Source organism: Lissotriton helveticus, chromosome 4_1 (assembly GCF_964261635.1).
Source record: "Lissotriton helveticus chromosome 4_1, aLisHel1.1, whole genome shotgun sequence".
NCBI classification, from domain to species: Eukaryota; Metazoa; Chordata; class Amphibia; order Caudata; family Salamandridae; genus Lissotriton; species Lissotriton helveticus.
This window is the reverse complement of record NC_136063.1, coordinates 1,997,248,085-1,997,392,263: the sequence shown is the minus strand read 5'-3', so window position 1 is coordinate 1,997,392,263 and position 144,179 is coordinate 1,997,248,085.

The following is a 144,179-nucleotide window of genomic DNA, read 5'->3' as shown; positions in this document are numbered from 1 at the left end:
ATAGGGAGAGGCATGGGTCTTAGAAGCTGCCTCTGCAGAGAAGACCTGAAACGTGCAGTCCAACAAAAAGTTAGCCAACCATTTCAGGGCATGTCCAGTCATGCCAGCAGATTATAAAATCTGCAAAAGCACGATATGGGATACCATATCAAATGTGGTGCTCAGATCAGTGTCACCAGCATCCACACGAAAACGTATCATTTCACTGACTCCCAAAAGTGTAGTTTCTGTGGAATACCCTTCTCTGAATCTGATTGTGACATATGAAGTAGCTTGTGAGTTTCCACATACTGAGTCAATTGTGAATTTACGTGTTTTTCCAACATTTTGGAGAAAACAGGGAGCAAGGAAATGGGTCTTAAGTTGGACATCTGGGCTGGATCGGCATTAGCCTTCTTTAGCAATGGACAGACCATCGCATGTTTCCACTCAGGTGGAATCATGGCTTCTCGAAGAGAGGCATTAAGTAGCTCCCTGATCAGCTGTAGAGTAGACGGCTCCATTTTTTGCAGTATGGTAATGGGGAGCAGGTCCCAAGGAGAACCTGATTTAATGCCTTTTAAAATGCGACTAAAGGAGATAGTATGAAGTGGTATCCACTGTTTGAGTTCATTCAAGCTGACCCCTCCCAGACGTCTATCTGAGATCCAGTGTTAGATAAACCAGGGGTAGCCGTACTTTGCTGCAGAGTGGGGGTTTTAGCAGCATTTAGTGTTAAATAAATCTGCTCTACTTTATTAAGAAAGAACATCGCGATATCTTCGCATTGTGGTTCAGAGAGAATTGGAGGTGGAGCTTGATTGACCTCGCTGGAGAGTTCCTTAATCACTTTAAATGGGACTTTAGGGCAGTTTTGGGCGTTCAAAATAGTAGAGCTTATATAGTCAGCCCGAGCGGTGTTACAGAGAGAGTGATATTTTCTGATTGATTGTTTGTACATTTTTTTATGTTCTGGAGCATAATTCTTCCTCCAGTGTCTTTCCAACGCTTTATACTTGGTCTTCTCTGTTTTTTAAGCTGGATGAAAACCAGGGAGCAGGGGGACGATGTTCCTTTACTTTCTGAGTAGAGGGAGGGAGGCAAATGTCAACCGAGTTAGAGATCCAATTCATAATAATATTTAAATCTGTCATGGAAACCTAATTAATTGCAGGCATGGTTTCAATTAGAGATTTGTTGAAAAGTTCCATATCCAATTTACCCCAATTTCTTGAATTGATCTAACTTCCTAGGTTGGGTACAGTTAAGTTAATCAACTTTGTCATGACCCTGAAATCAACTAGAAAGTGATCAGATCAAATCAAAGGGAGAGCCAGGGAACAGTATATGCTGGGGATATTAGAAAAGATTGGATCTAGTAGATGACCAGCCACATGGGTAGGACCCATGTTAGACAGTACAATGTTCATGACCGCCAAATCAAAGATTAAAGTGGTGCTAATAGAACAGGTAGAGTCATCAAAATGAATATTCAAGTCGTCTAAAATTGTGAAATTAGCTGCACTAAGCAAGTGGGGGCAACCAAGTCAGGAACTGCAGAAGACCACAGGCCAGCAGGGCCTGGGGTGTAATAGAGTAATATTCCTGAGAATGTATACTGAGGGGTTAAGGCAAGTTGAAATAACATAGCCTCACTGCCATTCCAGATTACTTTATCAAATTTACACCTATATCGATTATCAAAAATAATGGCTAGCCCGCCACCTATTTTCCTTCACGATCTCTTCTTATTTTATCGAGTACCCAGCTGGGAGTGCCACCGCTACATCGGGGCCTGAGCTTTCATGCAGCCAAGGATCAGGGATTCTCGCCCCTGGGCCACTACTGGCGCGTACGCGTGCAGACGAGCTGCCTTTGGCGGGCCAAAGGCGCACCATCAGCGCGCCTCCGCTGCGCATCCTTCCCATGTCCATTAAATAGCTTAATGGGAGTGCGGCGTACAGAAAAAACAGATCATCTAACAACTAGAGTGCTAATAGTCTGAGGCGTGTGGCTGCCAGCAGAGGCTGTCACGTAAGCTGGAAGTTTTAAAAAAGAAGGAGTATAACACACTCCGTAAAACAGATATAAAAATGCCAGTTCCCTAAAATTAGGGTGAACGCTGGGCTTTAGTCCTTACAGAGTTATCATTCAAAGATGGAAAGAGTGAATCTAGAGCTACCATGACCTCAAATTAGCAAGGGAAATGAAGGAGGGTCATTTTCACAGCTTAAAAGAGCAAAAGGAATGAAACAGCAAAGGACTAACATTGGTCCCTAATGGTTATGGACAATGGCCCAGGAGTGGCTAAGGGTTGAGGCACAAGTGGAGGGTCTTACGGGTAAGGCAATATATATATATTTTGTGCAGTTTTATGTACCAAACTCGGCCCGAAGTTATTGTAGCACTTTACATGAGCTCTGGGTGCATTACACAAGGACATATTTATTTTGGTGAGCATGGGGAAGATTACATGATTTGCCCAGATTCACAGGATGTTGAGCATAAGCTGAGACTCGAACTTGGGGCATATTTACAAGCCCTATCACCCCAGGAACATCACCCTGCTGAGACTGGCAAGACAGTGCCTGACTGTCTCTGTCACTCAACCCACACTCTTCTGTGCGGTCTCCACATATACGTACAAGGACTTCTACCATGGCGGGACCCCTCTCCCTGCACCTCTCATCTTGAGTCAGGAGAGCGTCCCTCCCATCATTAGGAATATAATCCGCTGTGCCAGTTCCCCAAACCTCCTCAGGGACACTGCACACCACAGTAGCTACCTCATAAACCTGAACCCCCTAGTGTATGTCAACCCCCTCCTTCAAGACAGGCGGCACATCTCTGGGTATGTGTACTTCTCCCTCAGCACTAAATGTCAAATTTTTACTGCCACCTTCTGAGCTGGACTTCACCTCCAGCTTAGCCAAGCTAACTTCATTAGCAAAACATGTTTCTTTTTCCTTGGCTAAGACACTCATGGCCTCAGGCTTTTTGAGCTCCTCATCAAGCTCTCTCATCCTCAGCTCATGTGCAAAGATCAATTTCTTCTCTTCCAAGGCATACATCTTCTCACATCTTCATTGGCATTTTTGATCTCTCCAGCAGCTTTTTGGTTCTCCATTTCCAGTTGATTCATCTGGAGCTTCATAAACTCTAATTTATGATCCCTGGCCCTTTGCATGTCCTCTATCTCCACTGGAGACACATTTGGGGAAGACATATTGCTGCCAGCCACTGAGGCTGCTCTTCCTACAAGCAAATCTTGAGACCTAAACCTCCCTTCTGGCGCATCCAGCTTCACAACTGCACCTCTTGTTACCCCAGTTATCTGGCCTCCCGAAAACCACTCAAGGCCATCTACAGCTCCTGTTTCATAGGGGCACTCCTCGTGGGGTATTCAAAGCTTCTGCTAAATTGTCAGAATTAAAGTACTTTGTAACTACTTAACATTTCATTGTCAAACTCCAATTCTGCAGCCTCACTTGGTGGTTTACCATTTAGAGACATGGTGTGTTGATACTTCAAGGGTTAGATCAAAAATAGAAACCAAAATTAAACACAATATGTGGTTGTGTAGTGGTCTGCACTATACTACTGATGTATGCCAATCACTGTGGGTCAAGTATAAATATAGGTTCAATCCTTACAGCTGACCACCAATGTTAGAAATGGGGGACTCTAGTTGGTGGAGGCATTTCCCTTTCTTCAAATAGAGACCCTTGTTTTTAGTCAGGGTAAGAGGGACACACACTTTAGATAACCCCTGCTCACCTCCTTTGGTAGCTTGGCAAGAGCAGGCAGGCTTATCCCAAAGGAAATGTTTAAAGTCATTGTACTCAAAACACACAGTAATACAGTGATAACAACACAAACAGACACCACACCAGTTTAGAAATTTAAAGTATCTTTATCTAAACTCAACAAGACCAAAATGACAAAAATCTAACGTACATGTAATGAAGTACCACTTCAAAATAGTTATTTCAAGTATAAAGCTGATGGAAACAAAGCTTAACCTGTGGCTATTGCAATATCGTGACAGCAATAAATCCAAAGTGCGAGCCGACCATGAGGTGCACTGCCTTGGGTACTGAGTCATGCGGACACCTAAACAAACAGGACCTTTGGATAAAGAAGTCTATGACGATGCACAATGTTGTGGTGGTAAGGCATCGGTGCCACGGCCGAGGTCGAGTCCAGCTCCCTGGCTGCCACCGGGGAGGCGAGGCATCATGTCCGCAAGGAGGCGACGTGTTGAATCCAGGACAGGGGAAGTTGGTGAAGTCAGCAGTGAGGTGTTGATTCTGGGCAAGAGATGCAAAGTCGGCGAGTTTGTGGAGTCACCCTTGGTGGTTAACGGCACTGCGATAACAGGATGCAGGTGCTGGTGAGGAAAGAGTCGGCGCAAGCACTGGTGTCGGGCAATGCAGATCATTGCAGGCATCAAAGGGCATTGGAGCTGCGGTGCAGGCCTGGCTGTGCGCCTTTCACTTCTCAAGTGGGGCCCCTGGCGTCAATGTGCATCAGGGCGTCAAAGCAGCATTGTTGACAGTATCAGAGACAGGTATTCTTTCTTCCTTCAAGCTAGTTCCAGCTCCCAACAGTAGGAACAACCTCCAAAGGCCAAAAACTGGAACATGTGCCTCCTGGCAGGTCAGACCTCTTGGGATCTGGGGTGTAGTCTTTGTGTCCCTGATATGTGAGACCACAAAGAAACTATTATAGTACTACTTCATGTACCTTGAAATGCAGCCTGAGAATGGGGCCTATTGTTATGTAAGATGTACAAATCGATGAAGGCATGTTGAGATTTCTCTGAGATTTAAATGCAGAGATATACAAAACAAATTGCAAGCGTCTTCAAATGTACAATGTAAATATGGTCTTGGGAAAAATTTCCATAAAAAATGACAAAGAATGCAGAAATAATATCTGCAAACCAGTATGGCTGTGTTGCATAGCTCAAAGGTTGTGATAGTTACTAGTATGTTCGAGTCACACAGAACAGTTGTAAGAAACTGAACCACTGCTTCTCCCCTTTTCCCTTCTCTCTGCCCCTTCTTGGCATTAGCAACTAAAAATGTGACTCCTTGAACACATTCCTTGGAGGTGGGTGCTGACCAAGACTTAATAGAACTGATTTAATTGCTTGCATCTCATGCAGACACAGCTCAATACAAATGATTGGCACTTAACACCTTAGTAACAATGGTCATCAGAATGTGAAAATAAATAAGCTCATCCTGGAAGACTCAGTATTGACTTAACAATTTTTCCAACTATGCTTGATTATTCTCCTGCTACCATAAACTGCACGGGATTCAAACAACAGGTCTGACAACTTCGTTTGGGAGGCATAAGGGGACTCCATAGATTTAACCCTTTAGGTATTGAGGTGTTTCCATCCCAAGTGTGGAGACTTTTTTTGATGTTTGGGGCACATCATGCTTAGGACTTAGCGTTTATTTCCATATAAAGGTCACACGAACGATTTGCATCTTTTTTCCAAACATACTGGGGGTAATATAAAATTCAGGGTTTGTGCATTACCCTAGAGGTAATCAAGAGAATAGCTGAAATATAGCTTATCTTTGAACTTTTGGGAGAAAATGGGAAAAGAAGCTGTGCAAGAAAGCATTTTTTTCTATCAATGACACCAACAAATGTTTTTTTGTGGTAATATCACCATCTTTCTAACTTTTAGGTACAAGCAGAGTTTTATAAAAAAAAATACAAATTATTCAGAATTCTTGCTTTTTTTTAAGAGGTGGGTAGTTGCTTCTACCTAATTTTGAGCTTTCAACCTAGTCTCTGGCGGAAACAGGTGTGAAAACTATAGCCGATCCTGGAAAGCTCTGCATATCTAAAAGTAAACAACATTTTGCATTCTTGAAGGGGGCATTCGTGCAGATAAAATACTAATAAATAAAAAATTGTCAACATTGACAACACTTTTCCTTGCCATTTTTAGGTCGAGTTAGAGCCAGCGCACGACTGCTGCTCTGCGAAGACCTGTGGTAATGAGTACGGAGAGAAGCTTCGCCCACTCCCCCTGCCCTTATTTTTCATTGGTTTGTTTGTGTTGTCCTTTGTAAATGCTTGCTTCTGATTCATTATGAGGCTTATTAGTCCCTCCTTAGTACAGCCATGTTGTCATGGAAAACTTTCACGCTTCACCATACTGCTGCAGAGGACTAGATGCCAGGTCTGAGGTTACAGTGAGTCATTTGCGGTGGTGGTACGACTATGATCTGATCTCCCCTCCCCAACTCCTAAGACCCCAGTAGCACCGGCCACACTATGCGGCCCTCGTACCCCTCATGATGCAGTCCGTGCAGGCGCAACCAGAGAGTGCCGATGACCCTAACGGCTGGCGGTAACGGCTTGCACGCTGAAAACGCTGTAACGCCTCCCGCACCCGGTTCCCCCTGCAAGCTGACCGGGGATGGGTTGGGACAGGCGCGATCGGACAATCACCTCTCGGATCCATCGAGCGCCCCATTGGAAGTTGGCGGCACACTGCAGTGCGCCGTTTCCCTGTGAGGACCCCCTACGCCTGACTTACCTTTTTCATCTGCGGGAATCGAACGAAGGTTTAATCCCTGGGCATGCATTCAACGAGCTGCGGGGACATCCCGACATCCTGCCCCGGACTTCTGCTTAGGTACTTTTATTTGGCCACGATAACCTCAGCCTTGTAGCGCTCGACAGCCTGGTTACCCTCTATACTCGGCCCGACGCACTCTCTCAGCTGCATCCCCCACCTGACGCCACACCGGACCTAAGATGAGCCCATCAATGTGCACATAATTATGACTGTAGCTCCTCTTTGAGGCCCTGATACCAGCCCAGTTCTGCTCTGATCACCCGATCAGCTCCCCACATTGCTTGCAGATGGTTTGAACTGGCTTTGGCAATGGGAAATCTCGGACTGACATCATGTGATTTTGTTTTTGTTCAATCGCTCAATCACAGCACATTTCGTGCTAGACCACTTCTCCTGACTTTGACTCTGGAATTCCTCCTCAGCCACTTTCTCACAAGCAATTTCGAAACTAGGTTGTTTCCACTTTCAACTGGCAGCCATCTTGCAACGGCTACCGACTCAGGGGCATCCATCGGGGACCTGCGCCCTTCTCCTAATCTGATGTCCCCCATCCTTCTGCAGATCTGCTGTTGTACATTGACTTTATTTTGCAATAATTCAGGGCTCTTGAAATTGATTTAAACTGTAGTTTTTCTCCCATCAGCTGCATATATATATATATATATATATATATATATATATATATATATATATATATATATATATATATATATATATATACAAAAGGATGCTATAGTAAACAGGATAGTCACTGCATACTCTCGCAGGTTTTTAGTATTAATGCTATCTCCTGCCCTGTCATGTATACTCCCTCCTCCCCCTACCCCCTACCCCTCCCGCTCTACTCTTCTCCACTTTCCTGCTACTGACCTTTGCCCTCACTTGTTCTGGCCCTTAGCCCCCACCCTGTCTATCTGTGAATTTCCCCTCTTCAATTTGAGACCTAACCATTTTGTCTGATGCCTGATGAAGCTACCTGGTTTAGCTATAGGGGAGACAGGTCGGGGATTTCCCTCCTTGGACATCACCTACCCAGTCGGTCTTTAGACAGACTTCCTTTCGTCTCTCCTGTCATCTCTTCCCACATCCTCCCTTTATCTATGTCTCTCCTTACCTCCTCTCTCAATGTACTGAGACCGAACTATTTTGACTGACGCCCGATGGAGCTACCTGGTTTAGCTATAGGGGAGATGGGCCGTGGATTCCCTCCTTGGTCGTCACCTACCCAGTCGGTCCTTAGACAGACTTCCTTTTGTCTCTTCCCTTATCCTCCCTTTCCCATCTCCCCTGCCCCCTCCACTACTTTTCTCACTACTTTCTCTCCTCTCCTAATGTATTACCTATTTTTTTATGTATTTTGTGATTGTTGATCTTTTTCTGTTACATTGTTGATTTTCATGTAAAGCGCTCTGATACCTTCGGGTCTAGCCAGCGCTATATAAAACTCTTTAAATAAATGTGTATCCTCCCATGGGAATTGGCCCCTTTACTTGGTTACTAGATGGGGCATGTGCTATTTCCTTCGTGCACACTGTTAGGTGTGGGGGTGTCTAGTTGGCAGCGGTAGGTACCTTAGACCAAATAGGGACCCTTGCATCTAGTCAGGGTAAGGGGGGTACACTCCTAAAATAAACCCTGCTCACCCCCTTGGTAGCTTGGCAAAAGCAGACAGGCTTATCTCAGAGGCAGTGTGTAAAGCATTTGTGAACAAATACAGTAACGCAGTGACAACACTACAGATGGACACCACACAAGTTGTAGTATAAAAATAAGTATTTTTATATAGACTTAACACAAGACCAAACACTACAAAAATCCACAATACTGTACTTTAAAAATGGTAGAAATAGCTTTGTTCTCTTTAGAAGTAAAATGCGACACTTTGAGTTCAATGTACTTTTGGATGCGTAACGCTATACGACGAAAGTGTTGCAAGGAAGGTGCTGCATTGGTTCTTTACACGCAAGAACAGTGATGCGTCGGGTCCCTACTGATGTGTAGGGTATGCGTTGGTTCTTCTCGGCGTGGGGATGTGATGCGTTGGTTTCTTACTGCGCTTCTGTGGTGATGCGACCAGCAGCGCCGTGATGCGATGAAGATCTGGCGTCGTATCCTAAATGCAAATCAATGCGTGCACGCCGGATGGTGGTGCAGCATCTCAACGATTCTTCTGAGCCGCGACAGGCCCTGCAACAAGCTTCTCCGGTAATGTGACGACGTCTGATGCAACGGCGACACTCTTCTCCGATGATGCGAGACGCTTCGGCGATGCAATGCGGCAGCTGCAGCGGCGACACCCTTCTTCAGTGATGCGACAACAGCAGCTGCAGCGGCGACATGCTTCCCGATGATGCGACAGCATATGATGTGAAGGCGACATTCTTCTCTGGCGATGCGAGGCGCTTCTGCGAGGCGAATTTACAGCAGAAGCGACAACACCCTTCTTCAGTGATGTGATGACAGCGGCTGCGGCGGCAACACGCTTCTTCTTCGTGAGTCGCACTTCCAGCTCCTTGCAGCACGCAGTGCCTCGGAAAGCCTAACACAACTCTGGGCACTTCCAAAGAACTCTTGGGTAGCTGGTGGGTGAAGTCTGTTGTCCCTGAGACTTCAGCAGGAGGCACGCTGTGTCTCAAGCCCTTGGAGATCCTTCACAAGTTGAATGAAAGTAGCACAGAGTTCTTTCTCCTTTCTTTGGCAGCCAGGCAATCACTGTAGGTCAATCCCCCAGACAGCACTCTGTGTAGGGATAGTCTCTTCCTCAGTTCCTCTGGTTCCTCTCCTCAGCAAAGGTTTTTCTTGTTTCCTAAAAGTGATCTAAAGGTCCCCTCTTTTATAATCATTTTCTCTTAGTTCTCTGAAGGCAGAGAGGCCTCTGCCTAGTCCAAACCAGATCTGGTCAACTCCTGGAGCACTTTGTTGACAAGACTCCTTCTTTCCTTTCCCAGTGTAGGCCAGAGACATCAGACGCACCATACGGAGGTGGAGCCAGCATTGTGGAGGGAAGGCAACGCCCTATTCAGGTCCCAGATGCAACTCCTCCCGCCCATCTACATGCAGCTCTCTCTATCCAGCCCTGTGCTCACTCACCCTGTCTCCTGAAATCCCCCAGCCCCTGTCACTCAAACTCCAGACAATGAATACACAACCTAGTAGAAGCAGGCTTGGATAGTTAGGCAAGAAAATAGCTACTTTCTAAAACTGTTTTTTTCAAACACAGAATAGGTGCCAGGTCTAACACACACCTAGCGACACGCAGAATGTCCATGCCTTCTCATCCCCTCCCCCCGCTCGCCCTCCCGTTGTCCATTCCTTCTCCAACCCCCGCCCTCCCTCCCTTCCTGCCTACCGATATCCGTGCCTTCTCTCCCCGCCCTTGTGACGTCCGTGATGCCAAGTTGCCAACCATTTGCAATTCAATAGGTCTTGCGTAAATTGGAGACATATTGTATTGCAAATGCTTGTTGTTCACTCTGTCTGCTTTCACTACCTTCTAACATCTGGGCAGCTTGAGAATGGAGGAGACCTCACAGCATGCACTGTTGCTGCTTTACAGTGAATCGCGTCCGTCCGTGACTTAGGCAAGCCGATATCACCGAATGTGTGTATTTATTTTGGGTAAGCCTTCGCACTCAAGTAATGCTTTTTCTGTGCAGAATCTACTTTAAAATCAAAAGATATTGTTAACCACTATGTATTTGCACAACTTTTTTGTGCACGCTTGTACCACAAACTACTCAAATGTGCAGCGTTTGTCATAAAATTGAAGCACCTGAAAAACCTACTGTGTACCCACTCCTGTCACTTTCAAACTGGTCCCCCGCCATGGGGATTTCAGCTTTGCTCCTTGGAGGACACCGGTGAGTGAGCTCAGGCAGGCTGCAAGGTAAGTTCCCAAATGGCTTCTGGAAGTTTGAGTGTTGTTTTGTGCTGCAGGCAACCAACATGCTCTGCACGGTATCAGCCGTGCCTGGGCAGGATGGTGGCCGAACAAGAGGGGGTGACCAGTGAGCTATTCTCCCCTTTTCCTATCCGCCTTGCCTGCTCTCTTGTGGCCGCCTTAATTACCTCTCATATGCAGTGCATATCAGTTGCTGAGGCCCAAGGCCCTTAGGAGCCGGGCGAGTTCATCTGGGAATATTTACTGTGTTTGTGGCATCTCCAGTGCTGCCAAACATGGATCCGAAGCATGTGCTACTCACCTCAGCTGTGTAGTTCTGTAACTTACGAAGAGCTGTGTTTTTGGCCTGTTTCGTGCGAGTTGCGGAGCGGAGAGAGTGGAGTGGTGTCGGGCCTCTTATCAGCTCCCTGCCGCAGCTGTCAGAAGGGCATGGGCTGTCTCTTGGAACAGTAAGTTTACATAAAGTAGTTTGCTTCAGGAGACTTTTACTATTAAATATGAAGTGTAGTCTGGATTCCTTTGAATGGTAAAATGTATGTTCGCTTTTGTACTCTTTGCCTTGTCTGCAACTGAATCAGTTTTTTTTCCACATCTAGAAAGATTTCCTTGATCACATCACATTTATTTGGCAACTCTTTCTGTCGAAAAATATGCTGATTTCCTTCTGGAAAGGCACCTACCTTTAGTGCAAAACTGGCAAGATTGAAAACATATAACCCATGCTCCTGTATTGTTCATTAGACCAAATAGTGCTCCAGCAGTACTGCATGTTCACACTTGTCAGATAATGGAGCGCATATTTGTGTTGCCCACATCTATAAGACTGTTAACACACAATGACTGAGGGTTCACTTTTAGGTCTTGCACCAAAGGGCCCAATCATCACTCGCACATCACGTTAACTGTGCCACCAACAACAAGGGCCAGACTACAGAAACTTTACGCTGGTGGAATAAAAAAGAAAAAACACACCATACACCTAGTTCCATAATTTTTACTGCTTCTATAATAAGAAATGGGCAACTGTGTTTGCATGTGGGCAAAATAGATAGGCAAGCCTCATATGTGTGATATGTGCTAACCTTGTGTAGCTTAGGTGTTTAGCTACTTGCTGGACACATGTACATGCCCACTCTCGACATATTCTTTCATCACCCTAAGTGTATAGTTGTCTGAATCAGTCTAAGAGCAACATTAAGTGCGAGGCATTTATTATTAATTAGTCCAAGTGGGTCATCTGCTTTGACCCTAAATGATAAATTAAAACAAAATAGACACCATGGCCTGTTGCATTTGCACGTATATGTACTGAAACATGAACACCAATGTGTCCGTCGCCTCGCTGGTGCAAGCCAATTTCTTGAAGTTCGCAGTTTAACATAGTCATAGTTTTACTGTTCAGGTGTTATAAAAGCTTATAATATGTTATAGTGTGCACTTTCTTTCTTTAATTAATCACTCCACTGCAAACTAAAAACATAAAGAAAAAAAATGCCATTTACTATGCCAATAGCTCCAACTCCAACAAATGCGAGACCTAGTGCATTGCAAATGCTTGTTTGTCTTGATGGTTGTTTTGCAAAAGCTATATATACTTTTATTTCCATCAGAACCTTCTTCTGGTCGCAGCTTGTATACGGTTTGCAGGATTTCGAAAAGCATGCAATATCTAGAGTCAACAACCAAGCTGCAACTTATAATGATTTTGTGCCGATGCCTCTCTCGTGTCAATCAGTGCCCCGGGGAAGGGGCATAGTTATGGCCCCTGGAATCAATCAAAAGTGAACGCAGACCGCGCCATTAGCGCAGTTGGCTTTCGCTTTTGTTCTTTTGTTTTGCTATGACGTCAGCACTCTTTGCGTGCTGGAATTACAGGGAAAAAAATCAAACTCTGCGTTCGTGGGGGGCTATTTCCTCACGTACCGAGTTTGATTTTTGAAAAGAAAATGTTCCTAGTGTTTTCACCTGATGCATCTTCTTTTCAGGCATAGAAGACGAGCCACACAACCTTCCAGTGACGTGCAACCTTCCCTTCATTTGATGTTTCAATCTTCATGTCTGCGTGGGCGGCAGGATGATTCGGTACGGGGAATCAATGCTACTAAGTTCTCATTCTTGTCTTAAACGAGTGTCTTCTCTCTTCTCTCCTTTGTGAATGGCTTCTAACAGCGGGGTTAGTCTGCTTAATATTTACAACAGTGTGCCTCTCACTTAATCAGCTGAATGCAGTGCTGAACACAGAATGCTGTGTGACATCACCAATACTTCTACATGTCGATTTTACAGCATGATACTAGCACAGGTGCATGCATATCAATGTATTATTTAATTTGATAATGTGTGTATGTTCATGTTCTCTTACAGGCACCAAGCATCGTGATACTAGATACAAATGGGTATCTTTGCATCTTTTTGATTGTCTTTATTTTTTTGTCCATGTACCACTGATTCACCTCAAAAGTCACTATTGAATTTTATTGGGGAATAGCAGGCCTTTATAAGCAAACACTCACGTTTTGTAGGTTACTTTACAATCACATAGACTAGGTTGCATTGCATTTGATCCAAGCAGAGGATCATTAGTTATGCAGCTGAAAAATAGTTTCTGTTGATTAGTGCCCAACAAGCACATGCATTGGAGATCCTTAATGAGTCACCTGTTTCAGGTACACCGAGTAAGATTCACCCACCTGCGAGGAGTGCAGTACAGCTGAAAGGGATTACACAGGTCCATTTGCACCCAGTACCTTCTTGTATGAGGCTACTGAGTTGGGGGTCAAGCCGGCGGCGTCTACAACCTCAGGGACAGAGCTTTTAAGGCTGCTATCTCCTTCCTCAGGCCGAGTGCTGAGTAATGCTGATACGGTTTTCAGGCAGCGGTGAAGATTGAGAGCAGCTGCGATGGCCTACCTCCGGCAGAGTAATGGGTGGACAAGAAATTGCTGTGCTAACGTACCAGCACAGAAATATCGCTGATATATGACACCCTGCAGCAATAAGGACTCTGCCTCCTTCTCTATGGAACCATAGGCCGTTTGTTGAAATAAACATAAAGCGCTGAGCCCAGCTGGAAATCGGACAAGCTCTGAGTTTCACTACATGGAGTTTGTTGTTGAGGTGTAGGGGAGGGTTGATTGTCACTGCACAGGACTTTTCTTTCATACTGCTGGTTCTCACGGAATGGGCTTCTGCAGTAGTGTAGTAAAAGCGATCACAAAGTCTTTGATGGCCCTGAGCCTTCAAGAACAGAGGACAATCCAACAAACCCGTGAGGAGCATTTTGAATGTAGCAAAACAAAAATGTATCAGCACAACAAGGCAGGTAGCAAAGTGGCTGTCCCTCCTGCAGCACAGCAATTACCAAGCAGCATGCCAACACAGCAGAGCAGTTAGCAGAGTGGCAGTCCATCCTTGGAGCACAACAGTCTTTCTGGAAATGTGCAGATGTAGATCCAGGAGTTTCTGGTTATAGGTTCAAAAAGTGTCCATGTTTAGGGGATCAGACACCCAATTTATACCTAAATGTGCCTTTGATGTAGGGACTGATTTCAAATTAGCTCTCTGAAGTCTACAAGGATCCCAGTCCTCTCTGCCAGGCTATCTGTGAGAGGTAATTTTGCCTTTGTGTGTGGACCATACACCACCTATTAAAGTGAAAGTGTTAGCCCCTCCCATTCCTCCCTGCCCAGGAAGACCCATCAATATGTAGATGAGTGCTCAGAATTCATAGGAACCTCACCTTCCTGTGTTTGTGGCTGTCTAGAGGGAATGCACAAACATTCGCAGCCCAGACATGTGGAGACAGGCAGTCAAGCATACACAGCAGTGAGTGCAGAGAAAATTTCCCTTTCTAAAAGTGGCATTTCTAAACTAGTATTGCTAAATCCAACTTCACCACTAAGGAGGATTAATCATTATCAACCAAAGATATAAAATATGAAAAAGCTACTCCTCTCTGATTGGTAATTTAATATGCCAATCAGAATACACAAATTACACACATGTTTAGGGAAGAAGCACATCCACTTTAGCACTCTTTAGCAGTAGTACAGGGATCAGAGTCCTAAGTCCAATAAAAAGAATCTGCAAGAAGAGGTGTTAAAAGGCAAAACGTCTGGGGGAAGACCACCCTTAGGATGCCAGGTCTAACACTTTCCTTTTAACTAATCATGGTTTATAGTCTTATCTCAACCACCTAGAGGGCATAAATTATTGATGGTTAATTCAAGACAAGTTTGATCTACGCTCTTGTGTTAATTGTTCTTGCTGATCCCCTTCACAAAAAATGAAGCATTCCCTTATGAAGTAGTACTGACTATCCCAACATGATAATTATGTGGAAGTAGACAGGCTGGATAACAAAGGATGCCACATATTTTAGGTGAGGGCACTCCATACAACTTATCTGCGTGACTAGAACATAACTAGCAAAAGCCCAAACCTATGAGGTCTGCAGCCTAGTGTTAATATTGATAACATCGATGCCAATGTTTATAACAATACACATGCAAGCAAAATTGAATCACTATTAAGAAACTTGCCAGCCATGAACTCTGTCCACCTAGACTCAGAAATGCGTGTTCGGGCAGGCTCTGCGACATAAGCCTGAGGTTACTGACTGACAGATCACGGGTGCGGTGGCACATAGCTGGTAGACAAATGTGCCAACAGAAACTTAGGTGCATCTCCCTGATAAGCGCAGCAACACCACAATGATCCAGGGGAATTGGCTCCAATATATCACACATGGCCGGAGGGGTCCCCGAATTCCAAAAACAGTCCAATGCCACATAAAGTTAGGGAACACATAGCCCATCAGGACACAGCACACACAGTACATTTAATTTAATTTAATTTAATTGCAGGTTTATATAGCGCTAGGAATCGACTCCCGGAGGAGTATCTCCACGCTTCGACCGCTGGGGAACCCGTCCTGGCTCACCCTGAGAGATGGTCCCTGATGGGTATCTCTAAGGTGCGACCAAGCATCCCCGGCAGTCTGGGGGGGCCGTTGTGAAGATGAGGCAAGCTGATGCCCAGAGTTGCCGAGTGTGGTTTCTGACTAGAGTAGGCACCAAGGTGAGAATTATCGAGTCCGCTGACCCTGGTCCACAACCCTGCCGCGTCGGGAATCGAACCCTGGTCCCGGGCCGTTCTCTGCTTACGGGTCTGCCGCCTCTAACCAGTGAGCCACACTTCTCCACATGACGTGATAATGTGCCCCTCATGCTGGATATCTGGACAAGTTACCAACTGACCCAAATTATGTCCACACAAGGTCGAGACCCACTTGCATTTGTTATCATTGGGGCTTATTTACGATTCCACAGACAAGGCCTGCATTCTTTTACCAAACAAAGTTCACATGAAGTATTTTTACGATACCCAAGATCTGTATAATATTTTGCTCAGATTGATTGTACTTTGGACAGTCCTCAGATCCATTTCTGTACTGGTGCTCCTGGCTGAAGTGCTTAATTAAACCAACTGTTCCTGATTTGCCATATGCCTCTTTTCTTTGTTTTTTCTGCAGGTAAATTCATATTTCAGCAAGAGTAGTTATACTGGCTTGTGAGTATTAGTACATAAGGGTGGCTGTAATATCTGACTGTATCCTCTCTCTGCTTGTTTGTGCAATTACAGAAAGCTGTGAGACATTTTCTCAGAGATATACACTCATAGGTATCCCATACATTTTTATACATACTGGATAAGGTAATTCCTACATGTGCTTAGAAATTAAAAATTAGGAGTAGTGGAAATGTGTTCTATATGTTTAAATTCAACAACATTTATGGACTCACCTTGTCTTTCTCTTTACTTTCTCCTACCAACATTTCTGTGGTATTGCTTCATTCTAGATATATTGGCTCAAACAACCCAAGGATTGAAATGACAACTTGCAGACTTTGTAATTACCTCATTACTCTAATGTTAAATGTTGTGGAAGGAATAATTTTACACAGATCTGTGCACACTGAAGAGCTATCTAGTACATGCTCGCATTACATTGTTATATCTGGCTCTAAACTACCTGCTGAAGCATTAGTGGCAGCAAACATTCCCTATGATATTAAACATCGCAAAGTGTAGCAAGCCAAAAGCAGAACAAGCAATTTTCCAAGAAACATTGATTTCAGGACAAATTAGTATAACATTAATGTGATGAGCAGAGTTCAAAGAAAGTTGCTAGCGGCTTTTGAATAAACCAAATTTGTAACATTTTTGAAACAGAAATCCCAGTAGAAAACCCAACACAGTACATCAGAGGAGAGAAATTTTCAAGAAAGCCTACTGGGACACTTCAGTATTGCAATATTAATCTTTAAATACATATAAGCACACTAGGTCTTAAGAGCTTCCTGCCAAGAAAGTAAAGGAGGATTTCTGAATCTCTTCATAAGTGCCCAGAGGTAATACGGTAATGATGTTGGAATGGCATGTGTTACAATCTTTTAATACGGAAAAATATGTAAATGGAGTAAGACACATTTCTATATCATGAGATGGTAACAGAAAACTATCTTCAAATGAGCCATACACTGCAAGAGTATCACGTTCCTAACAATCTACAAAAACAATTTGGGATTGCAGGATTAAATTAAAATCATAATCCAAGGAAACAATTGACGTTCACATTCACAGGCATTAATCTGCGCAGTTGGAGATGGGTGGGGAGCACTAGCAGTTATTTTTTGGGACAAGTATTTAATTTTCCCATATAGAGTATATAGGGTCGTGGACCTTGGTCAGCGGATTCGATAATTCTCGCTTCGGTGCTTACTCTAATCTGGGGTTCCACTCGGCAACTCTGGGCATTAGCTTGCCTAATCTCCACAACGGCCCCACCAATTCCGGGGATGCCTGGCTCCACCTTGGGGACTCCCAGCAAGGGACCATCCCACAGGGAAAGCCAGGACGGGTTCCCCAGAGTTATACAGCGCCGGGACGCCCCGTTGCTGGGGCAGCTGTGCGCTTTACAAGTATACTACATTTACATTTACATTACATTACATAGATATTCCCCAAACTCAAGAGAGGCTTCAGTGGCACAATGTTTACTTTTGTTGCTTTTCATGGCCTTGTAAATATGTGCTCCTTTCATGCAGAACACTGCGTAAAAGGGACGTTCCATTGGTGTTGCTGTGTGTGATCCCACACAACACCCATGGAATCTGAAGCATACCTAGATTTATGAGGAATCGTAAACATAGGAATGCATCAGTTTCGGAGGCATAGTAGTGGTGCAAGGAGGAAAAATACTTTTATTTCTCCTAGATTTTTCCCCCTTTCTATGTTTGCTGCATTCTGCAGCACACATAAAAAGGGAAAATTGCCATCAATTACTTTTTTTGTGGAGGAAGGTGTCCCTTACTGAACAAAAACAATCATCCCTGCAACGCAGGCACCCTTGCAAGGTGACGCGAGTGTGTCTGCGTTGGTGAATGGCTGCTGTTTGTGCACCGAGGCAGGGGAAAAGGACATGAATGCACCGTATCTTGTAGCTATGGTGCATAAGTGCTTTTTTCTTTTGACGCATGGCAGCACAGCAGGAAGGCCTGCTGCGCTGAAGTGTATCCAATGTTCATAAATGAGGCCCACAGATTGGAAAGGCTGAGGAAGAGAATGTTGGCAAAACTGTCATAAAGGGAGAAAGCTGGAAATTCTAGGACTGAGATAAAGGGACAGGGAGTGCTTTGCAATGCATTACAGAGGCATAACTGGATTTAAGACTTATACCAGTATTGGTATCCAGCATTCCAATGTTTAATTTCCCCTGTCAGGGCTTCTGAAAAGATCTTTGGCACTGGTACTCTTTGTTTCATAAATTAAAATGTATGTAAGGGCGATTACTATTTGAAGGGTAATGGTTTATTCTGTTGACTAAGTAAGTATTAAGTGATTCGGTGCTGTGTTATGTTTATTTTTGTAATAAGGAAACTTTTTAGAAGGCGTTAGCCTGATATTCACACTTTTCAATATATAGGGTCCCATTACGAAGGTCCGCCCGCCACTGTAACTGTAAACGGTACCGACCGCCAGGGGTGCTGCGGTCCTGCCAGGCCCATTAGGATGCAATCGCCACCCTGGCGGTCGCATACCCGCATATTTCACATTGTGGCCAGCGGTGCTGTAAGCAGCACCTGCTGCACTGTCAAATATACATGTTGTGCATTGCCATGCACAAAGTGACAGGCACTGTGTGGTGCCTGGCACCCTGTGTATGCTAATGAAGGGGGGCACCATAGGTACCCCCCAAGTTTCCCCCCAACACCCTGGGGGCCCACAACGGGCCCCAATGCCAAAGACCCCCTGCCTTTCCGCATACATCAGAATATGGATGGTGGTGCCTGCAAGGCACCACCACCATATTATCTACCGTTTCCGCCCGGCCAGAAATCCGACCGGCGGAAAAACGGTGGACGGTCCTGCCTTCCACTGCGGTTCCCCTCGCCATACAGGGACATTTGTCAGGTGGATCGCCACTGCTGGGCCGGCAGTGGGCACTGCCGGCCCGGCGGTGGTGAACTAGCCAATAATCATAATAGGCTCCATAGTGTTCAAACAACCTACACCTTAAGGACATGTGATATAGAAAGTCTGTGCCACTCGAGCTAACAGTACAGGGAGTGATATAACCCCCTGTAATGCAGACTCACATGTGATTACAAGTGGAAGCCTGACAATACACTGAGAAATGGAGAATTTCCAGTGAAATCAGTGACTCTGGGTCTGATTCCACTGGTTACTTCTCAATTCAATAAACACAGAGACGGGTGTCCAAAAATACTACCTCTCTCTTGGAAAACGTGGGGTTGTTTAAGAATCCCTTCACCCACTAAGTAGTGGCATGCTTCATCATAGGGTTGCTACAACATCCCTGAGCAGACCAATGCCTGGGAGGGAGCAAAGAGAAGGGGAAGACAAAACAATAATAAATGTGTTGGGATCCATGCAGTAAATTACATACAACCAGACAGTGATTATGTGACTATAAAACTAACTCAGAGATACCCTTCCACTATTTTTGTCCCTGGTCCCTGGACAGGATTAAAGTTACAAAAATGGAGATGGTCTAGGGGAAAGTTAGGACCCCTTATCTCTCCTATACTGCTTCTATATTGACATATTTCGCCCGCTACTGTCGTCCTTAAAAGGTCATTTGGCCTTCCTCAGAGTTAGCGATACCATTTTTTGCCAATCTCACTATCTGGTCCATCTCCAAATATTCAAGGGGACCAAGCAAACAAATGAAAAATTAGCCCAATGCATTTGGGGACCTGTCTGGTTCCTTCGTCAGGGGAGAATCTGAAACACAAATAAATGAACATTTGTTATATGTATGTGTCTGGAGGAAACTGATTCAACAACAACCAGTGCTTGGCAGTGTACCCCAATACGAATTTGTGCTCATGTACCACTTTCAGAAAGATACACCAATGAACAGGTATGAGTAAGTGGTTATTAAAGAAAGTCACATGGTGCCACACTCGGTAACACAGTAAACGATGTTCCAATTGGTGAACGCCTCAATTAAATCTGTGATTTGTGCATTGGGCTAATTTTTCATTTGTTTGCTGAGACATAAGAGAAATGTTTTGTTGTACTTGTAACCAATAGTTGCTGTATATTGTAATTGCTTTAATCCACTGAAATATTTTGTTTATTTTTAGATGTATAAAATTCTGAACACTGTGGAATTAATACAGTTACCATTCAAAGAACAAGTGATTGGTTTATTGTATAAAAAATGTTTGTATAGCAAGTCAATTTGGTATAGCATTGTGGTAATTATTAACAAAAGGGCACAGTGCCACCAACAGGCAGGATCTTTTCCTGTTTTATTTTCAGTTACCTAAGCCTGAGTGGTTGTTGCAGGCAGTGAGCAGGCACCCCTGTAGAAAATTTAGGTCAATATATAACCTAGGATAAATTTCATTAAAACGCTGTGCATCTCCAACCCCCAGAATTATCTTATATTTGGTTGACCACAACTCGAAGGAGATAGCACGCATTTTTGATCAGCAACACATTACAAAACAATATGTCATTTAATTCTATTTCAAACATCACGGAAAACCGAGCCACACGTTGCCATATACCAATGAGCAGGAAACGGAAATATACGCATCGTTTTCACAATAGATCAGACAACTGGAATTCTTAACCCGCCGACAACTAGACAACATGCCTCATTCCTGGTATAATATCATCGTGCTAAGTGCATCTCAAGGGGACTGAGACTGTCTATCCAACCTATGCTATTCAGACTACATCTCAACCCGGTTTTTATGGAAAAGTGATTTTCTATACTGAATAAATGTTCCCTGGATTTAATTCTGTTAATCATTGAACAACTGTCTAAAACCATACGTGAATTGGGTGAAGAAATATTTGACCTTAAAAAAGAATTGGAGAGACGGGTAGAACAGGACACCTGGAGAATGACATAAGAGGACAATGATCAAAAACTTGAAAAATACAACAAGGAACTGCAAGAAGTGAAGATACGTAAATTCCATCAAGACACAATCAACTATAAGTTAAATGAGGTTTATACATGGGCAGAGACTTACGCCCAACGTAGATTCAATCAACCTAAAACAAACACTTCCTCTGAAGAGAGTGTAGTTACAGAACAGGATACAGTAACCAATCGTCCACCACTCACTGATACTGCTTCAGTTACCCCAGGACCATCATCTCAATCGTGTGAAACTCAACTGCCTCAAAAATCATTACCTTCTTCAACAGCTTTTTTGTCACAGGTTTTGGGCTCAAGCCATCCTCAGACACCAGTTCCAGCAAAAACAACAAGGCAATCATAAAACCAGGCGCGGAAAAGGGAGGAAGAAATCTATGGAGCATGAGCAAAACCTAATCATAAACATTTCTTCAGCCACTCTTACATCTCAACAATCTAAAATATTATCTAAAGGGATGTCATTTGTTCCAACCAAGGATACTACTAAACTGGACACGGAAGTGGAATTTTATAGGTTTATGCGTAAATTACGCCTAAAACATTATTTCTCTAACATAATGGAAACTCAGACTGAAGGCAACGGTGATAAGATAACCAAGTTTCGACCACAAAGCTGTTTTCAGACACCAATTTCTCATAAATGCTTGATGCATTCGAGAATCTGGTAAAAAAGGATCTGGCAAAAATAAATTATAAGAAGACGCAACATCACAACCTCAACGATCATGAAAGAAAAGTAATCAAATCCATCTCCAACAATACAAATCTCACATTCAAACCAGCTGACAAAGGGGGAGCTTTGATCATGATGGATACAACATACTACATTGATAAAGTTAATCAACACGTATCGGATGAGGCAACGTACATGAAATTGATCATGGATCCTACTTGTCAGTTACAAACCATGTTACAAGACCTTTTGAGCAGAGCTGAAGAGATGGGTCACATTGACACATTGTGCAAACAATTTTTGACCACGAACAATCCAAGGAGACCATGTATCTATATGATACCAAAGATACACAAAGATCCGGTTGATCCACCTTTCCGTCCGATAGTGTCCGGATGTGGATCACTTTTGATCCGGTCGGCAGATTTCTTGACCACTATCTGCAAAAGTTCGTACAAAAATGGCGCACCTACATCCGTGATACCACAGATTTCTTACATAAATTAGAGCTTAATTAACCATATGGACAGAAACATTGGAGCATGTGCACCATTTATGTGACTGCACTGTACTCTTCAATTTTGCATGAAGCAGGCCTAGAAGCTGTGGAATGGGCTCTTCTCTCAATGGATGATTTGGATGTAGACAAAGTTTTTTTGTTACAGCTTTTACACTTTTGTTTACACCACAGTTATTTTCGTTGGCAATCTGACTATTACACTCAATTAACGGGCACATCAATGGGCTTTGCGGGAGCCCTGGCGTATGCCAACATTTTCATTGCTAAATTTGAGCATGATTATATTCTTCAGAATAAGGATTGGACTGATGGCATTGCTCAGTACTCACTGTATATTGACGACATATTTGTACTATGGACAAAACCACAACATCAATTGGAAAATCTCATAGAACAGCTCAACACTAAGGATCCCAGGAACAAGTTCACTCATACCATCAGTACCACACAATTGAACTATTTGGATGTTCTAATAAAAAGGGATTCGGAATTAACTGGTTTTCAAACTGAAGTATACACAAAACCGACAGACAGAAACAGCTCATTACATTTCTCTAGTTTTCATCCCAGAAGTCTCATACACAATCTGCCATATTCACAATTCATTAGGATTAAACGAATATGCTCTAACACGGAAACTGCTGAAGCAAAATCACTGGAATTCAAACAAAGATTTATACAACGAGGTTATCCGGAACAGATTGTTTAAAGGAACTTGGATAGAATGAAGGAGAAAGACCGCACTGTATTATTTACAACGCATCCAAAAACCCTTTCCAAGACTACTACGTTTCAAAATACTCCACAAGTTATTATTATTATTATTATTATGCTGTTTTATAACGCGCTCAATTACTGCCGGAGTATCCTGGCGCGAAGTTCAAAACAAATACAACAAATTATAAGGAAAAGATGGCAATTACTTGAGGAGGAAACGGATTTCAAAGGTTTATTTCAAAATAAACTAACGTTTGCATATACATGAGGAAGAAATTTATAGGAACTCATTTCTTCTCCTAAAATTACAGATCAGGCACAATACAAAGGAACGGGACGTTGTTTAAATTGCATACATTGCAACAATACCCACGCACACAAAGCCTTACACAACCAAGGACCAGGATACCTCAACAGCCGCCTCAATTTCTACGCTCCCACGCGCCAGCTTCGATCGACCAGCCACGCCCTCGCCGCCGTCCCCCGCATCCGAAGAGCCACCACAGGAGGAAGGTCCTTCTCCTACCTGGCCGCCAAGACTTGGAACTCCCTTCCGACCCACCTCCGCCTGACCCAGGACCACCTCGCCTTCAGGAAGCAGCTCAAGACCTGGCTATTCGAGCAGTAGCGAACCCCCCCCCCCCCAGCGCCTTGAGACCCTCCGGGTGAGTAGTGCGCTATACAAATGCTCTGATTGATTGATTGATTGATTGACAATATCATAACAGGCCAATATTTGACACATCAACATACAGGGAAGAACATAAAGCTTCGCCATTCCGCAGACTGCAACACATCTAATATAATTTACTGTTTGAAATGCCAGTGCGGCTTTGCCTACGTTAGAAAAACTGAACGTAAATTCAAAATAAGGAAGACAGACCACGAAAGTACCATTCGTACCAATAACAAAACCTCCAGTATAGCCACACATTGTCACAAAGCCAAGCATACCATCTCTCAAATACGGTGCCAGATAGTTGAGGTGGTTAAACTTCTAGAAGGGGTAGATTATCACAAGCAACTACTCCAAAGGGAAATTTACTGGATAGAGTCTTTAGGGACAATTACCCCAAAAGGGTTGAATGACCGTGTAGATTACAGCTGTTTTCTATAATACTTAGGGTTCTAAGCGTTATTTTAGAACAATTAACCAAGACAGTGATTGTATGTACCAATGACTTTTTTTCTGCATCAGAATTATTAACATCATGGTTTCTTCAACGTTGAATGTTGAGCATAGTGGACAATATTTTTATGGTGCACCACACTACTGTATTTTCATCAGTTCCTTTTCCATTGTATGTTATTATTTTATGTAGCACATCATTGTCCATTCTATGTTGAGAATAATACCATACATATGGTTCATTCACATTCACTACTAACGCTTTTTACACAAGGCACAAACGAGATTTCTGGTTTCTTATTGCGTATTTACTATCTGATCACACGGTTCTTTTTACTCTTTACTTTTTAGAGCAGAGCTTTTTACCGATTACAGCCACATTACTACGCCAACCTTTGTGCCCATGCCGTGCATTAAACTCGGGTATTTAGACGTAGTCCGCTTTCGATCTTCACCATTTTCAGAGCTTATTTCTATTGCTGTTGCCGTCGGGCGTATTTCAAACAACTTGATTCCGGAAGAACATGCATTGAGCTTCACTGGTAAGCCCGTGTTTAGCCACATAAGATGAGGGACCTTTCGTGGGTCCTTCTGCATGATCACGGTACAAATGATTATTTTTCAGATTTCGGCGGGATTGTTTCATTCTGTAGACCGTGCGCATTTTATCTTTTCGGTAAGTGACGGTTTGTCACATGTGCATATAGTCCCCGTATTCATTGTGCGCATTTCATGGAGCGTTTTACTGTATTTTAGGGAGACTGGCATTTCTTTTGGCTCATGGGATTTATTCTTTGGGTAAGATCGATTGACCTTGGGGACACACGTTTTCCACCATGTAAAATTCCTCACACTGACATGCACTTTTCACTTTACTTTAATTTTCAGAACAAACGGATACACTAGCATAATACGTTACTTTAAAATGGATAAAATATATACATACATAAAAACATTGACTAACGTACTCAACTGGTGCTTCTAATCTATGCCTACCCCGGTGTACCTGACCGAAGCCTAATACGTGGGAAGGAGTAAGTAAGTAGCAGTTTAAGTTAAGTTGGGTTTTGCCAAGGATCTGAATCAAGAATTCTCTTAAGGGTTTAGTCAGCTCCTTACCTGGGTAATAGAAAGCAGGAGGTCTGGTATCTCTCTCTCAGGACTCGATATCCCAGCAACCAGCAAGGGCGGCTAGAAACACCGTAGCTGGATTTTCTCGGCTGGAGAAAATGACAGCGTCTTTCTCAGTGCGTCAAAAGGGAGGGGCGGTGTCCGTGGGCTCTCGCATCAGCTGGGCTCTCGGGCAAGTAGATAGCCGCTCTGCTCCAAATCACCGTGTGTTTGCTTAAGGCAACATTGGTATATTTATACCTGAAAGGTGCCGGGTTTGACGTAAGGTTGGACATGAGACGTCAATAAAGATGTCACTAAGAACTGGCCGTTCTTTCAGTGCTCGCAGGAGTTCTAGGACAAATCAAAACAGAAGCATGGGGATTTCCCAGGTTGCTGGAGGTATGCTTTGTTTAAAGAACGCGTTGTACTTTCTAGGGGCCTCATTTATGAGGCCTTGCGTCAGTTTTGCGCTTCCAATGCGTCACTTTTTGTGACACATCGGCGGCGTAAAACATGCCTCCTGTTGCGCGCTATTTACAAAGTGACGCATCTAAGCAGATGTGTAACTTTGTAAACCCCTGCGCTACATTATACCTGCGTCAGGTATAATGTATGCAGAGGGGGTGTTCCCACGCAAAAAGCCTCGTAATAGTGACGCAGTGAAATCTATGAGATTTCACTGCGTCACTTTTAGGACGCTGTTGCGTCAAAATCTTGCGCCTGCCTCACAGCAGGCGTAAGACTGACGCAAGCCCTTTCACATGGGGCTTTCCCCATGTGAAAGGACACATTGCTGGAGTTGCGTCACTTTTGTGACACACCCCAGCAATGCGTGACTTTTTCGCTTACAGATAATAATAGTAATAATAATAATAGTAATAAATAATAATAAGGTAGTTTATAAAGCGCCCGGTGACGCCATCCCGGCGTGTCCCTGCGCTGAAGAAAGCAAGTTATCAGAGGCATACAGACTTCCCACAACAGAAATACTGACGTCTCTGTAACTCCTTGCGACATGATGCGTCATACTGTAAATATGACGCATAAATCATGTCGCAAGGAGTGCGCACTGAGAAGTAACGCATCGCTGCTTTCACGCAGCGATGCGTCATTTCTCATAAATGAGGCCCTAGGAGTCTGGGGAAGTAGCCTTGCTTAATTTGGACTGCATGGGCTATGACTAAATATGGATATGATTCTTATGCCTTTATAAGGATATTATTTATTATAGCCATACAAGGGCATAAATTAGGAATATCGAATTAGGGTCCTAGATAGAAATACTACAGAGGGGTGACATTCATTCTGTTCAAAATGTCATGATCTGGCTCAACCAGCAAGATCGGTTTCTAAAATTCACCCATACAGTATCTAATCAAAACCTGGTCTTTTTAGACCATAACATTTACCCGAATCAAGGTAGATTACAGACGAGCACCCACTTCAAACCAACCGCCAAGAACTGTCGCCTACTATATAACAGCTTCCACCCGAGACACCTGTGGGATAACCTCCCCTACGGACAATTTCTTCGCCTCAGGCGAAACTGTTCTGACATCGCAGAGTTCAAAAGCCAAGCAGCTGATCTTGAACGAAAACTACTGAACAGAAACTAGCTGAAGAAAATTGTGAAGCAGGGCCTGAAAAGTGCCCGGAATAACAATAGAGATGCCCTATTGGAACCCACAACACCTAAAGAACAAGAAATCCGCCCCATTTGTGTAACTACATGCAACACTAACTCTGACAACATCTCAAAGATAGTAAACAAACATTGGAAAATCCTGAATTGTGGCTCCATGAATTTTCCAAAACTAATGTTTTCCCACAGAAGGGGTAGAAACCTGACAGACATTTTGGTCCATAGCAGACCAAGAACCACGAGAGACAGCGGCCCTCCCAAATTAACAGCTGTGAATGGCCACCATCCTTGTGGCTCATGCAGCTCCTGTGAACTTACCAGTAAAACCAAAACTATCAAGTTCTCTGATGGTACTACCTGGGAACAACGTGCTTTTACGAACTGCAACAGCAGAAATGTTGTCTACCTTATCACCTGCCAATGTGCCAAGGAATTTATAAGCATGACCTCAAGACCTGTCAAAATACGCATCGACGAACATAGGAGCAACATATGCTGCAAAAAAACCACAACTAAGGGGTAGATTAGGATCGCGGACGGACTTGAGTCCGTCCGCGACCCCAGAGGAGGAGGGAACGTCCGCATGGGCTGCGGCGTTCCCTCCGTTCAGATTAGGATGTGACCACCAGGGTGGCGGTCACATCCTCTATCTTTAACATTGCGGCGGGTGCAGCTTCAAGTTGCACCCGCCGCAATGTTAAAAATCCATGCATCGTATTTGCGTGCACAAAGCGGCAGGCACCGCGCGGTGCCTGCTGCTTTGTGCATGCAAATGCAGGGGGGTACCATAGGTACCCCCCATGTGCACCCCCCACCCCCCCTTCACCAAGGGGGCCCGCAACGGGCCCCCGAAGTGAATGTCCGTATGCTTTTCCACGACGGAAAAGCCGCCGTGGAAAAGCATATAATTTCCTCCATCCTAATATGGCTGCAAGTTAGAGCTTGTCCGCCGCGGTCGGAAGGCGACCGTGGCGGAAAAGCTGAGGACAGATTTCAAGACCCACCGCCATCCTAATATGGCGGTGGGTCTTTTGAGGCTCCACAGCGGTTTTCCCACATCCTCCGGGCCAGCGGTGGCTTCCGCCGGACCGGAGGATGCGGGAAAACCGTGATCCTAATCTACCCCATAGATGGCCAGCCATTATTTAACCATGGGCCACAGTATTCAAGATCTTCGCTGGACAGTGATCGAATCCATCAGGTCAGAAAAAAACCTCCTAGAGAAAGAACAACGTTGGGTGTTCCGTTTAGGGACACACATCACAGGGTTGAATGATGATATACCCTGGGCACAACTGAGCCAGTGATAGCCCTCATTTGACGTCTGTATATTCTCATATATGCATACCTTCATCCCTGGGGGCACTAGGGATACTTGACTGCCTCCTTTTGAACATTTACTACCCCATTGAATAGCTGTCTGCACACTGCATGCTTTTGAAGGGTTATACAATTACCCCAAAAGGGTTGAATGACCGTGTAGATTACAGCTGTTTTCTATAATACTTAGGGTTCTAAGCGTTATTTTAGAACAATTAACCAAGACAGTGATTGTATGTACCAATGATTTTTTTTTCTGCATCAGAATTATTAACATCATGGTTTCTTCAACGTTGAATGTTGAGCATAGTGGACAATATTTTTATGGTGCACCACACTACTGTATTTTCATCAGTTCATTTTCCATTGTATGTTATTATTTTATGTAGCACATCATTGTCCATTCTATGTTGAGAATAATACCATACATATGGTTCATTCACATTCACTACTAACGCTTTTTACACAAGGCACAAATGAGATTTCTGGTTTCTTATTGCGTATTTACTATCTGATCACACGGCTCTTTTTACTCTTTACTTTTTAGAGCACAGCTTTTTACCGATTACAGCCACATTACTATGCCATCCTTTGTTCCCATGCCGCACATTAAACTCGGGTATTTAGACGTAGTCCGCTTTCGATCTTCACCATTTTCAGAGCCTATTTCTATTGCTGTTGCCGTCGGGCGTATTTCAAACGACTTGATTCCGGAAGAACATGCATTGAGCTTCACTGGTAAGCCCGTGTTTAGCCACATAAGATGAGGGACCTTTCGTGGGTCCTTCTGCATGATCACGGTACAAATGATTATTTTTCAGATATTGGCGGGATTGTTTCATTCTGTAGACCGTGCGCATTTTATCTTTTCGGTAAGTGACGGTTTGTCACATGTGCATATAGTCCCCGTATTAATTGTGCGCATTTCATGGAGCGTTTTACTGTATTTTAGGAAGACTGGCATTTCTTTTGGCTCATGGGATTTATTCCTTGGGTAAGTTCGATTGACCTTGGGGACACACGTTTTCCACCATGTAAAATCCCTCACACTGACGGGCACTTTTCACTTTAATTTAATTTTCAGAACAAACGGATACACTAGCATAATACGTTACTTTAAAATGGATAAAATATATACATACATAAAAATATTGACTAACGTACTCAACTGGTGCTTCTAATCTATGCCTACCCCGGTGTACCTGACCTAAGCCTAATACGTGGGAAGGAGTAAGTAAGTAGCAGTTTAAGTTAAGTTGGGTTTTGCCAAGGATCTGAATCAAGAATTCTCTTAAGGGTTTAGTCAGCTCCTTACCTGGGTAATAGAAAGCAGGAGGTCTGGTATCTCTCTCTCAGGACTCGATATCCCAGCAACCAGCAAGGGCGGCTGGAAACACCGTAGCTGGATTTTCTCGACTGGAGAAAAAGACAGCGTCTTTCTCAGTGCGTCAAAAGGGAGGGGCGGCGTCCGTGGGCTCTCGCATCAGCTGGGCTCTCGGGCAAGTAGATAGCCGCTCTGCTCCAAATCGCCGTGTGTTTGCTTAAGGCAACATTGGTATATTTATACCTGAAAGGTGCCGGGTTCGACGTAAGGTTGGACATGAGACGTCAATAAAGATGTCACTAAGAACTGGCCGTTCTTTCAGTGCTCGCAGGAGTTCTAGGACAAATCAAAACAGAAGCATGGGGATTTCCCAGGTTGCTGGAGGTTTGCTTTGTTTAAAGAACGCGTTGTACTTTCTAGGGGCCTCATTTATGAGGCCTTGCGTCAGTTTTGCGCTTCCAATGCGTCACTTTTTGTGACACATCGGCGGCGTAAAACATGCCTCCTGTTGCGCACTATTTACAAAGTGACGCATCTAAGCAGATGCGTCACTTTGTAAACCCCTGCGCTACATTATACCTGCGTCAGGTATAATGTATGCAGAGGGGGTGTTCCCACGCAAAAAGCCTCGTAATAGTGACGCAGTGAAATCTATGAGATTTCACTGCGTCACTTTTAGGACGCTGTTGCGTCAAAATCTTGCGCCTGCCTCACAGCAGGCGTAAGACTGACGCAAGCCCTTTCACATGGGGCTTTCCCCATGTGAAAGGACACATTGCCTGAGTTGCGTCACTTTTGTGACACACTCCAGCAATGCGTGACTTTTTCACTTACAGATAATAATAATAATAATAATAATAATAAATAATAATAAGGTAGTTTATAAAGCGCCCGGTGACGCCATACCGGCGTGTCCCCGCGCTGAAGAAAGCAAGTTATCAGAGGCATACAGACTTCCCACAACAGAAATACTGACGTATCTGTAACTCCTTGCGACATGATGCGTCATACTGTAAATATGACGCATAAATCATGTCGCAAGGAGTGCGCACTGAGAAGTAACGCATCGCTGCTTTCACGCAGCGATGCGTCATTTCTCATAAATGAGGCCCTAGGAGTCTGGGGAAGTAGCCTTGCTTAATTTGGACTGCATGGGCTATGACTAATTATGGAACAACGTGCTTTTACGACTGCAACAGCAGAAATGTTGTCTACCATATCACCTGCCGATGTGCCAAGGAATTTATATGCATGACCTCAAGACCTGTCAAAATACGCATCGGCGAACATAGGAGCAACATATGCTGCAAAAAAAACACAACTAAGGGGTAGATTAGGATCGCGGACGGACTTGAGTCCGTCCGTGACCCCAGAGGAGGAGGGAACGCCCGCATGGGCTGCGGCGTTCCCTCCGTTCAGATTAGGATGTGACCACCACGGTGGCGGTCACATCCTCTATCTTTAACATTGCGGCGGGTGCAGCTTCAAGCTGCACCCGCCGCAATGTTAAAAATCCATGCATCGTATTTGGTGCACAAAGCGGCAGGCACCGCGCGGTGCCTGCTGCTTTGTGCATGCAAATGCAGGGGGGTACCATAGGTACCCCCCATGTGCACCCCCCGCCCCCCTTCACCAAGGGGGCCCGCAACGGGCCCCCGAAGTGAATGTCCGTATGCTTTTCCATGGCGGAAAAGCCGCCGTGGAAAAGCATATAATTTCCTCCATCCTAATATGGCTGCATGTTAGAGCTTGTCTGCCGCGGTCGGAAGGCGATCGTGGCGGAAAAGCTGAGGACAGATTTCAAGACCCACCGCCATCCTAATATGGCGGTGGGTCTTTTGAGGCTCCACAGCGGTTTTCCCACATCCTCCGGGCCAGCGGTAGCTTCCGCCGGCCCAGAGGATGCGGGAAAACCGCGATCCTAATCTACCCCATAGATGGCCAGGCATTATTTAACCATGGGCCACAGTATTCAAGATCTTCGCTGGACAGTGATCGAATCCATCAGGTCCGAAAAAAACCTCCTAGAGAAAGAACAACGTTGGGTGTTCCGTTTAGGGACACACATCACAGGGTTGAATGATGATATACCCTGGGCACAACTGAGCCAGTGATAGCCCTCATTTGACGTCTGTATATTCTCATATATGCATACCTTTATCCCTGGGGGCACTAGGGATACTTGACTGCCTCCTTTTGAACATTTACTACCCCATTGAATAGCTGTCTGCACACTGCATGCTTTTGAAGGGTTATAATAACTGTCTTTCCCTTCTGTACATCATCTCCTACCCCGGAGCACAAATGTACGTCTGCATGCCACATAAACTTGTTGTATGATTGAGATCTCGGTATGCTTGGATTATATTAAAATACATTCCCTGTCTGAAGGCAACCTCTAAGCCTCGTACTTGGTAGACGGGCCTTTACTACCTAATAGAAATCTGCCCCATGCATGCGCACATTGGGGGCGTGGTGGCTTTACTTATTGCCTGAATTATTCTATAGCGCAGCCACACTCAACATCTCTAAGGTACTATTGTTACTAAACCGCGCCCGAAGGAGCGTTTGTTGCGCGATTACAACCTCGTGGAGAACCCGGTTTTTCCAATATGGCTGCTGCGCACTGCCCGCAGTTAATAACACAGACCGGTCTAGTTTTCCACTAGCCTCGGGGCCTCTCCCCACCGACACAGGTGCAATCAATGGTCCAATTCTAGTGAGTATAAAGAAGCATCCTGCCCTCCACCCACTCACACCACGGAAGCCGCGGACGAGGGAGGATGCGAGGATTTCGCAGTGAGTACGGCATAGCCGCGTTAGGGAGCCCAGAATCTCCACTTTGAGTATTGCTCACTCGATCTGGTACTGAACTTTGGCATTCCCTTTTCCTTTTCCTTTTCCTACACCAACAGATGGAAGTTACATTTACCCCTCTTCCAGATCGGCTCATGGGGCATTGACTCCTACTTATTCCAGTATGTATTGAGGAGAATATATAATTCAACCATGAGCAATTCTTTTGCAGCTCACACTGTTTATGCTGATCTTCACGACATAGAGTGTCTGTTTTATGTTATGTGTGTGTTCTGTCATGTAGTGTCTTCTCTCCTTTTTTTTGAACAGGTCACAGCACTATAGTGTGTCTTATAATTAGAGACTAGCTAAAATCGAAAAGTCCCTATATATGTCACCATGCTTTTCCTTCCACAGGTGACATATGAACGCGCATTGGGAAGCGAGCGGAAAGTATTTACGTGCTCTCATTTTTATTTTGCAGGCTCACGAATCAGAAATATTGATAGGGCTGTAACTTTAATCCTATACCACATAGGTATTAGACTTTTTTCACCTGTATATAAACATTGCACATATTGATGGCAACCTTAGTGAGTGACAGAGGGATCTGACCCCGTCCTGACGAAGAGGCAGGCAGCCTTGAAACATGTTGACATCACCAGGAGAACTAGCTCATTGTTAGCTTTGGTTTCTCCGCCGCACTAATTTCAACGATACCAGCCTATGACCAATAACGAATATTTGCTTTCATAAGGCCAGGTATTCTTTTAATCTTACTTTTCCCATTCACCCTTGACCCTACTTACACTCACTCAAATACACCTCACATAGCACTTACAGTATCTAAGTGCTCCTGCGTAGTTGCTAGTTGTAGCACGCCCCGTCCCGCAGCGGGGCAGGAAGACCCCGATGATGAAGCATGACACCAAGGGCCCTTTTGGTGTGTGAGGGGTATTTTAACAAATACTGTGTATGCCTGTCATACCTTGGCTTCCAGAAAACCTCTTAGAGATGGATCTTGTTGTTTATATATATCATTGACTGGAGGAGGGTACATCCACCTGAGTGCTTTCTAGCACTACCTCTTCACTCCCTGATTTGATTTTTTTGTTTACTTTCATAGTTCCCCATTTGAGTCTGGATAATGAACAAGGCATACCGACTGAAAGAGTATTCAATACCTTTCAAAGGTTGTTTGGTCTAATGTCAGCACAGGCATGGACTCAACAACATAGCCCCAAGGAATCAAATCTCTTGGCCTTCAACAGTCAAACATTAATTGACTATACCTTCATCAGGAAAAGTAAGTGGTATAGAATTCTGGGCTTCCGGATACATCGACACAACACAAGCGACCATGCAATGCTCTTCGTAGAATTCAATCTCCAGTGCGAATGCCGTGAAAAACTAGTGTCCATAAGCAACACATTAGGGTGGGAGGAGCACAAATTAGTGATAGGATCAGATGGAACCACTTCACAGTCTTAAATTGGGAGTCTTCGAAGTTGGAACGAGCATGAAAGGGACATAGTAAGCCTCTCTCCCCAGCCATCCTGAGTTGGGGCACCTGGATGAACTGTGGGCCGCCCTGTTAAAAAGGGTGAGGAATACAGCCCTCAAGATGGTGAGGTACAAAGAAAAATTCTGGAAACATAACAAAAGGCTGAAGAAATGCACCCGGACTCTCCGACAGGCCAAACAGGTATACCAAAAAAGGGGTTCCCTGAGGGCAGAGAGAGCTTATAAAGAAACTCATTGGAGCCACAAACATCTAACATGGAAACAAAAATGCCAGACAATGGAGAAGGAATGGATCAAGCTATATGATTCATGCAAACCCAACAAACAAAGCAATTCTGGGAGTACATAGCCAAGATGGAAAGCACAGAAATGGACATGCAGAACGCAGTCACAGCAGAAGCCTGGGTGACCCTATGGCAGAAATTTGTACAATGAAACCCGGAAGCCAAAACATTAGAAAGTCCCTTAGGCCAGAAGGGGCTGAGTGGAGGAAGAAGACCAGACATATGAGACGGGCCAAGCTCAGGACCCGAAAGAGGTCATGAAGGTCATAAAAAGATAAAAAAAGGGACGGAACCCCAGGAACCAACAGTCTACTTGGGCAGACTGTTCAAGCAGGACCCCAAGGGGTGGACGGAGCTGCTATCACCTCTGTACATGGAATGCAGAGCTTTGGGGTGTTTACCGGATGCCTGACGCAGCTTGTTACTGCAGCCAATACACAAGAAGGGTGCAAAAACAGACCCAAAAAACTATAGTCTTATTGCCTTCTTAGATATCGAAAGTAAAGCATATGCCATTATCCTGCTACAGGAACTAACAGCCTGGATCAAGGACAATGAAATACTACCTTTTTATCAAACAGTATTCCGCAAAGGCTGTTCTAGTATAGATAACAGAGTGGCTCTGTCGTTCCTGGTACTACAGGCATATTCCAGTAACAATCTGCCGGTATTTGCATGCGTTGAAGGCTATTCTGAAGCCTTCGATGGGGTAAACTGAAACAAGCTATGGCATAAGCTGTCCAGCTAGAAGATCCCAGGATAAAGTACTGAATGCAATTATGTCATTCTACACCAAAACTTGGGTGAGAATCCAACTGGCAGGGGAAACAGTCACACACAAGCTGCAAGCTGACCGAGGCCTAAAGCAGGGGTGCGTTCTAGCACCAACACACTTCAACCTTTACACTGCAGTCCTGGGGAAAGCCCTCTAAGGAGCAAGCTTGGCAACCCTGAAAATTGGACATTTCACTCATACAAAACCATTGAAATTCCCCCGTTATAGTTAGTTCAGCTAACTATAACTCGCGCGCCCGCAATGCCCTGCTGATGACGTAACATATTATATCACTCATGACGTGGCGTTAAAGCGCCGGGATACTCCAGTGGAGTGGCCGTGCGCTATAGAAGTGTACAAATAACATAACATAACATAACATGACATGGTCAGTGACATCACTCATGACATTACTGATGACATCTCAAATGACATCACTGATGACATCACTGATGACATCATCCAGTGAATGTGGGCGCGCGAGTTATAGTTTGCTGATCTAACTATAACAGGGGAATTTCAATGGTTTGTATGAGTGAAATGTCCAGCTAGCTATAACGTGTGAAACCTATGTTTTTTCAGTGAATGTCTAAGGTTTTTTAAATGCTAATTCCAACCTATAACATGGCTAAAACCTATGTTTTTTTCAGTGAATATATATATATATTTATATATATTGCGGCTCCAGTTCCTACCCAGCTGCCGAACTCTTCAAGGCGGGTGCCACTCAACGTGACGGTAGTTATCACGAAACATAACAAGGCTCCACTAGGCACTCGCAGGGTGAATGGATACATATTTATTTATGCAAACGCATTTCGGAAAACATCCTTCATCAGTGCTTCAAATAATATCACAGACGCATGACATTGACTTCCTTATATCCTGCAAACACGTGACTCATTGGTGTATTGTAGGTCATGGAAAGCAAAAGGGGAAATGCGATCTCCAATTATGGCTGCCATATTGACCGGGCAATTTTCTCTGTGATTGTCAGTTTATATGAAACATTGTTCCACGAATCATTGTCCTTTTAGCCACGCATCTCCCAATGCCGTACGCGGCTTGTCATGCGCCATTCTCCTCTCGCCTAACCGCTGTTGCTGGATGGATAACACTGGTGGTGGGCCGCTTCCCGCTTAACCAAGGGCTTGGATAGCCCTCAACAACATTCAGTGTACCTTCCTTGCAGCGGTGTTTCAGGCAGCGTTTAAATTGCGGCTCCAGTTCGTACCCAGCTGCCGAACTCTTCAAGGCGGGTGCCACTCAACGTGACAGTAGGTATCACGAAACATAACAAGGCTCCACTAGGCACTCGCATTTGCATAAATAAATATGTATCCATTCACCCTGCGAGCTCTCCATTTTCTCAGCTTTTAGGGAATGACAGTGTTTTGTCAGAGAACCAACATTTTTCACACAGTTTTGGCATTTTTCTGGGACATAGCCTATTTTTGCTATTTTTTTTAGCTTTCAACCTCCTTCCAGTAGATGGTAGAAATGAGTTTGAAAGCAATAATGGATCCTGGACAGCTATACATTTTCAAAATGTAGACAAAATTCTGAATTCAGAAAGGGGTCATTTGTCTAAATCCATGAAGGTTTCTTTATAGAAACTAACAGTTATATATTGGAATAATTGAAAATTAGTTGAAAAAAAAACAGCCTTTTCTCTCAACGTTTTCATCTATAACTTCTTGTAATTTTGACAGCTCTTGGAAAGCAATATACCGTTACATCCGATAGACCTTCCTGGTTGTGGGGATATATAGGACTTGTAGTTTCACCAAGAACCCGACGAACCCAGATCCAAAAACTGAGAAGCAACTTGCAATTGTATTATTTTATTTACTGGGTATAGAGCCCTTATTCTTGTAAATTGTGTACATGGAAAAATCTGTATGAAAGACACCTATATATTTCTGAATTGGGTACAAATTATAGAGTTTAGAAACAGTATATAGTTGCACATTTTCAAAATTGGGAATACTCATACTAGCATGAGAATTATTGGTCATTTTTCAAAAAGTTTTTTTTTTACACAATGTCTTTCATTGGGAAGGGATAAATGCATGAAAACTCAATAGGTAATAACAGTTGATTTACAAATCTGAATTACCCTAAGTCTCCCGATAAAAACGGTACCTCACTTGTGTGGGTTGGCCTTGTGTCTGCGACAGGAAAAGGCGCAAAATGCAACGTGGTCACACCTGAATTTTGCAGTTAAAATTTACCCTTTTATTGCAAAGTGCCTAGCTGTAGTTTTTGCACCCTAGCTCTGCCGGCACCTAGGGAAACCTAGCAAACCTAGACATTTTTGAAAACTACACACCTAGGGGAATTCGGGATGGGGTGACTCGACTGCCTCCCACCAGGTTCTGTTACCCAGAATCCTTTGCAAAGCTAAAGAACTGACAAATAAAACACATTTTTCTCACGATTCTGTGGTGGAAAGTTTTGGAATCTGCGTGGATCAACAAATTTCTACCCACCCAGCGTTCCCCCGGGTCTCCTAAAAAAAATGGTACCTCACTTGCCTGGGTCTGCCTAGTGCCTGCGACAGGAAGCAGCGCAAAACGCAACGTGGTCGCACCGCAATTTCGCAGTGAAATCGTGCCCTTTTTTGGCAAAGAGCCTACCTTTTGTTTTTGAACCCTAGCTCTGCCGGCACCTAGGGAAACCTATAAAACCTATACATTTTTTAAAACTAGACACCCAGGGGAATTCAGGATGGGGTGACTTGACTGCCTACCACCAGGTTCTGTTACCCAGAATCCCTTGCAAAGCTAAGAAATTGACCCAAAAATGCATTTTCCTCATATTTCTGTGGTGGAAAGTTCTGGAATCTGCGTGGATCAACAAATTTCCACACACCCAGCATTCCCCCGGGTCTCCTGAAAAAAATGGTACCTCACTTGCCTGGGTCTGCCTAGTGCCTGCGACAGGAAGCAGCGCAAAACGCAACGTGGTCGCACCGCAATTTCGCAGTGAAATCGTGCCCTTTTTGGGCAAAGAGACTACCTTTTGTTTTTGAACCCTAGCTCTGCCGGCATCTAGGGAAACCTAGCAAACCTATACATTTTTGAAAACTAGACTCCCAGGGGATTTTAGGATGGGGTGACTCGACTGCCTACCACCAGGTTCTGTTACCCAGAATACCTTGCAAAGTTAAGAAATTGACAAAGAAAATGCATTTTCCTCACATTTCTGAGGTGGAAAGGTCTGGAATCTGCGTGGATCGACAAATTTCCACCCACCTAGCGTTTCCCTGGGTCTCCCGAAAAACAAGGTACCTCACTTGCCTGGGTCTTCCTAGTGCCTGCGACAGGAAACTGCGCAAAACGCAACGTGGTCGCATCTCAATTTCGCAGTGAAATCGTGCCCTTTTTGGGCAAAGAGACTACCTTTTGTTTTTAAACCCTAGCTCTGCCGGCACCTAGGGAAACCTAGCAAACCTATACATTTTTGACAACTAGACACCCAGGGTAATTCAGGATGGGGTGACTCGACTGCCTACCATCAGGTTCTGTTACCCAGAATCCCTTGCAAAGCTAAGAAATTTTACAAAAAAATGCATTTTCCTCACATTTCTGTGGTGGAAAGTTCTGGAATCTGCGTGGATCAACAAATTTCCACCTACCCAGCGTTCCCCCGGGTCTCCCGAAAAAAAAGGTACCTCACTTGCCTGGGTCTGCCTAGTGCCTGCGACAGGAAACAGCGCAAAACGCAACGTGGTCGCACCTCAATTTCGCAGTGAAATTGTGCCCTTTTTGGGCAAAGAGACTCCCTTTTGTTTTTGAACCCTAGCTCTGCCGGCACCTAGGGAAACCTAGCAAACCTATACATTTTTAAAAACTACACACCCAGGGGAATTTAGGATGGGGTGACTCGATTGCCTCCCACCAGGTTCTGTTACCCAGAATTCCTTGCAAAGCTAAGAAATTGACAAATAAAATGCATTTTCCTTACATTTCTGTGGTGGAAAATTCTGGAATTTGCGTGGATCGACACATTTCTACCCACCCAGCGTTTCCCTGGGTCTCCTGAAAAAAAAGGTACCTCACTTGCCTGGGTCTGCCTAGTGCCTGCGACAGGAAACTGCGCAAAACGCAACGTGGTCGCACCTCAATTTCGCAGTGAAACCTTCCCCATTTTTGGGCAAAGAGACTACCTTTTGTTTTTTAACCCTAGCTCTGCTGGCACCTAGGGAAACCTAGCAAACCTATACATTTTTGAAAACTAGACACCCAGGGTAAGTCAGGATGGGGTGACTCGACTGCCTACCATCAGGTTCTGTTACCCAGAATCCCTTGCAAAGCTAAGAAATTGACCAAAAAAACGCATTTTCCTCACATTTCAGTGGTGGAAAGTTCTGGAATCTGCGTGGATCAACACATTTCCACCTACCCAGCGTTCCCCCGGGTCTCCCAAAAAAAAGGTACCTGACTTGTCTGGGTCTGCCTAGTGCCTGCGACAGGAAACAGCGCAAAACGCAACGTGGTCGCACCTCAGTTTTGCAGTGAAATCGTGCCCTTTTTGGGCAAAGAGACTACCTTTTGTTTTTGAACCCTAGCTCTGCCAGCACCTAGGGAAACCTAGCAAACCTATACATTTTTGAAAACTACACACCAAGGGTAATTTAGGATGGGGTGACTCGATTGCCTCCCACCAGGTTCTGTTACCCAGAATCACTTGCAAAGCTAAGAAATTGAACAAAAAAAACCATTTTCCTCACATTTCTGAGGTGGAAAGTTCTGGAATCTGCGTGGATCAACAAATTTCCACCCACCCTGCGTTCCCCTGGGTCTCCCAAAAAAAATGGTACCTCAGTTGCCTGGGTCTGCCTAGTGCCTGCGACAGGAAACAGCGCAAAACGCAACGTGGTCGCACCTCAATTTCGCAGTGAAATCGTGCCCTTTTTGGGCAAAGAGACTACCTTTTGTTTTTGAACCCTAGCTTTGCCGGCACCTAGGGAAACCTAGCAAACCTATAAATTTTTTAAAACTAGACACCCAGGGGAATTCAGGATAGGGTAACTCGACTGCCTACCACCAGGTTCTGTTACCCAGAATCCCTTGCAAAGCTAAGAAATCGACAAATAAAACACATTTTCCTCACATTTCTGTGGTGGAAAGTTCTGGAATCTGCGTGATTCAACAAATTTCCACCCACCCAGCATTCCCCTGGGTCTCTCCAAAAAAATGGTAACTCACTTGCCTGGGTCTGCCTAGTGCCTGCGACAGGAAACAGCGCAAAACGCAATGTGGTCGCACCTCAATTTCGCAGTGAAATTGTGCCCTTTTTGGGCAAAGAGACTACCTTTTGTTTTTGAACCCTAGCTCTGCCGGCATCTAGGGAAACCTAGCAAACCTATACATTTTTGAAAACTAGACTCCCAGGGGATTTCAGGATGGAGTGACTCGACTGCCTACCACCAGGTTCTGTTACCCAGAATACCTTGCAAAGCTAAGAAATTGACCAAAAAAACGCATTTTCCTCACATTTCTGAGGTGAAAAGGGCTGGAATCTGCGTGGATCGACAAATTTCCACCCACCCAGCGTTTCCCTGGGTCTCCCGAAAAAAAGGTACCCCACTTGCCTGGGTCTGCCTAGTGCCTGCGACAGGAAACTGCGCAAAACGCAACGTGGTCGCATCTCAATTTCGAAGTAAAATTGTGCCCTTTTTGGGCAAAGAGACTACCTTTTGTTTTTGAACCCTAGCTCTGCCGGCACCTAGGGAAACCTAGCAAACCTATTCATTTTTGAACACTAGACACCCAGGGTAATTTAGGATGGGGTGACTCGACTGCCTACAATCAGGTTCTGTTACCCAGAATCCCTTGCAAAGCTAAGAAATTTAACAAAAAAAACGCATTTTTCTCACATTTCTGTGGTGGAAAGTTCTGGAATCTGCGTGGATCAACAAATTTCCACGTACCCACCGTTCCCCCGGGTTTCCCAAAAAAAAAGGTACCTCACTTGCCTGGGTCTGCCTAGTGCCTGCGACAGGAAACAGCGCAAAACACAACGTGGTCGCACCTCAATTTCGCAGTGAAATCGTGCCCTTTTTGGGCAAGGAGACTACCTTTTGTTTTTGAACCCTAGCTCTGCTGGCACCTAGGGAAACCTAGCAAACCTATACATTTTTTAAAACTACACACCCAGGGGAATTTAGGATGGGGTGACTCGATTGCCTCCCACCAGGTTCTGTTACCCAGAATCCCTTGCAAAGCTAAGAAATCGACAAATAAAATGCATTTTCCTCTCATTTCTGTGGTGGAAAGTTCTGGAATCTGCGTGGATCAACAAATTTCCACCCACCCAGCGTTCCCCTTGGTCTCCCGAAAAAACATAGTACCTCACTTGCGAGGGTGGCTCAAGGACCCGCGATAGGCAAGGTCACCAAGCCTAAGGAGGCGACATCAAAATAACCTATCACTAAACAACCGGGTTTTAGCAAGGGGGTTCCTACGAGTTTTTGGAGTGGGGCTTGGCGGCCATCTAGGGAAACCTACCTAACCCACACATTTCTGGAAACTAGACATCCGGGGGAGTCCAGCGAGGTATGGCATGCGTGGGTACCCCAATGTTTTCCTACCAGAAATCCCTGCAAACCTTACATTTAGGTTAAAAAAACACTTTTTCATACATTTTTGCGTGGGATCTCCGTGCCGGCACAAATGTCCTACCACCCAGCGTTACCCTTGATCACACGAGTAAAATGATACCTCACTTGTGTGGGTGGGCCAAAGGCCTGTGACTAAGGTGAGGTGCTTAATTTGTTAAACCTAAATACTACAATTTAAAAAAAATCATTTTTAGCCTGTTCTGCTTTGGGGCACCCACACAAGTGAGGTATCATTTTACTTGGGAGAACAAGGGGAATGCTGGGTGGTAGGACATTTTTGCCGGCACGGAGATCCCACGCAAAAAAGTTTGGAAAAGTGATTTTTTTACCTAATTTTAGGGTTTGCAAGGAATTCTTGGTAGGAAGACATTGGGGGACTCACGGGAAATTCAGGATGGGGTGACTCGACTGCTTACCACCAGTTTCTGTTACCCAGAATCCCTTGCAAAGCTAAGAAATTGACCAAAAAAACGCATTTTCCTCACATTTCTGAGGTGGAAAGTTCTGGAATCTGCATGGATCACCAAATTTCCACCCACCCAGCGTTTCCCCGGGTCTTCCGGAAAAAAAGGTACCTCACTTGCCTGGGTCTGCCTAGTGCCTGCGACAGGAAACAGCGCAAAACGCAACGTGGTCGCACCTCAATTTCGCAGTGAAATCGTGCCCTTTTTGGGCAAAGAGACTACCTTTTGTTTTTCAACCCTAGCTCTGCCGGCACCTAGGGAAACCTAGCAAACCTATACATTTTTAAAAACTAGACACCCAGGGTAATTCAGGATGGGGTGACTCAACTGCCTACCATCAGGTTCTGTTACCCAGAATCCCTTGCAAAGCTAAGAAATTGACCAAAAAAACGCATTTTCCTCACATTTCTGTGGTGGAAAGTTCTGGAATCTGTGTGGATCAACAAATTTCCACCTACCCAGCATTCCCCCGGGTCTCCCAAAAAAAAAGGTACCTCACTTGCCTGGGTCTGCCTAGTGCCCGCGACAGGAAACAGCGCAAAACGCAACGTGGTCGCACCTTAATTTCGCAGTGAAATCGTGCCCTTTTTCGGCAAAGAGACCACCTTTTGTTTTTGAACCCTAGCTCTGCCGGCTCCTAGGGAAACCTAGCAAAACTATACATTTTTGAAAAATACATACCCAGGGGAATTTAGGATGGGGTGACTCCATTGCCTCCCACCAGGTTCTGTTACCCAGAATCCCTTGCAAAGCTAAGAAATTTACAAATAAAACACATTTTCCTCACATTTCTGTGGTGGAAAGTTCTGGAATCTGCGTGGATCAACAAATTTCCATCCACCCAGCGTTCCCCTGGGTCTCCCAAAAAAAATGGTACCTCACTTGCCTGGGTCTGCCTAGTGCCTGTGACAGGAAACAGCGCAAAACGCAACGTGGTTGCACCTCAATTTCGCAGTGAAATCGTGCCCTTTTTGGGCAAAGAGACTACCTTTTGTTTTTGAACCCTAGCTTTGCCGGCACCTAGGGAAACCTAGCAAACCTATACATTTTTTAAAACTAGACACCCAGGGGAATTCAGGATGGGGTGATACGACTGCCTACCACCAGGTTCTGTTACCCAGAATCCCTTGCAAAGCTAAGAAATCGACAAATAAAAAGCATTTTCCTCACATTTCTGTGGTGGAAAGTTCTGGAATCTGCGTGGATCAACAAATTTCGACCCACCCAGCATTCCCCTGGGTCTCCCAAAAACAATGGTACCTCACTTGCCTCGGTCTGCCTAGTGCCTGCGACAGGAAACAGCGCAAAACGCAACGTGGTCGCACCTAAATTTCGCAGTGAAATCGTGCCCTTTTTGGGCAAAGAGACTACCTTTTGTTTTTGAACCCTAGCTCTTCTGGCATCTAGGGAAACCTAGCAAACCTATACATTTTTGAAAACTAGACTCCCAGGGGATTTCAGGATGGGGTGACTCGACTGCCTACCATCAGGTTCTGTTACTCAGAATCCCTTGCAAAGCTAAGAAATTGACAAATAAAACGCATTTTCCTCACATTTCTGAGGTGGAAAGTTCTGGAATCTGCGTGGATCGACAAATTTCCACCCACCCAGTGTTTCCCTGGGTCTCCCGAAAAAAAAGGTACCTCACTTGCCTGGGTCTGCCTAGTGCCTGCGACAGGAAACTGCGCAAAACGCAACGTGGTCGCACCTCAATTTCGCAGTGAAATCGTGCCCTTTTTGGGCAAAGAGACTACCTTTTGTTTTTGAACCCTAGCTCTGCTGGCACCTAGGGAAACCTAGCAAACCTATACATTTTTGAAAACTACACACCCAGGGGAGTTTAGGATGGGGTGACTCGATTGCCTCCCACCAGGTACTGTTACCCAGAATCCCTTGCAAAGCTAAGAAATCGACAAATAAAATGCATTTTCCTCACATTTCTGTAGTGGAAAGTTCTGGAATCTCCGTGGATCAACAAATTTCCACCCACCCAGCGTTCCCCTGGGTCTCCCAAAAAAACATGGTACCTCACTTGCCTGGGTCTGCCTAGTGCCTGCGACAGGAAACAGCGCAAAACGCAACGTGGTCGCACCTCAATTTCGCAGTGAAATTATGCCGTTTTTGGGCAAAGAGACTACCTTTTGTTTTTCAACCCTAGCTTTGCCGGCACCAAGGGAAACCTAGCAAACCTACACATTTTTTAAAACTAGAGACCCAGGGGAATTCAGGATGGGGTGATTCGACTGCCTACCACCAGGTTCTGTTACCCAGAATCCCTTGCAAAGCTAAGAAATCGACAAATAAAACGCCTTTTCCTCATATTTCTGTGGTGGAAAGTTCTGGAATCTGCGTGGATCAACACATTTCCACCCACCCAGCATTCCCCTGGGTCTTTCAAAAAAAATGGTACCTCACTTGCCTGGGTCTGCCTAGTGCCTGCAACAGGAAACAGCGCAAAACGCAACGTGGTCGCACCTAAATTTCGCAGTGAAATCGTGCCCTTTTTGGGCAAAGAGACTACCTTTTGTTTTTGAACTCTAGCTCTGCCGGCATCTAGGGAAACCTAGCAAACCTATACATTTTTGAAAACTAGTCTCCATGGGGATTTCAGGATGGGGTGACTCGACTGCCTACCACCAGGTTCTGTTACCCAGAATCCCTTGCATAGCTAAGAAATTGACAAAAAAACGCATTTTCCTCACATTTCTGAGGTGGAAAGTTCTGGAATCTGCGTGGATCGACAAATTTCCACCCACTCAGAGTTCCCCCGGGTCTCCCGAAAAAAATGGTACCTCATTTGCGTGGGTGGCTCAAGGACCTGCATTAGGCAAGGTCACCAAACCTAAGGAGGCGACATCAAAATAACCTAGCACTAAACAACCGGGTTTTGCAAGGGGGTTCCCACGAGCTTTTGGCCTGGGGCTTGGCGGCCATCTAGGGAAACCTACCTAACCCACACATTTCTGGAAACTAGACATCCGGGGGAGTCCAGCGAGGTCTGGCATGCGTGGGTACCCCAATGTTTTCCTACCAGAAATCCCTGCAAACCTTACATTTAGGTTAAAAAAACACTTTTCCATAAATTTTTGCGTGGGATCACCGTGCCGGCACAAATGTCCTACCACCCAGCGTTACCCTTGATCTCCCGAGTAAAATGATACCTCACTTGTGTGGGTGGGCCAAAGGCCTGTGACTAAGGTGAGGTGCTTAATTTGTCAAAGCTAAATACTACAATTTTTAAAAATTAATTTTTAGCCTGTTCTGCTTTAGGGCACCCACACAACTGAGGTATCAATTTACTTGGGAGAACAAGGGGAACGCTGGGTGGTAGGACATTTTTGCCGGCACGGAGATCCCATGCAAAAAAGTTTGGAAAAGTGATTTTTTTACCTAATTTTAAGATTTGCAAGGAATTCTTGGTAGGAAGACATTGGGGGACTCACGGGAAATTCAGGATGGGGTGACTCGACTGCTTACCACCAGTTGCTGTTACCCAGAATCCCTTGCAAAGCTAAGAAATTGACCAAAAAAACGCATTTTCCTCACATTTCTGAGGTGGAAAGTTCTGGAATCTGCATGGATCAACAAATTTCCACCCACCCAGCGTTTACCCGGGTCTCCCGAAAAAAAAGGTACCTCACTTGCCTGGGTCTGCCTAGTGCCTGCGACAGGAAACAGCGCAAAACGCAACGTGGTCGCACCTCTATTTCGCAGTGAAATCGTGCCCTTTTTGGGCAAAGAGACTAACTTTTGTTTTTGAACCCTAGCTCGGCCGGCACCTAGGGAAACCTAGCAAACCTATACATTTTTGAAAACTAGACACCCAGGGAAATTCAGGATGCGGTGACTCGACTGCCTACCATCAGGTTCTGTTACCCAGAATCCCTTGCAAATCTAAGAAATTGACCAAAAAAACGCATTTTCCTAACATTTCTGTGGTGGAAAGTTCTGGAATCTACGTGGATCAACATATTTCCACCTACCCAGCGTTCCCCCGGGTCTCCCGAAAAAAAAGGTACCTCACTTGCCTGGGTCTGCCTAGTGCCTGCGACAGGAAACAGCGCAAAACGCAACGTGGTCGCACCTCAATTTCGCAGTGAAATCGTGCCCTTTTTGGGCAAAGAGACTACCTTTTGTTTTTGAACCCTAGCTCTGCCGGCACCTAGGGAAACCTAGCAAACCTATACATTTTTGAAAACTAGACACCCAGGGTAATTCAGGATGGGGTGACTCGATTGCCTCCCACCAGGTTCTGTTACCCAGAATCCCTTGCAAAGCTAAGAAATTGACAAATAAAATGCATTTTCCTCACATTTCTGTGGTGGAAAGTTCTGGAATCTGTGTGGCTCAACAAATTTCCACCTACCCAGCGTTCCCCCGGGTCTCCCAAAAAAAAAGGTACCTCACTTGCCTGGGTCTGCCTAGAGCCTGCGACAGGAAACAGCGCAAAACTCAACGTGGTCGCACCTCAATTTCGCAGTGAAATCGTGCCCTTTTTGGGCAAAGAGACTACCTTTTGTTTTTCAACCCTAGCTTTGCCGGCACCAAGGGAAACCTAGCAAACCTATACATTTTTTAAAACTAGACACCCAGGGGAATTCAGGATGGGGTGACTCGACTGCCTACCACCAGGTTCTGTTACCCAGAATCCCTTGCAAAGCTAAGAAATTGACAAATAAAACGCATTTTCCTCACATTTCTGTGGTGGAAAGTTCAGGAATCTGCGTGGATCAACAAATTTCCACCCACTCAGAGTTTCCCCGGGTCTCCCAAAAAAATGGTACCTCACTTGCGTGGGTGGCTCAAGGACCCGCATTAGGCAAGGTCACCAAACCTAAGGAGGCGACATCTAAATAACCTATCACTAAACAACCAGGTTTTGCAAGGGGGTTCCCATGAGTTTTTTGCCTGGGGCTTGGCGGCCATCTAGGGAAACCTACCAAACCCACACATTTCTGGAAACTAGACATCCGGGGAGTCCAGCGAAGTATGGCATGCGTGGGTACCCCAATGTTTTCCTACCAGAAATCCCTGCAAACCTTACATTTAGGTTAAAAAAACACTTTTCCATACATTTTTGCGTGGGATCTCCGTGCCGGCACAAATGTCCTACCACCCAGCGTTACCCTTGATCTCCAGAGTAAAAGGATACCTCACTTGTGTGGGTGGGCCAAAGGCCTGTGACTAAGGTGAGGTGCTTAATTTGTCAAAGCTAAATTCTACAATTTTAAAAAATTCATTTTTAGCCTGTTCTGCTTTGGGGCACCCACACAAGTGAGGTATCATTTTACTTGGGAGAACAAGGGGAACGCTGGGTGGTAGGACATTTTTGCCGGCACAGAGATCCCACGCAAAAAAGTTTGGAAAAGTGTTTTTTTTACCTAATTTTAAGGTTTGCAAGGAATTCTTGGTAGGAAGACATTGGGGGACTCACGGGAAATTCAGGATGGGGTGACTCGACTGCTTACCACCAGTTTCTGTTACTCAGAATCCCTTGCAAATCTAAGAAATTGACCAAAAAACGCATTTTCCTCACATTTCTGTGGTGGAAAGTTCTGGAATCTGTGTGGATCAACAAATTTCCACCTACCCAGCGTTCCCCCGGGTCTCCCAAAAAAAAGGTACCTCACTTGCCTGGGTCTGCCTAGAGCTTGCGACAGAAAACAGTGCAAAAAGCAACGTGGTCGCATCTCAATTTCGCAGTGAAATCGTGCCCTTTTTGGGCAAAGAGACTACCTTTTGTTTTTGAACCCTAGCTCTGCCGGCACCTAGGGAAACCTAGCAAACCTATACATTTTTGAAAACTACACACCCAGGGGAATTTAGGATGGGGTGACTCGATTGCCTCCCACCAGGTTCTGTTACCCAGAATCCATTGCAAAGCTAAGAAATCGACAAATGAAACGCATTTTCCTCACATTTCTGTGGTGGAATGTTCTGGAATCTGCGTGGATCAACAAATTTCCACCCACCCAGCGTTCCCCTGGGTCTCCCAAAAAAAATGGTACCTCACTTGCCTGGGTCTGCCTAGTGCCTGCAACAGGAAACAGCGCAAAATGCAACGTGGTCGCACCTCAATTTCGCAGTGAAATCGTGCCCTTTTTGGGCAAAGAGACTACCTTTTGTTTTTGAACCCTAGCTCTGCCGGCACCTAGGGAAACCTAGCAAACCTATACATTTTTGAAAATTACACACCCAGGGGAATTTAGGATGGGGTGACTCGATTGCCTCCAACCAGGTTCTGTTACCCAGAATCCCATGCAAAGCTAAGAAATCGACAAATAAAATGCATTTTCCTCACATTTCTGTGGTGGAAAGTTCTGGAACCTGCGTGGATCAACAAATTTCCACACACCCAGCCTTCCCCTGGGTCTCCCAAAAAAAATGGTTTCTCACTTGCCTGGGTCTGCCTAGTGCCTGCGACAGGAAACAGCGCAAAACGCAACGTGGTCGCACCTCAATTTCGCAGTGAAATCGTGCCCTTTTTGGGCAAAGAGACTACCTCTTGTTTTTTAACCCTAGCTTTTTCCGGCACCAAGGGAAACCTAGCAAACCTATACATTTTTTAAAACTAGACACCCAGGGGAATTCAGGATGGGGTTACTCGACTGCCTACCACCAGGTTCTGTTACCCAGAATCCCTTGCAAAGCTAAGAAAGTGACCAATAAAACGCATTTTCCTCACATTTCTGTGGTGGAAAGTTCAGGAATCTGCGTGGATCAACAAATTTCCACCCACTCAGAGTTCCCCCGGGTCTCCCGAAAAAAATGGTACCTCACTTTGGTTGGTTGCTCAAGGACCTGCATTAGGCAAGGTCACCTAACCTAAGGAGGCGACATCAAAATAACCTATCACTAAACAACCGGGTTTTGCAAGGGGGTTCCCACAAGTTTTTTGCCTGGGGCTTGGCGGCCATCTAGGGAAACCTACCTAACCCACACATTTCTGGAAACTAGACATCCGGGGGAGTCCAGCGAGGTATGGCATGCGTGGGTACCCCAATGTTTTCCTACCAGAAATCCCTGCAAACCTTACATTTAGGTTAAAAAAACACTTTTCCATACATTTTTGCGTGGGATCTCCGTGTCGGCACAAATGTCCTACCACCCAGCATTACCCTTGATCTCCCGAGTAAAATGATACCTCACTTGTGTGGGTGGGCCAAAGGCCTGTGACTAAGGTGAGGTGCTTAATTTGTCAAACCTAAATACTACAATTTTAAAAAATTCATTTTTAGCCTGTTCTGCTTTGGGGCACCCACACAAGTGAGGTATCATTTTACTTGGGAGAACAAGGGGAACGCTGGGTGGTAGGACATTTTTGCCGGCATGGAGATCCCACGCAAAAAACTTTGGAAAAGTGATTTGTTTACCTAATTTTAAGGTTTGCAAGGAATTCTGGGTAGGAAGACATTGGGGGACTTATGGGAAATTCAGGATGGGGTGACTCGACTGCCTACCACCAGGTTCTGTTACCCAGAATCCCTTGCAAAGCTAAGAAATTGACCAAAAAAAAGCATTTTCCTCACATTTCTGAGGTGGCAAGTTCTGGAATCTGCATGGATCAACAAATTTCCACCCACCCAGCGTTTCCCCGGGTCTCCCGAAAAAAATAATACCTCACTTGCCTGGGTCTGCCTAGTGCCTGCGACAGGAAACAGCGCAAAACGCAACATGGTCGCACCTCAATTTCGCAGTGAAATCGTGCCCTTTTTGGGCAAAGAGACTACCTTTTGTTTTTTAACCGTAGCTCTGCCGGCACCTAGGGAAACCTAGCAAACCTATACATTTTTGAAAACTAGACACCGAGGGGAATTCAGGATGGGGTGACTTGACTGCCTACCACCAGGTTCTGTTACCCAGAATCCCTTGCAAAGCTAAGAAATTGACAAACAAAATGCATTTTCCTCACATTTCTGAGGTGGAAAATTCTGGAATCTGCGTGGATTGACGAATTTCCACCCACCCAGCGTTTCCCTGGGTCTCCCGAAAAAAAAAGGTACCTCACTTGCCTGGGTCTGCCTAGTGCCTGCGACAGGAAACTGCGCAAAACGCAACGTGGTCGCACTCGCACCTCAATTTCGCAGTGAAATCGTGCCCTTTTTGGGCAAAGAGACTACCTTTTGTTTTTGAACCCTAGCTCTGCCGGCACCTAGGGAAACCTAGCAAACCTATACATTTTTGAAAACTAGACACCCAGGGGAATTTAGGATGGGGTGACTCGACTGCCTCCCACTAGGTTCTGTTACCCAGAATTCCTTGCAAAGCTAAGAAATAGACAGAAAAAACGCATTTTCATCACATTTCTGTGGTGGAAAGTTCAGGAATCTGCGTGGATCAACAAATTTCCACCCACCCAGCGTTCCCCCGGGTCTCCCAAAAAAAATGGTACCTCACTTGCGTGGGTGGCTCAAGGACCCGCGATAGGCAAGTTCACCAAACCTAAGGAGGCGACATCAAAATAACCTATCACTAAACAACCGGGTTTTGCAAGGGGGTTCCCATCAGTTTTTGGCCCGGGGCTTGGCGGCCATCTAGGGAAACCTACCTAGCCCACACATTTCTGGAAACTATACATCCTGGGGAGTCCAGCGAGGTATGGCATGCGTGGGTACCCCAATGTTTTCCTACCAGAAATCCCTGCAAACCTTAAATTTAGGTTAAAAAAACACTTTTCCATACATTTTTGCGTGGGATCTCTGTGCCGGCACAAATGTCCTACCACCCAGCGTTACCCTTGATCTCCCGAGTAAAATGATACCTCACTTGTGTGGGTGGGCCAAAGGCCTGTGACTAAGGTGAGGTGCTTAATTTGTCAAACCTAAATACTACAATTTTTAAAAATTCATTTTTAGCCTGTTCTGCTTTGGGGCACCCACACAAGTGAGGTATCATTTTAATTGGGAGAACAAGGGGAACGCTGGGTGGTAGGACTTTTTTGCCGGCACGGAGATCCCACGCAAAAAAGTTTGGAAAAGTGATTTATTTTTTTACCTAATTTTAAGGTTTGCAAGGAATTCTGGGTAGGAATACATTGGGGGACTCACGCATGCCATACCTCCCTGGACTCCCCCTGGTGTCTAGTTTTCACAACTGTTTGGGTTAGGTAGTTTCCAAAGATGGCCACCGAGCCCCGGGCCAAACACTCAGGTGCCCCCCCAAAAAAGAAGGTAGTTTTGCTATAGGTTATTTTAAATTCTCCACCGTAAAATTTTGACCTTTTTCTGTTGCAGCCACTATGCCTACCCACGCAAGTGAGGTACCATTTTTATTGGGAGACCTTGGGGAACGCTGGGTGGGAGGACATTTGTGTGAGCTTAGTGATACCACACTTTCCCATACAAAAAAGTGTGAAAAAACTGATTTTTCAGCTAAAATTGAGGTTTTCAAGGGATTTTGGGTAAAGGAACGTTGTAGGATCCACGCAAGCCATACCTCCTTGGAAGCCCCCAGGTGTCTATTTTTTAGAAATGTGTGGGTTTGGTAGGTTTCCCTAGATGGCCGTCTAGCACGGGGCCAAAAACCCAGGTAACCCCTCTTGCAAAAGCTGGTGGTTTTGAATGTCAAAACCCCTTGCAAGAGGGGTTACCTGGGTTTTTGGCCCCGTGCTAGACGGGCATCTAGGGAAACCTACCAAACCCACACATTTATGAAAAGTAGACACCCGGAGGCTTCCAAGGAGGTATGGCTTGCATGGATCCTCCAACGTTCCTTTACCCAGAATCCCTTGCAAACCTCAATTTTAGCTGAAAAATCAATGTTTTCACACTTTTTTGTATGGGAAAGCGTGGCATCAATGAGCTCACACAAATTTCCTCCCACCCAGCGTTCCCCAAGGTCTCACGATAAAAATGGTACCTCACTTGCGTGGATAGGCATAGTGGCTGCAACAGGAAAAGGTCCAAATCGTACGGTGAGGAATTTAAAATAACCTATAGCAAAACTACCTTCTTTTTGGGGGGGCACCTGAGTTTTTGGCCCGGGGCTCGGCGGCCATCTTTGGAAACTACCAAACCCAAACAGTTCTGAAAACTAGACACCCGGGGGAGTCCAGGGAGGTATGGCATGCGTCAGTCCCCCAATGTCTTCCTACCCAGAATTCCTTGCAAACCTTAAAATTAGGTAAAAAAATCCCTTTTCCAAACTTTTTTGCGTGGGATCTCCGTGCCGGCAAAAATGTCCTACCACCCAGCGTTCCCCTTGTTCTCCCGAGTAAAATGATACCTCACTTGTGTGGGTGCCCCAAAGCAGAACAGGCTAAAAATGAATTTTTAAAAATGGTAGTATTTAGGTTTGACAAATTACGCACCTCACCTTAGTCACAGGCCTTTGGCCCACCCACACAAGTGAGGTATCATTTTACTCGGGAGATCAAGGGGAACGCTGGGTGGTAGAACATTTGTGCCGGCACAGAGATCCCACACAAAAATGTATGGAAAAGTGTTTTTTTTAACCTAAATGTAAGGTTTGCAGGGATTTCTGGTAGGAAAACATTGGGGGATCCACGCATGCCATACCTCCCTGAACTCCCCCGGGTGTCTAGTTTTCAGAACTGTTTGGGTTTGGTAGTTTCCAAAGATGGCCGCCGAGCCCCGGGCCAAAAACTCAGGTGCCCCCCAAAAAAGAAGGTCGTTTTGCTATAGGATATTTTAAATTCTCCACCGTACGATTTGGACCTTTTCCTGTTGCAGCCACTATGCCTACCCACGCAAGTGAGGTACCTTTTTTATCGAGAGACCTTGGGGAACGCTGGGTGGGAGGAAATTTGTGTGAGCTCAGTGATACCACGCTTTCCCATACAAAAAAGTGTGAAAAAACTGATTTTTTCACTACAATTTAGATCTGCAAGGGATTCTGGGTAAAGGAACGTTGGAGGATCCACGCAAGCCATACCTCCTTGGAAGCCCCCGGGTGTCTACTTTTCAGAAATGTGTGGGTATTGCAGGTTTCCCTAGATGGCTGTCTAGCACGGGGCCAAAAACCCAGGTAACCCCTCTTGCAAAAGCTGGTGGTTTTGAATGTGGTTTTAAATTTTTATGCCCTGGAAGCGACCCTTGCCCAAGGGGTCGCTTCCTTTGCTAATATAAACACAATCCCTGGTGTCTAGTGGGCTTTTCTGCGCCCCCCCCCCTGGGTCCAGATTCCCCTAAAAAACGGGCAATCTGCCCCCAGGGGGGGCAGAAAAGTCTAAACTAAAATAATATGCCCCAGGAAGCGATCCATACCCAAGGGGTCGCTTCCTATCAACAAAAATAATAAGCCCTGGTGTCCAGTGGGCTTTTCTGCCCCCCCCCTGGGTCCAGATCACGCGCTAACACGGGCGATCTGCCCCAGGGGGGGCAGAAAAGTCTATACTGAATTTTTATGCCCCAGGAAGCGACCCTTGCCCAAGGGGTCACTTCCTTTACTAATATAAACACAATTCCTGGTGTCTAGTGGGCTCTTCTGCCCCCCGGGGTCCAGATTCCCCTAATAAATGGGCGATCTTCCCCCAGGGGGGGCAGAACAGTCTAAACAAAAATGATATGCCCCAGGAAGCAAACCTTACCCAAGGGGTCGCTTCCTTTCATTACAAAACATAATCCTTGGTGTCCGGTGGGCTTTTCTGCCCGCCCTGGGTCCAGATCACGCGCAAAATCGGGTGATCTGCCCCCAGGGGGGGGGGGGCAGAAAAGTGTAATTCAAATTATGAGGCCTGTGGAAGCGAGCCTTCCCCAAGGGGTCGCTTCCTTTTCTAAAAAAAAAATCCCTGGTGTCTAGTGGGGCATTCCTGGTGCAGGATCACGATGCTGTGCGTGATCCTGAACCAAGAATGCCCTGCATTGGGACATCAGGGGAGAGGAAACAGTGTTTCCTCCCCCCTGATGCCTCAAGGCAGCGAGAAACGCCCCCCTGCGCGACCGGAGAGCAGGAAACACACCTACCTGCTCGACGTGCCGGATACAAATGGCTTCCAGCGCGTCTAGCACTTCCTGATGACGTCGGCGTGCGCGACAGTGCGCTGACGTCACCAGGAAGTGCGGGTAGGGGCGGGGGGGCAGCGGAAAGTGTTCCGCTGCCACCCCCACTACTGGCAAACAGATCGGTGCCCCAGGGGGGAGCACCAGCGCTCGCCCCGAGGGCTGTGATGATGACGGAGCGGTTCCGTCATCAGCACAGCCCAACCGATGCTGATGACGGAACCGCTCCGTCATCATCATCGAATGGGTTAAAGGGACACTGAAGCTTTGCATCAATGATTGGCACATGCAATTGTCTGTAGCCAGTATTTGAAGTGGGCTGCATCTGTAAAGATATCAACCCAGTGCACTATTCAAGTGCTTTTAGGAAAGTGCTCCTCTTGTATGGTCACCCTAACACAATTTACCATAATGCTGATGGTTATGATTTATAAAGTGCACTGAAGCATGCTGCTCAGGCCCCTGTCCCAGTGTTCTCTTCCTAGAACTGATATATGTGATTTGGTAACCCCAATTGGTAAAGCACTTTAACCCCCTCAAAAGTCCCTAATTATAGTGCCAGTGCTACTCAGGCCATGGATGTCAAAGTGGTCACCAAGGCCAGAAGCAATGTTTGTGCCACCCGAGTGAACGAAGTAAACTACTAACAGCTGGCCTACCACTGTAGACTAGAGAAGCAGTGTAAACTGCTTAAACTTGACTTTACCCTCGCCATGTTTGGAAAAGTCAATTCTCTATTTTTAATATATTTCAGACACTCCTAAGGAAGGCCTCCTAAAGCCCAGGAGGTAGGGTGCATTATTAGAAAGGTGTTGACACGTAAGTTCAAGCTTATATGCCCCTATTTTGGCATTTACCATTAAAAGACACAATAAGTGATACACAGTCAATTATGATACTGCTTAAATATGTTGTATTAAACAATGTGCCTCAACACCACTGAAACAAATCTCATGTTAAGGATGATGTGACACACACCCAGTTGGCTGCCTTAGAGGTTGCCCAGTTGGTTTTCCCTGCCTTTCCTGTGCTCTGGCTGGCAGCCCAAGCTTGCTTCTGCCAAGGCAAGCCTCTGACCCCCTGCCAGGAGATGTGGACTCTCCCATGAGTCCAAAACAATGGCCTGGAAGGAGGTCACACCTCCCTCCCTAACAGGCTGGGTAGTGAGGTCGCACCACCTGTGATATGCAGCCAGGCTGCCTCACAAGGGAGGTAACAGCCCTACCCTTGCCCCCAGAAAATCTACACCCAGGAAGGGGGGCATATTACATAGTCAAAAGGTGTACATCCCCAAAATACTAGCCACATCTTTAGAGTGGACTGCCTGGGCTGGTCAGCTGAGTAGGACTTCTTTCATTTTCAAAAGTGATAGAATGGTGAATCCTGAGTAGAACAGGTGACCGGATGTGGTCACCTCAAGGGCAGATTAGCTGCTGGGGCTAGTAGTTCATTGGCCACTTGCACCCACGCCCCTAATGCCCCAAAATCTAGGATTTAAGGACCACCCCTGACACCAGAACCTCAGTTCTGAATCCACATGCATCAAAAGAGGACAAAGAAGAGACCTGAGTCTGCGACAAAAGGACTTGCACAAACCAAAAGAGGGAGTTTCTGCACCTGTGGCAACACTGCTGGACCTGCATGACCTAGACTTGTCCTAGATGGTCTAGTGTTTTATGGGAACTGTAGTCCTGCCCTCCACAAAGTTTCAGTTAGCTACCCTGTTCCCTGGGACCACCGGACATCGAAGAACCTATCTGCTGTGCTTACCGCTGCTAAGGCTTGTTGGTCGCCAGTCCAACAACTGACCCCTTCACTAGACAATGCATCAACATGGAACTCCATACAACTTTCCTCTGACATCAGCAGTGGTTCTGTTGCTGAGATTTGAACCCTTGCAGCATTGAGCAAGCAGTAAAAGCAGCTCTTCTGCAGCATCCGTTCAGCACCAAGGAAAGCCAGGAAAGGTCTTAGCCCAGCTCCATGTGACAGGTAAAATTGTAGTGCCTGTCATTTCTTGATCATAGAACCCGCATCACCTTTACCCTCCTTGACGTGCAAGTGACCGACAGTCACTACCACTTTTTCCCATTGACCGCAGTGCAAAAGTTCTGCGGTATTTATTTGCTGTGATTTCAGTTTTCCTCTAAAATCCATACCTCCTGCTATATGTATTTGATCACGTTCATTTTGGTGTGTAAATTAATATAGAAATGTGCTTTATTTTTTAAGATTGGTGTCAGATTTCTTTTATGTTGTGTGAATTTCTTATCCATGTTGGTAATCTGAAATGCTTAACACATCTTCCTGTAGTAAAGCCTGACTGCTCTTTGCCACTCTACCAGGACTAAGCTAAGGATTTATTATTGTGAATCCAAGGACAATCTTTGGAGTCTATGAGAGAATTGCACGGTGAAGCCTAACCAGTGGCTCTACATAATACTCCATCTTTCTACAGTGCTTCAACACGTGATGCTTCAAAGACAAAATAACAAGGTTTAATATATAATCAGTGTATATATTAGAGGGTTCACCCAGGGACAGAACACAGGCTCCTACAGCCCCCTCCAGCAGAGTGCGATCATGTTTCAGGTGGTCCCCCATCAGATTTTGTAGAAGGATACATAATCTTGTGTTACAGCACTGGGTTCCTTCTGAATGATTTATATGTGTCATAATGCCTATTCAGCATCAGCAAATGCATTTGCCAGGGGTATGGATGCCACCAAAAGAATCAACAATTTTGATATAGAATCAAAACTGACCGTGAAGAGATAAACAGATCTAAATAGAATCAACATTTCGAATTTACATTGTATAACATAACGTGTATTTGTAAAGCGCACGTTTACCACTATGGGTATCTTTGCGCTGAATAACAGAGGTTTGTTGTTACCCAACTCAATGGTACTCATTTTATCGACCTCAGATGGATGAAAGGCTGAGTGGACCCGTGGGGATTTGAACCTGTGACCATGAGGTCAAACACAGGGCCCTGCAGTAGACACATTAGTCCACTGAGCTACCAGACCCTGGTTATCATTTGAGGTGGGCAGTCACCTATCTCAAGGAATAATAAGATTAACCTTTTAGGACTGACCCTAAAGTCACTATATTAACCTGAGATCAACCGCCCATAGGCGATAACACAGGCCAGACAGAGTTAACTTAGGGTAATGTGTAAAATATTCATCCAATTTCAAAATGACAACGAAAAGGTGGCTTGACTGCCGAACATGACAGATGCATCTTAACTCGGTTTTATGAGTTTGCCAAATATCCGGCGCAATCCTGGCCCACATTGCATGGTGGACACAATCATTATTGTTCTCTTTGGCCTGTAGCATTGAAGGAGGTTGAGGGTGAAATTTGGAGCCACTGGTGACATCTTATGTGGGCCGGTGGAGGCAAGCAACTGCAGCAGGCTGACAATGCTGCTGAGCGGCATCAGAGAAGAGCACCTTGTGGTAAACAGTGCCACAGATCCTGCAGTCCTGGAATTGGAAGTGCCTCAGCTAGGACAGTGGAGGATGTTGGAGAGCTTCAGTGGCCTACTTGGTTTGTATTGAGTACTCCATTTTCCACTGGGGGTAATTGCTGGGATTGAAATCTTAGGCTGTGGTGCAGCCCATCAGTGAGGGGCATGAGCAGTGTGCCTTGGATGAGGGCCCCATTGGGCTTACTGCACACAGCAGATATCTGTTCAGAGAGGGTGGCATGCCCTGTGCAGCAATTCAAAGGAGGTGGGCAAGTGGCAGTGCCAGAGGCACTGTGTTGGAACAGCAAAACGTCTTCCATCCTCCTGAGGGTTGGTGCTATATGCCACAGGCCTGCAGCAGAGCAAGGGTAATTAGTGAGTGCGGGTGAGGAGCAACCACTGCCCAAATTAATTCCTTGGGTGGCCTGCCTTCCCTGGCCCGGAGCACCATAGGTTGGGCTACTGCGCTACTGGAGGCCCTTTGCCATGCTGCAGACTACTGTGGTCAGACATGGGTCTCCTGGACCTTCTACACGCAGTCACTGCAGGTGGCTTGACTGCCGAACATGACAGATGCATCTTAACTCGGTTTTATGAGTTTGCCAAATATCCGGCGCAATGCTGGCCCACATTGCATGGTGGACACAATCATTATTGTTCTCTTTGGCCTGTAGCATTGAAGGAGGTTGAGGGTGAAATTTGGAGCCACTGGTGACATCTTATGTGGGCCGGTGGAGGCAAGCAACTGCAGCAGGCTGACAATGCTGCTGAGCGGCATCAGAGAAGAGCACTTTGTGGTAAACAGTGCCACAGATCCTGCAGTCCCGGAATTGGAAGTGCCTCAGCTAGGACAGTGGAGGATGTTGGAGAGCTTCAGTGGCCTACTTGGTTTGTATTGAGTACTCCATTTCCCACTGGGGGTAATTGCTGGGATTGAAATCTTAGGCTGTGATGCAGCCCATCAGTGAGGGGCATGAGCAGTGTGCCTTGGATGAGGGCCCCATTGGGCTTACTGCACACAGCAGATATCTGTTCAGAGAGGGTGGCATGCCCTGTGCAGCAATTCAAAGGAGGTGGGCAAGTGGCAGTGCCAGAGGCACTGTGTTGGAACAGCAAAACTTCTTCCATCCTCCTGAGGGTTGGTGCTATATGCCACAGGCCTGCAGCAGAGCAAGGGTAATTAGTGAGTGCGGGTGAGGAGCAACCACTGCCCAAATTAATTCCTTGGGTGGCCTGCCTTCTCTGGCCCGGAGCACCATAGGTTGGGCTACTGCGCTACTGGAGGCCCTTTGCCATGCTGCAGACTGCTGTGGTCAGACATGGGTCTCCTGGACCTTCTACACGCAGTCACTGCAGGTCAAACCGGATTGGCGGTGGGGAAAGGGGGATGGACTGTCAGTGTAGGATAGAGGTCCATGCTGCAGTCTTCCTTGGGTTGATTGCCCCCTACCCCATTCCACGGGAGTACCTTGGACTGCGGGAGATCTCTGATGATGGCTTGAGGGATCATCTATGGGTTTTTAGGGATAACTGTGATCTTGGACTGCCTCAGACCTCCCCCTTGGGATTGGCCATTCCTGATGAACCCATGATGTAGTGATACAGCATGTGAGTTGCATATTGTGGGAGGCCCCAAGACCATACACTGGCAGTGAGATCCGGGGCCCTGCGTGGCCTGGTGACAGAGACGGATGTGGCCCATAGACCTGCCTACAACCCCTCCTCACATCCTCTGTGCACTACTGGGTGTTTTTGATGGACCCACACACGTTATTACAGGGGCCATGCAAAGAGTTGGTGTGCATGCTCAGATGTAGCCAGGTTAGGTCCAGGTGAGGCTAGCGGTGGTACACCCACTGGCACTATTTGACTGGCCATCCAGGTCCCACTTGCAACCCTTGGGAAACATTCAAGCTCTGGATGGCAGCAACTGTCCCTGCTCCTGGTGGCTCATGCCACCCACTGCGCTGGGCTGAGGGTTCCAGTGGGTCAGTGGAAGTGCCCTGGAACCAGGAGTGGCAGACTTGGAGCTACAGCTCTCCTTAGCCAACTTGGCCAAAGATAAAGTTCCCCCTCCACCAAGCAAAGCACCAAAAACAAGCATGTCCAACTGGGAGGATCCCCTTCCACCTCTAAATCATGCAGTATGGAGGTTGCCAGCCAAGACAACACTACGTTCTTGGCCGTCATTACTCAGTCACAAAATATGCTGGATGCTAAGATTGGGGCAGCGGGTTCAGATGTGACTTGCTTTAGCAGGACCGCAGGACAGCCATCAAGAAGATTACAGAGCCCAAAACCAGAGTTTCCAGAGTGGAAGACTCCATCACTGCCTTAAAACAGAAGGTCACTACATTCATGGTTATCTCCAAGGAACTGGCAGCAAGAGTGGAAGAGACTGAGGGCAGGGTTCTCCGAAGTAACTTCCCGGAAGGATGTCATAGTTCATTGATGGACAATTTCTATGACCAGTGGCTTAGAATTGTGATTCTTTCAGAGGCCATGAAAGATTGTTTTGTAGTCGAGCAGGTCTACAGATCCTTGGTACGATGGACTCCTCCCAGGTGATTGCCAGAATCTTGAACTATATGGACAGAGATACAATCCTCAAATATGCCCAGTTCCAGGACAAGGGCTCATATCAATCTTACCACATATTAATTGTCCCTGATTATACCAGGGTGGTCAACAACAACAAGCTTTCATGGGAGGCATGGAACACCTCCAAGATCTATAACTTCAGTATATGCTCATCTACCTAGCTCTCCTGAAGACCATATTTAACTTACAGACCCTCTTTTTTGAGTGATCTGACCGACTAGAAGGTCACATTGAAACCAAATACTCATCTCAAGGGTACCAAGGCAATAATTCAGCAAGAACTATGGTGATGTGGCATAGATCTAGATCATCCTGAAGGGGCACCTGGCAAGTTGGTGAGACTTGAGCTAGTGGCAAGCAGCTTTTAGATCCTCCACTATTTGTTAAATTGCCCTTCACAGGATCTTGGTAACGAAGTTTGAGGCAGTCTACAGAACAATGCGCTGTGGCCAGAACATTTACAACTGTACAGCGTAGAGGCAGTGTCTCCTTTGTCTCAGATGGTGTAATCTTGTTGGGAATAGCGATCCATTGGGACAAGCCTGGTGGAGTCCCAGGATGGGTTGCCCCTCAGCAGATACTTCTTTTTCCAAAGGGTGGGGGGAGTTTGAGGATTGTTCCTATTTTATTTTGTATGGGGTGAATTACCGCACATCCTTTCCTCCATTGTATACATTGTCTTACCAAAAGTTCCATCCTGACCCAGTATGGAACCTATAGTGCTGGATAATTCCATGGGCCATCTCTGTGTAGTATTGTGGAATGTTTGCGGCATGCTAGATAAGATTAAGAAGATGCAGTCTTGAAACATATTACGGGATTGGAGGCACCTCCTAAGTACTAAAGTTCCCTGCATAGCCAGGTTTGGCTACACTCATATGTTCCACTCGGGTTTTTGTGAAAGGTTCCAGAGGTGCATTCATTCTGATTCAGCACCAATTCCGCTTCCGACATGTTAAAACCTGGGTGGACCATTAGGGTAGGTACACACCAGAGGCACAGAGGCAAGACTGATTTGCTTATGGCTGGGTCTGAACTGGGGCGGCAAAGTGAGCTAAAGAACGACGATGGATTCAACCCAGATCTCTGACTGGTTGTGAGTGTCTGAAAGGTTTCTGCGCCCCATCCACTATCTCCTTGTCTTTGCTTTGTTTGCCCTCAGTTGGCAGGGTATGGCCAGACATTGGTCCCTTGCTCACTTTGCCACTGGATTCAAGCAAACCTGGCTAATGAGGAGTGTTACCCCAAAATCGGTCCCAGGATGCTTTTACCATTCCAGGGAAGACCTGGCTTGGCAGTTCGGGCTGGACCGTTCCCATGAGGCACAGGGCCAAGACTGATTTGCATATGGCTGGGTCTGAACAGGGGTGGGGAAGTGAGCTAAAGAACGATGATGGATTCAACCCAGATCTGTGACTCGCGGTGAGTGTCTGAAAGTGTTCTGTGCTCTGTCCATTATCCCCTTGTATTTGCTTTCTTTACCCTAAGTTGGCAGGGTATGGACAGACGTGGGTCCCTTGCTCACTTTGCCACTGGTATTCAAGCTAGCCTGACTGATGAGGGGTATTACCCCATAACCGGTCCCAGGATGCTTATTCTGGTCCAGGGAAGCCCTGGCTTGCCAGTTCGGGCTGGACTGTTCCCATGAAGCACAGGGCCAAGACTAATTTGCATATGACTGGGTCTGAACTGGGATGGCGAAATGACCTAAGGAATGAGGATAGATTCAACCTAGATTTGCGACTTGGGGTGAGTGTCTGAACATGTTCTGTGCTTCGTCCATCATCTCCTTGTCTTTGATTTCTTCACTCTAAGTTGGCAGGGTATTCCCAGACATGGGTCCCTTGCTCACTTTGCCACTGGATTCAAGCTAGCCTGGCTGATGATGGGTGTTACCCTGAAACCTGTCCCAGGATGCTTATTCTCATCCAAGGAAGATCTGGCTTGGCAGTTCGGGCTGGACTCTTCCCATGAGGCACAGGGCTAAGACTGATTTGCTTAGGGCTGGGTCTGAACTGGGGTGGGGAAGTGAGCTAAAGAATGAGGATGGATTCAACCCACATCTGTGACTGGGGGTGAGTGTCTGAAAAGTTTCTGTGCTCCATCCATCATCTTCTTGTCTTTGCTTTGTTTGCCCTAAGTTGGCAAGGTATGCCCAGACATGGGTCCCTTGCTCACTTTGCCACTGGATTCAATCAAGCCTGACTGATGAGGGGTGTTACCCCGTAACTGGTCCTTGGATGCTTATTTAGGTCCAAGGAAGACCTGGCTTGGCAGTTCAGGCTGGAGTGTTCCCATGAAGCACAGGACCAAGACTGATTTGCATATGACTAGGTCTGAACTGGGATGGCAAAAAGAGCTAAGGAATGATGATAGATTCAACCCAGATCTGTGACTGGGGGTGAGTGTCTGAAAATGTTCTGTGCTTTGTTCATCATCTCCTTGTCTTTGATTTCTTCACCCTCAGTTGGCAGGGTATTCCCAGACATGGGTCCCTTGCTCACTTTGCCACTGTATTCAAGCTAGCCTGACTGACGAGGGGTGTTAGCCCGAAACCTGTCATAGGATGCTTGTTCTCGTCCAAGGAAGACCTGGCTTGGCAGTTCGGGCTGGACTGTTCCCATGAGGCACAGGGCTAAGACTGATTTGTTTATGGCTGGGTCTGAACTGGGGTAGGGAAGTGAGCTAAAGAATGATGATAGATTCAACCCACGTCTGTGACTGGGGGTGAGTGTCTGAAAAGTTTCTGTGTTCCGTCCAGCATCTTCTTGTCTTTCCACACCAGTTGCAGACACATTATATGGTGAACCCCTTATACTTCTGTGTGTGTATGTTTCTACCCTTTTTGGTCAGTTCTTTTTTTAACTAGTTGCAGGCTTATGGGGCGAAATCCCGGAGGGTATGAAGGTTCTGGGAGATGTTTGGCATGGCGGGGTGGATCCGTTGGTGGAACAGGGTAAGGTCAAGAACCCTCTATCGAGACCAGCAATTCTCATTTTTCCTCCTTGGCATCTGCCTTGGATCTGATCAATGTTTAGAGGGTGCATCATCCCTCCTGGGAGGGATATACATTTCTCTGCATAGTGCACAGCTATTTTTCCCGCTTTGATTATGTCCTCGTACCTAACATATATATATGCAGAGAGTCCCTGATATCACTATCCTAGTGCAGGGACTTTCTGATCACTCCCTGGCAGCCACTAGACTCTGCATTGGGCAGAAATGGGGGGCATTCTATTGGCGTCTCTTGGCATGCATCTGCAGAATCCCACCTATCGGCTACATATCACATGCTCATTGAAAAGTACTTTACTCACAATACTCACAATACTGGTAATGTGTCATCCAAGATGACACTGTGGGAGGTATTGAAGGCCAAGGTATAGGAAGTAGATATTAGTTACTGTGCCCAGGGAGCAAAGGCATTGTGTCAAGACCTGACGGACCTTGAGTCCCAGGTGCGTGACCTGGAGATCTGGGGCATACAGCATGCGGACCCCATGGAGGTGGCTCAGACCTTTGCTGTGCATTTCAAGGAGGTAGACACTTGGAGAGAGGTCTTATCTTAACAAAAGAGATGCCCTTCCTCTTCAAGCCCTCTCATCCATGGCTTGGGACCAACTGGAGGTTGCGACCATGGGGGAGAAGCTCTCATCCACCATGCTGAGGGTACAGTCAGGGATGGCCCCTAGGCCTAATGGCTTCCCTTGTGAAATCTTAAAGGCATTTTTCCCCAGCTTGGGAGCATTTGTTGGGGGTAATTTACTCTGTGACTGCAGGTGCTGCATTGACACCCAATTGGTGACATGCAGAAATTGTAATATTTTCTAAACCAGGTCAGCCTCCAGAGGACCACTCCTCTTATCAGCCAATTTCCCTTTTAAATTTGGAAGTGATGCTTTTAGCCAAAACACTTACAAATAGACTGGTGAGCATAATCCTTGACCTGGTTCACCCTGATCAGGATGGATTGATGCCTCACTGTGCCACCAGCAATAATATCCAGCACGTGTACCACGCCTTATCCCTCACAGATCAATTGGGGTGGCCGGCAGATGTACACCTAGCAGATATAGACAAGGCATTCAACTTGGTGAGCTGGAAATATCTATTCATACTACTCCACAGGTTGAACTTCTTTACACAGACTTGATGGCGACGGCATGAGTGGCTGGGGCCCAATCAGATCCATTTACAATACAGCAGGAGACAAGGCAGGATTCACCTCTATCCCCCCTATTGTTGGCCCTTGCTATGGAGCCTCTGGTAGTATGGGTAAGGCTCAATGCTAACATATACAGCTTTGAGTGGAGGGAGGGACTATCTGACATAATTGTCCTGTATGCAGATGATGCTTTGTTCTTTCTGACTGCCCGTGAGATTTACGTATTATGCAAATTATGTGCATCTTCGGTGAAACACCGGACCTTTACCTAAAACATTCGAAATCAACAGTGTTTCCGATGGGAGGCGCTGCTCAAGACATGGTCTGGGTGACTGGACTGACGATTTCTGTGGGGGGCCTCAATTACCTAGTTGTGTTTGTGTCCTCTCATTAGGCGCTGGCTTTTTCCAGTAACCTAGAGCTGGTTATGATCCAAATGATAGAGGAGGTGAAGGTTTGGTCAGTCCTGCTCTTGTTGCTGACTGGCCAGTCTGCATTTTTTTAAATGGTATCGCTGCCTCGGCTGCTGTACCAGCTACAGAACTTCCCATATGACATCCCGCAATCCTGGTTCCAAAACCTTAATTCTAATCTCAGCGGGTTCCCCTCGGGGGTGGTGCTCTACATATAGTGCTCAGTAAATGCTTCCAATTGACCTCTTGTGGAGGTATCAATGGGGCAGATATGAGTTCTTACTATTGTGCATCACACCTGCTGATTATTATTGATTGTTGGGTTGACCTCCAATTTGACCCATCCTATATGACTGAGAGATTGGAGATACCCCCTGATCACCTATTTCTACTGCAGAGGTAGTATCAACATCCTCCCTTCAGCGACTTGAGTGGTCTTTAACCTGTAGAAAAGGTCCCTTTATCAGATGGGTTAGTGGGGGATGTTGACGGAGTAGACACTTCTCTTGCAGTGACACATCCTGCAGCAGGTGACCCCACTGGAGGCCTTCCGAAGGTGGGACCTCATTGGAATTTCATCCTGGGGGATGTCATGCCTGGCAGGGTCCTTAATCCATTCCAAGAAATACAGACAAAGTACTAACTCCTCCGCAGTCAATTTCATTGACATCTACAGTTCCGCCATGCAATGATCCCCTATGTTTTGGCTTTTCACTATCTCACTTTTTTTTACCCACAGCAGGGTAAACTCCTTTTAGGCAATCTGAGAGATCCCAAGCTAGCCAAAATGCATCGTACCCTTATCTCTAACAGCCTGGACACATTTCTTGCCCTTAGGCGGGCGGGGAGGTGGATATTTGAGTCGTAGAAAATGAAGATTGGACTGAGGCCCTGGGGATGCCCTGAGAGGCTGCTATTTCTGCTCGCCTACAATTTAATACAACTTAAACATCTTCACAGGGTGTGCTACACATCACTACTAATGGTGTATGGGGGATATTACCTCACCAGCTTGCCTCCATTGCCATATGGAAGAAGGAACGCTCTTACATACACTGTAGGGTTGCACTGTGCTGGACCGGCTCTGGTGTGCAGTGACATCCTTTCTGAACACAAAAGTGATCCTAATTCATGTTACAGATAGTCTTGGGTAGTTACAGATATAAGCTATAACTCATTGTTTTTGGGATTGACCTTTGCGAAGTAAGATATTTCTAAGGCTTTGAAGGCCAAGGGCCCCGCTTCTCTCGCAGCCTGGAAAAAGGGAAAAAGGGGATTGATCATTGCATGGTTTCAGAGGTGGCGGTATATCAGGTAAGGGAGTGCCGGCAGCAACACTTCCAGATCTGGCAGGGGTGGACAGCCAATAGAGGCGCTGTATTAAACCCTGTCCGACCCTCAGGAGCATCTGTGGATGAGGAGATTCAGATATTCAGGAGAAGGAAGAGATGCGTAAGGGCATTTGGCTTATGTTCGTGTTAATCTCTTTGCCATGTATTATTCTATTGCATTTGGGGGCATGGGGTGAGACATACAAGTTCTGTTTGTGTTCATGGGTATGTTGGCACTATCATCCTTCATTTATTGGCCAGCCCACTGGGCTACGAATCTCCGTCAGCACTCAATAAAATGTGTTTAAAGAAATCACAACAAAAAGATAAACGTCTTATAAGACGAACAAGAGATATACATTTTAAAGTTGTTAAGTAAAAGCAGCACCGACAGGCAACAAACATTCAAGTCTATAGTAGTGGTAGACTTTAACTAATGTGCAATTTCAGAATGACTACAATGGAGAACTGTTTGAAAAGTCCAAACGTTACCGTCCCAGTCAAAAATGTTACATTCTGACTCAGTATTTTTTATGGAGTCTAAAATCCTGCAGCGGGGCAAGCATGAAGCTGTCTACGGGGAAGGTGCGCTGAAATAAGACACCTTTGGCGCAAGATCCCAGTAAGGTTCACTGATGGGTCTGGATATTTCGAAAGTACAAACATTTTTCACAGCCCTTCTTTTCTTGATTTCTAGATTTGCTCCTCTGGGTCCATGATCTCAAGAACACTTCTTAGAGGCCGGGAATGCAGCAGAGGCTACCAGCAAATGCCAGTGTAGGTCCACTTAGTACTGGTCAACTGGTCACGTCAGGTAAGAGTCCACCTGCATCTTGTTGTCTCCTTGTAGCCAACTTACCTTTGAAATCCACTTTTTGTTCTGGGTAAAAGAAGGAGCAAGTCCAGTCATTTACAGCTCAGGTTACAGACAGTAGGAACAATCCTCTTCTGATCGTCTGCAGGTCATAAAGTATTCTGAGGAGAATGCCTTTGGGTGCCAGATTTATATTTGGCAGCATCTAATGGGTAGAGGTGACACCCGGCTCCTCACTAGGGCCTGCTCCTCAGCTATGGTGGAGTAGCGTCCTCCCCATCAGCATACAAACTTTCCAAATAAAACAAGTATAAAAGTGCTTAGTATGGTTTGTATTTTTATTAAAATAGTCAAGAGTTGTAGGCGGGCCATCACGGAGGGGGAGTGGTGGGAAGGGCACTGTTGCCAGTGTGCATGAACGTTTGGCAGAACCGTCAAACACACTGAAGCTGTGTCTAACCTTAGCTGCATTGTCAGTTGGGAGAGAGCAAGCACAGGCTCCCAGTCTCATTGGGAACGCAAATCATCAGCATTCAAGCCAATCCTGACACTGCTTTCAGCAGCATGAAGGCAGCATCAGTATTAGCCGAAGGGGGTTCTAGGAGCCTGTGCTGGTAAAGACAGAGCAGAAGCGCGTTGATGCAATGATACAGACCATGCTGTAGGTAAGTTATTTCTTTTGTGTCTCCTTAGTTTGTTGTCCGTCCATCCCCTTCCTCCCCCACACCGCCACTCTGCCAGGACACAAGTACCTGCTACTCCCTAATTAAAACAATAAAAGTTCCCAGTGCCCACTACTGGAGCAGTTCCTATTTGCTCTACTACAAACAATCACATAGTGCACCTTATGCCTAAAATTCAGGATGGAGAAACACTTCCTTCCATGTGCAGAGCCTGTGTGCATACCCAGAGGTGTTGCCAGGTAATTGAGCGGTTCCCTAATATGTGGCTATTCAACAGCAGTTCTGGGGGTAGATCCCTTTGCACTAGGCTTGGTGCCAGCCTGGTTGGGGGGACACAAGGTTACCTTCTCTAGGTCTCACCTTACATATACATGTGAAATGGCATGCTCCTATGAGTCTGCTAATTGATAAAGCAAAAATGACTAAAATGCCAATTCACTTGTGCTTTATAGATTACAAGGCGGCTTTCGACCATGTCAACCGGAATCTTTTATGGTCAAAATTGAAAAGATGGGGAATACCAAAGCCATTACTAGACCTGCTGATCAACTTGCACAGTGAAACATGGGTACAGGTGAAGTTGGGTGATGGTTCCCACTTATCAAGACGCATCCCAACAAATAAAGGTCTCGAACAAGGATGCATCCTGGCCCCAACTCTCTTTAACCTGTTTTTAGGAGATGTTATCCCAGTTCTTAACAACTGCAATTCTCATGCACCTAAACTAGGAGGTCTAATACGTCCAACGTTATTATATGCAGATGACCTGGTCCTAATTAGTCATACTAAAATAGGGATGCAAAACCTCGTGGATGCAACAAAAAGGTACTCTGACGAGAATGAACTGACGATAAATTTGGAGAAGTCCAAAACAATGTCAATTAATAAGAAAGGAAAAAACCCTCATAGCTGGTTTTGGAACAACATTAGCATACAAGATACATCAGTATACCAGTACTTAGGGGTCAAAATTGACAGCAGCGGACAGTTCATTATCCAAAAAGAAAGCATCAGAGGAAAAGGTATTACGATAGCAATCTCCTTAAAAAAACTAAATGGCAGACTCACCAGTCCATCTCTCCTTCCCCTGACACAAATTATACGGGCCAAACTCTTGCCTACGATTACCTATGGCAGCGAAGCAAAAAGAGGAGGAGACGCAGTGACTCTGGACAAAACTGTAACAGCAGCATATAGGATTATTTTCGGTCTGCCAAAATATACCTCCACGGCACAACTTAGGTTAGAGTTTGGTTGCCAAAAGCAGTTTCTGGCAAGACAAGGGGCGTATATAACCACGTGGGACAAAATCTGGAAGGCCAAAAAGGGAACTTTAAACAGCTTCTTATGGGCAGAACTACAGAGAAATCCGGCCTCGCCTGCTGCCAAATACTTGGAAAAAAGCTTGGCGACCTTAGGCATACAGGAGCTGTGGAACACCTCCACTAATCATACCACGGTCAAAAGATTAGTGAAGAAAACAACAAAATATCTCTCATGGATAGAGGACAAGGCGACTGTTGCCAAGAGGTCACACGGATGGATTATCCTAAACTCTTATTCCAAACAAGGCCAATAGAGTTACCTCGACCAGGGGTATTCAAGAATTACAAAACTGACATTTCTAAAGTTCAGATTGGGCCTGTTACCCTGTATATGCCATCTTCCACACTGGCTGAGGGATAAAGGGGGCTCCCTCTGTCGTTTATGCGGCAAGGCAATTGAGGACATGACACATCTGTTGTGCTCCTGCGACAAACTGCTGGAGGAAAGAAAACGCTTGCTGAAATTCCAGTTTAACCAACGAGGAATACGTACTTGCAGACATGCAGTTCTTGCCTGTTTCACACCAGACGATCCGCAGCTTAACAGCAGCTTGGTAAAGTTTATGAAGGTGGTGGAGAAAAAGATGCAGGAACTTAACCTTCAACTAAGTTCGTAGTTATTCAATTAAGCTGAACTATGACTAAAATGTTGCCTAATAATATCAACTCTAAGGAGCAGCAGAAATTAGTATGTTTTAAGCTCTCAGAGAACAATTAAACCAAGATGAATTTTACTTAATAAGGTTTGGTAAATTGAATTTAATCTTCATGATTTTAAAAAATTGCAAATTGTTTTATACGTTATATCATTGATATGGTGAAAATGCACAGTACATATATGTCATTTTTAATGGATGAATTGCAATGGTTTTTATTAACTATGCAAATAAACTTACTTATTTACTTACTTACTGCATGCTCCTTTACAATTTAATGTAGTTCCTGGGTCCACCCTAAATGTTCATCTCGTAAGTGGAAGAAAAACGTCCCAAACCCACGAGCCATCGTCCCTGCTCTGAGAAAAGATTTAACATTGCATGAAGGCCAACCACTGCCTGAGCAGCTGCTAGAGCCCTAATACAAATTAGTCTCTAAGAGGTTCAGGCCAGCAAAAGGTAACTTTCTATAAGTTACTTGTGCTGATATATATTGAACTGAACTGTTCCCATCAGGCACATGGTCAGACTGATTTGCATATGGCCATGTCTGAACTGGGGTGGCAGAGTGGGCTAAAGAACGGTGATGGATTAAACCCAGATCTGTTGACTGGGTGTGAGTGTTTGATTGGTTCAGATGCTCCGTCCATCACCACCCCCTTTTGTACCGCTTTGTTCGCCATAAGTTGGCAGGGTATGGTCAGATGTTGAGTCCCTTGCTCACTTTGCCACTGGATTCAAGCAAGCCTGGCCGAAGAGGGCTGAAATGCCAGAAACCAGTCCTAGGAAGCTTGATTCCGGTCCAGGGAAGGCATGGCGTGGCAGATCGGGCTGGACTGTTCACATGAGGCACAGGGTCAGACTGATTTGCATATGGCCATGTCTGAATTGGGGTGGCAGAGTGGGCTAAAGAACGGTGATGAATTAAACCCAGATCTGTTGACTGGGTGTGAGTGTTTGATTGGGTCAGATGCTCCGTCCATCACCACCCCCTTTTGTACCGCTTTGTTCGCCATAAGTTGGTAGGGTATGCTCAGACGTTGAGTCCCTTGCTCACTTTGCCACTGTATTCAAGCAAGCCTGGCTGAAGATGGCTGAAATGCCAGAAACCGATCATAGGAAGCTTGATTCCAGCCTAGGGAAGGCATGGCTTGGCAGTTCGGGCTGGACTGTTCCCATGAGGCACAGGGTCAGACTGATTTGCATATGGCCATGTCTGAACTGGGGTGGCAGAGTGGGCTAAAGAACGGTGATGGATTAAACCCAGATCTGTTGACTAGGTGTGAGTGTTTGATTGGTTCAGATGCTCCGTCCATCACCACCCCCTTTTGTACCGATATATATTGGAAAGCACATTTTTTTTTAATGATTTTAACTGCTAATAAATTTGAAAATCATCTTTAAAAACTTTGACAACAGTTTTGTTCAAAAGTTGCAGATTAAGCTTTATAATTAGTAATTGTCATTTTCTAGGATTCAGTTACAGCCTTTGTTAATTTCACATATTTAACTTTTGTAAATATAATCATCTCTCAAGTTATTATTTTGTTAGGTGGGACAGTAGCTTTTAGGCTGCTGCAGTCAGACTATGCATGGTAACACTAAAGCAAAGTTTTTTAGGCCCATTCTGTGAATGGTACAATAGGTGCTGGAGTGCATAGGTGGCATTTAACTTTCAGACCTAGGTGCATTCTCCGTACCATACAATAGCAACATAAAAGCAAATCAATTAAGTTGATTAAGGGTGAGCTAATTTAACCATGTTTAATGTGGGGCATGGAAACTTCAGTCCTGTTTGGAAGTGCACACAGTTCAAAATCCAGCAAAAAAGATAAAGCAACAGTGGGGGGAAGTAATGAAAAAGATGGTAATGTCCTACATAAATGTTATGAAACCATGGTACTGCACAAAAGTGATGGAAATACAAGGCATGTGCTCAATAACGTGTACACAAACAGAATAGAAACTTCCCCCCACACCTCCTTCTCTGTGCCTCGCAGAACGCCACCTAGATGCTCCTGCACCCGGCATTTCCAAATCACCTCTAACCCTATCCAACTCAATGATTGCAAAAGTTGATTGGTACTCTCTTAGCTCTTACTCCAGTCCTGACCAAACCAGGGTAGAAACACATGAGAAAACCAATTTCTCACTTTCCTATACCCCTCTAAGCTAGAATTACACACACAACACAAAGTACACTTCAACACATCTTCACTCTCCTCACTTAACCCCACATTCACAATCAAAATAAATGAGCGACTAACCCACATGGAGAATAAAGTAGATAAAGTCGACCAGGGCATCAACAATATCCTAATGGCCCTTAAATCCTACCCGAAACTGGCTTAATTTCTACACCTCCCCCTTCTGTAACTTTAAATAATCTCCATGTATGTCCAAACCCCAGCCATTTTGCTGACTCAAAATTTCTCTCAAAAACTAAGCTCATGGGCCGAAAATATCTAGCCCTGTGATGTCGCTGGAGGAAGCATCAGACTTAGCCAAATCATATGACCTAGCCCCAACCCAGGGCAACCCCACCTGCAAGATCGAGGAGATCACTGGAATCAGGAGAGAGCCCAACCCTCCAAGAACTGCTAGACCACCAACACATCACATCAATTCCACCCTGGTCCCCATTCACGAACTCAGATGCAGCAGAACAACCAACTGCATGCTCTTAAACTGCAGATTATCAACCAAACATGCAACTGAACTAGTTGAAAACATGGTGAACCACAACATTGACATTGCGTTCATCATCGAAACATGACTAAATGACTCCTTAGATCCAATTGTCGACCTACTAGCTCCTCCCAGGTTTTACCTCAACAAGAAAAACAGGGAGGACCGGCATCATGGTGGCTTAGCCATTATCCACAAGAACAACATCCACATTCAACCAATCAATCAATCAGAATACTTGTAAAGCACACTACTTACCCGTGAGCGTCTCAAGGCGCTGAGGGGGGGGGGTGCTTCTATTGTTCGAAGAGAAGAGGGTGGTTAGGGAGGATGTTCCAGGTCTTGGCGGCGAGGTAGGAGAAGTATATGCCGCCATAGGTCATACTTTGGATGCGGGGGACAGCGGCGAGAGCGAGGCTGATGGAGCGGAGCTGGAGGGTGGGGTGTGGAAGCTGAGTCTGCTGTTCAGGTAGGATGGTCCGGCATTGTGGAGTGCTTTGTGTGCGTGGGTGAGGAGCTTGAAGGTGATCTTTTTGTTGACGGGGAGCCAGTGTAGGTCTCTCAGGTGGGGGTGATGAGGTCTCGGCGGGGGACATTGACAATCAGTCGGGCGGAGGTGTTTTGGATGCGTTGTAGTCATCATAGGTGCTTGGCTGGGATTCCTGCGTGGAGTGCATTGCCATAGTCCAGTCTGCTGCTGACGAGGGCCTGTGTCACCGTTCTTCTTGTTTCCATCGGGATCCACTTGTAGATCCTGCGGAGCATGCGGAGGGTGTTGTAGCAGGAGGAGGAGACGGCGTTGACCTGCTTAGACATGGAGAGGGAGGAGTCGAGGATGACTCCTAGGTTGCGTGCACGGTCGGTGGGTGTTGGTGCTGTTCCCTGTGCTTTAGGCCACCAGGAGTCATCCCAGGCTGAGGGGGTATATTCGAGGATGAGGACCTCCGTCTTGTCCGAGTTCAGCTTCAGATGGCTGCTCCTCATCCAGTCAGCCATAGCCTTCATTCCCTCGCGGAGGTCGGTTTTGGCGGTGTGTGGGTCCTTGGTGAGGGAGAAGATGAGCTGGGTGTCATCGGCGTAGGAGATGATGTTAAGGTTGTGGTGGCGGGCCACTTGTGCGAGGGGGCCATGTAGATGTTGAACAGCATCGGGCTGAGGGATGAGCCCTGGGGGATGCCGCAGATGATGTCGGTGGCTTCGGATCGGAAGGGTGGGAGGTGGACTCTCTGGGTTCTGCCTGAGAGGAAGGACGTGGTCCAGTCAAGGGCCTTCTCTTGGATTCCGGCTTCTAGGTGGCGTGTCTTTAGAGTGCGATGGCAGACCGTGTCGAAGGAGGCTGACAGGTCCAGGAGAATGAGGACTGATGTTTTGCCGTTGTCTAGTTGGCACCTGATGTCGTCTGTGGCGGCGATGAGGGATGTCTCAGTGCTGTGGTTGCGTCTGAATCCGGACTGGGAGGGGTCCAAGATGTTGTTGTCTTCCAGGTGGCGGGCCAATTGCATGTTGATGATTTTCTCGACGACCTTTGTCGGAAATGGGAGCAGGGAGATGGGCCGGACGTTCTTGAGGTCCTTGGAGTCCACTTTGGGCTTCTTGAGGAGGGCGTCGATTTTGGCATGCTTCCAGCTTTCCGGAAATGTTGTTGTTTCGAAGGAGATGTCGATGACCTTTTGTAGTTGGGGTGCGATGGCGGCGTCTGCTTTGGTGAATACGTGGTGTGGGCACGGGTCTGACGGATATCCTGAGTGGATGGAATTCATGACCTTCCGTGTCTCGTCGTCGTTGACGTTGGACCAGAAGGTCAGGTGGTTGGCGCTGGTGGTGTTCACAGGGGAGGTGGAGTCTGGCGTAGTCGGGGCAGTCATGGTGTTGAAGCTGTCGTGGATGTCAGCGATTTGTGGTGGAAGAAGATGGCTAGTGAGTCGCACAGTTCTTGTGAGGGCGGGATGTCATTGGCGTCGGCGCTGGGGTTGGAGAGTTCCTTTACGATGCTGAAGAGCTCTTTGTTGTCGTGTGCGTTGTTGTCCAAGCGGTCTTCAAAGGAGGATCTCTTGGCTAATCTGATGAGGTGGTGATGTCTGGCAGTGGCATCCTTGTGGGCTGCGTGGCTGTCCGGTGTGCATTCGTGGAGCCACATCTTCTCCAGTTTCCGGCATGCGCGTTTGGAGGTCTGAAGCTCGTCGGTGAACCATGTGGCTCTCTTGCTGAAGTGGCGGTTGGAGGGTTTCTTGAGCGGGGCGAGGATGTTGGCACAGTCGTCAATCCACTGTCTGAAGCTATGGGCTGCGGCATCTGGGTTGGTGGGGTCGGTGGGTGGGTTCTGGGCGAGGGCGGTGATCACCTGGTCTTCGGTGACTTTGCTCCAGCAGCGGCGAGGCAGCTGTTGGGTGCAGTGGTGCGTGGTTGTTTTCTTGAAGGTGAAATGGAAGCAGCGGTGGTCAGTCCAGTGGTGTGGTCGAAGGTGGCGTGGGGGTCTGTGGAAAAGACGGGGTCCAGCGTGTGGCTGACGGTGTGGGTGGGTGTTGTGACGAGTTGTCTGAGGCCGAGGTAGGCGAGGTTGTCGATCAGGGTGGCGGAGTTGATGTAGTTGTTGTTCTCGAGGTGGAAGTTCAGGTCGCCGAGGAGGATGTAGTCCACGGAGGTGAGTGCGTGGGTGCTGGCGAGGTTGGCGATGGAATAGCTGAACAGAGCCCGGGGTCCGGGGGGTCTGTAGATGAGTGTTCCCCTGAGGGTGGTGTTGGGGTCGGTGTAGATCCGGAAGTGCAGGTGTTCGGCGGTGTTGAGGGTGTCTTCTGCGTGGGTGGCGACCTTGAGAGTGGACTTGTGGACGATGGCTGAAATAGACACCTTCAGCCAGCAGGGTTTAATCATATCCTAGTAATTTTCACAGCTCTTAGGAGCTGGAAGACAGTCAACTCGCTAACAGAGGAAAACATCTCAAAGATGACTCTGAAATCCAAGCCCTCCTCCCACCTGCAGACCCACTGCTAGCCTCCCTGGCAAAAAGTGTTACCTATGCCCTAACCCCCTGGTATGGACTAAGATATTAAACAGTTCACTGAGCAATAGGGTTATGCCTGACTGCCTCAAACTGGTGCTGACCCAGATGACCCCAACAATTCCAGGCCCACCTCTAATCTTCCCTTCATGGCAAAAAGTCTTAAAAAATGTGTTCTCTCTCAACTTGAACAGCACATTGACTTCTTAAGTCATTCCAATCAGGTTTCAGGAAGGGTTGCAAAATGGATACAGCCTTTCTGACTGTAGCAGGTGACATATACAAATTGCTCGATAGTTATATATGCTGCCACTCCTCTTCCTAGATTCATCAGCGATATTTGACAGGGCCCACTACAAGTTGCTTCTAGAATCCCTTCATAAAGATGGCTTGGTTTTGAAATGGTTCACCTCAAACCTATGTAACCGCTCCCAACTAGTAAAAATAAACAACACAATTTCAGCGCTTTCCCCCCAAAAACAGGGATGTACCTCAAGACTCAGAGCTCTCATATACATTAAAAATGTACATGAAACCGATCCCCATCATTCTCAAACAAGCTAACATCCCATACCAATTTTTTGTTGATGACACCCAGCTCTGCTTAAAAATATCCTCACCAGTGGACTTAAAATGACTAAATACTGCACTCATAAGAGTCCAAAACTGGATAAGAAAGAACCACCTGAAACTCAACCAAGACAAGATGAAAATCCTCCTCCTATAGAATAATGAACAGACCACCCAAGTTCAAGAATGGATAAATATCATTGACATTTTATACTGCAAACTGTCTCTAGCTGACTCTGGCTGAGTCAACAGCCAGAGTGGGGCTCACCATGGACCCAAGTCTGAGTATGAACCCACACATACAGAATTCAACAGAGAATGCATTCTACAACCAAAAACTCCCACATAAAATCAAGCCCTTACTCTTGCCGAATAATCTAAAAACTGCGGTATAGACTATGGCTCTTTCACAGGAGGATTATGGAAATGCCACACTCACAGCACCGCAAAGTCTCACCTAGCTCCCTTAGGAGCCACACTAAATGCAGCAGCAAGGAAGGTCACTGGAATCAAATATCGCTATCACATCTCCCCCTCCCTGAAGAATCTAAAGTGGCTCCCAATTGAAGCCTGTTGCTGAATCAAAACTGCCTGTCTCACTCACAAAGCCCTGAAAACACAGAAACTAGCCTACCTTGCTTCCAAACTCACAAAGGCAGGATAGATGAGAAACATAAGGAGCTCCCACACTATGCTTCTCGCCCCCCCAAAACACAAAGCCCACACATGCTTTTTCTTGGGAAATGCTCTCAAATTCTGGAACTCCCTCCTAGTAAAAATCAGGATAAACCCTTTTTTTAAGAGCTTCAAAAGACAATTAAAAGATCTTCTCCTCATTCAGCACATCAGACTCTAATGCCTAGCACACAACTTGAATCCCAACCGGCACCCCCAATCTGACTTTCACATGCTTGTTTGTTCCTCCCCAGTAAACGCTGTGATTAGATTTAACCTGTAATCTGTAACAAATTTGACTTTAAAAAGAATCTGCTTTTAACTATGTTTTGACAATTAGGGGCCAGATGTAGGTAACTTCAATTTACCGACTCATAAATACCGAATTTTACCGATTCGGTATTTATGAATCAGTAAATATGAAGGAGGGAGATGTAGTTAATTTTTCAATTTGATTTACCGAATCGGTAACATTCGGTATTTACCGATTCGGTAAATACCGAATCGGTATTTCCCATTGATTCCTATGGGTTGTGAAGCCCTTAGGAATCAATGGGAAATACCGATTCGGTACCGAATCGGTAAATACCGAATGTTGCAAGGGTGCAGGGGGTGTCACTTTGACACCCTCTAGCACCCCAAGTAAAGGCATGTGTGACATGTGGCACACATACATGCCCTAAGGGCATGTCTGTGTGTCACATTGCACAGTGTGCATGCACAGATGTGCATGCACACCTGGATTCGGTATTTTACCACACAATAGGATTGTGTGGTAAAATACCGTCTCTTAAGGGCCTGTGGCACTCTCAGGAGTGTCAACTACATTTGGATTTACCGAATCAGTAAAATTACCGATTCGGTATTTTACAGAATCGGTAAATTTACCGAATCGGTACATTTACCGATTCTGTAAAATAATGGCCCCTACATCTGAAAACCCAAATACCGGTCGGTAACGGCCGAATTCGGCCGTTACCGACCGGTATTACGGCTCCTATATCTGGCCCTAAATGTTTGTAAAGCACTATATTAACCCTGGGCCCTGCCAGCGCTATATACAAATCTTCAAATAAATAAAATAAAAATAAGAAGTACAATCCAAAACATACATTAAGTTGAAGTGTGAGTGGAGAAAGGTCACATTTTAAATGATATCTAAACACGCAAACTCAAGTTGGAAATAGTGGATATCTCCTCCTGTATCTGGTCAGATCTCTAAATTGTCCCTTTTTTATTCAAACTGTAAGACAAAAAATCTACTCAAAAACAAATTACACATACAGACAACAATTGAATATAATAAGTCTCACAATTTCATGAAAAAGCTCAACAATCCTTTATACCCAGAAAATGTACCAGTGGAGGAGCAAAGTATGGTATTTCATAACTGAATAAAGAATAGAACTGCATCCCTCCATACGTATAGCTAATACCGTATTTGAAACACTTCTGTCCTTGACTTAACATTAAAATGGCAAAGACTAGTTTACAATAAGCGAAACTTGAATGGAGTCAGTGTTGCCATGATCCAATAAAATGTGTATTTAAATTAGTCATGAAACATTATAAACCTAGCATAAGAGAGAATAAGGAACACAAATATTGTCATGAAACAAGCATCTCCCAAAACTTAAAAAAAATAAAACAGATAGCTGACCATACAAAACAAGTCCAAGAAGTAACTCCCAACTAAAAACTCTGAACCTTTATAGGTAAAAATAACTTGTGATCTGAAATTGAAAAAGATCATATTTCTAAAGCAACAGCAAAGTTGAATCAAGCAGGTATCTCCTCTTTCACATGTTGCATTCATTTCTGCTCAGGAGCTAACTTCTGCTTATACATACCGCACAACTTAATTTTGGAGTTCACTCAGGTCCACAATGCCACCATTTATAGACCAGTAAAAAAGACAAATTAAGTCCTCATTAGAACAAGGCACTAGTCTAACCGGCCTTCAAATCACCCCCCATAATTCGCTATTAAAGAAATCCAAAAGTGACCCAAATATATTTTTAAAAATGCACATCAATGCCATTCTAGCAAAGTAACTCTGTGATCAACTAAATTCCACCCATCTCTAAGTTGGGATTTAGACTAGTTCATAGTTAAAAGTCAATTATTCGACCAGACAGTATAGGAAGCTAATTGTGGCAATACATGTGTGCTGAGAGGAGTTGAGCACAGCTGATATGTGGATAAGGAAAACTCTCTCCTGGCTGAGGCCTGATGATCACAGCTGCTCCACTAAGAACATGTATGCAGTGTGGTGAGCCACAAGAAACTCTAGAGGTAAGTTAGTTACTCAATGCTCTCCTAGTATAGCGCATATAAGTGGACTTTAGGCTGTTAGGCTTCTAGGAACATTCCAATCATTTTAGAAATGTTCATATTATTCTCACTGCTAGTAACCTGCAATAGTGTTGTATAAATTATATTCTGTGCGAGTATTGCTCATGTAGTGGGCAACAGGCTGATACTGTTGAAATAGTCTTTTCTTGGTTCAGTGTGTGTGTGCTTACTAGAATATTTGTGTATGCTTTTCTAAAGGACAAAATTGGGTTTGATATAGATTCTTTTGGGTTTTGGGTTTCAATTACCAGCGCATCCCTCACCTTGTTACAGGGCTGTTAGTAACCCAGAAAGCACAGGCATCACACCGCAGTTATGCCAAGTGGGTTTGTGTGGGTCTACAATAACCTGGATTTTCCTGCTCAAGCATTGACACACTGTGCTCAGCCCAAGCTCCGTTGATGGGAAAGCTCAAACCTTTTAGATTTAGGCCAGACTCCTAAGTTAGGCAACCGTCTGATTATCATCATTTACGTGGAAAAATGGCCCTCTAAGTCCCTTTGGTAGAACAATAAAGTCAAAATCTATGTTTTTTTCTAACCGTTTGAGAAAAAGCTCTTTGGCCCACATGCATCATAGTAGATTGCATTCGCAATCGGTATTTTTCTTAGAAAACGTCCGTTTGCGAATGCAATCTACTAGAGTGAGATGCATCATTCTTTTTTGGTGTTTTCGGTAATTAGGAATTCGTAATCCAAAGTGCGAATTCTAAAATGAATCGCAATGGATGCGATTCGTTTATTTTTTGGAAAAGTCCCTATGCATCACAGTTTGGAAGATGCGAATGCTGAAGGAATCGGTGTTAGCATTTCTTAAAATAAGAAGAACTCTGACATGGTGTTATTTATTCGCTGCCATAGGCAATCTTGTGCTGTGTGTGTTTGGGAAGTTGTGAAATCATTTCAAAATGACAGATTGCATTTCTCAGTCGAGTAAATGTTGTCACAGGTCATATCAAGGGCTGATCTATTGCGACCTCTGACCTTTTGTGGAAATGATGGGACAAATGTTGTTTCCCCCAAATAAATCATCATTTTCACACATATATGTGAATATTGAAATGTATGCAGGTGCAAGCTGGACACATTCATATTTGGATTTTTGTTGATGTTAGAGAAATCTATTTTAATTCTGTAAGTGTGTTGTTATCATTTGCAAAGATGTTGTTTTTCCACATAACATTGTGTAATAATTTAGGACTCCCATATCAGCCTGCACTATTTTTTACTACAGACCAGATGATGTGAAGGCCTTCCTGATTGCCAGCTCCACTATATAAGGCAGGGTTGTGGCTGCCTCCACTGTTGCTGTTTTTCAGAGAGCAAACAGGAGCCTTTCACAATGGCAGCACTTTTCTTCCTTGCGCGCCGCCATAGATTGAGAATAGGTGCAGGTTTGAGGGGAAGGCAGATAGAAGAGAGAATTTTTAGAGTTAGGATTACTTTGCTTGGTCAAACTGAAGACCAAATTTATGATAGGTACCGGCTTACTGGTAACTTAATAATTGATTTAATTAATGATTTGGATCCCATGTTGCAAAGGGAGACTCGCAGGACAAATGCTATCCCTACTCATGTTCAAGTCCTGTGTTGTCTACACCTGTTAGCGTCTGGTTCTTTTCAGGGGGTGGTAGCTATTGCTGGTGGTGTATCCCAGAGCTCTCTGTCCAGATTTTTCAATTCTTTTTTGGATGCAATGTTAAGTAGAATTGGTCATTACATAAAGTTTCCTTCTTCTCAACAAGATTTACAGAGAACTAAAGTGGATTTTTATGGTATGGCACAATTTCCACATGTGATTGGATGTGTGGATGGGACTCATGTACCTATTTGTCCTCCCTCAGAAAATGAGTACATATACCGTAATAGGAAAAGTTTTCATTCTCTTAATATTCAAGTGATATGTAACTCCAAGACCATCATAACTGACATAGTGACAAGTTACCCAGGGAGTGCCCATGATTCTTACATTTTCAAACATAGTGCAATACATGCCAGACTTCTAGCAGGACAGTTTGGAGATGGCTATTTGCTTGGTAAATGTTTTATTTTTTCCATTTTAAATGTACAACTTTCCCATCTATCACACTTAGCAAGTAATACATATCTAAAGTAAGTGTCGTTTTCTTTTGGTTATAGGTGATAGTGCCTATGGAGTTAGGTCATACATATTGACTCCATACCTGAACCCAGCAAGTAGAAAGGAACAACATTACAACCAATCGCATAAATCAACGCGTAATGTAATTGAGAGAACTTTTGGTGTGCTTAAATCAAGGTTTCGCATACTACATAAGACTGGTGGTAGTTTGCAGTATAATCCAAAAACATGCTGTAAAATTGTTGCAGTCTGCGCTATGCTACACAACATGGCAACAGAGAGAGGCATACCTTTGGAAGAAGAAGACATGTTACCACCAAATGACAATGATCCACAGCAACCCCCAGCAAGACAACATGGACCAGAGGCAGCAGAAGGACGGATAAGGAGAGCAGAAATTACACAGAATTATTTCTGAGAAGGTAACATGCTTTATTTTTATTTCTCCATACATAATGAAATTCTTTTGAATGTAACCAAAAACAAGGAAGGATTTTTCAAAGTAAATGTCTTTCATTATTCAAAAAATGTACCAGACCTCTGTCTCAAAAAATGATCTTGCTCTCAGTCAATGATTACATGAAAACATTTTTACTGGAAAACCTCCATTGAGAAATAACTTGCTTTAATACTATTTTTTACGCCCACGAACACCCAAAGCCTTTGAACTTTTATTTCCTTCATCCATCACCATCTGGCATCCTTCCTTAGCAAATCTAATACTCCATCTTGACCCAGCAAAGGTCCCTTCTGGTGGATTTACATTTTTCCCACCCATAGCACTGTCATCCTTTGGTAAAGTATTTGCAGGTATATTACCACTGTTAGAAGCATGCTCTAAGGAAAGCTCTCTCACCATTCCCCTTGTTATTGCAACAAAAGAAGCATTAATTTTTTCATGTATTTCTGCATTTTGCTTGCAAATTTTGGATGCAGAATTAGAAATTCTTGTTAATAGTCTGTTCTGAGCATGTAAGCTTGTCTGTTGCCTAAGGTGCCTATGAACACTTTGCTTATGTTGCAATTTCATGACTGTGCAAATTGATTCCAGAGACTTTGCTATACTGTCCAGTTTTCCTACAGTAGCCTCTTGGCTATGTTTGAAATCATCAGCCATCTTATTCATAGTGCTGTGCATGCCTGCTATGTTTTTGCACATAGACATCATTTTTCCTTTCATAATTCTAATGTCTTTTCCTTGCAGACGCTGTATCTTTAATATTTTGTCCTCTACAAGACTTCCAGTGGTGGACCCCTCCTCTAACATGGACCCTGTTGAGGTTCTTGGACGCCTTCTATAAAATTGACTTTGCCTCCTTCGCCTACTAGGCCTGGCATTGGTGGCTGTTGGTGTGGGGTCTGGTCTTGAAACTGCATTTGTTTGAGTACTTTCCTCCTCTGATTCAGTTTGCAGTAATTGGCGAACTCTATGCCTTTCATTTACTGTCACATTTGCTGTAGATGTACTTGGAATGTTGGCATCCTCATTAATTTGAATGTCTAAGTTACTGAAATCTCTTAAATCTTGCTCAATTAATTCTTGAAGCAATTCTGTTTGAAAAGTGAAAACAGATATTTAGAGTGGAAATTGTTTTGCTGTGATTTACAAAGAAAATAAATGTGCTTGATGGTTATTGTCTAAATACATTTTGAATATTTACTAACATATCTGTGTTTCTGTTTTTAATTTGAGAAAAAAATCTTTTAACTTTCATAAAAAAATGTCACTAAAGAACTACATTAACCATGATGCATTGCTCTAAGCATTCTAAGTTCCCTTTCATGAGGCAAGTAGTGCTCTAAATGTAATTTTCCATGCTTGGTAATGTTGCAACACTTTTTCATCTCATGCCTTTACTATGTTACATGAAAACCATGTTATTAATAAACCCTCTTACATTTTCAAACACATGTTAACTTACCTTCAGAGGGAGTGATGAGATCAGACGTGTCTATGTTCATGACACCAACAACTGCCTCAGTCAAAAGTGTCCCTTCTACAAGGTCTTCCAAAGGGGTTGTTGGTATGTCCTTGGGGGGACCACCTCCAGTTTTGTTTGCAGATTTCACTCTTGACGCAATCTTCTCCTTAGCGCGACTGCGCAAGTCATACCACCTCTTCTGTAAATTGCAGATTTCCCGGTGAGCCACACCAACTGCATTCACCTTGGACTGAATGTTGAGCCACACATTCCTTTTCACAGCATCAGGCACTTTATGAGACAGCTTTCCAAATAACTGTTCATGCCTGTCAGTCACCTCCTCAATGAGAATGTCAAGCTCTTTTTCTGAAAATTTCACTTTCCTTTTCCTGGAGGGCCCCTCTGCCTCTTGGTTTTCCATGTCCTTCCTTGTGAAAAGCACAGACTGCAGCAAAAGCAACCTTCCTCACCAGGCTCTGAGATCAACTGCCAGAGCTACATTCAAAAGAAACCTCAGGTGTCCCTGATTGCCTTCTTTGGCTTTCCAGTGATCAGAGTGCATCAATTCATCAACTGTGCTGTTTTCGCATTTTGCGAAATCGCAAAATGCGAAAATATTCATGCATACCATTTAGCGATTTCTTATTTGCGATTCCTTAAAAATCGCAAATAAGAAATCGCATTCTCCCACTTTGATGCATGTGGGCCAGTATTCCTAAACAGTGATGTGGAAGGGTGCAAAGGAGCTAATCTTGTGGGGTGCTTGCTAAATTATTTTAATTTAATTAAACTGGAGCTCCAGCCATCCAAATCCTGAGACATCACGTTATACAAACCAATACCTCACACCTGATGCTGAGATCCTCTAAATGTACTCATACTCAAAGCCTTCTTTCTCAGCTACACTGGTTCCCTATTAAATTGTGAATTCAGTTTAAGAAACTGCCTCTATTGAATATGATTTGTTGCATGGACAAAGTCCAACAGCTAAAAGAAAAGGACTCAGGAAAGACAGGCCTTACATTGTTGTGCTGCATACCTGCTGGCCATACCCAAATTTAACAGGATCAGTCAGGGAGGCTACTGTTTTTAAATGTGCTAAACTAAACTCTGGATCTAATTATGTGATGAATCAAGAATTGTTACTACTTTCAGCCACTTCTGCTATAAGTTAAAAACATGTTCTTTTTTTAAAGTATTTTATATCTAATTTGTTCTTCGGTGTCAACTGTTGGTGGCAGAGCTCTTTATAAGTATTGCTTACATAAAAAAAACTGAAAATCAAACACCATACAATTATGAACAAATAAGATTGCTTGCTGCCCCTCTGAGAACAGGACAGGACACACTGGGTGGACCACCTAGAGTGTGTTGAATACTTGTTTCAGCATTCAAGTCTTTCTATACTGATTAATTGATCGTGCTTACACCATACTGACTGGAGCCAAGTAGTTCTAAAGAAAAGAGGGACACAGAAATGTGAAAAGTGTTGACACAAAAAGAGTGCGTGCTCACCAAGAAAAGTCACCAACTTGCCTGCTCTGGTATGTAGATAGAAGGCAGGAGATTCCAAGCAAGACAGGACATCAACAGCAAGTCAGCTGAGTTGTGCCTAGGTATGTGATTTAGCCATATGCCTGCGAAAATGTTTGGCTTGATGTTCAGGGAGGAACATAAAATAGTCCAGGCAGGTCTGAGTGAATGTATGTCTTTTTTGAACTGGAGTTGGTAACCAGGCCAGGGCAGTTTGGCTTTTTTTTTCATACCCAGAAAATACTGTTTAAAAGAATACATATCAACTAATCAGAAAGTACTTAATCCAGTACTCAGAAATAAATATCGACTAATCAGATCATAAAGCACACAAGTACACAACGATTCAGAGAAACAGGGACATCATATATCACCCAATCCAAGTTAAGAACAATTGCTAAAATGAAATTTGAACAGCTTTGGAATTCTAAGTGTTAAAACCAAACATAAAAATCATGTAGTCTTACAATTCATTTTTACCATGTACTACTAATAGAATTGTGCAAAAATGCAAATACAGATACTTCCCTTAGAAAAGTACGCACCATGGGAACCTGAACCGGCATAACAATATTTGCTGAAGAATGCCATATACAATTTTGAGGTTGTTAAATTAAGTCCAGGCAAGATAGTATTGTACTTCAACCTTATAGGACACAAGACCCTTGAAACCCTGTTCTTCTCTCTTGTCAGGAGCATTCTGATAGGAAAGCCTTCCATCTCCCTCCTTACAATCCCCTGGCTTCACTGCTCCATTCAGAAATAAGTGCCCACATTTTCCTCCCCTGAATTTTAGCCTGCCTTTCCCTGCATGCATACAAAGCAGTCTCTTGATTACATACTCCGAGAAGCCTGGCAAGCCACATCTGGAATGTCGGAGGTTCCACATCTTTCCACATGGCGGCTAACATTATCCTAAATATTGCTGTTCCCAAAAATAAGCAGTATTCATGTGCGGTAGTAAGCCCCAGGGAGCTATCATATCCTAGAATGAGCAATGTATGGGGTCAGTTCCCACCTAGAGTCAAATAATCCTTCCCACAAGCCAAGCAAACATTTTTTTTAATGGGGACAATTTATCACAATCATAAAACGTATGAATCAATGTGGCTGGTCCTGACCCACATCTGGGACATTTATCATCTGGCCTTTTTCCCTAATAAACAATTTAGAAGATGTAAAATATAGATTAAATATAGTTTTCATACAATTGTGCCTTTAGGCTTGTGAATAATAGTGTTTTGGCAGTTAAGGATGAGCACACATAAATATCCACATCTAGTTTCATTTCCCAGGATGTCTCAGTTTTTTCTAGATCATCTGATAATTTATCTAATAATAAACTGTAGATGTTACTAATTCTACTTGATTTCCTAGTAATAGCTTCCATCAGTGGTATCTCATCTTATTTAATCACTGGTCTACATAAAGTATTGATTATTTGGAATTCCGAAGTCCTGCTGGAGCCTGGAAAATTGAGAAGCTCCCCCAAGGGAGTTTCCAATTGTACCCACACCAAGCTCTTCCCATCCTCGCCCCATAACATCATAAACCTGGAGTAGAAATAGCAATGAATGCCACCGCGGAGCATATCGACAAACCTTCGGAATCGCCATGAATTTTGACACTTGTTTTGATATCTTCCATGAGCTATATATTACTTTGAAGTGGACCTTTTAATAATAGTCTTCAAAAGGTGGTCATCCACCGCAAGTGGAATTGAATGAAACAGAAACAGGATTTTAGGTAGCGTAGTCATTTTTTAATAAGTTCTCCCTCCCAATTATAGACAAGTGTAGCCCATTTACTCCCTTTAAATCCGTGCCTATTGATTTTACCAAAGGATCAAATTTGCATTTAACAATCCCATCCACTTGAGCACTAATTTGGACCCCGAGGTAGACTGCCAATTCAGCTCATCTGGAATCATTAAAATCAATATTATCTGTGCAAATAACAATTGTCTACCCTTTATTCAATGCATATCCTGATAGGAGCCCAAATAGCTGTGCTATCTGGATAATTACCCCAATTGAGTTTGTGCCAGAACAGTGGCAGTGTATTCTACATATTTGAAATCACGATTCCGTGGTTGACTCATCTGTGGGGCTTCAGTTTTAGGCAGGCATTGCCTTTCCCAGGAATGTAAACTGGGGGTAAGAAGATGCTATCCAGGTTCAAGACCACTTGGCACCATGCACAGCAGCTCACTATTTTGAACCTTTTATAAACCGATGTGTATTTCTCTGACTTTAGGATGGTCTCTGTTTGGGCAAGCTCTCAGGAATCACAAAATCTCTCTTTACAATCCAAAGCCTATCTTTCTTTAAAGTCCACATTCATCTTACTACATCTCTGATAGGTGTATATAGGTGTAAATATCAGAAGTTAGGAACCTGTTCTGCAGCCTAAGGTACAATTTACAGGTTTGGACAACACTATGCTCTTGTCAGTAAAACTCTTTTATATTTTTTTCCATTTTATTTTTTCTATTATATTGCACAATTCTGTTCCACAGGACACTTCTTTGGAACACCTCTGGCATGTGATTACCTCAAAGTAAGGCAAGTGATAATACATAAACTAGCAACTACTCTCAGCTTCTCTTAGACAAAGACTATTTCTCTCATCAGTATATATTCTACTGTCATAGAAGATATGGTTTAATTCATACTAAGGATATATATATAAAAGGAACCTTAGAAAAGTATTTTCTGCCACCTGCAAGGAGCTAATGTTAACATGCCCCAACACTCCTGACCCATACAGGGCTATTGACTGGCATTTAGCACAATACATTTTTAACAGTTCTGCAGGGGGCCTTTTTCCCAACCTTTGTGAGAAGTTTATGAGAGCGGTGATGGCTCTCATAAAGAGATGTTTTCTTGCCTCAACCGCAGCTTTCCATTTCAATTTTTGATCTATTATAATGCCCAAATAGGGATAATGGGCCGTTGATGCAAGTTTCTGATTGTTGAGGAAGATGTCTTTAACCCGTTGTTTCCCTGTGCCTGCTGTCATTACATAAGTCTTTTTTGTATTTATGTGTAAGTCAAGGCTCCCCATGAAGTATTCATACCTATCCAAAGCCTTCTGCAATTCATGCGGGGTATGAGCCAGTATCACGGCATCGTCTGCATAGAGCAGAGCGGGGATCGGATGCTTTCGTACTTAGGGTATGTCCTGGGCCCACCTCAGCATCTCCACTTCCAGACCATTTGTGTAGAGGGAGAATAGGAAGGGGGCCAGGGCACAACCTTGACGAACACCACGCTCCACTCCAAACGACGCCGTTAGTTCGCCCTTTGTGCTGAAACGTACCCTTGCGGAGGCTTTGGAATATAGCTTTCTCAAAAAGTCTATGAGGGGACCGTCTACTCCTATATGTCTCAAGACAGTCCAGAGCTTTGCATGGGAGACACAGTCAAACGCGGCGGACAAGTCTACATAAACCATATATAGCTTGCCCTGTTTTGCCTGAACATATTTCCCCAGCATCATGGAAAGGTTTAGGGCCTGTTCTGTTGTACCAAAACCCTCCCTAAAACCAAAGGAGAGGATCCACCCGTCCTCAGCCCACGACTGGAGTTGCTCAAGCACGACTCTACCCACTACCTTACCCAGCGAGTCCAGCAGTGAGATGGGGCGGTAGGCAGATACCTCTTGCCGATCTCCTTTTTTAAAAATTGGGACCATGATAGATTTGGTCCAGGAATCCAACAGCCCTTTCTCTGGAACTGCGTTACACACCCTGGTCAATACTGGGGCCCAGAGGTCAGTGTTATATTTAAAAAGATCCGCAGGGACCCCGTCGGGACCTGGGGCTTTCCCATTCTTACTAGCGTTTAGGGCTGTGAGCACCTCAGATTTATCAAATTCTAGGGGGATAGGGTATAAAACTGGAGGGAAGGGAGCATCTGTGTCTATTGGAACAGGGTTCTTCTGGAATATTTTCGTGAAGTGGGACACCCAAACTGATTCCTCGATTGCAACTTCTATTTTAGGGAGGTTATCATCTGCTAAGTACGGGGATTTCACCACTCTCCAGAAGGCCTCACTATTTTTCTCTAGGGCACTTTTGTGTAATTGTTCCCACAGGGCTTGTTTTAGTTCTCCCTTTCTCTTTTTTCGCGCAATGGTGTACTCTTTCCTGAGCCCACTAATTACCTGGGGGTCTCTGGTGGTTTTGTTCAGGGCTACTTTTAGTTTGGTATGGGCCACCGTACAATTATGGTTAAACCACCCGGCCTTCCTAGATTGGTCTGTTTTGGACTTTGCTGTCAATAATTCCTTTATTTTTATTAGGATTACAGCGAAGTTGCTAAGGACTTCCTCGTCTGTGGCTGCTAAATCAAGGCATCTCAGGATATGTGGGTAGGCTACTCTGATCAACGTTTCAGTGATTTGCCCGGGATTTATCTTGTCCCATCATATAGAAAACCCATTTATCCTATCTATATGTAGTGTATTCTGACTTAGTGCATCTGCTATTATCTGTGGGGGTGAATGTAAATGTGTCAGATGCAGTTCAAAGCTAAGGGCAGAATGATCACTTAGTATATTAGGTAACACCTCAAAGTTCCTTACTCTGTTGACGAGAGGATTTGATACAGGGACATAGTCAACTGTTGTTTCGAACCCCCTCCCTAAATATGTTGGTAGCAGCCTGTCTAGAGTAGGTGCCAATTTATTACCTATTGTAAGACCTAAGGCTGACATAACTTGGTTCATGAGGGACCCCAACTTAGTATGGTTAAAATGGACAAGGGGGCTATCATATTCATCCACTAGCCCGCAGATGTTACTGCTGCTAAGTGGGCGGGGGTGCAGGTTAAAGTCCCCCCCTCCATACGATGTTCAAGATACCTTTTTCTCCGTGATCCTGACTGAGCTGGGTGAGCTTATCATGAAGGTTAGTCACGACTCTCAAGACCTGTCCTTCCGCTAAGTTGTTATACAGATTAATTTGATTTATTTACGATTTATTAAGCTAGAAGATGGTCTCTTTATTACTAAAAGAAAGACGGAGGAACTGGAAGTTAACGTCCAATTCTACAACAGTTACTTTTACATCTTGTATTGTGTTTGTTATGAAAATGGTCAATCCTCCCTTGGACCTGCCCATAACTCCCGCCAAAGCTGGTGAGAAATAGGTTCTATAACCTAGAAGATGGAGTTTGCTCGTGGACCATGTCTCCTGAAGGCAAATAATTTTGTACTTTTCCAAGAAACTCAGGGCACTACCATCCTCAACCTTAAGGCGAAGGCCCGCAATATTCCAGAAGATGACACTTAGGACTTGGGAATCTTTTGTTAAAGTGCCCCTTGGTGGGGGAGTGGGGTCTGGTTTTTCCCCATTTTCCCTTTGGGAAAACCTCATCCGATGGTGGTCAATCAACCATCTCTAGACAGCTGTATCTATTCGCTGTCGTAAAACCTCTCCATCCATCCCTGTAGGCTGCCTCTCTTATATGATTCCTAACAGGGTTACCTCCCCACTCCTCCTACTAAGGATATCACATTTATCTCCAATGCCCCAATGAGCTTTACTTGTCTAAAGCCATAATTACTCCTCTGCTCTAGGAAAATATTGCACCTTGCTCCCAAAACACATACATGTTTGAGTCCTCTCCTTCCACCTTGGCTACTAGACACTTGTGCTAGCTTCCTATGATATGTAATTTCAAACTAAGAACCTACAGGAGCAAATCAAGGAAATTAATAGCAAACATGCTTAGTAAACATGAGGTGGCAGGGCTCCTACAATGCATTAATCATAATCCCTTCAACTCAACCATTTAGATTATTCTAAAAAAGAATTCCTAGGTTTCCTCTTGCCTTCAAAATTCTTATAACCAGCCATATCATGGAAGATACTATTATAATGATACCCAAGTTTGGAGAGGGCCATGACTTAATCGTCACTGGACCTAATGCTAATGATGAATGTGGGTATGTTCTTTAATAGCCTTGGAGCCCATAAACCACCTTTATCAGCAAAACTAAAAGGTTGTTTGATAGAAGCATGCATGCATAACCACGTGTGCTTCTACCGTGCTTCCTCAACAACAAATGTGTCTTAACACATTTCTTTACCACACATGCCTTTACCATACATACTAAAAACTACCCTGACCCCAGACCCGTCCTTGAGCTCTAAAATTTTCCCCAGTCCTAGAAACTGTCCCTCTCACCTGTTAGAAATGAAACGTATTACCGACATATTGCTTGTATTTTGTGCTATTATGTTGGGACTTATTTAGCTACCTTATAGTACATTCGTGATAGATGCATATGCAATTAACAGTTATGTGCCTTAGGTTAGAATTTCTGCCACCATTTTAGTTCTTGAAGACACCATTTTGTATTATAATCAAAACTGTAACTTGATCATTTACGAGACATGCTCCTTGAGAAGTTTTGTTTCTCAAACTCTGACTCTTGCTCATTAACGCATGCCTTTCCTGCTACTTAAAGGCCTTTCCCCACCTGTCTAGAGGGGAGGATAAGCCAGATGACATTGGACATTATATAGGTTGTACCAGGCTACTGAATCCAAACTTATGTTCTGTACCCCCATTGTATTACGACAGCTACCATTATTTTTCCTTAGTAGGGTGGTCTTTGTGGGCTCCGCAACATACATAATATAACTTTATGCTTGTTAGAGTCAGTCCCTCATCAGCCATCATAGGAGGCTGGTCAGAATGGACTTCCCTGCAGTGTACTTTGTGAATAAACTAGTTTGCTTGTACTCTCAACTGGGTCATCAACTCTTCATTCTTGAAGGCTAGAGAGGGTCCTTCACACCCACCCTGAGCCCTAAACTTCGCCCCCACATCCTAACAACTTCCCAATCCAGCCACCGCCCCCCCCCACCGCCTGAGCCCTAAAACTGCCCCCAGGTCTGATAACTGCCCATTCCCTACCTGACCCACACTGAGTCCTAAAAAACTACCTCATGTCCTAAAAACAACCCGACCCCAGCCTTAAAAACTGACTCCCACCCCAGCAAACTGCCCTGACCCCCCTGGCCTAAGCTCTAAAACTCAAACCCTGCCCTATAAACAACACCAACACCCCCTGATCATTATTGACTACTACACCCCTACAAACTACCCCCAATAACCTGCACCAGCTTCCCTTACCGGACAATATCCTCTCCCAATCCTTCCTCTTCCCATGCCCGCCTATTCGCGCATCTAGATGGCGCACTGCCTTAACCACACATATGGGTGGTTAAGGCAAGCATGGCCCCACTTGCGGGTAAACAGCATGTGCCGCTCAGCCACATTGTAAATACTGTTTCCCTAATTTAAAACCTGTATAATCTAGAAGGCAGCCAGGGGAGAGGGTTTTGAGATTGTTTCACATTTTTATGAAAGTTCTTCATTCTTTTGCTCCTAACTTCTTGTTTAATACATACCACATATCATAACATTTGTATTTTCTTTGTATAGAAGCAAAAGGAGGAATTTTGCTGTGAGAAAATCCATCAGGCAATGTGCAATTCAAAGTAAGACCAAATTTAAAATGAGTTCAAGCTATTCTGTCGCAAAATGTTTTTCACTGCAATCATAAAATGTGGTACAGATTGTTTGGATCTAAAATGTTGCTCTAACTCACCTGATTTAATCACAATCACTCAGGGTAATAAGGCAAGAGAGACAGACAAAAAGAGAGCGATAGAGTAAGAGAGAACAAGGGTTTGACAAACATATTAAGACAGATCAACACATGTTCTGGTTTAATTGGAGCTCATACGTTTCTCATTCCTAGGTACTCACTATCCATCGTCTGGAGCCAAGATGGTAACACTGACATAAGAGCACCAACTCACTTGATGTGGACTTGTTAAAATTGATAAATATGATGCCAATATACACCTGATATATAGACATATAACAACTAACTTGCATTGCCGTTGTTGAATTCACCCGATATGACCTCCCATTCAACCTTAAGTCAGAAATACATAGTCAGTCAGGCCCTGCAATGTAGGCATGAAGCAACTGATTGACAGATCACATTTGGGGGGGGGGGGCGCAACCCTTATACAAATGTGCGAACAGGAAAACCCAGTTTGATCCCACAGACAGGCAGTGACACCACAGTGTTCACAGGAGATAGGGCCCAAATAGAACACATTTGGCTGGAGGGGCACGAGTTCCTAAAACACCATAAAGTCTTATACCACACTAAGGGGCCGATTATGACCGCGGACGGACTTGAGTCCGTCCGCGACCCCTGAGGAGGAGGGAACGTCCGCAGGGGCTGCGGCGTTCCCTCCGAGCAGATTAGGATGTGACCGCCAGGGTGGCGGTCACATCTTCTATCTTTAACATTGCGGCGGGTGCAGCTTCAAGCTGCACCCGCCGCAAGGTTATTAATGCGTGCATCGCATTTGCATGCACAAAGCGGCAGGCACCGCGCAGTGCCTGCTGCTTTGTGGACGCAAATGTACCCCCCATGTGCACCGCCCACCCCCCTTCACCCAGGGGGCCCGCAACGGGCCCCCGAAGTGAAAGTCCGTATGCTTTTCCACGGCAAGCATGTCTTTCCCACCATCTTAATATGGCTGGTGGTGTCTGCTAGACACCGCCACCATATAAGGGCAATTCCGCTGTGGTTGTAATGCGACGGTGGCGGAACAGCAGCGGACGGCATTCCAGACCCACCAGCCATCCTAATATGGCGGTGGGTCTTTAGAGGCTCCGCAGCGTTTTTTCCGCATTCTCCGGGCTGTCGGTGGCTTCCGCCGGCCCGGAGGATGCGGAAAAACCGCAATCATAATCGGCCCCTAAGTTAGGAACATTCATCCAATGAGAACAGAGCATGCACACTGCACTCAGTGATCATGCGCTACCCATGTCATACATCGGGATATGTACCCACTATCTCCGCTTTGTGTCCACACTGGGCCAATTCAAATTCATATTTGAGCAACATTTTGGCAAGCCAGATAGGAGAGATTGGTTCTTCGAGCCCGACAGCAGCAGAAGGAACAGAACCCTACCCATACAGATTCACATCTGCACAGCAAGAACGGCAAGCAGGTGCTATATTAGATTTGATGTTCGGCTGAATTAGCGGGACGGATGTACATCCTGAAGCCACTGTAAGTGGGAAATAGACTACATATGATCCTTAGTCCCAGCATTTAGCATATTGCAAACTAGGACAGAGTTAACCTTTCTTTGATAGTCAGCACCCTAGGAAAGGTGAGAGTTGTGTTAGTCACTTGGATCGATGGGCGTGACTTGTTTTTTGGTGTGATAAAGGGACTGCTTGAACTGCTGGGTAAAACACAGAGGGTAAGCTTGTCTCTTGGTGTGATACAGGGCCACTTGGACCACTGGATGTGACACAGAGGGTATGCATAAACTCAGGGTGTGATACAGAGCAAGCATCTCAAACATATTTTATTGTCAAAAGGAGTTGTTATAGTGCTATTGGCTTCTTAACACTGGTAGTATCTGAAAGAAGTGGGAGGTGCTATTCACTTGGACCACAGGTTGTGACACAGCCGGTACACATGACCCCTGGGTGTGACATAGGGTGTAATTTGGACGGTAGGGAAATATCCGGACCTTGGAGAGTAAGGTGCAGCTTGTGCTTTTGCAAAGTAGGGCCTGTCGTTGTTGTGTTGCTCCTTTTTCTCTGTGTACATTGATGCTATCTTATTCCCCCAAGCTGATATTGACAGACTATTGGGCTCACTTATTTTCATGTACTGAGCAGAGCCTCCCCATGTCATTGAACGGCATGCTCTAGGAGTCTGCTAATGTTTTTTGGACAAAGTCATCATTTTTTCTTTTGTCATTTTTCTGTTCTACTTTCAGTGTGGTTTTCAATTGATGCATTTTTTCATGATATTGTGGTGCTGATAAAATTATTGCAAACTGTGTTTTATGTTAAATGCTATGTTCAGTTAACGATTCTATGTGCATATGAAAAACTCATCATTTGTTTACATCTGGCTACTTTGATGCTAAATGTACCATGCATAACATTTTTGAGTTAATCAATGCACTTTCGTAAAGGTTGTTATTTTCCATATGTGTTTTTTAATGCATTGTGAAATCTTGTTAGATACATTCCTGACCTAAGCTGAGCTCATAGTAAAAGTAGTTATTGCAGGTATAATCCCATGTACATATTTTCCCACGATCAGAATTTGCACTTAAGTTTGTTTTAAAGGCTTGTTACATTAGAAGTGCACTAGCCCTTAAAAAGTTCCCAACCCATCATGGAGTCTCTGTTAAAACACAGGCAAACTCGGTTCCCCATTCTCTTCTCTTAGGGCCAAACTATGCTGGACCCCCTATTGCCACAAGGCAGCAAGTCTCTCCACATTTAGGTGGATCTTTCAAAGCTCTATTTCCCTGCCAATGAGGGTCGTGTCTGGTTAGAAAAAAACTTAGCAATGTCACCAACATACTTGGAGAAAATATGTAATGCATCAAGGACATTTCTTTTTTATATTTTTCAAAGCTGAATTCCAGGGCTTGCCTTTGAAATGTAATAACATCTTGAGCAATCTGCTATTACATGGTACCTGATGGGCCTTGAACAATTTTGCTAAAAATGTTCCCACACTGTCAGCTCAAGCCCTTGCAGTTAGAAAAAAGCATTGGTGCAGTCACAGGGAAATAAATGTGACAATGTAACTTTAGTGGTTTGTTAAGTAATAGCCTTGTGTGCCTTTACTTGATATCACAATGACAATGCCCAAGAGCATTTCCAGCTGCACAAAGATCATAAATGCATGAATGCTAATTGTTTGTCCATCGCAGGTCCGAAATACAATAAGGAAATTATCTTTTTTGAATAATTCATTGCTTTCTTATGGCTTTCCTTTTTTTTTTTTTTATTTGCATTTGAATTTTATAAACAACATTACCCCCCCCCATCCCCCACCCCTGCAGAACAGGTGGCAACATTTTACATTTTATTGATTATAGGAAATATGAAGAAAAGTATATACATTTGTTCAGTGAGCATGACGCTGAGATACTAAAAAGAAGAAGAAAAAAAGGAGAAGAGAGACAGTAGATATAAAACCTAAGTGATTCAAACATTTCATTCCTCTTGCATCCAGTCTAGCAGAGGTGCCCAGATCATCATGCCCTTATTCCGCTTTGTCTTCCCTTTGTTTCTATAAATCGCCACTTCCAGGTTGCAGGTTGCACAGTCTGAGAACAGCCATAGCTACGAAGATAAGCCCGTGCATTGAATGTGGTCGTGGTATGTTGGACGTACCAAATAAAATTTCTTCGGTAGATATGTTAATATGCCAATTTGCGAGGTTGGAAAGAAAGGCAGAGATTGTCGATATAATATTCCCTAATATAGGACATGTAGCAAACATGTGGGTTAGATCTGCTGATGAAAGGGAACACCTCGGACAGTGTGTCCCGTTTCCGTTCCCCCATTTTGCCATTTTTTCTGGGGTGTAATAAAGTGAAAAAAATGTTTTATAAAATTGTGTTTGGAGTTTCATGGACATTAGGGTTGATATTGACATCTCTAAGGCTTCCAAGGAGGTTCGTGGAGAGATGCCAAGTCTACTTTGCCATGCCTCCGTATGTTTCTTCATGTCGTCTGGCAAAAGTAAATTAAGCCCTTCATATATCTCGCCAATTCTAGGGGTTTTTATGGATAATAATTTGTCCATCGTTTGCCACAATTGGAATTTAATGCGACCTCCCCCTTTCTTTAAAATAAAATCCAGCACTTGGAGGTATTTGAAGAAATCTCTATTAGATAGTTTGAACTCGATTTTTAGTTCTTCAAACGACTTAATACCATTCTCAGAAAAAAAGCACCCTAGTTGTTTTATCCCTAATTCGGCCCATCTATTCGATACTAAATCTTGAAATATTTCCGGGAGATCCAAATTCTGTATTGTAGGTGTATAAAAAGAGTACCGACCTAGACCACCTAGTTTTTTAACATTCCGCCACACTTTAACAGCGCTAGAGATAGTCTTGAATTTCACCTTTTTAAAGTAGTCGTTGTTTGAGTGGCGCCATAAGCAACCTGCACAGCCATCTCCCAAAATAAGTTCTTGCGGAGTGGTAATATTATGGGCATCGGTATCTTCTTTTAAAAGGTATGCACTATATCTCAACACTGTTGCCCAATAATATAGTTTATAGTTTGGCAGTACTCATCCCCCCGATCTCTAGGTAACGTCATCCACCTGAGTGCTCTTCGTGGCTTATGATATCCCCATATAAAACGTGAAAACAAATCATCTATATTTTTAAAAACTGTTTGGGAGAATTCTAGGTTTATTGTGCGAAAAAAATAGAGAAACTTCGGGAAAAATAACATTTTGATGACATTAACTCTCCCCCCAATAGTGAGCTGTAAATTGTGTAGGCGTAGTAGTTCCTTCTTAGTGCGACTTATGATAGGGTTAAGATTATCGTCAACCATGTTTGCGATATTAGCGTTAATACTCACGCCTAGATAAATTGCTTTATTAATTATACGTGGATCTTGCATCGTAATTTTATTATTTATGATGATCTGAGTTTTACTACAATTTAGTTTATAGCTCGAGACTTTGCCAAAGGCATGGGCTTCTTGTTCTATCCACTTAATGGCGTTGTTGGGGTCACCTGTGATAATAGCTATATCGTCAGCATATGCCAGACATTTAGTTTCTATGTTATGAGCTTGAATTGGGGGAATTGAATTGTTATTTTCCAAGTTGTGAATAAATACATCAATATAGATAGCAAATAGGAGGGGCGAACAGCGGCAGCCCTGTCTTGTACCTCGCGTGATGGCAAAGCTTTCCGATAAAGCCCCATTAATTAATACGTGGGCACTGGGGTTTACATAAAGTTGTTGGACTGCTGTTAAATAGTGTCCGCCTATCCCACAGTTTGATAGGGCCGCCCACAGGAATTTCCAGGAGACCCTATCAAACGCTTTCTCTGCGTCGAGCAATATGAGGGCCATAGGGTCTCCTGTCACCCCCGTGTAATCAAAGAGGGAGATAACCCTTTGTATAGCGCCAGGATAGCCTTTGGGTGGCAGCCGCGCTTAACAATTAAATAAATAAATACATACATACATACATATGATCAATCGTAGACCTTCCGGGAACAAAACCATGTTGTCGTTCTGAAATAATATTATGAATTACGGGAGCCAATCGATCTGCCAGTATTTTTTAGTATATTTTAGAATCCCCGTTAATCAGTGTGATTGGTCGATATGAGCCCAATTCTTTCTCATCTTTGTTTTTTTTTTAGGAAATACTATTATCTTGGCAATGGACCATGACCTAGGCGGGTTCCCTCCGGAGAAGATAGTTTGGAAAAGGAGGGTTATGATATTCTCGAGTTGAGGGGCGAATTTAAGGTAAAATTCAGTTGGAATCCCGTCCATACCCGCAGCCTTTCCATTAGCCAGGCCCTTAATTGCTAGAAGTATTTCGTCATAAGTGATTGTACCATCTAGTATCTCCTGATCAGCAATTTCCAAGCGTGATGGGGTAAATGATTCCAAATAAATATTGGGATCACCGCATTCGGTAATATCCTCGTGATAGAAGTTTTTATAAAATCTCTGAAAGGATGTTCTTATTTCAGATGGATCTGATCTTAGACCCAAATCCGGGTCCCTAATTTCTTTAATTAGAGCAAAAGATATCTCTTCGCGGGTTCTAACAGCTAATTGGTGTCCCATTTTTTCCCCAAGCTCATATATTTTAGCCTTGTTGACATTAGCTTTACTAGCTGCTCTATCAGTTAATATTGCCAGGATCTTATTTTTAGCGATAGCGACTTTGCGCTCTGCATTAACAGTTGGGTTACCTTCCTGTATCGTTTTGATAAGTCCTTCTTCTGCTTTACGCAGATCTTCTTCTAGTGAAGCCATTTTTAGTTTTTCGGTTTTATTATGGTGAAAGGAGAATTTCATCGTTTCGCCCCTAACCCCTCCTTTCAAAGTGTCCCAGACTATGTCGATGGAGGTAGACCCGATATTATCTGATAGGAAAGTGGGGATCCATGTTCTCATATGTGAATTATATGCGTTATTATATAGCAAAGCTCTTTCGAATGTCCATATATTTATATTAGATTTTTCAGGACCCTTCATTAGATTAAGCTTAAGCGGGTTGTGATCCGACAGAATTCTATGTAGTTTATTGATTTGACATGTAGAGCGCAAGCAATTCGAAAGAAGCATATAATCTAATCTTACATGTTTTGAATGTGGAAATGAATAATAAGTGTAACCAGGGTCGCCCGGGTGATTCATGGCCCAGCCATCTAAAAGGCCGTGTTGAAAACATAGGTCTTTAAGAGCGAGAAAAACCTTTGGTTTCCTGCCTTGATAAATAAACCCAGGATCTGTGGACCAATTATAGGGTAAATGAATATTAAAATCTCCACAAAGAATCAATGGAAGGGGCCAGTGAATTAACTCGTTGGACACCTTAATCAATACCTCCGGGTCGTCAATATTATCCCCATATATTGTACATAATGTGAATTTGCCTTCACCATTATTAAGATGGCATTCTGTAATTGCAAATCTACCTAAAGTATCCGCTTTGGACCGTGAAAATTGTAGCCCCCCACCCTTTGCTAAAATTGCAACCCCCCTGGTACGTGTCCCCTGTGATGTAGCTGCTATAAGTCGATATCCTAAGGATTTCAACAGATATTGCTGCGACCCTTCAATATGTGTCTCTTGGAGACACACGATATTTGGCCCAGATATTCTTAGACCCTATGCGACTTTCTGTCTTTTCTTTATATCATTAAAGCCGCATATGTTCATTGACAATATGCTAATCTTAGCCATTGGAGTTTTTTTCATATACTCTGAAAAAAAAAACCTTTGCTTTTTTAGTTCTTTCTATTTTGCTAAGGTTAGTATGTTCTGTGTGTCCCATGTAAGTATTTTCCAACCTGTTCTGCCCCCCCACCTAGCTGTCCCTGCTCGCTCAACCCCCCCCTTTCCATCCTAAGCCCCCCCACCCACCACCCCCCTTTCCATCTGATGAGGCACCCCAGGTGCCATGGTACCCGGGTGTGGGTGTCCATGTGATCCGCCCGCATTAGCACCCTCCCTGTCCTAACCCTGTGTATCTAAAATGTGATAGTTAAGCTTTAAGTGGTTATGTATTTAACATATTCAACAATTCTTATATTTATCAGCCCCCCATGCACAATTTCTCCCCCAAATATACTTTTGTTAAAGTCACTAGTTCACAATACTTATTGTGCGTTATCAGTCTATATTTGTACTTTTGCTGGTTTTTCCAGACTTCCTTGCCCCAGACTCTGTTATATCTCTCAGGTAATCTTGGGCTTGAACCTCGCTAGTGAAGCTTCTCGTTATTCCTTTATATATGATTTTCAGTCTTGCGGGGTTCTGAAGATAGACAGTAGCTCCAAGTTTTTCAAAGGGCTTAAACAGTTGGCGCATTCTCCATCTTCTTTCAACAGTCGGATGTGCAAAATCCGGTCTTACAAAAAATGTAAATCCTTTGTGTTCCCGCTGACTAGTCGGTCTTGCAAGATCATATATGGCTTCTCTCAGGAGATAGTTTCCAAAATTGATTAACATAGCCCTCGGATATTGCGGTGGCTTCTGAGAGTATTTGGGTAGCATCAAGGAAAATCGATGGGCCTGTTGTACCTCCTTGTCCATATCCCAAGCCTCAAGTTCTGGAAATGCAGTTTTTAGGAGGCCAATCATAGATCCTCTTGCGTCATTTCCCTCAAAACCTTCCGGAATTCCGAGAAATCTCAGATTATTCCTTCTGGACCTATTTTCCTGGTCCTCCACTTTTAGCATGAGATCCCTTATGATTCCATCATGTTCTTTTTTTCTTTAGAAGTTCAGTAACATCTGTTTCCAGATATTCGGTACGCGTTTCTACCAAAGCCATTCTTTCTGCGATTTCTGTACATGTGTTGCCAACCTTCTTAATTGCGCCTTGTAGTTTTTCTATGGCCACATGGTTTCTCTGACTGTCTTTTTTCACGTCAGCATGAAAATTCTTGATAGAATTTACTTCGTTCAATGATGGTTCTGGGAAGATACAAAGGATTCCCTTCGACTTCCGATTTCTTTCCTCTGTTTCCTTCATGTTGTGAAGTTCTTCTATTGATTTTCCCGTATTTCTCTCGGATGGACTTTTCCGTGAGTGTATTGTTCTTGTTTTTTAGCGTGATCGGTATTAATACCTGGGTCAGTAGTATCTTCGGCTGTATAATTTCCTTGACGTTTTATCCTCCTTTTCGCCAGATATTTCTTTGAATTTGTGCTAAGTCCGGTTTTACCGGATTTACGAGAGTCGTAGGAGTCTTGCCCATCATGCATTTCTTCATCAGGTAAATCTACATTGCTCTCCGAGCTCTCCGTCAGTTCACTTGATTCACTAGAAACGGACATCCCAGTCTCGTAGATGTCTGAGTCCGATTCCTTCTCAATAGTTAAATTATTTAGCGGTGACTGGCGATTCTCTGACAATAATGCATGATTTTGTGCTTCTGGTGTCACAGTAGTCTCTATGTTGTACGCTACCCCTGGTGATGATGATTTGACCTCACCGGGTTTATTTTGGCGAGTTAGCTCATTTGTTATGTTTTTTTTAACCATTATTGCTGGCACGGTGTCTTCCTTTCTCAAAGTGGACTCCAAAATAAAATTGTTCACTTCTTCACCTGCAACGAGTTCTGAGTTGATGTCCTTGCTTATCTTTTTTATATCACTTATGTCGCGTTTATCATATGTCTTAAAAATTATATTTATATCCGTTGTTGATTTGTTCTGACTTTCTTATGGTAATGGGCTGAAGATTTCAGAAATACTAGGCTGAGAGATTGATGGCACGCCTGTGGTTTTTGATGAAGCTTTCAAATTTTTTATAGCCTGTAACCGTTGCGCTTTTTTGACCAGTAAGTCTATTTCTGTAGTGTCCGCAGATTCTCTACTTTTATCTTCTGTACTTTCTTTCTGTTTAGTACTGACTGTATCCCTTTCTTTTTGTGAGTTTTTCTTAGCTCGCTCTGGGCCTTCAAGCATTTCCTGCCCTGAGCTTCTTTCAATGTTACACTCGGCGTTGTTCTCCTTAGCTTTGGCTCCTCTAGTTTCCGGTCCGGGCCACTGTCCAATGTGTCTATTCCTGTTTCTCTTTTTTGGAGAAACAGGTGCGATCTGGATATGCGAGTTTCCTTGGTTGCCTGTGGTGCCTTGGGAACTTTTGACTTAAATTTTTTGGGCTTCCCCATTTTCTGGATGATCGAGCCTTAGAGTACTGGACACAGATGTACCTACAAGGCCGTCTTCATTCGCTTTCTAAATTCCTAGGGTGCATGTTCCAGGGGATTCATCCGTCGTCAACCCCATTTGCACTTCTACTCCAGGATTTACAGGACTCCCATCACTACAGGCCATGCTCTGAAATTGGGATTGTACTATTGTTTTTGTGCGTTCAATACACCCAGCTGAATCTCTGAGCGTTGGCTCTAACTCTGAATGTGGATCAAAAATCTGATTGGTTCTTTTTTTCGCTGACGTTTTTTCTATAGCCACTTTTTCTATGACCACTGCTGTAGTTGCTGCTGTATTTGAGGTTGATTTTATATTACCAACTGCTGCTGCCCGGGCACCCTTTACTTTCTGAATGTCTTGCAGGCAAAGAGTCCAGTCTGTCTTTACTTTGGAGTTTTTAGCCTCATAGATAGCGCAAAGAATAAGGAATATGCGTGCTTCAGAACTCCCCCAAAGATTACTCTGTGCCTTGTACTCTTTATGCGCCTTGTTCTTATCGAGCTCTTTATGTTTAAATTTAGGTTTTGTTTTCTTCCTCTGCTTCGGGCTTCTTAGTTCCTTGCCCTGAATTACACAGCTCAGTCTCCTGCAGTCTCCCTTGCTGTACCTTAGTTTCTGCCTCTGCCTCCGCCTCTGCCAGACACCACCCACGTCTTATGGCTTTCCAGCACATGATGCTCTAGTATATAGCCAAATGCATTTAAAAGCAAAGTAGAGATATCAATAATTCATACACTAGCTCTACAGTGAAATACTCTTGTATAGTCTGTCAAAGGTAGAACAATGTTTTCTAGACCTTCGCTGTTATTTTGAGATATATGTGAAAGAGATTAATTTAAGCAAGTGTGAAGATGAAATTAACCGGTGATTGACTCCTTTGAAGCTAAGTCTAGTAGTCAGCTAAGATGATGCCTGTAACGTGTCCCAGCAGAGAAACAACAAGCTGTTGGTTAAAACTATTCTCCAATTAACCATATTTTGGAACAGTTCTATACATTGTCATACATTGTTCAAGAGACCAATAGATTTTAGATCTCTGATGCAGTGCCAGTCATCACAGTTCACAGCTCCCACACTAAGCCCTTACTAAAGTCAATGATTGGGCGTCAACTATGACAAACAACATGATTGTGCTATTTGCTGAAAATGTACCAATCTATCCATTACAGAAGGTAAACTACCCACATTTCCTTGGAAGCTTTCTCTCCTGTATTTAAATGATGTTCAAAGTATTTCCTACTGTTAGACCTGGCATCATTGGCGTGGGTTTCCCCTGTATTTTTTGCCTTAGCCTCCTCTGTTTTTGCTGTGTGTTGGACTTCGTTTTGCTGGTATAGATGCTTTGGGCACTTTGCCACTGCTGTTCAGTGCCAAAGTGCAAGTGCTCACTTTGTAAATTATTGTTATGGATTGGTAATTCCATGATTGGCATATTTGATTTACTGGTCAGTCCCTAGTAGAGAGCACTGTATGTGCCCAGGGCCTGTAAATCAAATGCTGATAGTGGGCTGCAGCACTGATTGTGCCACCCACATAAGCAGCCTGTAAATATAACTCAGGCCTGCCATTGCAGAGCCTGTGTGCTGTCTAGTACTGCCATGTCAAACTGTCAGGTGCACCTTCCATTTTCTTGCATGTTAGTCACCCCTAAGTTAGGCCCTACTAACACCTGTGGGCAGGGTTCAGTGTATGTGAAAGGTAGGATACGCCCTGGTGTGTGTGGCATGTCCTGATAGTGAAATACTGCCAATTTCGTTTTTCACTATTGTAAGGCTATCTGTTACCATAGGATAGCATGGGGAGTTTGCTTATAACATCTTATAAACATAACTATCCCTGAGAACAAGGTAGGGAAGTAAAGGTTAATATGCCTGAACTCAGAATGTTAAAATGCATCCTTTAGTGAGGGTGATTTTTGCATTCTGTGTTTGAAAATACTACTTTTTGAAATATGGTATTTTCTTGCTTTGCCATCCAGTGGGCCTCTGCCAGGGTGTGTATTGACTGTCTGGCTTTGGAGTGATAAGGGGGGAGGTGCAGTGGCTCCAGAGAGTCTGGATGGGTCAGGGCTGGGCTGAATAGACCTGGACTGCATTAAGAGTATGGGTAGGAGATTTCCTTTCACCTGAATGGGCCTGGTCTGCCAAGGACAATGCTGTCTCCACCTCCTGCCAGGAAGCTGCACCAGAGAGGACAGAACTGGTTTTAACTGAGCAGAGGGATTCTCTGCCACCAGGGAACAAAGGATTTTGCTGTATAAAAATTGGGGATGCACCTAACAAGAGGTTCAGGAGAAAAGTCACATAAACTATGCAACTCCACACATTCAATTGAAAATAGAAACAATAGTGAATAAACAAAAAGAAGCAGGAGAAGAAGCCTATCAATTCACAAATTCAAAAAGAATTCAATATCAAAAAAATGTATTATTTATTACATATTACAAGAGTTTAAAAAAGAGAAAAAACACACAGTTACGCTCAAGACAAAGTGCTGATATACAAGAAAACAAACATATCACAAACCAAACAGGTGGCTAACAAAAACATTACATGTTTAAAGGAACACCACAGACATAAATAATGTGTCCTTGGATAATTTTGAGTACACAAATTGCCGGCCACACACTTACTCAAATCCTCTATTTTTGAGGGAACAAACCATAAGAGACTTCCTGGTTCGTTCGGGTATATCACTCAAACCCTTTTATTATTTGTTTGTTTTTTGTCTTTTTTTAAAGTATTGATGTATGAAAGGGACACCTTATCGTATTGTACACCTTATATACAATTATTTACAATTCGCGATTATTTACAACACAAAAACATACACATACACATAACTAGTTGTATTATACAAAGTGAATTGCTCTGAAATATATACACTCAAATATTCATACTATGAAGAAAAAATCATCCGTAATTCCATAAAGACCAGAGTCAAAAGTATAAACTTGATGACAATCATAAATCAATAAACTACAGTTGAATGTAGACAGTTCAAATAAGGAAAAATAGACTCCAAATTAATTTATTCAGTCCATTCAACCAATAAATGGCTAATCTTTTTACGCTTGGATAATTTTGGCCACAAAGGCGTTGACGGCGTTTCGACCGCTGTTTTATTACACGGTCATCTTCAGGACTCAAAAATCGCTTGAGCTTTACAAATCTGTATAAAAACGGACCAATCAATAATGGGTGTCCGAAGGATTCCAACGTGCCACAAACAAAGTTTGGGTAAGGCACAATGTGTCTGAGAGTTTTAATTCAGTCTGTCGATGAAACCAAGGGTCCACCATACAATACGCCCAGTTATCCGGCGATTATATTTCGACGCCCGGGGGAACGTGAGAATAATTTTGGTATAAAAATTGGGGCCCAGACTCCAGAACTTTAAATCACTTCTGGGAATCAAGAGGAACCTTTGCCAAGGAGAAGAGCCAGAGAAGCTGAGGAGGAATACTGCCCCTGTGCTGTTTTCTGTCTAGGGTGGGCCTGTAGTGGTTGCTTGCTGCCAGGGAAAGGAGACAGGAATTTTCTGTTTGTTGTGTCCACTGCTTGAGGAAGATCTCCAAGGGCTTGAATTGAGCGTCCCTCCTGTCCGGAAGTCTCAAGGACACAAAGACTTCACACCCAGTCCATCTCGAACTCCTCTGCTTGGAGTTCTGACCTGCTGAGAGGTGCCTGCCAGATGTTGTTTTAGGACTGGAGACTGCAAGAACTGTGCAAATCAACCCATCGCCTGTTTCCGACGCATCGCAGCAGTGCAAAAGAAGATTTCCGCTGCATCGCCGCCATCGAAGAATCGACGCAGCAACTGCTCACGACTGAAGTGTCTGCCATGCGACAAATCCTGTGCACTGATCTCCAATGTGTGAGATCACTGCGCCGATTCTAACATAGGCCTGGTTGGAGAAGAACCAATGCATCGCACCGAATCCTCATGCATCAAATCGCCAAGCACAGAAAGAAACCAATGCATCACCTCCTCTCCGGTAAGGAACCAATGAATCACCTCCCCTGTGCAGCAGTAAGGAACCGACGCATCACCTCCCCCGGAGCAATGAACCGACACATCACCTTCCTTGAGTGTAACTAACCAACGCATGGGGAGAGAAGTTGGCCTAAGGGCTAGGGCAGTCAACCTCGAATCTGGGGAAACGGGTTCGAGTCTCGGCAATGACACTGAACATCCTGTGATTCTGGGAGTATCATTTAATCTCCCAGTGCCTAACAAAAATGAGTGTCCTCATGAAACGCAACTGGTGCTATGTAAATCTCTCTGATACCCGATGCCGGGTCAAGTTTGCGCTATATAAAACTCAGTAAAAAAATTCAATAATTAAAAAAAAGAATCATTTCCCCTGCAACCCTTTTTGCTTGCATTTTTTGATGCATCCAAGGCACTTTGTGTAAAAGTGTTGCATCTCACATTTTTTGGGAACTGAACTATTTCTACCTTTTGAAAGTCATATTTTTAGTACTGTATTTTGGATTTTTGTTGTTTGGTCTTGCTTTGGTTTAGATAAAGATTACTTATTCCTCTAAACAGGTGTGGGGTCTATTTGTAGGGTTTTCACTGTATTACTGTAAGTTTACACAACTTCTTTACACAATGCCTCTGAGATAGGCCTGTCTGCTCGTGTCAAGCTACCAAGGGAATGAGCAGGGGTTATTTTAGAAGTGTATCCCTCTTACCCTGATGAGAAGCAAGGGTCAAAGGTACCAACCTCTACCAACTAGAGACCCCTATTTTTAACATCTCCTATTTCTGCAAAAGAGAATGGTGAACATTTGCGATTTACAGTTCTGTACTGCCTGTTTTGCTATTAGCATAGCAACACAAAAAGATGATGGGAATCCAATGTTTGTTTGCTTACCATGGCACCACAGTTTGTACCTAGCCATATCCAAATCAGTCTTGACCCTACTCCCCATAGGAACAGTCCAACCCAACCTGCCGGGCCTGGTCCTCCCTGGCCCTGAAAACAAGCCTCCTGGGACTGGTTTCAAGGTATCACCCCACATCAGCCAGTGGCATAGTGAACATGGGACCCACAGCTGGGCATACGCTTCAGACTCAGGGTGACTATAGCGACACAAAAAGATGATGGACGGAATGCTGAACATTGTCAAACATTCATTCCCAGTCACAGATCGGGGTTGAATCCATTGTTTGTTTGCTCACCATTCCACCACAATTTGGACCTAGCCATATCCATATCAGTCTTGACCTTACTCTCCATGGGAACAGTCCAGCTCAACCTGCCGGGCCTGGTCCTCCCTGGACCAGAAAACAAGCATCCTGGGACAGGTTTAGGGGTTTCCCTTGTATCAACCACACTTAAATCCAGCGCATGAAAAGCATGGGACCCACATCTAGGCATACCCTTCCCTCATAGGGGTGACTATAGCAACACAAAAAGATGATGGTCGAAATGCTTAATATTGTCAAACATTCACCTTAGTCACAGACATGGGTTAAATCCATTGTTTCTTTGCTCACCATGCCACCCTAGTTTGAACGCAGCCATATGCAAATCATTCTTGACCCTGCTCCCCATGGGAAAAGTCCAGAATAAACCGCCAGGAGAGGTCCTCCCTAGACTGGGAAACAAGCATCCTTTGACCGGTTTTGGGTTATGACCCCTATCTTGAAACCTGGCATTGCGTGCACAGTTCCCACATCTGGGCCTACGCTTCTCATTCAGGACAACTATAGCAACACAGAACGGTGATGGACGGAATGATGAACATTGTCATACATTCACTCCCAGTCACAGATCTGGTCAGTTGCGATGCAGAGAAGGGTCAAGATTGATTTGCTTAGGGATGTATCCAAACTGGAGCGTGGTGAGCAAAATAACAATGGATTTAGACCCAGATCTCTGTACTGGGGGTGGGTGTTTGACATTGATCAGCATTCCATCAATCAATTGTTATTTTTGCATTTCTTATTAACATTGTTAAATTAACTTTGAAAATTATACTTCAATCTCAATAGTTTTTTTGGTCGAGCCCTGAGCCAGCGCGAAAGTGCTGCTCTGGGGTTGATGTGTGATAGTAGAGTATGGGAGGGAAGCCAAGCCCACTCCCCGCCCATCTTTTTCATTGGCTTGTGTCTTCCTCCCTTCCAAATGTTGCCTTCCGATTGGTGTTCAGGCTTGTTAGTCTGCTTCAATGTGAGTCCTATTGCATTGCAAATGCTTGTTTAAATGCGTGGATTACCATGTGTGACAGCGCTCTTTCCCATACTCTTTGTTTCTTTGTCTCTCCGTAAACTTCAATGTTTCCTATGGCTAAGACTTTTTGTCCCTCTCGGGCACTCGTGCAGCTGCTGTGCACACCCCAGCAGCGCAGCATGACTCAGCACGGAATTACCAGCAATGCTGATCTTATCATGAATTCCTCCCATTTCAATGATCTCGTTTAGTCACAAGGTAGGTAGGTAGAATTCTGCTGAATTTCCGAAGTCTTGGAAAAGCGCCATAGTTACTCCCTTACTAAAAAAAGTAGGGTCTGATATTCACAACCCGGCAAACTATTGGCCTATTTCCCAACTTCCTTATTTGTCTAAAGTGATGGAGAAATTGGTCAACAGGCAGCTTTCCAATTTCTTAGAGACCAATGACTTATTAGACAGTTCCCAAACAGGGTTCCGGGCCAATAATTGCACCGAGACAACACTCTTGGCAGTGTCGGACAATATCAGAATTAAGGTAGATCAGGGAAAGACAGTCACCTTGATTTTATTAGACCTCTCAGCGGCATTCGATACCGTCCCACACCACCGACTCCTGGAAATCCTTGCAGCCAAGGGTATCCGGGAAAAGGCATTAGGGTGGCTGCAGTCTTTCATGCAAGACAGAACACCGTCAGTACGGATGGGTGATTTTGTTTCCCTTCCCTGGAACATCAAGTATGGGGTCCCACAAGGGGCCTCATTGAGTTCAACCCTATTTAACGTGTTTGTCTCATCACTAGCCGAAATAGGGAGAAAGTGGGGTGTTGGGATCTGCTCTTACGCAGACGACACCCAACTAATGATTTCATTAGATGAAGAAGACGACCCTAAGGATAGGCTACTGAACTGTCTGACTGAACTAGCCAATTGGATGCACAACCATTGTCTCAAAGTAAACGCAGACAAGTCTGAGATTTTGCTGTTTGGTAGACATACACATCTATGGGACAGCAGTTGGTGGCCCACCACTCTGGGCAACGCTCCCATCCCAGCATCAACGGCCAAGAACTTAGGTGTGACTCTAGACAATACCTTGAGCATGAAAACCCATGTATCTACAATCTGTGGCAAAGGCTTTGCACTACTCAAGATGCTCCGGCGAGTTTTTCCATGGATCCCCATTGAGTGTAGGAAAATACTGGTCCAGTCCTTACTAATGAGCAGGCTGGATTACGGAAATTCCCTGTTCGTAGGAATGGCGGACTATCTGTTTGTGAAACTACAAGTCGTACAGAACGCTGCAGCAAAGGCAATTTGTAATAAAAGGAAGTATGACTCAGCCAAAAGCTGCCTGCGTGAGCTTCCCTGGCTACCAATGAGACAGAGAGCTATCTTCAAGCTAATGTGCATAACGCATAGAGCATTGCACAATACGGGCCCTCGTATTTTAAAAAATAAAATCAGATTCTATGCTCCTATGAGGAACCTGCATTCCCGTACGGCTGCTAGAGCAAGTAACACCCGTGTTAAAACAGCTAGGATGGGTGGACGGGCGTTCTCCCACCTGGCGCCAAACAACTGGAACAAGCTGCCACAGGAACTCAGACTAACAGACTGTTATTTGTCCTTTAGGAAGTAATTAAAAACATTTCTTTTCCCCAAATCTGGCTAAACATAATTTTCACTCTGTTACCTGTCAACTACTCACTACTGTCAGGACAGCGCCGTGATATCCCATTGGGGATGATTGTTTGCGCTTTATAAATACCATTTACATTTACATATGGTCCTTCCCCAAAAGCGTGAGCACGCGGATAGGCAGGAGGGAAGCTGCTCTGCTAAATGTGTGCACTCTCGAGATACTAAACAAAGCACAGAGTTTGGCTGATCACGCGGGGATGACAGCGCCTTTAACGATAAAAACACAAGTCCGGCTCCCATTTCTGGTTACTAGCCCATTCCTGGCGATTGCTCTGAAGTTTACTACAACACCAGTGGCGTAATGAAAGTTGAAGGGGCCCCCCTGCAAGGTACACAGAGGGGCCCCCCTCCCAATTTAATCCGTAGCTCCCCAGCGTGAGTACAGTGCTGAGGGGGCCTCCTGCAGCTCGTGGCCCCCCCGCACTGCAGGGGATGCGGGGGCCTGTGTTACGCCCCTTTACAACACATCCTTCACTCATAATAGGGCACATTCATGCAGAATTAGGTGGGAGCCTAGATGCAAAATACTACAGTGCTAAAAGGTCAATTTTGCCACTAGTTTGCGCAAAATAAACAAGGTTCTTCTCATAAAATACCCAGGGGCATATTATCAAGTAAGGGCGTTATATTATCGCCGCTTTATCGGCAGGAAACTGCCGATAAAGCGGCGATAATGGGCTTGATAATATGCTCTATGAATTCCAATCGAAGCCCATGTTAGATGTGAAGCCCCCCAGTGTTTAATCTGTAAAGGCACATGGAGATCGGATCCTGTGATTCTGGACAAATCACTTAATCTCCCGTGCCTACCAAAAACGAATGTGTCCTGGTGTTATGTAACTGGTGCTCGTGTAAAGCACCTCAATACCTACGATGTTACATTAAACACAAAATGCTAACAATGTTTAAATAATCTAAACGTAGCTTTTGAACATCTGTATCTAGACTCTGGTGCAGCAGGCACCTGGTCATATCCTGCACCAACTACATACACTCTTGCTTTTGGCTCTTAAGGGCACACACCTTTGGGCACTGATCACATCTATTCCCTCTACCACAATTGACTGGCCAAGTCAGTGCCTTCACTCCATCAGGCGCTGGTCTTCTCAAGCAGGACAGGACTGGCCATCGGGCAGTTTGGAATGCTGCTGAGCTGGGGGCTGATTTTGTTCATGGAGACCTGTGTGTCCAAAAACAATTTTTTTTTGCTTTAATTATTTTGAAGCACACGCAGGTCTCCATGAACGAAATCAGCCCCAACCACAGTGAAATCAGCCCCCAGCTCGGCAGCATTCCAAACTGCCCGGTAGTCAGTCTGGCTTCTTTCTCAAGTCACCCCAATGCCCACTCTTCGCTTACCTCTAATTCTGCAACACCAATGGCACTCTTGCTCATCTCTTATCGCAATAGTGCCACTCTTGTTCATCTCATCTCATCGGTGCCACTCACTGGTCTCTCATCGCATCAGTGCACACTGTTGTTCATTAAACATTACACCAGTGCCCACTGTAAGCCTCTCATCACGTCACTGTTTATTTGACTCTACAGATATTATACCACTGCCTACTCATGCTGGGTCTTTGTGTCACCAGGGCGGACCAATCACTGGTCCTGCTTAGTACACAACGTTGTCTATTTCCGGGTCACTTTGAAAGCTGCCAAAATGCTTTGAATGTGAGTCAAACACAAATGTTAGAATCACGAAGATGATGGGCATTTCGGAAGGACTGTACCACAAGTAGTGCTAAATAGTACACGATAAAAGAAGTGAGGATTGTGCAAGCAGACTAAGAAAATTGTCTTTGCTGCGCAGTGCCTGTAATCCAGTCTCTAACACCCCACCAAGATGACAGCGGCTGTAACTGTACAATGGTAGGACGTGCCGGCCCCTGGCTTTCATTGCTACTTCATGAAAACAGTCAGCGAAGAGAACCGCGGCCAAATTCATGGCACCAAAACGAGCAGCTACACCAGCCTGCAAAGGCGGGAGCAGGGCCGGACTGACTACCGGGCAGTTTGGAATGCTCCCAAGCAGGGGGCTGATTTCACTGTGGTAGGGGCTGATTTTGTTCATGGAGACCTGCGTGTGCTTCGAAATGATTAAAGCAAAACGAATTTCGCAGGTATCCATGAACAAAATCAGCCCCCAGCTCAGAAGCATTCCAAACTGCCCGGGAGTTTGGCTGTGTCATTTCTGGCCAAGACGCTTCGGTGAGGCTCGCAATTCTGCCGGAGGCAGAGCTGGCTGGGTCCATGCCTTGTTTCCGTTCACTCGCCCATTTAAAACATGTATTTGCAATGCAATAGGTCTCGCATGTACGCGAGATTGAGATATTGGCCTTGTAAATGACAATGCCTTTGATTTATGCGTTGTTGTTTAAAATATAAATAAAAAGAATTGTCATTTACTATGCCAATAGCTTAAATTCGCATAAATGCGAGACCTGGTGCATTGCAAATGCTTGTTTTAATTGATGACGCCAAACACAGACTAAAATTAAAGAGGAATACTTCAATAGTGTCCCCTTCCCAGTACTACATTGTGGATGATAGATAATAACTATAAAGTTTTCCTCCTGCGGTCTTTACACATTTTAATGTTTCTTCCTAGAAAGGCATGCACTCTTCGGGGCAAGTGAGACCACCCGTCAGCTAGGACTATTACACCTTAGCTACACTAGCCTGCTCAACACTTAAATGGCCAAAAGGATAAAGAATAGTGAGTTTTTAACTCAACCATTTCTGTTTCTCTTCTTCACAAGTTAGGGCAGGTTTGCCCCGTTCACAGATAAGACGCTTAAGGCGAGTGTATTTACGCCACAAATAAGATATCCATAAGGAGATTTTGTTGGTTGCTGTGTCTCCTTCTCCTTTGAAAAATAAAAAATGCTTTGTTAAACAGCAAAAGTTTATCTCTGCCTTGTGGTTACATAAAGAATGATTAATACTGTTTGAGCATATATAGTAGAATAGGATTGAATTCGAACCTTTTCTACATGCTTCATGCTGTTGGTATAACGGAGACACCAACCTTTGGCCATACAATAATTCACCTCTACTTCCTTGATAGGGTACTTACTGCCCATAGCTTCACTTACCATGTTATTGACCATATACATCTGGCTGGACCTACTCACGCATTGCTCTTTGCCTCTCAGAACCATGTTTCTTTACCTTTGTTGCACGCACAATTTTTGTGGCTTTTGACTACTAGTCCACATAGGTTTTATCCAACCTTGATTTACATAGTGGCACCTGCTCAAATAAAACAATGTGTAGTTGATACCAAAGCTATCCGTGGTTTAGCTTGGAACTGCTCCCTTCAAAGGACCCCACCTTTGACATTGAAGGCAGATTACTCACCTAAATGTCTGCTCTCTGTAGTCAACAATCAAGCAACTATAAGATTGCTTGTCTCAAAAATTGCAATGTTACCATCTTTGAAAGATGTGTCTGGTAAACAAAGACCTGCCTCGTCTTCTACCTTAAGTAATCCTTTGCAGAAACTTTGTGATACCTTGCCTTAAATTCTTGCTCTGAAATGGCTTCTGTTAGACCTGGCACCATTGGCGTGGGTCTCCCTTCCATTTTTGCTGTTGCCTCATGTATTTTGCTGGTGTGAGATGCTTTGGGCACTGTGACACTGCTATTCAGTACCACAGTGCAAATGCTCTCTATTGTAAATTGATGTATGTCCCTATTTGTCACAAGTACCTACCTGTGCCAACTAGCGACCCCCAAATCTAACAGCTTTCATTCAGCTGGACATCAAATTAGGGATGTTTCCTCTACTTCAATAAGAGCATACATCTATGATTTAACAACAACTGTGTTTTAGACTCTCACTTTGTATTGACCTTAATACTAAGGGTCCGATTCCGATCTGATTTGGAAGGCCTCCTAATGGCATTTGCTCTGTCCGCATCGGATCAGGAACATTTTTTTCTTACCGAATCAATTGCGATGCGAGTTGGGCGCATCCCAATCCAAACCCGATGGCTTTCGGAATGACCGAGCTGTACGGATCAGACACATACACATACATCTCTACGGGCCACGTTTCTGAACAATCGACTACAAAGCTGGATTCAGATAGCCTTTCTGAATTGTGCCGTCCGACTCGAATCAGCAGTCGGAATCAGACTTTGGTGGCCTGTAGTGGGGCCCCCAGCACCCGGAGCCTTCCCAATCGGGCCAGCTGGGGTACCCATGGGTCCCCTCTTTCCAGCCATGAATGATGTGGCAGGCACCAGGAGGCGCGCCCCACAGGGAGCCCAATTATTCCCCAGCCACCCCTTTATTCATAGGGAGCCTATGCATTTGGTCGAAATATAGGCTCCCATTGAAGTCGATGGTAGTCCAACCAAATGGTATCTGAAAGTATTCAGTAATCAGTAATCAGTCGGTTGGAATCTCCTGATCCGAGTCAGTCAGAAACCATTCCCAAACCGATTCAGTCAGAATGATTTCTAAACTGCATCGGAATCAAGCCCTAACTCATTTTTGGCATGGTTCCATTCTGACCTCATGGCAAGTTAACTAAATGAAACAAAATAGAGAATCTTTTAATGTGTTCTCGGATTGTTCTGAACTCTCTCCAATGGGCAGTAGTATCCCAAAGCTGGAAACTGTATATCTAGAACCAGATATTCTGGCCAAGTTGTATCTTTTTAAATTACTGCATTGGTGAAGCATGACCATACTCGTTGTTTAAAAGTCATTGTAGCCATGGACGATCTCAAAGAGGCAGGGGCATAACGGGCTTCTCCAGACCCAACTATTCAGGGGGCCCCCAATGTCCACTTAGCCCCAGGCCACTGAATATCTGCGAGAGATGGGAGATGCTGCGGCCCTTCATCGCATTCTACAGGGGGCCCCACCATGTAGCATTACAACACTGAAATAAGCAGCTGTGCCAGTGCTGTTTTTCCTGGATTTACAGGCATGGCTATGCTGATAATCTATGCCAAATACAAGCAACAAATAAGCAGTGTTCTGCATTGGCGACGAAAGCTCAAACTTATCAAGAGATAGATGGATGGATGAATAGATGGATGGTTGGATAGATCGAAGAATCGATCCATCTGTGGAAGCTTTGCTACCAGAGATCATTAGTGTATTATTAAGGCAGGCAAAAAAGGCAAGCTTGTAGAGATTTATGGTCCACCTGGGATTACGGCTCAGAGGTTTATAATCAAAACTCCTAGTAGATGTTAATCTTCAGGTGTGTAGTGCTTCCAAGCAGCATCAGAGAAGAACCCAAAGATAGAAGGAAGACTATTGAGTCTTGGATCAATCCTAATCCGGATAGTGGTGTAGTGTCAAGGCATGTAGGAAGTTGTAGGTCCTGGAAATTTCAACCTGCTTAACCTTCTGCGTTCACTGTGAGCATTTCACTCTCATGCTCCATTCACAGTACTCTGCCAGCACACCACTCCTGAGGAAGCCTGTCAGATGTGTCAACCAGAAGGAGAGCGAGTGAACAAATCGGGACATTGTTTCATGTGGCTTCGCTGGGCAAGTCAGTGTGTTCCTTTGGTTCATGTGTCTGCACAAACTTGAGTCTGAGCTTGACATTAATTAATTGGTTCCTGCAATGACTGGTTTAAGTTTGTAATCATATTTAAATTGCTGGCATCCAGATAACTAGTTGATATAGAATGTGGCACGAAGATATAGGATGAAGCAAACATTTGAAGCTGGTGGTGCCATATGTCTGGAACTAGTATTTAGGTAATCATTAAGGAGGTATACACTGCCAATCCGGGGAAGGCATGGGTACAGTCTGAATATAATTAACACGGACTATGTCATGGAATGTGTTAAGGTGGAATGTTTTTTCCTAATGACATTCCGATGCTGACAGAACATGTCAGTGGAGAAATATAATGTATTACTCTATGCATTTACTCATCAATATAAACACCGTGTAATATTAATATTAACGTGTGGGTGCTGTATTAAACAAAATGCTACTGGGTGGGATGTATTACCTATAGTGAAAGCTACATTTACACAATCCAACTATAACCACATCTTTGCTCTGGTTAACTGACCACTTGAATTGTTTTTCTACTAAGTGAACTGTGAGTTGCACCTTCTTCTTTTCTCTGCAGGAGCTTTTTTGAAGATCATGTGTTAGTTTGAAAAGGGTTTTGTTTATCATCTAAAACTGTTACATTAGACATTTTAAATTGAATCTGACCGGATGTGTTGTGCATGGAGATGGGCGAGAACCTCCTGTACCAGACAGACCGAACTGTGGCTAACTGCAAGTCCATGCAGCTGTAAGCTTCTTTGTTTGGTGTTGGGAACCTAGAGAGTCTTTCTGCTCCCCGAGTACATCCTCTCCTGATAGGACTGTCCAGAGGGAGTTGGTGGGGTGAAGCTTCCAGAACCTTCTATTGGGGATTGTGTGCTCCTTAGAATAGTTTAGCAGATTGTCCAGAGACTTTGCTGAGAAAATACCTTTTTGGAACTCTCTCAAAACCTGCAAGAAGTCCATATGACTTGTATAGCACGTCTTCTCCTACTGCCAAACATGCACACAGTTTGCTAACATGTATGCAACATGGTACAGTAACTATTGGTACAGTGTTTCTATTTTGAAATATAGACAATGTGATAACAAGAACTTTGAGTGGTCAGCTATTCAAAAATTCATGTGAGGTAATCTTCAGAATTCATAGAGTAGATAAACAAAATCACACATAAATTCTAATGGTGTCACCATCTAGTGCAATGTGTATATCGCTGCCGTGTATGGCACTGCATGACCTGCACACCTTGAGGGTGCATGCCTTTCAATTTTCGGTCCAGACTATATTTGTGCCACCTCGTTGTAAGCCGAGAAAACATGTTTACTTGATTATCATTTTTTTGGCTTTAAAGTATTTGTTTTGTTATGGTAATACTGGGGATAAATCTTTGAAATTATTGTGTTTAATTATTTCCTGGCGAATTACAATATGTATTAACATTTTCATAACATCTACAAATAAGAAAAATATAAGTTTACACACGGAAACAGGAATCTAGCAATTATGAATTATATAAAAACAAATACATGGTAATTATCTCTTTAATCTTTATGCAGGCCCATTTCCAGACGATACAGCTGCTTAAACTTAATTACAAGTAAATATGTAATTAAACATTTGGCAAGATGTGCATACACATAAAAATGTAAAAACAAATCCCTATGCTCTAAGGAACCAAGTCCTAGCAGAACAATATATGTATATAACAATTATATTCTGTTTTACTTTTTATAATAACATATTATAAATGTTATTTAGTTATGATCATGATTTAGAATTCACTAGCAAGCTTGCAAGAGCATTGACACTGCATTGGTTCAGATGTTATAGTAATATCAACAGTTCTTTCATTTCCAAAGTGTTTATTATTTTATAAATTCTCTCTACATAGCGAATTTAAGTCTCATCACTTTACGGTTTTTAGGTTATACTTAATGGCTTAGGGCATTGCTTTCAAAATGATTTATATCTGATATAAGAATCATTCATGGTAATATGTTGCAATCTACAAAGTAAGTAGAGCAACATGCCAACTTCTCTTTTAATAGTTGTAGTAGGTGACACTAGTTATTACAATCTGTGAGTCTTGGGACACAATTCATTAAATGTTGCCCTTAGTGTACCACAGACTTACTGCTGAATTCCAGTGTAAAAAGTAGTAATTCAAGGAGTTAGCCCGAAGTAAGCCAAGATTGTTCTAACTTCCAGGCTCCCTTCTTGAAGTCAGGAGTAAGCTAGAAGTTCTAGAGTTAATCACAGCTATTTATTCAAAATCTTGTCAAATGTGCCCATGGATGTTGTTATAATTAGTACTTTGTATTTGTGGTCTTTCCTTACATATCTTAATGACCCCTGATGTCTTTCTTTTTACTGTATGAGTTCGCATATGTAGAGAAAGGGTTTCACTTTTTTTAGGAGAGAGAGTTGGGTCAGGGCTTTTTTGGACTTCTTTGCAATGTGTTCTTTGAGTGAGCGATTTAAGTCAAGGATGAATCCGAGTGATCTGGCCTGTTTCAAGTTCATTAAGTTTAAGTTGGTGAGCCATGAAGCATTTGGAAATATGTTTGTTATTTTTGGCAATCAGGAAGAATTTGGTGCTCATGAGGTTTATCATCAAGTATTGTGTTGGCAACCACATTTGGATGCATTTCAGGCAAATGTTGTGGGACTGTAGGTCATTGGATAAGCAGATTTTAAGATAGAGTTTGGTGTTATTAGAAAACTGGTGTATCTTGATGCTTCTGTCGGCATACATGGCTTCCAAGGGATCCATATAAAGGGTGTAAATTATGGGTGACAAGATGGAGCCATGTGAGACACTGAAAATGACAGGTAGAATCAGGGATCTGATAGTTCTTACATGAATGAGATGCTGTCAGTTGGTGCTGTAAGATGTAAGGAATCCACTTGTTTATAGTGGTAGTGGTAGTGGTAGTGATCCCTACAGTGGTGGGGAGCACACAGTGTTGTTTAAATACCCCTCACACACCAACAGGCCCCTTGGTGTCATGCTTCACACTTGATAGGTTGATGTACCCTAAATAGTACCAACAACCTCACTCTGCACTTTTTTAACGATACCAGCCGAGGGCTTAATAAAAACTTTTTATTATGTTTTCTCCTACGAGCCAGGTATCTTTTAACAATCACTGTCTTTCACCTCACCACTCACATTTAATTCCTTCACACACATCAACACATAGTCCACTTTCAGTGCTCCTACGTAGCCGTGAGTCGCAGCACGCCGCATCCCGTAGAGGGGTGCGAAGACCCCGATGATGAAGCATGACACCAAGGGGCCTGTTGGTGTGTGAGGGGTATTTAAACAACACTGTGTGCTCCCCACCACTGTAGGGATCACTACCACTATAAAAAAGTGGATTCCTTTTGTTTAGTAAAATTACCAGGGGAGATAGAATCCACTTCCTCCTCTCCCTCCCTCTTCTTGTTATTTTCCTGCTGTAAGATGTAAACCACATATGATTGTGGCAAGAAAGCACCAGTGAGTGTCCAAGGTGGGGATCAATGCTGGATGGTCGAAAGTGTTGATCAATCAGGAAAAAAGTCTGTCGTATCAAATTGTCAGACAATGACAATTGTAGCTAGAGTTTTTAAATCTTCTTTAGTAAATCTTTTCCTTGAATAACAATACAGTCGGTAGCTGTGGAGACATCAAGAAGACCCAGGACGCAAGGGTTGTTTTTGTCATTGCGGAAGAAGGTGTTGTTGACTACCGGCAGCTGTTTCCTTACTGCAGCATGTTCTGAACCCTGAATGACTATCTTGAAACACATTATTCCTGCTGATGTATTCCTGTACCGGGGTGGAGACTTCCTTCTCATTTGTTTTTTCAACAAATGAGAGGCGGTTTATAGGAGAGAAGTTTGCAAGGTTGGCAGGATCTGGTGTAGGCTTTTTCAACCAATAGAGCATGTATACCATCTTGAGACTGTTCGGAAAGGTGTCCTGGACTGCCAATGCATTGACAATGTGGGGGTGGGAAGACTTCTCCTCCAAGAGAATTAATGACAAAAGAGGGAAGCACATCATCTCTGTAGAAGATGACTTTGGAAGTGTTATGAATGTTGGAGAGGTTTGTGTACGACATTGTGTTGATGGATTACCAATAAGTGGTGCTGCGGATGGGTATAGGTAATGGTCTGAGTGACAATGATGAACTGGTGATGTTATCTCTGATTGTGTTGATTTTCTCAGTGAGGAAGAAGTCGATAACATTGCATCCGTCACCTGAAGGGGAGATAGTCGAGTGTGGGATGAGTTTGATACACTGTTTGATCGCCTTAAAGAGGGATTTGTTTCTCAGAATTGCTCTGTTGAGGATACTCTTGCAGTGAGTGATGATAGAACCGTGGTTGGAGTGAAGTGCTTCCAGAAGTCTAAGGTACTTCTGGCATTTTGATCTTCTCCATTTCTTCTAATGTCCTCATATGGTGCGCATCTTCTCAGCAAGTTCTTTGGAATACCTGGATGCGGATTGCTTATGCTTGAAAGTACTAGTGTTCAGAGGAGCGTAGCATTCCATGTGATTCATAAGAGTGGTGTGGTTGTTGGGAAAGATGTTTCAATCAGTTGAGGGGTGGACAGGTTATGATAAGTTCTTATTGGAGAAAAGTGTCTAGATTGTGGTCCGTGATGAGATTGGCAATGTTGGGGTGAAAAATATTGCTTAGTGAGCATTGACGAAATTAAACTGAAGATGGTGTGACCTGGGTTGTGTGTGCATTATAGTAGGTCTGTGGGGTCATGATGTGAGTTTGGGGCTGGTGTCTTTACCCGTGTTTAAGAGACACATGAGATGGGTAACTTAAATTTGCAAGAGAGGTTCTGGTCCTACGTCATCCATAAAAAACTATGATTAGGCCTTCTTCTGAAAGTTTGTGTGCAACATATTCCCTAGAAAATAGCCCTCAATCTTAAAATGACTCTCACCCACACTGATGTGGGGTATGTTTCATCATTGAGTACATCGTCTATTATATCTAATAGTAAAAGGAGAGCTAAACTGTGGTAAATAAATAAATAATACCCTATTTTTGACTAGACATATATCATAACAGATAGCTCAATAAATAAGAGTCAAGATTCGAGGTAGTAGGAGTTTCTGCAGGTTTAATACAGCATAAGGACAGGAACAGGACAACCTGCATAGGAATAGGATGACAGGGCCCAGCAGCTGCTGGGGCTGGGATGAGCGCGCAACTTTTAATAACAATACATGAGCATATATACATAGCGCGAACACATAGCATTACATTGCAGTAGGCGTAGCAGTGGGTGTAGCAGAAGGCGTGACGCGTAGCAGTCGCGAAAGATAAGAGTAAAAAGAAGGTGTAACTCAGACATGTGATGCAAACGTAACAGAATATGTCATGAATGGGCGGAAACATAGGAGGGGGCTACCTAAGGAGCCGGGACCTCTAACCTGGTGGTGCGCGCAAACTAGCAATGACGTGTTACGAGGAGAAGCTGGGGGCTATGAACTCTGTGCTAGGAGCAGAGACTAAAGTCTGGAGGGTCGGATGTTAAGCACAAAAACAGATATAAAGTTTAAAATATCCTGCAGGTAAATCCTTTTAATTGTATTCTTAGGATAACTACATAAAAACAAAGAGTGATGTACAGGGAGAGATTATCAATACCCACATTTCTCAGTCAACATGTGTCAGCCAGTTACTTTCAACCCACAAGGCCTCCCTGCTTTCATCAGTGCCCAGCTAATCCCTTCAACATATGGTGTCTGATATTATCAGAATTTTAAGTTCTAATGAACTTCTCACTACTGACTAGTGCGCATGACTTCTTGTGCATACCACACTTACACACACTCTATTTCATCACCATTAGTTCCAGTAAGTAACACCTCAGGAGGCCTGGACAGTACCAGGTAATTGAATCTGCAGAAAGAGGTAAAGATTGAAATACCTATTGTTATCACATCAAATTACAATTTATGTGATTGTGAACATGATCCACTGCACATGCGACACAATAAATACAGTGCAAGGCGTTGTGTGTCCATTAGACTGTGATGAGGGGTGAAGCATTTGCTTGGAGGAAAACCCCCATGTTCATTTTATAAATATTCTCTACTGTTGTGTCATCACACACTCTCATTTCATTGGAAAATTATGTGGATTCTCTTTTATGATCGATCTCAAGTCTTCTTATTATCCCCACTGCAACATTGCTAATACAAAGGTAAAATAATAGAGACGGGCTGACCCATATGAACAATTTTAAGGATTGACAAGCTAGAGTGGCCCTAGAGGATGTTACAGGTCAGCAAGCCTTGCATCACACACTGAAAATGGAAAATAAATCATAATCATAACCATAGAGCACCCTAATCACTCACTCCTAATTGTGGGTCATAATGGTTTAAAACAGACTTGCATCCTACTCATGAATCCAGAGGCTCTACCAGCTTCAGCACCGAATTCTGGTCCTGCATCCCCTGCATATTGCATGATTTCAGACAGGGGCTAGTAGTTGTGTAGAAGGATAGGGGCAGTGTGTGATATCAATGCAAGTTATGTGGAAGTCCCTCATTGAGATTTTGTTTTCCTATCTAAATTATTGTGTATATTATCCAAGATCGTTCACACCCCCTGGGAGCATGGTTAATGAGAAGTATTCTTAACTTGAAACATTTATTACTGATACATTAACATCATGTTCTCATGAACATGTAGTCACCCGACTCCCTTCTTTCTACCTGTAATGGTTTTAGCCACAACTGTATAAATATACATAATATTTAACACACAGTGTAATGGCCCATGTCCTTCGTTCGGCTTAGAAAAAAATTCATGTTTTCTTTACAACATGCATACATGGTGCACTGTGTAATAATGATCAATGTTTTTTGGGCAGCTTAGAAATAAAATGCTTTTAGTTATTGCATGTTGGTAAGCATCACGTGTAATATCTACTGTACATTATTAAAAAGAGGACTTCATATACCCCTGTATGGATCCCTTCACTAGCGATGTGTTTGACTTGCCTCAAATGTAGTTCACTCACAATTGAGTGTTTCGAGTTGGAAATGACTATGTGTAATCCTCATTAACCCACACTCAACCACAGAAAATCATCATTTAGTCACTTTGTTCTGGTGTCCATTTTGTACACCCACCTCTGCTCATTCTCAAGTTTCCGAGTTTGGACAGTGATTTAGTGTGAAAGAGGTTGTCTGTATCTGCTCCAGTATTGGCCAGCAGAGGTGATTCTCAGCGTCATCATTGTTGATGTAATGGCTTGCCATATTTGTAGACATTCTTCTACATCTGAGATTGCTGCAGTGTTCAACAATACGTAACAAAACTTGAGGGGGCCGCCCTGCAAACTACATGGAGGGGGCCCCCCCAATCCTCGTGCCAATCTAGAGCTCTCAGGCCAGCGACCCGCCATATTGCAGGGGCGCGGGGCGATTGTTACGCCACTGTCACCAATACAGCCGTTATAAGTAACCCTGGATGGTGGAGTTAAAGGTTGGGCTTAGTCCATTCATTACAGGGTCCCTGCCATCAGTAGGCCGGTGAAGTGTGCCCAATTTTAGGTGGGTTTCCAGTTGCAGACTCCTGTCATGATATACAACATCGGGCCCACTCATCGTTCAGTTTTGACAAAAGTGCATCCACTGCTCCTTCTCATTTCCGTTTTAAAACATTAGACAATGCGACAATGCAGTAATTCAAAAGCAGATGTAACTACAAAGAGCACATTTTGATAATACATTTTTATTAGTAGACAATAGCAATCTTAAGAGGCATTGCATAGCTTCATACACACTTTGACCCCAATTCCATCACAGTCTCTCTCTCTCTCTCTTTGTCAACCAGTCTCTCTCTCTCAGTCAGCCAGTCTCTCTCTCTCAGTCAGCCAGTCTCTATCTCTCAGTCAGCCAGTCTCTCTCTCTGTCAATCAGTCTCTCTCTTAGTCAGTCTCTCTCTTAGTCAGTCTCTCTCTTAGTCAGTCTCTCTCTGTCAGTCTCTCTGTCAGTCCCTCTGTTAGTCTCTCTCTCTCTCAGCCTCTCTCTCAGCCTCTCTCTCTCAGTCAGTCTTCCAGACAGTCTCTCTCTCCCTCTGTCAGTCATTCTCTCTCTCGCAGTCAGCCAGTCTCTCTCAGTCAGTCTCTCTCTCTCTGTGTCAGTCAGTCTCTCTCTGTGAGTATCTATCGGTCAGTCTCTCTGTCAGTCAGTCTCTCTCTCTGTCGGTCAGTTTCTCTTTCTCTGTCAGTCTCTCAGTCTCTCTCTCTCTGTCAATCAGTCTATCTCTCAGCCAGTCTCTCTCTCTGCCAGTCTCTCTCTCTCTCTCTGCCAGTCTCTCTCTCAGCCAGTCTCTCTTTCAGCCAGTCAACCTCTCAGCCAGTTAGTCTCTCTCTCTCTTAATCTCTCTCTCTGTCAATCAGTCTCTCTCTCAGCCAGTCAGTCTCTAAGTCGCTCTCTCTCTCAGTCTCTCTCTCTCCCAGTCAGTCAGTCTCTCTACCAGTCAGTCAGTCTCTCTCTACCTTAGTCAGTCTCTCTCTCTGTCAGTCTCTCTCTCTGTCAGTCTCTCTCTCTGTCAGTCTTTCTCTCAGCCAGTCAGTCTCTCAGCCAGTCAGTCAATCTCTCAGCCAGTCAGTCAGTCTCTCCCAGTCAGTCAGTCTCTCCATACTCTCCTCTCTCTCTACTCTCTCTCTATCTACTATCAACTCTCTCTACTCTCCTCTCTCTCTACTCTCCTCTCTCTCTACTCTCCACTCTCCCTACTCTCCACGCTCTCTACTCTCCACTCTCTACTCTCTCCACTCTCTCTCGCCACTCTCTCTCTCTCTACTCTCCTCTCTCTCTACTCTCCTCTCTCTCTACTCTCCACTCTCTACTCTCTCTCTACTCTCACCACTCTCTATACTCTCTAATCTCCTCTCTCTCCACTCTCTCTCTCTCCACTCTCACTCTCACTCTCTCTACTCTCACTCTCTCCACTCTCTCCACTCTCTCCACTCTCTCTCTACTCTCCTCTCTCTCTACTCTCCACTCTCTCTACTCTCTCCACTCTCTCTACTCTCACAGCTGTCTCCACTCTCTCCACTCTCTCCACTCTCTACTCTCTCGACTCTCACTCTCTCCACTCTTGCAGACTCTCTGCTCTCTCCACTCTCCATTCTCTCCACTCTCTCCACTCGCCACTCTTTCCACTCTCTCCACTCTCTCCACTCTCTCCACTCTCTCCACTCTCTCCACTCTCCACTCCCGCTCTCTACTCTCTCCACTCTCACTCTCTGCACTCTTGCAGACTCTCCACTCTTGCAGACTCTTCACTCTCTCCAATCTCTCCACTCTCCTCTCTTTCCACTCTTTCCACTCTCTCCACTCTCCACTCTCTCTACTCTCTCCACTCTCACTCTCTCCACTCTCGCTCTCTACTCTCTCCACTCTCACTCTCTCTACTCTATCAGACTCTCTAGTCTCTCCACTCTCCACTCTCTCCACTCTCTCCACTCTCTCTACTCTCCACTCTTTCCACTCTCTCCACTCTCTCCACTCTCCACTCTTGCTCTCTACTCTCTCCACTCTCACTCTCTTCACTCTTGCAGACTCTCCACTCTTGCAGACTCTCCACTCTCTCCACTTTCACTCTCTCCACTCTCACTCTATCTACTCTCACTCTCTCCACTCTCTCTACTCTCCACACTCTCTACTACTCTCCACTCTCTCTACTACTCTCCACTCTCTCTACTCTCTCCACTCTCACTCTCTCCACTTTCACTCTCTCCACTCTCACTCTCTCCACTCTCACTCTCTCCACTCTCTCTACTCTCCACACTCTCTACTACTCTTCACTCTCTCTACTCCCTCCACTCTCTCTACTCTCTCCACTATCACTCTCTCCACTCTCACTCTCTCCACTTTCACTCTCTCCCCTCTAACTCTATCCACTCTCACTCTCTCCACTCTCTCTACTCTCCACTCTCTCTACTACTCTCCACTCTCTCTACTCTCTCCACTCTCTCTACTCTCTACTCTCTCCACTCTCACTCTCTCCACTCTCTCTACTCTCTCCACTCTCTCTACTCTCTCCACTCTCACTCGCTCCACTCTCTCTACTCTCTCCACTCTCTCTACTCTCTCCAATCTCTCCACTCTCTCTACTCTCTCCACTCTCACTCTCTCCACTCTCACTCTCTCCACTTTCACTCTCCCCACTCTCACTCTATCCACTCTCACTCTCTCCACTCTCTCTACTCTCCACTCTCTCTACTACTCTCCACTCTCTCTACTCTCTCCACTCTCACTCTCTCCACTCTCACTCTCTCCACTCTCTCTACTCTCCACACTCTCTACTACTCTCCACTCTCTCTACTATCTCCACTCTCTCTACTCTCTCCACTCTCACTCTCTCCACTCTCTCTACTCTTTCCACTCTCTCTACTCTCTCCACTCTCTCCACTCTCTCTACTCTCTCTACTCTCTCCACTCTCACTCTCTCCACTCTCACTCTCTACTCTCTCGACTCTCACTCTCCACTCTTGCAGACTCTCTACTTTCTCCACTCTCCATTCTCTCCACTCTCTCCACTCTCTCCACTCTCCACTCTTTCCACTCTCTTCACTCTCTCTACTCTCCACTCTCTACTCCCTCCACTCTCTCTCTCCACTCCCTCTCTCTCTACTCTCCTCTCTCTCTACTCTCCTCTCTCTCAACTCTCCACTCTCTACTCTCTCTCTACTCTCACCACTCTCTCTACTCTCTCCACTCTCTGTCTCTCCACTCTCACTCTCTCCACTCTCACTCTCTCTACTCTCTCCACTCTCTCCACTCTCTCTAATCTCCTCTCTCTCCACTCTCTCTCTCTCCACTCTCACTCTCACTCTCTCTCACTCTCTCCACTCTCTCCACTCTCTCTCTACTCTCCTCTCTCTCTACTCTCCACTCTCTCTACTCTCTCCACTCTCTCTACTCTCTCCACTGTCTACACTCTCTCCACTCTCTCCACTCTCTCTACTCTCTCCACTCTCTCCATACTCTCCTCTCTCTCTCTCTCCACTCTCTCTCTCTCTACTCTCCACGCTCTCTACTCTCCTCTCTCTCTACTATCTCCACTCTCTCTACTCTCTCTACTCTCTCCACTCTCTCTCTCTCCACTCTCACTCTCTTCACTCTCTCTACTCTCTCCACTCTCTCCACTCTTCCACTCTCTTTAATCTCCTCTCTCTCTCCACTCTCTCGCTCTCTCCACTCTCACTCTCACTCTCTCTACTCTCACTCTCTCCACTCTCGCCACTCTCTGTCTCCACTCTCTCCACTCTCTCTACTCTCTCTACTCTCCTCTCTCTCCCTCTCCACTCTCTCTCTCTACTCTCCACTCTCTCTACTCTCCACTTTCTCTACTCTCCACTCTCTCTACTCTCTACTCTCTCCACTCTCCACTCTCTGCACTCTCTCTACTGTCTCCACTCTCTCTACTCTCTCCACTCTCACTCTCTCCACTCTCACTCTCTACTCTCTCGACTCTCACTCTCTCTACTCTTGCAGACTCTCTACTCTCTCCACTCTCTACTCTCTCCACTCCCCACTCTCTTCACTCTCTCCACTCTCCACTCTTTCCACTCTCCACCCTCTCCACTCTCCACTCTCTCCACTCTTGACTCTCTCCACTCTCTCTACTCTCTCCACTCTCACTCTCTCCACTCTCACTCTCTCCACTTTCACTCTCTCCACTCTCACTCTATCCACTCTCACTCTCTCCACTCTCTCTACTCTCCACTCTCTCTACTACTCTCCACTCCCTCTACTCCCTCCACTCTCTCTACTCTCTCCACTCTCACTCTCTCCACTCTCACTCTCTCCACTTTCACTCTCTCCACTCTCACTCTATCCACTCTCACTCTCTCCACTCTCTCTACTACTCTCCACTCTCTCTACTCTCTCCACTCTCTCTACTCTCTCCACTCTCACTCTCTCCACTCTCTCTACTCTCTCCACTCTCTCTACTCTCTACTCTCTCCACTCTCTCCACTCTCTCTACTCTCTCCACTCTCACTCTCTCCACTCTCACTCGCTACTCTCTCGACTCTCACTCTCTCCACTCTTGCAGACTCTCTGCTCTCTCCACTCTCCATTCTCTCCACTCTCTCCACTCTCCACTCTTTCCACTCTCTCCACTCTCTCCACTCTCTCCACTCTCCACTCCCGCTCTCTACTCTCTCCACTCTCACTCTCTGCACTCTTGCAGACTCTCCACTCTTGCAGACTCTCCACTCTCTCCAATCTCTCCACTCTCCACTCTTTCCACTCTTTCCACTCTCTCCACTCTCCACTCTCCCTACTCTCTCCATTCTGTTCGTTGTTTTGTCTGAATGTTGTGGGTCATGGCTGTGCCCACTTGTTATTAATGTGTTCATTCAGATTTTATTAAGAAAATTGTTAAATAAATTCCTTGTCCGGCTGGACAAAAGACATAACACGTATCAGGTGTGTGATTATCAGCTCAGTATACCATTGTGTCCACGAATAGGGACCACAGTCTATAAACCGCTGTTCTCCCGGGGCCGGTAATGAGTGAACATTTTCAGATGCAATGAGCAAGATTAGAGCTCATCTTTCTAATGTACCAGTGCATTCCAAGCACGTCGGGCCCCACCATGATGCCCTCCCTCCCTGATACAAGACAATCCAAATTACCAATACCAACCTGCCACCGCCACCCAGACTCCGACAGTCCCCGCACCATTTATAAGAGCCTCAGGGGCCCCGGCACGGGGCCTGCGCACCATTGCTAAAGAGCCTCAGGGGCCCCGACCGGGGCCCGTGCAACAATTTATTAAGAGGATCGGAGCTTAGCTAAGCTGCTGAAGCTCGGCTGGTGCCCAGCTTGCGCACCACCATTTAATTTATTAAAGAGGCCGAGCGTGCAATTAAAATAATTATCGATGCATGTGTAAGTCAAGTGAGGAGGCCGGCCCGGGGCCCCCTGGAGCGCGAGGCCCCCCCGCAACGCGGGGCCTGTGGGGGCCTGTGTTACGCCCCTGATTTTCTGTTCCTGCAAATCATTCCGGCATATTGCATTTTGCATGGGAATGTTATTCAGTAAATTATGTTTGAGGAGTTGCAATTGGTCTGTCGGTACTGGGCCCTTTCTTAAACTAAACTGAGGAATAATTTATTGGTAGTTTTCATGAAGAGTTACATATTGCAACTCCCACAAGGGTGGTGGCCTGGATCTTGGGGAAGACTCCGAGTGTCTTTTTATTGTCACCATGAGTCATCTTGTCTGGACCAGGTCATACTTCAAACTACATTCCTGTGTATGTGAAAAGAGATGTATCTCCAAATTGAGGTCGCCGGAACAAAGGATTCCCCAGTTCTTGTTGATGAACTTAATTGCCTGATTGGAGATAGCTGAGTATGTCATAACATGAACTCCGCATGAGGTTTCATTTGTCTTGCTGTTCGATGAGGGCATTCCTGTTTTTGTTCCTGGCCCTTTTTCTAATTCTACTTAATTTGAGTCAGGACCCCATTTTGCTTTCCTGCTGGGACTGGACCCTTGTTGCTGCTGGTGCGCCGTTGCTATCCTGTGCGCTGTTCTCCCCTGAAGCGCTACACCTCGCTGGACCTGCTTCGCGGGTCCCGCTTCGTGGCACTTGCTCATTGCGGGTGCTGGTGTAAGGAAGCTTTGCAAGACTGCTGTGGGCGTTTGAATTGTCAGGGCTGCGAGCGATTTGGTACTGGGACTCCCTCTCCCAGGAGCCCCAGCTGACCAGACCTGAGACACCTGGGCCGCTCTCCCTGATTGCCATGCCCCCCCAACGCCGCTAAAGTCTCCGGATTTCCTAACCTGCGTGGGACCCCATTTTGCTTTCCTGCTGGGACTGGACCCTTGTTGCTGCTGGTGCGCCGTTGCTATCCTGTGCGCTGTTCTCCCTTGAAGCACTACACCTCGCCGGACCCGCTTCGTGGCGCTTGCTCATTGCGGGTGCTGGTGTAAGGAAGCTTTGCAAGACTGCTGTGGGCGTTTGAAGTGTCAGGGCTGTGAGCGATTTGGTACTGGGACTCCATCTCCCAGGAGCCCCAGCTGACCAGACCCGAGACACCTGGGCCGCTCTCCCTGATTGCCACGCCCCCACCATCTAACTTTTCAATAAACAGCAAACATCGTCACCGCTGCGCTGGAGCGCGCGGGAGAGCGCGGGAGAAGTCCGGGACAAGGGCGGGACCGTCTGCGGCCGTCCGAGGTCGGCCAAGGTTGGGTTGGGGCACCCCTCTTGAGTTTACTTTTCATTGTTTAAACTGCTTGTGTTCATTGTTGGGGTTAAATTAGATATTGTTATAATCGGCTATATTTGATACCCTATTTATATTTCTTCTTTCCCTACTCTGTTGTCATTTGCCAGAGAATCATGCCTTTACGATCCGGGAAAGAAAGAGTTGTAAATATACAAACGGGTGGTGGGGTAGAAACTGGCCCCCTTTACGCTTTTATAACCAGGGCGACTGGATTTCTAGAAAAAGAGATAGCCTTTGCTGAAAAACGATTATCTTTAGATCTTATCACTGGGAAGCGCTCCTCTATTGGCCGCCTTGCTACAGTGGCCAGTCCACAACCATCCTCCTCAATTCCGATTGCGTCGTTGGACACAACACAGGTGGATGTTCATCCAGTGGTGGAGAGCTCACTTTTGAATTCTATTGAAAGTGGTTCCCAAATCAGTAATACTACAGGTAGTTGTAGTGGTAAAAGTCTATTAAATGTGAGTCTAGACCCCCCCGACCCTTTTTCTAGAGAATCTCACCAGAATATTTCCTCTAAGAGGAAGAGAAGTAAGAGCGCCCAGATGGGGCATACTTCCAAATTAGCTAAAACAAACAGTGATCCCCAGGGAATTCACAACTCTAAAACACACACTCCCACGATAGTGACCAGTCCTTTGTCCCGTTCCCAATTACCACCAACAAACCAGACTTCTAACTCTGAGAGATCTAGTAATGATGATGAGGGTCTCCTAAGAAAAATTGAATTGTTGGTCAAAACTCTTATGCTCCCACTTCTGGAACGTACTAGACTCATGAATACGAAGCTCGATATTTTGGAAAACCTGATTTTAGAGAACTCAGGGCTTCTGAAAAAGAGAGTTCGTGACCACCCATCTGCACCGAGTGTAGTTAACATACCCAACCCATCGGATGTTGCTGGTATAACCAAGCAGATCACACAGGCCCCCACCAAGCAATCTAATACCCAGCTAAGATTACCCAACCCGGTTGAAAAAACTTCTAGGGGCGGGAGCACAAAGAAAGTAGATGCAAGACATAATGTTAAAACTCCCAGTGTTGCCCAACCCTCTATCATTGCTAGGGGCCCTACTCATTTGACTCCTTCGGACAAACCAAACCCTAGAGTTGTGGGGAGGCAAGGTAGAAATACACAAGTCCAACCGAGGAAAAATCTCAGACGGGAGTTGCCATACATCAATCTACCAACTGAGGCTTCTCCTTTTACGATTGTTTTAACAGGTGTTGCTCCCATTAAAGACGATAAAATGGAATCGTATGGGGACCTTAGAAACAAAGTGGTTTTCTGGGTAAACAAAAATAGACCCCTTCCTCCATCTTTTGCCCCAGAGATATTGAGTGTTAGGCGTGTAGATTGGGTGGGACCGTGTCCGAAAGATTTGGAAGGTGATTGTATATCCATTAACTTCAGTGATCCACGAGTGGTGAATCTTATACGTAGAGAAGCCAGATATGGGAAGGTGGGTGATGTACAGTCATTGGGTCTTGGTTATTTTTATCCCAAAAGACATATTTCCCCCACCTTTAATCCCCCAATGAGTAATAGACCTTTTGGGAGACCTCCTGTGGAAAGGAATATCCATTCCCCATTCATCCCTCTCCTGTATAATCGTTATGAAGCACTTTCAGGTCTGGAAAGTAATGATTGACTCCCTCCTGTATTTAATGGAAAGAGCCTCCCCACTGATTCTGGGAAAGGGGTAGAGGAACCATGTAGCATCATAAGCCCAGTTAGTCAAGAGGGGGGGGCCCTAAACATGGAAGTAGTGAATGGGAGAGCCCCAAAAGGGTACACACATGATGATCCTGTACCAAGTGTAAAGGGGGTTTCATCGTACAGGTTGATGGCTTCAGATCAAGAGGTCTCCTCTTATGAGGACCCAGTGTTGAAATTAGCTTCATGGAACACTGCAGGGCTTAAAGGGAAACTATCTTCAGATGATTGGGGAGCCTTTGTCGATACATTTGATGTTTTAGCATTTCAAGAGAGCTGGGCCCCTGAACCAATTTTTCGGGTAGGTTATCTGAATTACTACAAACCAGCTACAAAGGGTAATAAGGGTAGAGCGTCAGGAGGCTTAATAATTTGGATAAGGCAATCATTGAACTGTAAATCGATGGAAATCCCCATAAATAACCCTGATATTTTGGGGATTAAGTTGTGTTTGGAAAACCAGCAGAACATTATCTTAATTAATATCTACTCACGTGGCCTCCCTGGCGGGAAATGTCCGGCAATTTTAGACACCTTGGATTCTTACTTAGAGTCGATCGGGAGAGAAAATTTTATACTTATAGCAGGGGACCTAAACTGCACCTTTGAACCGCTGAAGATTGAGGATGAGGGTCTGGGGGGAGGAAGACGCAATGTGGAACATCCCAAGCTTGTCATTGAATGATACTAGTAGGAGCACTGAGGCCGCTTTGCATTGGCTGGGACTATGCTTGGAGTGGGGATTGAGAGCGACCAATGGTCGTACGGAGTCTGATAAAACTGGCCATTCTACTTTTGACAATGGGGTCAGTAAAAGTAGAATTGACTACATTTTGGTAAAAATGGAGTACTGGCCCTAGGTAATAGATATGGTAGTTGTGGACCGCCCAGAGAGTGACCATAACCCGTTGTTTTTAAGCCTAAAACTCTCAGGTGCTGTAGGTAGATCGCCGGCAACAACGTGTGTCACTGCAGAAACCATCCTAACAAACGATAGGAGGCGGGTTAAATGGTCTAGGGTCCTGGCGGACCCCTCCATGATAGATGGTATTACACAGGAGGATTCCTCGGCATTAAAAGACATAAACAATCTATCCTCTAACCTGGGTGCGGTTCACCAGATTACTGATATACATGAGCAATTTTTCATTAATCTAAAGACCCTTATTACCCTTCCTCAGAAGCTTGGTAAAGAAAAAATACCTAGCTTAAGTAAAAAATGGTACAACAGAGATTGCAGGGAGGTATTTGGCCGCCTTAAAAAAGCTATCAAATCAAGAAAAACCACAGATATTAAACTGGCAAGGCAAAAATATAAGAGGGCCCAGTGGGCGGCGAAGCGAGAGTGGGACGAGTCCTACTGGACCAACTCATATGAGGCTAGTCTCTCTCCCAATCTTACCAAGTTTTGGCAAGTTGTCAAATGGGGTAGAAACCCAGAATCACAGATTCCAGCCAACCATGTTTCGGCGGAAGCATGAGTGGAGTTTTTCTCGTCCCAGTTTAAAATTCCTGAAGACGAAAATAGTGATTTCCCAGAGACATGGACCCTCTCCCATCCGCAGCATCATGAGCTCTTGGTGTTTACCAACAAAGAGGCCGAGTCCGCTCTCCGATTAGTTCAAGCCAGGAAAGCGCCAGGGATGGATTGCATACCGGCTGATCTTTTTAAATCTAATATCCAACTCTGGGTTCCATACATCATCCAAGTTGCTAATGCTTTTGCAAAGGGGGCAAGGATACCCGATTCTTGGAGAGGGGCGGAAATTCTGCCCGTCTTCAAAAAAGGAGATCGTTCAATCCCTAGCAATTATCGTCCTATAAGCCTAATAGATTCTCTGCTGAAAATCTTTGCTAGAATGATTCTTGCTAGGGTTCAAGGGTGGATGGAGATGGAGAATATTGTCTCTCCACTGCAGGCGGGATTTAGAGCAGGTATCAGCACCCTTGACCAAGTTTTCCGATTTGTTTAGATTTTTTGGAAGGTGGTGCTGTTGGGTGGAGGGACTATTTTTGCCGCATTTGTGAACCTTAAGTCCGCATTCGATCTTGTGCCCAGACAAAAAATGTGGGCTGTTTTGGACAAGATTGGCCTACCTCCTGAACTCCTAGAGATCCTGATTAGACTACATGAGGATAACTTTGCCAAAGTGAGGTGGGGGAGACAGGGGCAGGTAACAGGCAGTTTTCCAGTTTTGAGGGGTGTTCGTCAAGGGTGCGTTTTGGCTCCCACCCTTTTTTTATCATTTATCAATCAGGTGGTGAAATTCTTTGAAAATACCCCAACTGATGCACCAATTTTGGGTGGAACCAAATTTCCATTGCTCATCTTTGCAGATGACACATTAATTCTCTCTAAGACCCGTAGTGGTCTCCAAAAGGCAATCAATAGATTCCAGGAATTCTGTAAACTAAACAAATTGAAAACTAAGTTCATGGTTATAACTAAAAACCGCCCTGTTAAAAGTCATGTAAGCATGAATGGAGTCCCCTTAGAACAAGTAAATACCATGACCTATCTAGGGGTGACTTTAGATCACCGCCTAAGTTGGAAGCCTCAGGTAGAAACACTCCAATTAAGATCTGCCCGCTATTGGGCTGTTTGATCCAGGAACATCGATCGTCCCTGACCAAAAGGGTCTCACCAGTATTAAAAATTTATGAAGCAAAGATTAATTCTGCAATTCTATATGGGGCTGATCTCTGGGGTCACAGGGACCGAACACCCTTAGTAAGAGCCCAAAATAAATGTTAAACTGGTAGGCTTACCCCAATCCTCCCCAATTAAACCACTTTTGATAGATATGGGTTGCAAGCCAATAAATGAAATGGCACAATATCGGCTCGTAGCACTTTGGAGAAGGATCTGGCATCCCCAGATCTAACTCTCTTTGCTAACGAACTAGCGGAAGTAAGATCAATCAGGGGTTCAGGTAATATCCCTTGGCTCCGGGAGGTGAAAAAAATCCTAGACAGTATGGGACTAATTCAATTGTGGGCCAATCCAGGGTCCAGTGTATTTCCCTCAAAAAAATAATACAAACTGCTTTTTTGGGCTTCTGTTAGATCCCGCTCAGTTGTATTGTCAGATGCTCCCACACTATCAGGCTGTTTCCTGACTCACAAACTGATCCCCTATTTGAGAACTATTGGGATGTAATTTGTAAGAGCCTTGACAAAAAATTATACCACCAATTTAGAGTGGGGTCCTTACCTGTGAGGTCCTTCACTAAGAATTGGGTTGGTCAAACAACAGAGTACTGCTCCCGATGTAAAGACCATAAGGAGAGTGTGGGGCATCTCTTTTTTGCCTGTCCTGCTTATCTCGCCGCGAGGAATAAATGGATTAGGCCCATATGTCGTATGCTAAAGGTTGGAGGGTGCACTGTGGCATTGTGGGCTTTAAGAACGAATACCTCCGAGTTTGTGGTCATTGGCGTAGCAAAATTCTTAGGGTGGGCATGGATAATCAGAGCTAGACACCATCATGTATAAATGATTTTAATTCCAAAATATGGTTCCTTTTAATCAATCATACTGAGTCTTTATAATTCGCTGTTTAATCCTTGTTTAAATGATTTTAACGAACCTAATGAATTTGTAATGAAATATGATGTTGTTACACTCTATTGTATATGGTATTTGGTCCCTTTTATCATGTTTGTAAAGTGTCTTTTATGATGTAAAAATCGAAATAAAGACGTATGAACTGAACTGAACTGAGTCAGGATCGTGGTGTGCTTTAGTTTTTTTGCGGAGGAGATCAGCCTGCCTATTACAGTCCTATGTGTGACTGCAATTATGGCACAGTCTCAAGAATTGATTGTAGGGCACATTGTTATGCAATGGCCGTGGCAACTACGGAACCTTTAAAGGGTTGTTCTTATGTGTAACCTTGTGGCTCATTTCTGCACACAGAGTGCTGTTCTGCACAAAACATCTGCATGCCCAGAAATGTGATAGTACTATTATTCATTACATGGGTGAATTTCAGTATTTTGTTCTGGATAGTGAGACATTCTATAAATCATGTGGCTGTCTTCATGTCCCCTCTCTGGATTATCAAGATATTGTGTATGTAAAATGTATTTCCTTCAGTATTCCTTCTGAATGAATTACAGACTGTCATGACCTATAACATTTCAAAATGATGATCATATGAACATAATATTGGCGGCAAAGTTGCTGCCCATACATTGGGACATCCAGTGACGACGCCCTTGATGGCAGGCCTTTGAAGGCTGTGGGTGCTAGGCAAATGCAGGGAAGTCACTTCCTGGTGAGATTGATGCTTGGATAGCAAGAGATTTCTTCTTGTTGAGATGGATGTTGGGAAATTGTGTCTGTTTGCCTGCTTTTTTTCTTTTATAGATGGTTTTGGTGGGAAGCCAGTGATATTGCTTCCTGTACCAATGCAATGGATGTTGCAAATACAGTGAGCTCGTTTCCTGTTGAGACCGATGCTAGTATGTCCTATTTTAGTGATGGATGCTGGGAAAGCCTTCTTGCCTAGCTAATTCTTTTAAAAATGGGATGGGTGTAAGTTAGTCGCAAAATAAAGTGAGTATGATATAGGGCAATCTATCATTTATTGACTGATAATTATGTTTTGCTTTTGGATTTTGAAGGTCAGATTCGTAAGATTAAAACTAATGATTTCCGAAAAACAAAGCTGCTTTTACAAATTAGTGTGTTGAATGGCGGGCACAAGGCGAGAAGGACATGTAGCGGCTATGCAATCTTGCAATCACAAATATGCAAATCATACAGCAGGCATTTGATTAAGCTCAAGACATTAATAAACACGAAATAGGTTCCCTTGACTATGGTGTTTTCATGGTAAGAAAGTCCAGCATGAAGAATTAACTTACAGATAGTTGTATGTTATGAGAATTTGTGTAGTACATTTAACCTTCAGTATGGCACTGGACCACTTACCTAATGTGGGTGTTTTCTGTCATTCAGTGAATATGCTTGGGTTATAAAGAGAAACAACAAGAAATAGATGGAGAGTGGGAATGGGACCAAGGGAGAGATATGAATAAATAAAAATAGATAAAGAAAGAGATGCAAACAGAGAGTGCTTATTTGTCTATAGTATGCGTGCCTCTCTGCATGCATGGGTGCCAGCCTTCTGAATATGTCATTTGTCTTGGACCTCTCAGGGGTTTTACATTAAAGAGCGTATACGACAGAGCTAATAGCCCTAGTCGAGTTGCAGAGGAGTGAGATGAAATGCCTATTCTGCATCTAGCTGTGTCTGTACTCTAATCGCAGTGATGCTGACTCTGCTGATTAATACATTTAGCTATGGTGTCCACAAATTGAAGAGAGAAATGGTGGGAGGTGAACCTAAAGCTGATGGCACTTCCCTTCATTTCCATACTCTCTCAGATATCAGGAACGGTACAGCTTTCAGGAGATGAGCAGGAGTGCATCTCACTAGGGTGAAGGCCCTGCATTGGCACTCACCCAACCTAAGGTGGCGCGGGATAGGATGGTAGAGTGTACATACCCACACTATGCTGCAGATTTATCGAACTGAAGTGCTAATCATTTTTTTTGTTTTTTTTTGTCCTCATTAGCCACTTAGGTTTCAGGAGAAGGCCAAGCTAGAAAAGCAACATGTTGTCTCAGTTTATAGAAAACTGGCAGGGATATATCGACTTGGGCTTCCACCATCCCACAACATTAGCGCATTCCACCATGACCACTACAAGAAACCCCTCAGGGTAGTAAGTCAACCAGGTGGAAATTACGGCCAGGAAGGTCTGGACTGATAACCGGGCAATGGCACTTCCCAAGGTTTGTACCATAGTAGCATAATCATTGGACCCGGGAAAAAAAAAAAACCCCGGTCGGATCAATGAGCCCAGTTAATCAAATGCCAGAATGCTCTTTTAGTCAAGTTTCCAGACCTTGCCAAGTCTAACCTAGAGACCTGCAACGTTGACGCATTCCAATCGCTAATAGTGGGAGGTGTAGAGTCTTTCCATTTTTTACATATCTCACTTCTGGCAAGTAATATGGAGTAAAACACTAAGGGCCAGATGTAGGAGCCTAAATACCGGTTGGTAACGGCCGATTTCTGCCGTTACTGACCGGTATTTAAGAATTGGCATGTAGGGGCATAATTTTACAGAACCAGTAAATTTACCGATTCGGTAAATTTAACGATTCTGTAAAATACCGAATCAGTATTTTTACCGATTCGGTAAATCCCAAATGTAGGTGGGACTCTTCTGAGTCCCAAAGGCCCTACAAATTCGGTATTTTACCACCCAATCCAATTGGGTGTTAAAATACAGAATCCAGGTGTGCATGCACATGTGTGCATGCACACCTAGCCATGTGACAGACAGACATGCCCTTAGGGCATGTCTGTGGGCCACATGGCGCACATGCCTATTTTTGGGTGCCAGAGGGTGTCAAAGTGACACCCCCTGCACCCTTGCTGGAATCGGTATTTACTGATTCGGTAATTACCAAATCGGTATTTCCCATTGATTCCTATGAGCTTCACAGCCCTAGGAATCAATAGGAAATACCGATTCGGTATTTACCGAATCGGTAAATACCGAATATTAACGATTCGGTATTTCAACATCTGGAAATACTTACATCTCCCCACTTCATATTTACCGATTCATAAATACCGAATCGGTAAAATTCGGTATTTATGAATCGGTAAATAACATTTACCTACATCTAGACCTAAACTCTTTGCAGGACTCTGAGCCCCTTCCAAAATACCGAAGATCACAAGAGGGAGGTCGATAACTACTTGGACGCCCACAGATGGTGAAAGGGACTTACATATAGCATCCCAAAATGTAGACAAGCAAGGGCATTCGAAGAACATGTGGGCATCGGAAGCTGCCGGCAAGCCGCACTTTGGACATAGCACTGAGGACCCCTTGTAGAATTTCGAGAGTCTAAGAGGTGAATAGTAGGCTCTATGTATCGTAAAGAGATGATTTCTCCGTATCCATGCAGGTTTAACAATGTCCCAAAGCAGCTTACACGAAGAGCTCCAAAGATCTTGCACGTTACATCCATTCAAGAGTTGACCCCAAAGTTCATCTGGCAGCAGAAATTCCCCATCGTTGTCCTCCAAAATCAGGTTGTACCATGTAGATATTTCCTTCTTGGCAGGAGGTTTATCAACCATCAACGATACCAGGTAACTATGCCCACCTAGTGGAAATTTGTTCGCTCGAGAGGGCCGAGAGGTATAAGCATGTGCCCAACTGGCAATTTGCATATATTTAAACCTAGATAGATTCGGACCAATTTTGTTCTTCAAGCAATCCCAAGGGAGCAAATCCCCATCCATAAACAAGTCACCCCAAACTTCCACCCCAGCTTGCTTTAACGGGGCGGCTAGACTATCTCCCAGCCACGTGGGTCCATCAGGAAGATCCCATAGGCGAGTCCTACTGCAAAAATACCCAATCTTTATCGATTTTGTTAACTGGGCCCACATTTTCACCATTCCCTGCAAGATCTTTAACTTAATTTTCTTAAAAAACTTGGGATCCCCAAATTTAAACAAAAAGCCTGATTGACTTACTCCCGCTCCCATAAGCAAAGTTGAAAACAAAATCCCAGCACTAGAGGCCAATGGCGTTTTAACAACATTCTAGCGTGGCACAACTGAAATGCCCAAGCATACATCTGTAAGTCTCGAGCAGTAAGACCTCCCTTCTCTCTGCGCCTTCTAAGCATCTTCCAAGCGATCCTTGGAAGGTGATCATTCCAAATAAATGTGGTAATTTCCGCCTGTATTTTCTTTATTAAAAGTGGGTCAAAATATAACGGGATAGTATTAAACAAAAATAAAATTTTCGGAAGAATAGTCATTTTAATTAAGTTGACCCTTCCCAATAAAGATAATGGAAGTTGTGCCCATGATTTAATTAATTTACGACAATCTTTTGCAACTGCCCTAAAATTCATTGTGGCAATCTGATTGATGTCCTTGGTGATGTTAAGACCCAAATAGCGCAAACTAGAACCTGCCTGAATGGTGGTATCTAGCTCAATATCGTTCCAAACAAGCATCTCAGTCTTAGAGGCATTGATTTCGTATCCAGAAACCTCTCCGAAATCGGAAGCAGCCTTAAGAACTGCAGGAAGCGCTGTATGGACATCTGATGAAAAGACGAGGATCTCGTCGGCATACAGGACCACCTTTCTCTCCCACCTCCCAAAAACAAACGGCTTAATGTTAATGTCCTCCCTTAAGCACTGGGCAAAAGGTTCGGTATATAAATCGAAAAGGAGAGGGGAGAGAGGGCAGCCCTGCCGCGTTCCTCTTGAGATGTCAAATGGATCCGTCAAGATACCATTTACCAGAACCCGTGCACTCGGGCTCTGATACAAGAGACCGACCGCCCGACGAAAGCCCTCACCAACGTTGAACATGGCCACGGCCTTCGACAGGTACAACCAGTTAACCCTGTCGAAGGCCTTGGTTGCGTCCAACGTAAGAACAGCCAGGGGGAGAGACTCAACCGATGCCAGATCAATGGCCCCAATTAGATCAAACATCAGCTCATATAATTGCCGCCCCTTCACGAAGCCCTTTTGATCAGAGTGCAACAGATCCGGAGCCACCCGAGCCAGTCTCTTAGCCAAAATAGTAGTAAAGATTTTGTAGTCTACATTGAGAATTGAAATCGGTCGATACGACCCACAGGATGTTGCTGGCTTTTAAATTAAAGAGATAGAGGCGCTATCCCAGGATATTGGGGGACACAGACCTGCCTCCAAGATTTGATTAAATAATACTACAAGGAAGGACACCAATTCTTGCTCCAACATCCTATAGATCTCAGCTGGGAGCCCATCTGGATGGCTTTCCTGATTTCATCCTCGGTAATTTTGCTATCGAGGAATAGTCGCTGTTCCGTGGAAAGAGCCGGGAGGGCAAATTGGCTCAACCATCGCTTAACATACTCAATATCGGTCTGCCCATCCTCCTGATAAATGGATTGAAAAAAGCCTCTAAAAGCTTGTCTGATATCATCGGCAGAGGTAAGTGTGATGTTATTTACGATGATTGAGTCAATGTTGTTACGCACCTGATCCGTCTTGGCTTTCCATGCCAGTAATTTCCCTGCCCCTTCACCATATTGAAAGTGGGCTAACTTGCTAGCCTCCCACCTCTCCAGGATTCTTTGATTCAGCACTGAGCCCAGTTGGCCCTTCAGAGAGAGTAGTTTACTCTGAAGTAACGTTAAAGTTGGCTCTGGGGATGCAAGGTTGGAATCAATATCCTGCTGGGTCTTGGCTATGTCAGCCTCGATGGAAACGACTGCCTTCTTATACTCTTTCCTCCGATGGGAGGTCTTATTCGTGATAAGACCCCTCAAAACCGCCTTTAAAGAGTCCCATACCACTCCCAAAGATGTAGAGCCAACATTTACACTCAAATCATGCTGGACTTCAGCTCTAAGAAACAGAATGTCTTCTGGCTGAGATAGTAAGGAACGATCAAAAGACCAGCTCCTAGGCGGAACTTTGAGGGGAACAGCAAGCTCCATAGTTACTGCTGAGTGGTCCGATAAATGCGAGGGAAGATAATCAATACCCTTCACGGCATTAACCAATCTCTGACTAATTAGTATAATATCAATACGAGACTTATGATGGTATTTATAGTTCCGGAAGGAGACCCCCTGCTGCTTCCCTGACCTTACGTGCCAAATATCCACATACCCGAACTGTTTCATAGAATTAAGTAGGAAAGTCCTAGATTTAGAGAGGGATAAAGGACGACTGTTTCTTGACTTGTCCAATGTTGGATCCAGTACAATATTAAAATCCCCTGCGAAGATAATTGGCTCGGGGAAGGACAAGAGATGCGAAAAAATCGATTTCAAGGCCTCAGGGTCATCCTGGTTGGGTCCATAATAGCCTACAACTGTATATTCAGCGCCCAACAAGATGAGTGAGGCGATAACCCATCTGCCACCTGGGTCCACCACCTGGGATATTAACTTAGCTTCTAATTGTTTTTTGAAAATTAAAGACACCCCCCTAGTATTAGTAGTTCGTGAAGTAGAGACCGCAAAGTCAATCCACCAGTTTTTCTTTACTAGAGCATTCATTTCTGGATGAGTCAAATGGGTCTCCTGCAGTATAATGACCTGCACATCCGTATCTCGAAGATACTGCACGAGTAGTTCAGCCCTAGGTTTGGTGCGGAGGCCATTTATATTCCAGGAGATAAACTTAAGACTACCCATTATATCTAACCCGAACTCTCACAAACCTACCAAAAGCACGGAGGAGATTGTTTTCCTGCCACCAACATGTCAGGCCCGCTAAATTATCATAAAATCCATCATAGAACAACAATCAATCAATCAATCAATCAATCAATCATAGCATTTGTATAGTGCGCTACTCACCCGGAAGGGTCTCAAGGCGCTTGGGGAAGGGGTCTGCTATTGCTCGAACAGCCAGGTCTTGAGTTGTCTCCTAAAGGCGAGATGGTCCTGGGTCAGCCGAAGGTGGGTGGGGAGGGAGTTCCATGTCTTGGCCGCCAGGTAGGAGAAGGATCTTCCTCCGGCGGTGGCTCTTCGGATGCGTGGTACAGCGGCGAGGGCGAGGCTTGTCGAACGTAGCTGGCGGGTGGGCGTGTAGAAGGTCAGGCAGTCGTTGAGGTACTTGGGGCCCAGGTCGTGGAGGGACTTGTGTGCGTGGGTGAGGAGTCTGAACGTGATTCTCTTGCTGACGGGGAGCCAGTGCAGGTCCCTCAGGTGGCCAGAGATGTGGCTGCGTCGGGGGATGTCCAGGATGCGTCGGGCGGAGGCGTTCTGGATGCGTTGGAGTCTTTTCTGTAGCTTGGCTGTGGTTCCGGCGTAGAGGGTGTTTCCGTAGTCCTGTCGGCTTGTAACGAGTGCCTGGGTGACCGTCTTCCTGGTTTCGGTCGGGATCCATCGGAAGATCTTGCGGAGCATGCGTAGGGTGTTGAAGCATGATGAGGAGACGGCGTTGACTTGTCTGGTCATTGAGAGGGAGGAGTCCAGAATGAAGCCCAGGTTGCGTGCATGGTCTGTTGGCTTGGGAGTGATGCCCAGGGCGGGGGGCCACCAGGAGTCGTCCCAGGCGGAGGGCGATGGTCCCAGGATGAGGACTTCCGTCTTGTCTGAGTTCAGTTTCATACAAGGAGGAGGGGGTCCCAGTGTGGACAGGGAGCAATTTACACAATTCAATGAATTAATCAGAAAACATCCGTTGGATCCACAGAGTTTTATTCACTGAGGGATCAAATGTAATGAAAACAAAGGAAATTGGGTGTTCCCTGGGTTCTTGATTCAAATGGGGAACCAACTCATTCAATCATCTCATTATGTTATCACTCACTCTTTTGCTCAAACCTATGCTGTAGTAGAACCACAAAAACATAAATTTTGTATACAAATTTCAGAGTCTTTATTATAAAAAGTTTTGTTTAAAAAGGTATCCAATATATAATAAAACAATATTCATCACAGATAGTTAAAAACAATTTCCATCTTATTCAGTGATGCCCCGATTTCAAGAATTTTTTAGTCAAATACATGGGCATTTGGATACAACGATTAGTACACTTTCCAAGACATTGATTGTAATAAGATTTGATTATAAAATATACAGTTAATACATCCCCCTCGGGGTAGTCGACGCGTTTCGGTGGTTGTGGCGGTAAGCCCCACCTTCCTCAGGACAATTCTGTTATACACATATATCTCTTAGAGATATCCCTTATTGATTAGGGTATCTATATGAAGCAATACTTCTTCTTTGGCGGCTTATTAAAGTCTCGCTCTTATGTTCTACGCAAGGTACTTAATTTTGCTCGCAGTATTTTTCATCCATGGCATTTACGTTCAATTCTGTCCTTCATTAGGATCAATAGGTATTCATACCGGTGTAATCTTCTGTTTAGTTGTCTCAATGGTTTGGAGTTTCATTTATTCTCCTCTTCTCGAGTTCTTTCAGGGAATGGTATTCTCAATTGTCCCTTATAATTTTTAGGTTTCGCTTGTTCCGGCTCGTTTTGCCGATTTTCTCCCGCGTCCACCGGTATGTGTCCGAGATTTTGATTCCTGAATCCTCAAATGTAATGAATACACATAGCAAACAATCAACTGTATTCAAGGTTATGCAGTGCCCCGGGAAGGAAGGAAGGAAGTGATAAAAGTGAGGATAAGGAAGTGGTAGGATTATGTGACAGTAAAATCAAACATTTGAAAACACGTTTGGGTGTAATTCATATAGCAACAACGGCCATAATAATAATGGCGACCATTATTTAGAGAGGCATACTCCACAAGGTACAATTAATCTACACAATTCTGGCGTGAAGTTGCCACAAAAAGAACAACAGTCGACGTTTCGACCCTCTTATCAGTGCAGGAAATGTTAATATCCTTGCTGGGGGGTCTTCATCAGGACCAAGGGATTGGGGCAGGTAACCACCGGGTTAGAAGTCCTCCATGTGGTCAGTAATTAATTATGGCATCGTCAAAGGTCGGGCTGCACCGATCGCTGTAGAGAGCACTCACGCGGTGCTAGACAAATTTGGGGCATCGTGGGAGGTGAATCCGCTGTTCGTTATGGTCGATTTAATCGGAGAGCTCCGTAAAGGGGTATATCATACCCCTTTACGGAGCTCTCCGATTAAATGTCATACCCCTTTACGGAGCTCTCCGATTAAATCGACCATAACGGACAGCGGATTCACCTCCCACGATGCCCCAAATTTGTCTAGCACCGCGTGAGTGCTCTCTACAGCGATCGGTGCAGCCCGACCTTTGACGATGCCATAATTAATTACTGACCACATGGAGGACTTCTAACCCGGTGGTTACCTGCCCCAATCCCTTGGTCCTGATGAAGACCCCCCAGCAAGGATATTAACATTTCCTGCACTGATAAGAGGGTCGAAACGTCGACTGTTGTTCTTTTTGTGGCAACTTCACGCCAGAATTGTGTAGATTAATTGTACCTTGTGGAGTATGCCTCTCTAAATAATGGTCGCCATTATTATTATGGCCGTTGTTGCTATATGAATTATAGCCAAACGTGTTTTCAAATGTTTGATTTTACTGTCACATAATCCTACTACTTCCTTATCCTCACTTTTATCACTTCCTTCCTTCCTTCCCGGGGCACTGTATAACCTTGAATACAGTTGATTGTTTGCTATGTGTATTCATTACATTTGATCCCTCAGTGAATAAAACTCTGTGGATCCAACGGATGTTTTCTGATTAATT